This window comes from Oncorhynchus gorbuscha, linkage group LG01 (assembly GCF_021184085.1).
Source record: "Oncorhynchus gorbuscha isolate QuinsamMale2020 ecotype Even-year linkage group LG01, OgorEven_v1.0, whole genome shotgun sequence".
NCBI lineage: Eukaryota > Metazoa > Chordata > Actinopteri > Salmoniformes > Salmonidae > Oncorhynchus > Oncorhynchus gorbuscha.
This window is the reverse complement of record NC_060173.1, coordinates 110,958,313-111,064,217: the sequence shown is the minus strand read 5'-3', so window position 1 is coordinate 111,064,217 and position 105,905 is coordinate 110,958,313. Positions and strand designations below refer to the sequence as shown.

The 105,905-nt window shown below is 43.7% G+C and overlaps 3 protein-coding genes across 18 annotated transcripts; 1 reads left to right on the top strand and 2 right to left on the bottom strand.

Moving 5' to 3' along the window:
- Positions 1-6,642: 6,642 nt before the first annotated feature.
- On the top strand, positions 6,643-7,656 carry LOC123991063 (trace amine-associated receptor 13c-like). Its single transcript, XM_046292271.1, has one exon. It carries the CDS (start codon positions 6,643-6,645, stop codon positions 7,603-7,605), a length of 963 nt encoding a protein of 320 aa, XP_046148227.1. The 3' UTR covers positions 7,606-7,656.
- A 35,157-nt stretch (positions 7,657-42,813) lies between these two features.
- LOC123991399 (ras-related protein Rap-2a-like) lies at positions 42,814-61,835 on the bottom strand. The gene is made up of 2 exons (XM_046293332.1): positions 60,828-61,835; positions 42,814-45,544 (listed from the first exon to the last, which is right to left on the bottom strand). Exons 1-2 carry the CDS (start codon positions 61,139-61,141, stop codon positions 45,307-45,309), a joined length of 552 nt encoding a protein of 183 aa, XP_046149288.1. The 5' UTR covers positions 61,142-61,835; the 3' UTR covers positions 42,814-45,306.
- A 572-nt stretch (positions 61,836-62,407) lies between these two features.
- LOC124043417 (muscleblind-like protein 2a) lies at positions 62,408-104,118 on the bottom strand. Of its 16 annotated transcripts, none has more exons than XM_046364071.1 (10): positions 104,017-104,118; positions 95,330-96,122; positions 77,422-77,586; positions 76,865-77,089; positions 75,729-75,983; positions 72,121-72,174; positions 71,546-71,702; positions 70,028-70,063; positions 68,693-68,787; positions 62,408-66,148 (listed from the first exon to the last, which is right to left on the bottom strand). In XM_046364071.1, exons 2-10 carry the CDS (start codon positions 95,501-95,503, stop codon positions 66,134-66,136), a joined length of 1,176 nt encoding a protein of 391 aa, XP_046220027.1. In that variant the 5' UTR covers positions 95,504-96,122; positions 104,017-104,118; the 3' UTR covers positions 62,408-66,133. The 16 variants fall into 16 exon arrangements, 14 of the variants coding, with proteins under 14 accessions (XP_046220027.1, XP_046218368.1, XP_046220449.1 ...); XM_046362412.1 differs by having other exon boundaries at positions 103,949-104,117; XM_046364493.1 differs by having other exon boundaries at positions 71,546-71,699; positions 103,949-104,117.
- Between the last annotated feature and the right edge of the window lie 1,787 nt (positions 104,119-105,905).

Below are 105,905 nucleotides of genomic sequence, written 5' to 3'. Positions count from 1 at the left end.
TCTCTTACTGCACTAGGTCATTGGCATCCAGCTGCACAAGGTCATTGGTCTCCAGCTGCACTAGGTCATTGGTCTCCAGCTGCACAAGGTCATTGGTCTCTAGCTGCACTAGGTCATTGGCCTCCAGCTGCACTAGGTCATTGGTCTCTAGCTGCACTAGGTCATTGGCCTCCAGCTGCACTAGGTCATTGGCCTCCAGCTGTAATTGGTCATTGGTCTCCAGCTGCACTAGGCCATTGGCCTCCAGCTGCACTAGGCCATTGGCCTCCAGCTGCACTAGGTCATTGGCCTCCAGCTGCACTAGGCCATTGGTCTCCAGCTGCACTCGGTCATTGGCCTCCAGCTGCACTAGGTCATTGGCCTCCAGCTGCACTCGGTCATTGGTCTCCAGCTGCATTAGGTCATTGGCCTCCAGCTGCACTAGGTCATTGGCCTCCAGCTGCACTAGTTCATTGGCCTCCAGCTGCACTAGGCCGTTGGTCTCCAGCAGCACTAGGTCATTGGTCTCCAGCTGCACTAGGTCATTGGTCTCCAGCTGGACAAGGTCATTGGTCTCCAGCTGGACAAGGTCATTGGCCTCCAGCTGCACTAGGTCATTGGTCTCCAGCTGGACTAGGTCATTGGTCTCCAGCTGGACTGTGTTCTCTCTCTCTGACTCTGAGCCTGCATGCCTGACCACTCTGCCTGTCCTGACTCTGAGCCGGCATGCCTGACCACTCTGCCTGTCCTGACTCTGAGCCTGCATGCCTAACCACTCTGCATGGCTCTGACCCTGAGCCTGCCTGCCTGACCACTCTGCATGGCTCTGACACTGAGCCGGCATGCCTGACCACTCTGCATGGCTCTGACCCTGAGTCTGCATGCCTGACCACTCTGCATGGCTCTGACCCTGAGCCCGCATGCCTGACCCCTCTGCATGGCTCTGACCCTGAGCCCGCATGCCTGACCACTCTGCATGGCTCTGACCCTGAGCCCGCCTGCCTGACCAATCTGCATGCCCCTGACCCTGAGCCTGCCTGCCTGACCACTCTGCATGCCCCTGACCATGAGCCTGCCTGCCAACCTGTACCTTTGCCCCACCTCGGCGTACCCTGACCCTGACTGTCATCAGGTACCGTTGCCCCACCTCTTGTTTACTGACCCCAGCCTGCCTTGACCTGTATATTGCCTGCCCCTGTTGGATTATTAAATCATTGTTAAAACGATGTTGTCTGCATCTGGGTCTTAACTTCATACCTGATACCCCTTCCTACATACAAACTACCTTGAATAACATGTATAGCGACTCAGTGTAACGGCGTTCTTTGTTTGTAGAAAGAGAGTCGGACCGAAATGCAGCGTGGTGGTTACTCGTGACTTTATTGAAAAAAGTGACACATGAAATAACTATACAAATACAAAACAACAAACGAAACGTGAAACCTAATTACAGCCTATCTGGTGAAACTACACAGAGACAGGAACAATCACCCACGAAATACACAGTGAACCCAGGCTACCTAAATACAGTTCCCCATCAGAGACAACAAGAATCACCTGACTCTGATTGAGAACTGCCTCAGGCAGCCAAGCCTATACTAGACACACCCCTAATCAACCACAATCCCAATGCCTACAAAAAAACCAATACGACAATACAATAAACCCATGTCACACCCTGGCCTGAACAAATAATTAAAGAAAACACAAAATACTAAGACCAAGGCGTGACAGAACCCCCCCTAAGGTGCGGACTCCCGGACGCACCTCAAAACCATAGGGAGGGTGCGGGTGGGCGTCTCTCCATGGTGGCGGTTCCGGCTCGGGACGTGGACCCCACTCCATAAATGTCAGAGTTCCTCCCCTTCGCGTCCTGGGATAATCCACCCTCACTGCCGACCATGCCTAATAGTCCTCACCCAGAACCCCACTGAACTGAGGAGCAGCTCGTGACTGAGGGGCAACTCGGGACTGAGGGGCAGCTCGGGACTGAGGGGCAGCTCGGGACTGAGGGGCAGCTCGGGACTGAGGGGCAGCTCATGACTGAGGGGCAGCTCGGGACTGAGGGGCAGCTCGGGACTGAGGGGCAGCTCGGGACTGAGGGGCAGCCCGGGAATGAGGGACAGCCCAGTACTGAGAGGAAGCCCAGTACTGAGAGAAAGCCCAGTACTGAGATGAAGGTCAGGTAGGTAGCCGGCTCCGGTAGATCCTGGCTGGCTGGCGGATCTGGAAGATTCTGGTTGACTGGCAGATCTGGAAGAGACTGGTTGACTGGCAGATCTGGAAGAGACTGGTTGACTGGCGGATCTAGCTGCTCTATGCAGACTGACAGCTCCTTGCAGACTGACAGCTCTGGCTCAAATCAAATCAAATGTTATTTGTCACATACACATGGTTAGCAGATGTTAATGCGAGTGTAGCGAAATGCTTGTGCTTCTAGTTCCGACAATGCAGTGATAACCAACAAGTAATCTAACTAACAATTCCAAAACTACTGTCTTATACACAGTGTAAGGGGATAAAGAATATGTACATAAGGATATATGAATGAGTGATGGTACAGAGCAGCATACAGTAGATGGTATCGAGTACAGTATATACATATGAGATGAGTATGTAGACAAAGTAAACAAAGTGGCATAGTTAAAGTGGATAGTGATACATGTATTACATAAGGATGCAGTCGATGATGTAGAGTACAGTATATACGTATGCATATGAGATGAATAATGTAGGGTAAGTAACATTATATAAGGTAGCATTGTTTAAAGTGGCTAGTGATATATTTACATAATTTCCCATCAATTCCCATTATTAGAGTGGCTGGAGTTGGGTCAGTGTCAATGACAGTGTGTTGGCAGCAGCCACTCAATGTTAGTGGTGGCTGTTTAACAGTCTGATGACCTTGAGATAGAAGCTGTTCTTCAGTCTCTCGGTCCCAGCTTTGATGCACCTGTACTGACCTCGCCTTCTGGATGATAGCGGGGTGAACAGGCAGTGGCTCGGGTGGTTGATGTCCTTGATGATCTTTATGGCCTTCCTGTAACATCGGGTGGTGTAGGTGTCCTGGAGGGCAGGTAGTTTGCCCCCGGTGATGCGTTGTGCAGACCTCACTACCCTCTGGAGAGCCTTACGGTTGAGGGCGGAGCAGTTGCCATACCAGGCGGTGATACAGCCCGCCAGGATGCTCTCGATTGTGCTTCTGTAGAAGTTTGTGAGTGCTTTTGGTGACAAGCCAAATTTCTTCAGCCTCCTGAGGTTGAAGAGGCGCTGCTGCGCCTTCTTCACGACGCTGTCAGTGTGAGTGGACCAATTCAGTTTGTATGTAATGTGTATGCAGAGGAACTTAAAACTTGCTACTCTCTCCACTACTGTTCCATCGATGTGGATAGGGGGGTGTTCCCTCTGCTGTTTCCTGAAGTCCACAATCATCTCCTTAGTTTTGTTGACGTTGAGTGTGAGGTTATTTTCCTGACACCACACTCCGAGGGCCCTCACCTCCTCCCTGTAGGCCGTCTCGTCGTTGTTGGTAATCAAGCCTACCACTGTTGTGTCGTCCGCAAACTTGATGATTGAGTTGGAGGCGTGCGCGGCCACGCAGTCGTGGGTGAACAGGGAGTACAGGAGAGGGCTCAGAATGCACCCTTGTGGGGCCCCCGTGTTGAGGATCAGCGGGGAGATGTTGTTGCCTACCCTCACCACCTGGGGGCGGCCCGTCAGGAAGTCCAGTACCCAGTTGCACAGGGCGGGGTCGAGACCCAGGGTCTCGAGCTTGATGACGAGCTTGGAGGGTACTATGGTGTTGAATGCCAAGCTGTAGTCGATGAACAGCATTCTCACATAGGTATTCCTTTTCTCCAGGTGGGTTAGGGCAGTGTGCAGTGTGGTTGAGATTGCATCGTCTGTGGACCTATTTGGAGTGGGAGTGGGAGTGGGTCTAGGGTGTCAGGTAGGGTGGAGGTGATATGGTCCTTGACTAGTCTCTCAAAGCACTTCATGATGACGGAAGTGAGTGCTACGGGGCGGTAGTCATGTAGCTCAGTTACCTTAGCTTTCTTGGGAACAGGAACAATGGTGTCCCTCTTGAAGCATGTGGGAACAGCAGACTGGTATAGGGATTGATTGAATATGTCCGTAAACACACCGGCCAGCTGGTCTGCGCATGCTCTGAGGGCGCGGCTGGGGATGCCGTCTGGGCCTGCAGCCTTGCGAGGGTTAACATGTTTAAATGTCTTACTCACCTCGGCTGCAGTGAAGGAGAGACCGCATGTTTTCGTTGCAGGCCGTGTCAGTGGCACTGTATTGTCCTCAAAGCGGGCAAAAAAGTTATTTAGTCTGCCTGGGAGCAAGACCTCCTGGTCCGTGACTGGGCTGGATTTCTTCTTGTAGTCCGTGATTGACTGCTCCATGCAGACTGACAGCTCCTTGCAGACTGACAGCTCTGGCTGCTTCTTACAGACTGACATCTCTGGCTGCTTCATGCAGACTGACATCTCTGGCTGCTTCATGCAGACTGACAGCTCTGGCTGCTTCATGCAGACTGACAGCTCTGGCTGCTTCATACAGACTGACAGCTCTGACTGCTCCATGCAGGCTGACAGCACCCTGCAGACTGGCAGCTCCTTGCAGACTGACAGCTCCTTGCAGACTGACAGCTCCTTGCAGACTGGCAGCTCTTTGCAGACTGACAGCTCTGGCTGCTTCATGCAGACTGACAGCTCTGACTGCTCCATGCAGGCTGACAGCACCGTGCAGACTGGCAGCTCCTTGCAGACTGACAGCTCCTTGCAGACTGACAGCTCCTTGCAGACTGGCAGCTCTTTGCAGACTGACAGCTCTGGCTGCTCCGAACAGGCAGGAGGCTCCGGCAGCGCTGTAGAGGAGGAAGGCTCTGATAGCGCTGAACAGGCGGGAGACTCCGGTAGCGCAGGAGAGGAGAAAGGCTCCGACAGCGCTGGAGAGGCGGGAGACTCCGGTAGCGCAGGAGAGGAGAAAGGCTCCGACAGCGCTGGAGAGGCGGGAGACTCCGACAGCACAGGAGAGGCGAGGCACACTGTAGGCCTGATGCGTGGTGCTGGCACTGGTGATACTGGAGCGAGGACACGCACAGGAAGCCTAGTGCGGGGAGCTGCTACTGGAGGACCGGTGTGTGGAGGTGGATCTGGATAGACCGGACCGTGCAGGCGCACTGGAGCTCTGGAGCACCGAGCCTGCCCAACCTTACCTGGCTCGATGCCCACTCTAGCCCGGCCAATACGAAGGACTGGTATGAACCGCACCGGGCTATGCACCTGCACTGGAAACACCGTGCGCTCCATAGTATAACACGGTGTCTGCCTGGTCTCTCTAGCCCATCGGTAAGCACAGGGAGTTTGTGCAGGTCTCCTACCTGGCATAGCCATACTCCCTTTAAGCCCCCCCAATAATTATTTTGGGCTGCTTTTCGGGCTTCCATCCGCCTCGCCGTGCTGCCACCTCATACCAGCGCCTCTCCGCTTTACCCGCCTCTAGTTCTTCCTTGGGACGGCGATATTGTCCAGGCTGAGCCCAGGGTCCTTTTCCGTCTAATATCTGTCTATTTCTTCCCACGTCGTATACTCAAAGCCTCTGCTGTCCATAACGTCCTCCCTTCGCTGCTGCCTGTTAACACGCTGCTCGGTCCGAGTGTGGTGGGTGATTCTGTAACGGCGTTCTTCGTTTGTAGAAAGAGAGTCGGACCGAAATGCAGCGTGGTGGTTACTCATGACTTTAATGAAAAAAGCGACACATGAAATAACTATACAAATACAAAACAACAAACGGAACGTGAAACCTAATTACACCCTATCTGGTGAAACTACACAGAGACAGGAACAATCACCCACGAAATACACAGTGAACCCAGGCTACCTAAATACGGTTCCCCATCAGAGACAACAAGAATCACCTGACTCTGATTGAGAACCGCCTCAACCACAATCCCAATGCCTACAAAAACCCCAATACGACAATACAATAAACCCATGTCACACCCTGGCCTGAACAAATAATTAAAGAAAACACAAAATACTAAGACCAAGGCGTGACACTCAGTACCGGTACCCCTGCACACAGCCTCGTTATTGTTATTTTATAGTGTTACTTTTTATTGTATTTTTTACTTTATTTTATTTAGTAAATATTTTTCTTAACTATTTATTGAACTGCATTGTTGGTTAAGGGCTTGAAAGTATGGTGCATGTGACAAATACAATTTGATTTGAGTTATCCTCTTTCCCTGTAAACTGTAATTTCAGTGACCAAAACATCACCCATACTATATTTTCTCCATTAAAATGCTCAGTTGAGAAAATGTAAATTTTCTCTCATCTCTAACTATCAGTAAGGTTGAAGGTCAGGCTAGGTGGGCAGAGCAACATCCAATCCTGTCAGACATTACATCATGCTTTCACAGCTGATTTGTTTTTCCAACCGTTTTTTTTTTTTTCTGTGCATAGTGTTTGTGTGCGTGCGTGCGTGTGTGTATGTGTGTGTGTGCAGAGAGACTCCGGGAGGGTGGTGTCTGTCAGTGAATCAGGGATAAATAGAGAGGCAGAGCTCAGAGTTGGTCAGAAGGCGGATCTGACAGGGTCACACACTGGACCAAGAAGGAGCAGGGCCTCAGCATTTGACCCTTTATTACAAATGGAGAAACATGAAGATATTCAATACTGTTTTCAAGACAGAAACTCTTCTTGCAGAAAGGCTTTGCTGTCGACATCTATCTATATAACACTGTACATCTTCTTGTCATTGATTTCAGCAGTTACAGTATTTTTGAACCTCATGGTGATCATCTCCATCTCTCACTTCAAGCAGCTCCACACTACAACCAACCTGCTCATCCTCTCTCTGGCTGTGTCAGATCTCCTGGTGGGACTGATTGTGATACCAGTAATGACTGCAGCAATAATGGAATCATGCTGGAGTTTTGGGAAATATTTCTGTGTGTTTCAATTCTACATTGCTTTTTTATGTACTTCTTTATCTCTGGGCAATTTGGTCTTGATATCCATTGACCGCTATGTTGCTGTGTGTGATCCCTTATTGTACCACTCTAAAATAACAATAACAAGAATGATGTGTTGTATATCCACTACCTGGTGTTGTTGTATCATATACCGTGCTGCTATTATAAAAAACATAGTAAATGTACAGGTACCTAGTAGGTGTTTGAATGAATGTTTTATTGTTGAAGGGTTTATGGGGGGTAACATAATTGACCTTGTAATTACAATGGTTGTCCCGTGCTCTATTATTATAACACTTTATTTGAAAATCTTTGCGGTGGCCAGATCACAGGCCAGAAAGGTGTTTTCAAAAGAGGCTGCCAGGGTGTCTGGTGTTCAAACTGTACAGGCAAATAAGTCTGAGAGAAAAGCAGCAAAAACTCTTTCTATTGTTGTTTTCAACTATTTCATTTGTTGGATTCCATCTCTATTTCTTTTCTTCTGTTTTTCTTTTTTAATTGACCATTTGTTTTCATTCATCATGGGTTTTCTGCCACTTTTAAATTCCTTAATTAATCCAATAATTTATGCTTTCTTTTATCCATGGTTCAAAGTGACAGCTAAACATATTTTAACTCTGAAGTTAAGGCGTTCATAAATTAGTTCCTATGTTTTTATTCCATAGTTTGAGAAACAGCTTTGATAAAGTTATGTCATACAATGTCTTGTAATTGCTTCTTTCATGTAACAATACACTTAATTTTGTTCTACAATTGTTATAATGATTTATTTAATGTAACTATAAACTGACATTACTTGTCATGTTTGTCATTTATTATCATGTCTTGTCCCTGTGCTCCCCATGCTATTCGTTTCCCTCTGCTGGTCTTATTTGGTTCTTTCCCTCCTTCTATCCCTCTCTCTCCCCCTCCCTCTCTCACTCTCTCGCTCTCTCTTCTCTCTATCGTTCCGTTCCTGCTCCCAGCTGTTCCTATTCCCCTAATCATCATTTAGTCTTCCCACACCTGTTCCCGATCCTTTCCCCTGATTAGAGTCCCTATTTTATCCTTTGTGATCCGTTCCTGTCCCGTCGGTTCCTTGTATTGTATTCACCATGCTGTGATTGCGTTTCGCCCTGTCCTGTCGTGTTTTTGCTGTGATTGTGTATCGCCCTGTCCTGTCGTGTTTTTTGCCTTCATCAGATGCTGCGTGTGAGCAGGTGTCTCTGTCGACTACGGCCTGCGCCTACCCGAAGCGACCTGCAGTCTGTGGCCGCTTCTCCAGTTGTTTCCCCTCTACAAGTCTAGAGGATTTCTGTTATTCCGTTTTGGACTTAAATAAACTCTGTTTCTGTTAAGTCGCTTTTGGGTCCTCTTTCACCTGCATGACAGAAGGAACCGACCAAGGAATGGACCCAGCGACTTCAGACGCTCGTTACACTGCCGTCGAGATCCAAGGAGCCATGCTCGGCAGACACGAGCAGGAATTGTCCGCTGCTCGCCATGCCGTGGAGAACCTGGCCGCTCAGGTTTCCGACCTCTCTGGACAGTTCCAGAGTCTACGTCTCGTGCCACCTGTTACTTCCTGGCCTGCCGAGCCTCCAGAACCTAGGGTTAATAACCCACCTTGCTACTCCGGGCAGCCCACTGAGTGCCGCTCCTTTCTCACGCAGTGTGAGATTGTGTTCTCTCTCCAACCCAACACATACTCTAGAGAGAGAGCTCGGGTTGCTTACGTCATTTCACTCCTTACTGGCCGGGCTCGAGAATGGGGCACAGCTATCTGGGAGGCAAGGGCTGATTGCTCTAACAAATTCCAGAACTTTAAAGAGGAGATGATTCGGGTTTTTGACCGTTCAGTTTTTGGTGGGGAGGCTTCTAGGGCCCTGGCTTCCTTATGCCAAGGTGAACGGTCCATAACGGATTATTCCATTGAGTTTCGCACTCTTGCTGCCTCTAGTGAGTGGAACGAGCCGGCGCTGCTCGCTCGTTTTCTGGAGGGACTCCACGCAGTGGTTAAGGATGAGATTCTCTCCCGGGAGGTTCCTTCAGATGTGGACTCTTTGATTGCTCTCGCCATCCGCATAGAACGACGGGTAGATCTTCGTCACCGGGCTCGTGGAAGAGAGCTCGCATCAACGGTGTTTCCCTGCTCCGCATCGCAACCATCTCCCTCCTCTGGCTTTGAGACTGAGCCCATGCAGCTGGGAGGGATTCGCATCTCGAATAAGGAGAGGGAACGGAGGATCACCAACCGCCTGTGCCTCTATTGCGGAGTTGCTGGACATTTTGTTAATTCATGTCCAGTAAAAGCCAGAGCTCATCTGTAAGCGGAGGGCTACAGGTGAGCGCAACTACTCAAGTCTCTCCATCAAGGTCCTGTACGACTTTGTCGGTCCACCTACGCTGGACCGGTTCGGGTGCTACATGTAGTGCCTTGATAGACTCTGGGGCTGAGGGTTGTTTCATGGACGAAGCATGGGTTCGGAAACATGACATTCCTTTCAGAGAGTTAGATAAGCCTACGCCCATGTTCGCCTTAGATGGTAGTCATCTTCCCAGTATCAGATTTGAGACACTACCTTTAACCCTCACAGTATCTGGTAACCACAGTGAGACTATTTCTTTTTTGATTTTCCGTTCACCGTTTACACCTGTTGTTTTGGGTCATCCCTGGCTAGTATGTCATAATCCTTCTATTAATTGGTCTAGTAATTCTATCCTATCCTGGAACGTTTCTTGTCATGTGAAGTGTTTAATGTCTGCCATCCCTCCCGTTTCTTCTGTCCCTACTTCTCAGGAGGAACCTGGCGATTTGACAGGAGTGCCGGAGGAATATCATGATCTGCGCACGGTCTTCAGTCGGTCCCGAGCCAACTCCCTTCCTCCTCACCGGTCGTATGATTGTAGTATTGATCTCCTTCCGGGGACCACTCCTCCTCGAGGTAGACTATACTCTCTGTCGGCTCCCGAACGTAAGGCTCTCGAGGATTATTTGTCTGTGTCTCTTGACGCCGGTACCATAGTGCCTTCTTCTTCTCCGGCCGGGCGGGGTTCTTTTTGTTAAGAAGAAGGACGGTACTCTGCGCCCCTGCGTGGATTATCGAGGCTGAATGACATAACGGTTAAGAATCGTTATCCGCTTCCCCTTATGTCATCAGCCTTCGAGATTCTGCAGGGAGCCAGGTGCTTTACTAAGTTGGACCTTCGTAACGCTTACCATCTCGTGCGCATCAGAGAGGGGGACGAGTGGAAAACGGCGTTTAACACTCCGTTAGGGCATTTTGAGTACCGGGTTCTGCCGTTCGGTCTCGCCAATGCGCCAGCTGTTTTTCAGGCATTAGTTAATGATGTTCTGAGAGACATGCTGAACATTTTTGTTTTTGTCTATCTTGACGATATCCTGATTTTTTCTCCGTCACTCGAGATTCATGTTCAGCACGTTCGACGTGTTCTACAGCGCCTTTTAGAGAATTGTCTCTACGTAAAGGCTGAGAAGTGCTCTTTTCATGTCTCCTCCGTTACTTTTCTCGGTTCCGTTATTTCCGCTGAAGGCATTCAGATGGATTCCGCTAAGGTCCAAGCTGTCAGTGATTGGCCCGTTCCAAGGTCACGTGTCGAGTTGCAGCGCTTTTTAGGTTTCGCTAATTTCTATCGGCGTTTCATTCGTAATTTCGGTCAAGTTGCTGCCCCTCTCACAGCTCTTACTTCTGTCAAGACGTGTTTTAAGTGGTCCGGTTCCGCCCAGGGAGCTTTTGATCTTCTAAAAGAACGTTTTACGTCCGCTCCTATCCTCGTTACTCCTGACGTCACTAGACAATTCATTGTCGAGGTTGACGCTTCAGAGGTAGGCGTGGGAGCCATTCTATCCCAGCGCTTCCAGTCTGACGATAAGGTTCATCCTTGCGCTTATTTTTCTCATCGCCTGTCGCCATCTGAGCGCAACTATGATGTGGGTAACCGTGAACTGCTCGCCATCCGCTTAGCCCTAGGCGAATGGCGACAGTGGTTGGAGGGGGCGACCGTTCCTTTTGTCGTTTGGACAGACCATAAGAACCTTGAGTACATCCGTTCTGCCAAACGACTTAATGCCCGTCAAGCTCGTTGGGCGTTGTTTTTCGCTCGTTTCGAGTTTGTGATTTCTTACCGTCCGGGTAGCAAGAACACCAAGCCTGATGCCTTATCCCGTCTGTTTAGTTCTTCTGTGGCTTCTACTGATCCCGAGGGATTCTTCCTTATGGGCGTGTTGTCGGGTTAACAGTCTGGGGAATTGAAAGACAGGTTAAGCAAGCACTCACGCACACTGCGTCGCCGCGCGCTTGTCCTAGTAACCTCCTTTTCGTTCCTGTTTCCAGTCGTCTGGCTGTTCTTCAGTGGGCTCACTCTGCCAAGTTAGCTGGTCATCCCGGTGTTCGAGGCACTCTTGCGTCTATTCGCCAGCGCTTTTGGTGGCCGACTCAGGAGCGTGACACGCGCCGTTTCGTGGCTGCTTGTTCGGACTGCGCGCAGACTAAGTCGGGTAACTCTCCTCCTGCCGGTCGTCTCAGACCGCTCCCCATTCCTTCTCGACCATGGTCTCACATTGCCTTAGACTTCATTACCGGTCTGCCTTTGTCTGCGGGGAAGACTGTGATTCTGACGGTTGTCGATAGGTTCTCTAAGGCGGCACATTTCATTCCCCTCGCTAAACTTCCTTCCGCTAAGGAGACGGCACAAATCATTATTGAGAATGTATTCAGAATTCATGGCCTCCCGTTAGACGCCGTTTCAGACAGAGGCCCGCAATTCACGTCACAGTTTTGGAGGGAGTTCTGTCGTTTGATTGGTGCGTCCGTCAGTCTCTCTTCCGGGTTTCATCCCCAGTCTAACGGTCAAGCAGAGAGGGCCAATCAGACGATTGGTCGCATACTACGCAGCCTTTCTTTCAGAAACCCTGCGTCTTGGGCAGAACAGCTCCCCTGGGCAGAATACGCTCACAATTCGCTTCCTTCGTCTGCTACCGGGTTATCTCCGTTTCAGAGTAGTCTGGGTTACCAGCCTCCTCTGTTCTCATCCCAGCTTGCCGAGTCCAGCGTTCCCTCCGCTCAAGCGTTTGTCCAACGTTGTGAGCGCACCTGGAGGAGGGTGAGGTCTGCACTTTGCCGTTACAGGGCACAGACGGTGAGAGCCGCCAATAAACGCAGGATTAAGAGTCCAAGGTATTGTTGCGGCCAGAGAGTGTGGCTTTCCACTCGCAACCTTCCTCTTACGACAGCTTCTCGTAAGTTGACTCCGCGGTTCATTGGTCCGTTCCGTGTCTCCCAGGTCGTCAATCCTGTCGCTGTGCGACTGCTTCTTCCGCGACATCTTCGTCGCGTCCATCCTGTCTTCCATGTCTCCTGTGTTAAGCCCTTTCTTCGCACCCCGTTCGTCTTCCCTCCCCCCCTCCCGTCCTTGTCGAGAGCGCACCTATTTACAAGGTACATAAGATCATGGACATGCGTTCTCGGGGACGGGGTCACCAATACCTAGTGGATTGGGAGGGTTACGGTCCTGAGGAGAGGAGTTGGGTTCCGTCTCGGGACGTGCTGGACCGTTCACTCATCGATGATTTCCTCCGTTGCCGCCAGGATTCCTCCTCGAGTGCGCCAGGAGGCGCTCGGTGAGTGGGGGGGTACTGTCATGTTTGTCATTTATTATCATGTCTTGTCCCTGTGCTCCCCATGCTATTCGTTTCCCTCTGCTGGTCTTATTTGGTTCTTTCCCTCCTTCTATCCCTCTCTCTCCCCCTCCCTCTCTCACTCTCTCGCTCTCTCTTCTCTCTATCGTTCCGTTCCTGCTCCCAGCTGTTCCTATTCCCCTAATCATCATTTAGTCTTCCCACACCTGTTCCCGATCCTTTCCCCTGATTAGAGTCCCTATTTTATCCTTTGTGATCCGTTCCTGTCCCGTCGGTTCCTTGTATTGTATTCACCATGCTGTGATTGCGTTTCGCCCTGTCCTGTCGTGTTTTTGCTGTGATTGTGTATCGCCCTGTCCTGTCGTGTTTTTTGCCTTCATCAGATGCTGCGTGTGAGCAGGTGTCTCTGTCGACTACGGCCTGCGCCTACCCGAAGCGACCTGCAGTCTGTGGCCGCTTCTCCAGTTGTTTCCCCTCTACAAGTCTAGAGGATTTCTGTTATTCCGTTTTGGACTTAAATAAACTCTGTTTCTGTTAAGTCGCTTTTGGGTCCTCTTTCACCTGCATGACATTACTTGTCTCAGTGTCACAGATAGATGTGGTGTTGATACAGAAGAATTTGTCTGGATTGGAGTGAAATGACTTGGAGAATGCATAAAAAGGCTTAAGCTTGTTTTATAAAATACGTTGTAGTCATTTTGGGTAGTATATTCCAAATACCAAAGCCTGTGGTTGTATTCTAATAGTACATTTTGAGGACGTCATGATTCTATATCTTGTTTAACATCGCCCTCTAGCGGCTCAATAGGGACACAACGCCTTCAACAAGTGTCGTGAAGTTGAAATGAACAATACTGTATGTTATCAGATAACGTCCAAGACTCTCAATGGTGTATTGTGTAAGTAGTTGATGGTAAAATGCAAGAATATGAAATTATGTGTAATACTTTATAATAATTCAGTTATAAAACATTTGTAAGACATTTACAGTTTGTTCACTATTTATTATTAGTTCCACATTTGCTAAATGTTACTCACCTGGGTATTCTGACATGTATAAATAACTATATGCAGTAATGATTAAACACAACAGTGCAGGAGACCACAGTAGACACTTCAACTTCAACATACTGGTTATGAACACTACCACTACAATCACTACCACTACTCTCACTACATCACTGCTGCCAGGTCACATAAGAGAAGCTCTCTCAGATGCTGTTTACTCTGAATTAATATAGAGATTGGTTTTCACGCTAAATAATTTATAAATCATTTATAATGGATTAGTAAATAGTTTATATATTTATCATTACTTCCACATTTGTTTTAGCAAGCCAGTTATTCACACATTTATAAACAACTTTTATAGTATGTAATAGTGATTTATAAGATTACTCTTAATATGTTTAATATATGTCCTTATAAACCATGTACTAATCATTAGTAAAATAGTATTGCAGTCCCTAATCTAAAGGGAGGACAATTCATACTTTCTTAATACTTTATAAATGTTTTGAACAGTGACCAGTGTAATTTATCACATAAAGTTGGACATGCTATTGGTAGACATTCCAGCAGTACCTGATGCTCCTTAAGGTCTCAAAATGACCTAGAACATATCAATGGACACAACACAGACGATGTTAAAGGAAATATATTGAACATTTTATTGCAAAACAGTCACTCTGTTGTAATAGTGTGCTGGAGGAAGTAATGTGTTTGTCTGAAAATGATGATATTCGTGTTTGTTGGCAGTGACTAACAAAACCAAAGTGTGGATAACAGTCACTCATTAGAGAAGTTCATAGACTGATTACAGGGTAATAGAACCAATATCTACATACATCATTTAACTGAACATTATGTTTAAAGGGTTACCACCTCTAATACACTACAAGTGAAGTTGTCCAAAGACTTATGACGTCTTCAAATGGGAGACTAGATACATCAGTTGTTTTCATATCTAAACGGTCAAACAGATATGCATGAAAAAAAATGAAAGGTGACATTGTATAATGTCGCCTTATATGAAACATTTGATCTCAAATCCCTTTTTTTGTTTTACTGCAGAGTGAAACAAAGACATTGATTGCTTTCAGTTTGTGCAATGGCCAGAAGATGGCAGTATAAATCTGTGACAGGAATAACTTGATTTCCACTAAGTGAACAACACATTTCTATGACAGACGGACAAGGCGAATCCAGGTAAAAGCTATGATTCCTTATTGATATCACTTGTTGTGTGGCTGTGGCTGTGTGTTTACGTGTGATCAAGGGTATATTCATTCCGCCGATTCTGTTGAAAAACGTTTCTTAAATGGAAGCAAACGGAACAAAACAGGGATAAACATAGTTGAATTTGTCCGATAGAAACTCTTGTTTGCAACTGTTAGACTAATGAATACATCCTACATCAGCTTGATGCAGGGAGGAGTGTGCATGGCGGTATTGAATTTCACTGTCTGTCCATGTGTCAAATTGGTCTCAATGTCATGTGTGCACCTGCGTTGTAAACTTTCATTCATAGGCTATGTTGTAGCGACCTCATGATGGTTATAGGGAACATTTGAGTATCATGTAGTAGCCTAAACCTGTCCATGTTACATTGAACTGGGTGAATGGAGTATGAATGACAGTCATTCAATATGCTGTAATAGAAATAAGGCCATGGTCATGACATTTTTTTTGTCATCCCTCATCTTTAACTGCACTGACCTCCACTGGTCCAGTTTGTATTTTAGTGGTTGTACGTTCGCCAATAAAATGGAGGGTTTACTTACTCGTCGACGTAGTCACGTCAGGGGTCCAGCTCATTTTCCTCTTTTGCGCGGTTTCTTCCTCTTTCAAGTCACAGGGTTTAAGGCCTGGTCCAGAGTCAGCATTATGTCCACTCTGCCGACTCGTTGAAGTAGAAATCGTCCAAATCGAGGTTAGTTATCCTGTTCTGATGCCCAGAAGCTCTTTTTCGTGTCATAAGAAAAGGAAAATATTATGTGAAAAAAAAGTTAACATCAGTGTACAAAAACACAATATAGCTGAATTGGTGGATGTGTAGATTGCATCTCACATTCCAGTGTTGTAATTTGTAAACAAGGCTACATGCGATTTCTCTTAATGTGACTCCATGCAGTCAATGGCAATGTCCGCTTTCGGTATAGTACTCGGAACCACTTGTGGATTTGACAGCTCTAATGCAGTTCCACCTCCGTCACCGTCAAAACAGCAGCAATGTGTTGTGGATATGGGCACAATTTTCTAACATAGGTCTACAGTATTGCAACATGATTGTCTCACCTGGGCTTTAAAACCAAAAGGTTACGTGTCTTGATTGTCGACCAATGACCAGTCATCAGCATCAACGCACAAAGGCAGCATGTCAAATCCAGATTAGTATCCACAAAGCATCTCAGAAAAGAAAGGTCCTAGGAATCCTGTTAGGCATATTTGTTAACAACTTGACGCATGAAGTCAAATTCCCAATCTGGCCCTCAAATCATCATGGTCACCTAATCATCCCCAATTTACAATTGGCTCATTCATCCCCCTCCTTTCCCCTGTGACTATTCCCCAGGTCGTTGCTGTAAATGAGAACGTGTTCTCAGTCAATTTACCTGGCAAAATAACGGATAAATATATATCATATTTTTTAAATCACATTGGGCATGCCTATAAATTGGGCAATTGAAGGCATCTAGGGTTTATGTTCACTTTGATTGTGTTCTAAGAAAATTATAGATATTTCATACGTTGATTGCAACGTTGTATGCAACATTATCCCCAGGCGACTTGATACCTACTGTGCTCTAAGCGATTTCGAGTTCAACAGGGGTAACGAGTGTATTGACATAACGGTAATATTGTGAAAATTCCGCTTTTAAAAACCATCAAAATCTGTTTAAAAAATGTTATGCATGCATATTAGGCAATAATTACGAGTAGGCAAAGCGATTGTGTTAAGCGAAAATTATATCAAACGTTTAACCATTGTAACATTTAATGTACAGTCGTATGCACCTGTCTGAAGCCTGCTATGGAGTTCAAAGCTTGCGATGCCTCATCGCGACAATGTCAATGAGTTTCATCACTTATCTTTCCTTTGCGGTACCTCAAAGTGTCATGATTACCATCTGAGATAAACGTTTCTGAGTTGATTTTAATCATTGTCTGAGCAGTGTCTTAATTAACATCCTAAAACCTACTCTGAGCTGGGAGTTTTGGTTGTTGTCTTGAAACAGTTTTTTCATCCTAGGAGATTTTCTGAGATGATTTGTGGATAAAGCCGTTGTACTCCAGAGAAGTGACATGATACCCATAGTTGATTTTGACTGCTAACATGATTGATTTTCATCAAAAAATTAATGTTGTAAAACTGAGCTCATTTTTGTATCCTCCATTTTGAAAATGCATAGCCGTTTATGGCTGTAGGCTTAATTACATTCTCTCAGCAATTGTCTGCGCGTGTGCTCGCATGCATGTGTGCGTGCACGGGGGTCTCGAGGTTTGATCCACTCAATTTTGGGACCCACTGCTCTAACTATCCACCATATTCTAACTACACATCCTGGGGCGACAGGGTAGCCTAGTGGTTAGAGCATTGGACTAGTAACCGGAAGGTTGCAAATTCAAATCCGGAGCTCAATTCAACGGCTCAGACACAAGAGGCATGTGGCAGGGTCTACAGTCAATCACGGACTACAAGAAGAAACCCAGCCCAGTCACGGACCAGGATGTCTTGCTCCCAGGCAGACTAAATAACTTTTTTGCCCGCTTTGAGGACAATACAGTGCCACTGACACGGCCTGCAACGAAAACATGCGGTCTCTCCTTCACTGCAGCCGAGGTGAGTAAGACATTTAAACGTGTTAACCCTCGCAAGGCTGCAGGCCCAGACGGCATCCCCAGCCGCGCCCTAAGAGCATGCGCAGACCAGCTGGCCGGTGTGTTTACGGACATATTCAATCAATCCCTATACCAATCTGCTGTTCCCACATGCTTCAAGAGGGCCACCATTGTTCCTGTTCCCAAGAAAGCTAAGGTAACTGAGCTAAACGACTACCGCCCCGTAGCACTCACTTCCGTCATCATGAAGTGCTTTGAGAGACTAGTCAAGGACCATATCACCTCCACCCTACCTGACACCCTAGACCCACTCCAATTTGCTTACCGCCCAAATAGGTCCACAGACGATGCAATCTCAACCACACTGCACACTGCCCTAACCCACCTGGACAAGAGGAATACCTATGTGAGAATGCTGTTCATCGACTACAGCTCGGCATTCAACACCATAGTACCCTCCAAGCTCGTCATCAAGCTCGAGACCCTGGGTCTCGACCCCGCCCTGTGCAACTGGGTACTGGACTTCCTGACGGGCTGCCCCCAGGTGGTGAGGGTAGGCAACAACATCTCCTTCCCGCTGATCCTCAACACGGGGGCCCCACAAGAGTGCGTTCTGAGCCCTCTCCTGTACTCCCTGTTCACCCACGACTGCGTGGCCACGCACGCCTCCAACTCAATCATCAAGTTTGCGGACGACACAACAGTGGTAGGCTTGATTACCAACAACGACGAGGCGGCCTACAGGGAGGAGGTGAGGGCCCTCGGAGTGTGGTGTCAGGAAAATAACCTCACACTCAACGTCAACAAAACTAAGGAGATGATTGTGGACTTCAGGAAACAGCAGAGGGAACACCCCCCTATCCACATCGATGGAACAGTAGTGGAGAGAGTAGCAAGTTTTAAGTTCCTCTGCATACACATTACATACAAACTGAATTGGTCCACTCACACTGACAGCGTCGTGAAGAAGGCACAGCAGCGCCTCTTCAACCTCAGGAGGCTGAAGAAATTCGGCTTGTCACCAAAAGCACTCACAAACTTCTACAGATGCACAATCGAGAGCATCCTGGCGGGCTGTATCACCGCCTGGTACGGCAACTGCTCCGCCCTCAACCGTAAGGCTCTCCAGAGGGTAGTGAGGTCTGCACAACGCATCACCGGGGGGCAAACTACCTGCCCTCCAGGACACCTACACCACCCGATGTTACAGGAAGGCCATAAAGATCATCAAGGACATCAACATTTACATTTACATTTAAGTCATTTAGCAGACGCTCTTATCCAGAGCGACTTACAAATTGGTGCATTCACCTTATGACATCCAGTGGAACAGCCACTTTACAATAGTGCATCTACATATTTTAAGGGGGGGGGGGGGGGTGAGAAGGATTACTTTATCCTATCCTAGGTATTCCTTAAAGAGGTGGGGTTTCAGGTGTCTCCGGAAGGTGGTGATTGACTCCGCTGTCCTGGCGTCGTGAGGGAGTTTGTTCCACCATTGGGGAGCCAGAGCAGCGAACAGTTTTGACTGGGCTGAGCGGGAACTGTACTTCCTCAGCCACTCACCCGAGCCACTGCCTGTTCACCCCGCTATCATCCAGAAGGCGAGGTCAGTACAGGTGCATCAAAGCTGGGACCGAGAGACTGAAAAACAGCTTCTATCTCAAGGCCATCAGACTGTTAAACAGCCACCACTAACATTGAGTGGCTGCTGCCAACACACTGTCATTGACACTGACCCAACTCCAGCCACTCTAATTGTCATGCAGGTGAAAGAGGACCCAAACGCGACTTAACAGAAACAGAGTTTATTAATGTTCAAAACGGAATAACTGAAATCCTCTAGAATTGTAGAGGGGAAAACAACTGGAGAAGCGGCCACAGACTGCAGGTCGCTTCGGGTAGGCGCAGGCCGTAGTCGACTGAGACACCTGCTCACACGCAGCGTCTGATGAAGGCACAAAACACGACAGGACAGGGTGATACACAATCACGGCAAAAAACACGACAGGACAGGGCGAAACGCAATCACAGCATGGTGAATACAATACAAGGAACCGACGGAACAGGAACGGATCACAAAGGAATAAATAGGGACTCTAATCAGGGGAAAGGATCGGGAACAGGTGTGGGAAGACTAAATGATGATTAGGGGAATAGGAACAGCTGGGAGCAGGAACGGAACGACAGAGAGAAGAGAGAGCGAGAGAGTGAGAGAGGGAGGGGAGAGAGAGGGATAGAACCAAACAAGACCAGCAGAGGGAAACGAATAGCATGGGGAGCACAGGGACAAGACATGACAATAAATGACAAACATGACAGTACCCCCCACTCACCGAGCGCCTCCTGGCGCACTCGAGGAGGAATCCTGGCGGCAACGGAGGAAATCATCGATGAGCGAACGGTCCAGCACGTCCCGAGACGGAACCCAACTCCTCTCCTCAGGACCGTAACCCTCCCAATCCACTAGGTATTGGTGACCCCGTCCCCGAGAACGCATGTCCATAATTTTATGTACCTTGTAAATAGGTGCGCTCTCGACAAGGACGGGAGGGGGAGGGAAGACGAACGGGGGTGCGAAGAAAGGGCTTAACACAGGAGACATGGAAGACAGGATGGACGCGACGAAGATGTCGCGGAAGAAGCAGTCGCACAGCGACAGGATTGACGACCTGGGAGACACGGAACGGACCAATGAACCGCGGAGTCAACTTACGAGAAGCTGTCGTAAGAGGAAGGTTGCGAGTGGAAAGCCACACTCTCTGGCCGCAACAATACCTTGGACTCTTAATCCTGCGTTTATTGGCGGCTCTCACCGTCTGTGCCCTGTAACGGCAAAGTGCAGACCTCACCCTCCTCCAGGTGCGCTCACAACGTTGGACAAACGCTTGAGCGGAGGGAACGCTGGACTCGGCAAGCTGGGATGAGAACAGAGGAGGCTGGTAACCCAGACTACTCTGAAACGGAGATAACCCGGTAGCAGACGAAGGAAGCGAATTGTGAGCGTATTCTGCCCAGGGGAGCTGTTCTGCCCAAGACGCAGGGTTTCTGAAAGAAAGGCTGCGTAGTATGCGACCAATCGTCTGATTGGCCCTCTCTGCTTGACCGTTAGACTGGGGATGAAACCCGGAAGAGAGACTGACGGACGCACCAATCAAACGACAGAACTCCCTCCAAAACTGTGACGTGAATTGCGGACCTCTGTCTGAAACGGCGTCTAACGGGAGGCCATGAATTCTGAATACATTCTCAATAATGATTTGTGCCGTCTCCTTAGCGGAAGGAAGTTTAGCGAGGGGAATGAAATGTGCCGCCTTAGAGAACCTATCGACAACCGTCAGAATCACAGTCTTCCCCGCAGACAAAGGCAGACCGGTAATGAAGTCTAAGGCAATGTGAGACCATGGTCGAGAAGGAATGGGGAGCGGTCTGAGACGACCGGCAGGAGGAGAGTTACCCGACTTAGTCTGCGCGCAGTCCGAACAGGCAGCCACGAAACGGCGCGTGTCACGCTCCTGAGTCGGCCACCAAAAGCGCTGGCGAATAGACGCAAGAGTGCCTCGAACACCGGGATGACCCGCTAACTTGGCAGAGTGAGCCCACTGAAGAACAGCCAGACGAGTGGAAACAGGAACGAAAAGGAGGTTACTAGGACAAGCGCGGCGACGCAGTGTGCGTGAGTGCTTGCTTAACCTGTCTTTCAATTCCCCAGACTGTTAACCCGACAACACGCCCATAAGGAAGAATCCCCTCGGGATCAGTAGAAGCCACAGAAGAACTAAACAGACGGGATAAGGCATCAGGCTTGGTGTTCTTGCTACCCGGACGGTAAGAAATCACAAACTCGAAACGAGCGAAAAACAACGCCCAACGAGCTTGACGGGCATTAAGTCGTTTGGCAGAACGGATGTACTCAAGGTTCTTATGGTCTGTCCAAACGACAAAAGGAACGGTCGCCCCCTCCAACCACTGTCGCCATTCGCCTAGGGCTAAGCGGATGGCGAGCAGTTCACGGTTACCCACATCATAGTTGCGCTCAGATGGCGACAGGCGATGAGAAAAATAAGCGCAAGGATGAACCTTATCGTCAGACTGGAAGCGCTGGGATAGAATGGCTCCCACGCCTACCTCTGAAGCGTCAACCTCGACAATGAATTGTCTAGTGACGTCAGGAGTAACGAGGATAGGAGCGGACGTAAAACGTTCTTTTAGAAGATCAAAAGCTCCCTGGGCGGAACCGGACCACTTAAAACACGTCTTGACAGAAGTAAGAGCTGTGAGAGGGGCAGCAACTTGACCGAAATTACGAATGAAACGCCGATAGAAATTAGCGAAACCTAAAAGCGCTGCAACTCGACACGTGACCTTGGAACGGGCCAATCACTGACAGCTTGGACCTTAGCGGAATCCATCTGAATGCCTTCAGCGGAAATAACGGAACCGAGAAAAGTAACGGAGGAGACATGAAAAGAGCACTTCTCAGCCTTTACGTAGAGACAATTCTCTAAAAGGCGCTGTAGAACACGTCGAACGTGCTGAACATGAATCTCGAGTGACGGAGAAAAAATCAGGATATCGTCAAGATAGACAAAAACAAAAATGTTCAGCATGTCTCTCAGAACATCATTAACTAATGCCTGAAAAACAGCTGGCGCATTGGCGAGACCGAACGGCAGAACCCGGTACTCAAAATGCCCTAACGGAGTATTAAACGCCGTTTTCCACTCGTCCCCCTCTCTGATGCGCACGAGATGGTAAGCGTTACGAAGGTCCAACTTAGTAAAGCACCTGGCTCCCTGCAGAATCTCGAAGGCTGATGACATAAGGGGAAGCGGATAACGATTCTTAACCGTTATGTCATTCAGCCCTCGATAATCCACGCAGGGGCGCAGAGTACCGTCCTTCTTCTTAACAAAAAGAACCCCGCCCCGGCCGGAGAGGAAGAAGGCACTATGGTACCGGCGTCAAGAGACACAGACAAATAATCCTCGAGAGCCTTACGTTCGGGAGCCGACAGAGAGTATAGTCTACCTCGAGGAGGAGTGGTCCCCGGAAGGAGATCAATACTACAATCATACGACCGGTGAGGAGGAAGGGAGTTGGCTCGGGACCGACTGAAGACCGTGCGCAGATCATGATATTCCTCCGGCACTCCTGTCAAATCGCCAGGTTCCTCCTGAGAAGTAGGGACAGAAGAAACGGGAGGGATGGCAGACATTAAACACTTCACATGACAAGAAACGTTCCAGGATAGGATAGAATTACTAGACCAATTAATAGAAGGATTATGACATACTAGCCAGGGATGACCCAAAACAACAGGTGTAAACGGTGAACGGAAAATCAAAAAAGAAATAGTCTCACTGTGGTTACCAGATACTGTGAGGGTTAAAGGTAGTGTCTCAAATCTGATACTGGGAAGATGACTACCATCTAAGGCGAACATGGGCGTAGGCTTATCTAACTCTCTGAAAGGAATGTCATGTTTCCGAACCCATGCTTCGTCCATGAAACAACCCTCAGCCCCAGAGTCTATCAAGGCACTACATGTAGCGCCCGAACCGGTCCAGCGTAGGTGGACCGACAAAGTAGTACAGGACTTAGATGGAGAGACTTGAGTAGTTGCGCTCACCTGTAGCCCTCCGCTTACAGATGAGCTCTGGCTTTTACTGGACATGAATTAACGAAATGTCCAGCAACTCCACAATAGAGACACAGGCGGTTGGTGATCCTCCGTTCCCTCTCCTTATTCGAGATGCGAATCCCTCCCAGCTGCATGGGCTCAGTCTCAAAGCCAGAGGGGGGAGATGGTTGCGATGCGGAGCAGGGAAACACCGTTGATGCGAGCTCTCTTCCACGAGCCCGGTGACGAAGATCTACCCGTCGTTCTATGCGGATGGCGAGAGCAATCAAAGAGTCCACATCTGAAGGAACCTCCCGGGAGAGAATCTCATCCTTAACCACTGCGTGGAGTCCCTCCAGAAAACGAGCGAGCAGCGCCGGCTCGTTCCACTCACTAGAGGCAGCAAGAGTGCGAAACTCAATGGAATAATCCGTTATGGACCGTTCACCTTGGCATAAGGAAGCCAGGGCCCTAGAAGCCTCCCCACCAAAAACTGAACGGTCAAAAACCCGAATCATCTCCTCTTTAAAGTTCTGGAAATCGTTAGAGCAAACAGCCCTTGCCTCCCAGATAGCTGTGCCCCATTCTCGAGCCCGGCCAGTAAGGAGTGAAATGACGTAAGCAACCCGAGCTCTCTCTCTAGAGTATGTGTTGGGTTGGAGAGAGAACACAATCTCACACTGCGTGAGAAAGGAGCGGCACTCAGTGGGCTGCCCGGAGTAGCAAGGTGGGTTATTAACCCTAGGTTCTGGAGGCTCGGCAGGCCAGGAAGTAACAGGTGGCACGAGACGTAGACTCTGGAACTGTCCAGAGAGGTCGGAAACCTGAGCAGCCAGGTTTTCCACGGCATGGCGAGCAGCAGACAATTCCTGCTCGTGTCTGCCGAGCATGGCTCCTTGGATCTCGACGGCTGTGTAACGAGCGTCTGAAGTCGCTGGGTCCATTCCTCGGTCGGTTCCTTCTGTCATGCAGGTGAAAGAGGACCCAAACGCGACTTAACAGAAACAGAGTTTATTAATGTTCAAAACGGAATAACTGAAATCCTCTAGAATTGTAGAGGGGAAAACAACTGGAGAAGCGGCCACAGACTGCAGGTCGCTTCGGGTAGGCGCAGGCCGTAGTCGACTGAGACACCTGCTCACACGCAGCGTCTGATGAAGGCACAAAACACGACAGGACAGGGTGATACACAATCACGGCAAAAACACGACAGGACAGGGCGAAACGCAATCACAGCATGGTGAATACAATACAAGGAACCGACGGAACAGGAACGGATCACAAAGGAATAAATAGGGACTCTAATCAGGGGAAAGGATCGGGAACAGGTGTGGGAAGACTAAATGATGATTAGGGGAATAGGAACAGCTGGGAGCAGGAACGGAACGACAGAGAGAAGAGAGAGCGAGAGAGTGAGAGAGGGAGGGGGAGAGAGAGGGATAGAACCAAACAAGACCAGCAGAGGGAAACGAATAGCATGGGGAGCACAGGGACAAGACATGACAATAAATGACAAACATGACACTAATAATGGGAATTGATGGGAAATTATGTAAATATATCACTAGCCACTTTAAACAATGCTACCTTATATAATGTTACTTACCCTACATTATTCATCTCATATGCATACGTATATACTGTACTCTACATCATAGACTGCATCCTTATGTAATACATGTATCACTAGCCACTTTATCTATGCCACTTTGTTTACTTTGTCTACATACTCATCTCATATGTATATACTGTACTCGATACCATCTACTGTATGCTGCTCTGTACCATCACTCATTCATATATCCTTATGTACATATTCTTTATCCCCTTACACTGTGTATAAGACAGTAGTTTTGGAATTGTTAGTTAGATTACTTGTTGGTTATCACTGCATTGTCGGAACTAGAAGCACAAGCATTTCGCTACACTCGCATTAACATCTGCTAACCATGTGTATGTGACAAATAAAATTTGATTTGGTTTGATTTGATTTGACAAGGTACAAATCTGTCGTTCTGCCCCTGAACAGGCAGTTAACCCACAGTTCCTAGGCCGTCATTGAAAATAAGAATTTGTTCTTACCTAGTTAGATAAAATTCTAAAATATCCATGCCAGCCAGCCAAATATTTTGAGTAAAAAAAAATGAATATTAGGCTATTATGAAGTGATTATTTAAGAGCATAGAAGATAAATCACAATCAGTAAAAAAACATTTTTTTTAGCTAGCTAACTAGCATATTTACATTAGTCGTCTCCTTAATGATCAACTGATAGCCGATCCTCATTTCCCATGTCAAGCATGTCTTTAGGAGGCACTGTAACTAGCTTGCTTACAATAAAAGTTTGGTACAGATGCAGGTACTATGTTCTAGTATTCCTTTTATTTTGATCACCTGCCTCCTGAAAGGTTTGTGGAACGCCCGTTAGCAGCATAGAAAGAACTGCCTCCTTCCTCTATACAAGACATACAGTGCAGTGCTCTAGTTTCCCTGCCTGCCTGCATTCCTAGTTTCTTATTCAGGATATCTCTGCTCTACTCTGGGCTTTGACTGGGGCCGGTGCCTCCGCGCTGCCTACTCCTGCGTGTAGATGGGGCTGGGGACAGGGATAAAAGATACAAACGTCTGGTGCTATCTAGGGGTGGAGGGATGGTGCTGGGCTTGTTTCATGCCTTTGCTGTTTGGCATCCGCCCACCTTCTCCCTGGATCCACTGGCAAGAAGAGAAGTCTCCTACGCCTTGTGTTCTGTGGGACTGAGATGTGGAAATCACACTCCGCCTTGGCAGCATCAGAACAGAACCACTCTGGAGGCTTAGAGACAGCATGAAAAATAGTGGTGTGAGAGAGCGAGAAAGAGAGAGAGAGAGACCGAGAGAGAGACAGTGCAGGAGAGAGAGTTGGTGCTGCTGTGGACCAGGCATGTAATAATTGATGCCTTTAGCAGTTTGATGAAGTATCTTACCTTGTCTCCTGCTATCCCTGGCATCAGACAGGCAGTCCAGTGAGAGGCTCTGTAGTCCAGTCTATTGAAAGATTGTAATGAGTTTTTCCCCTCTGTTAATCCAACCCTTCACTAAACCTACGGGGCAGAGGTCCCTTAGTGTTGACATATTCACAAGAGTGTTGGAACAGTCGAAGAGTGACTCAGATGTAGCGATCTGACATGCATTTGAATATCAAATCAATATCAAATCAAATTTTATAAGTCACATGCGCCGAATACAACCTTACAGTGAAATGCTTACTTACAAGCCCTTACTTACCAACAATGCAGTTCAATTGACTATGCATAGATAATAACAGAGGGTAGCAGAGGTGTAAATGTGTGTGAGTGTGTGTGGGGGGGACAACGCAAATAGTCTGGGTAGCCATTTGATTAGATGTTCAGGAGTCTTATGGCTTGGGGGTAGAAGCTGTTTAGAAGCCTCTTGGACCTAGACGTGGTGCTCCGGTAGACACACCTACTCATTCAAGGTTTTTTCTTTATTTGTACTATTTTTTTATATTGTAGAATAATAGTGAAGACGTCAAAACCATGAAATAACACATATGGAATCATGTGGTAACCAAAATAGTGTTAAACAAATCAAAATATATGTTTCATATTTGAGATTCTTCAAAGTAGCCACCCTTTGCCTTGATGACAGTTTTGCACACTCGCACACAGTTTTGCACACATTCTCTCAAGCAGCTTCACATGGAATGCTTTTCTGACTGTCTTGAAGGAGTCTTCACATATGCTGAGCACTTGTTGCCTGCTCATCTCAAACCAACTCAATTGGTTTGAGGTTGGGTGATTGTGGAGGCCAGGTCATCTAATGCAGCACTCCATTACTCTCCTCCTTGGTCAAATAGCCCTTACACAGCCTGGAGGTGTGTTGGGTCATTGTCCTGTTGAAAAACAAATGAAAGTCCCACTAATAGGATGTAACGTAACAAAATGTGAAAAAAATCAAAGGGTCTGAATACTTTCTGAATGCACAGTATTTATGATTTCATGAATCAATCTTAAGTTGGAATAGTATGTGTTACAGAAGCAATAGGCAAGTGTTCCCAGGGCAACAATAAAGTACAGATATTGTAGAAACGTAATAATATCCTCACCGGTCTGTTTCCTAGATCCCCATCCACAAGGAGGCGATTAGCAGAAGTTTTTTTGTTGTCTTCCCATTTGTGGTGGAAGCAAGTAAGAGTCACAATCATCTTCAGTGTGTTTGTCACTATATATTTAGCCAGTTTTCAGACCTCTCCAGCGTCCTTTATTGGTAAAAGAGTCGAGTGACAAATTTAGCTACTTTTCACTCTGCCTTTGGGGAGTTTTGTCCCTGTGAGTTTCTGCAACTTTTCCCACAAAATTCTGCCGCAAACAAGAGTTCGGGAGAAGCTGTCTGTGCAACAGAAGTCGCAGCAATGACACACAACAGTCAGACAAGCAGAAGGGGTGGTAGGTGTGTGGCTGGAGAGGGAAACTCTAAGACCACAGCCGTGCCTCAGCTGTGTGCTGTGACGTTATCCTCACTGAAAATGTGTTGCAACACTGTTTCCTTGCTAGTAGTAGCAGTGTGGAAGAGGCAAAAAGAGAGGGTCCACTCCCGTCAAAATCTGTCCATATGAGAATACAGTGGTAAGCAGACCACCTGCCTTCTTGCTTTTGGGACACCCACTTGTTAAGGCGGAGACAAGACCATCTCATCATTATATACAATATCTCTGGTAGTAGATAGCTGCCTTTAGCATGGCTAGAAACATAGAAAGTTAGCTAGCCTTTTTAGCATCCCACATCTCCATGTGAAATAATCAGATTTATAGTTAAATACAATATTCTCTGGCAACTATTCTTATAATTGCCAGTGTAACCTACAACATTATCCCATGTTGATATGCTGCTAAATATCAAGGAGAAAAAACACATGGCTACCAAGTTTCAAAATAACCTCGTAGTTATTACCTCTCAACAAAATGCTGTTTGGTTTATTGTTTAAACAGTTGCTGAGATTATATTTGATCATCAATGCAAAATTGTTGGCAGGTAGCCTAGTAGTTAAGAGTGTTGGGCTATTAATCGAAGGGTCACTGGTTCAAATCATTGAGCTGAGTAGATGGGGGGGGTATGTTGATGTGCCTTTGAGCAAGGCACTTAACCCTAATTGTTCCTGTAAATTGCTCTGCTAAATTACAAAAAATGTAACAAAATCTAGATCAGATAAAAGAACCAAGCAACAGCTCCATTGCCTAATGAACTCTCCATGGAGTCACAGATTTAGCGCTGTGCAAAAAATCTATAGACAGGACCATGTTCTACAAGGACCTCCCCCATTTTGTAAATGTAAGATGACATTGACGTACAGCGTTGCGCTCCAAATCTCCACCCCTTTCTTTATGTTGTGATCTCTCCATCCACATTAGCATCTCCGAGCATGTCACGATGTTCCTCTACCTTTTAACACCATGTTATTAGAGCTGGAAATACAACTTTTAAATCCCCCTAGCCTCCTGCTATTACAGTCTGAATCTTTGACTCTCTCATTTTTTATTTTGCTTGACAATCAAGTTCACTGCAAAATATTTGTCCAATTCCATTTGAAATATACTCGTTGTTTGTATTCTATTACCAGAGCTGTCCTTAATAAAATCAGGGAACAATTATGCTAGACAATGGAAGGTTTCTGATGGTATTTAATTCTCAAACAATAGGAGATAAATATATTTGTTGTATAAATGTCTCATAATGTTGATGGGGCAACTAATGTATTACAGCTAGTCTCAAAATATTGCATCACTTTTTGGAGAATACAATCAGCCAATGATATAGCGCTGAGGCAGTTTGACTCAACTGTCAGTCAAACAAGTAGCCAATTACTACAGTTCTACTTGACTTTGGTATTCTGCTAAAATATGCATTTCTTTTCCTATGTGATTTCTTAAACACAATTACTTACATGGATCAGAAGAGTTCTGTGCATTAATTTAAAACTCCCTTTCTACTGTATTCATCCGGCAGCATCTGGCCACATCTGGCAACATCTGGCAATGCACTTAAGGAGAGGAGAAGGAAAGTTGGGAGGAGATGTGTTACATCTGATCAAGCAGAGAGGGAGGGGAAGTACAGTATTTGTAGATAGAGGCCATTAAAAGGAGGCAGGAATGGGGAGTGTGTAGACTCGCTCCCCAGAGTGATTCATCACAGGCCACCTGCAAAGCCCTCTACCCCAGCACAGGACCAGGATGGCAGTGTGAGCAGCACCTAACATGCTCCGGTAAGAAAGCTCAAACACGAGAGGCGCTGACAAAAAAAACTAACACTAACCCTGCAAAAAAACGACACTAATCCAAACAAACAAAGAATAACACTAACGCTGCCAAAAACGAACCCTAACAGTCACGCCTGCTCCTGCCCCCCCCCCAGGTGCCCGAGGGCGCCAGGCTGCCCTGCATTACGCATTCCTGCCACCATCATTACGCACACCTGTTTCCCTCGTCACGCGCATCAGCTATTCATTGCACTCACCTGGACTCAATCACCTTCGTTATTTCCTTCCCTATTTCTGTCTGTTCCCCAGCTCTGTTCCCCGCTTCAGCATTAATTGTCGTATGTCTTTGTATTACCCGGTTCTGGCGCTGTTCCTGTCCTGTTCCATGTCTGTGTAAATTAAATGTTCACTCTCCATACCTGCTTTTCATCTCCAGCGTTGGTTCTTACACTAACCCTGCCAGAAATGAACCTTAACTCTGCCAAAAAACGAACCCTAACCTTAACTCTGCCAAAAACTAACCCAACCTTAACTCTGCCAAAAAACGAACCCTAACCTTAACTCTGCCAAAAACTAACCCTAACCTTAACTCTGCCAAAAAACGAACCCTAACCTTAACTCTGCCAAAAACTAACCTTAACCCTGACAAAAACAAACCCTAACCTTAACCCTGACAAAAACCAACCCTAACCTTAACCCTGCCAAAAACTAACCTTAACCCTGACAAAAACAAACCCTAACCTTAACCCTGACAAAAACTAACCTTAACCCTGACAAAAACAAAAACTAACCTTAACCCTGACAAAAACAAAAACGAACCTTAACCCTGACAAAAACAAAAACTAACCTTAACCCTGACAAAAACAAAAACGAACCTTAACCCTGACAAAAACTAACCTTAACCCTGACAAAAACAAAAACGAACCTTAACCCTGACAAAAACAAAAACTAACCTTAACCCTGACAAAAACTAACCTTAACCCTGACAAAAACAAACCCTAACCTTAACCCTGACAAAAACTAACCCTAACCTTAACTCTGCCAAAAACTAACCTTAACGCTGACAAAAACAAACCCTAACCTTAACCCTGACAAAAACAAACCCTAACCTTAACCCTGACAAAAACTAACCCTAACCTTAACCCTGGTAGAAACTAACCCTAACCTTAACCCTGACAAAAACAAACCCTAACCTTAACCCTGACAAAAACTAACCCTAACCTTAACTCTGCCAAAAACTAACCTTAACGCTGACAAAAACAAACCCTAACCTTAACCCTGCCAAAAACTAACCCTAACCTTAACCCTGGTAGAAACCATGCTCCTCCCAGTGCTGCTGAGTCATAAACACCAGAGAGATGGATAACATTCACATATTATTATTTTACTCTGTCTGGGTGACAGAGTTTTGGAGAGTTATTTATGGGGTGCGGGAGAAAAGGAATGTTTGACAGTAGGCTACCAACTTGCCATTTACATGACTGGTCACATCGCTAGTTTACTAAAACCTGTTATTTAAACCTGTTAGTCAAACCTGTTACTTACTCTGGGGCTCCCGAGTGGCGCAGCAGTCTAAGGCACTGCATCTCAGTGCTTGAGGCGTCACTACAGACAACCCGGTTGGATTCCAGGCTGTATCTCAACTGGCCATAATTAGGAGGCCCATAGGGTGGTGCACAATTGGCCCAGCATCGTCTGGGTTTGGCTTGGTGTAGGCCGTCATTGTAAATAAGAATTTGTTCTTAACTGATTTGACTAGTTAAAAAAAAAAAAAACATATAATTAAAAACATGTTATTCAAACATGTTACTAAAACCTGTTACTCAAATACAGTATGTCCTCCTAAACCTGTTAATACACCAGAGGAAAAAATATTCCTCCTAGTTAGGGGCATAATTTACCCTGCCCCTTTCTCGGATCAACATAATACCTTCCTCATTCTTTCTCTCGCAGGCTGTCTCTTTATCAGACAGAAATGGCCCATACAATGTTACACTGGTGTGAAAGTTGTGTTGTGCTCTAGAATGACATGTCTATTCAATTGTATTCTATTCTGATGTTTGGTTGAATGGGCTGTTTCTCAGGGGACTGTAGGCTTGGCTCTTTACTAGCTCTTTGTTTTCATACATTAATTATGCATCATATTTAATGTTCTCTCAAGCATGATACATTTACAGTAACTCAGAGGAAACATACGTAGATGATGAGTAACCAGTCTGAGATCATTGGGCACTAGCAATCTCCCCAAATCAATCTTTATGAACGCTCTCAATTAATCTACAAATAGGCTTACCACACTCTTAGCAAATGCTCCCGAAGAGATGCTGTTATGGATGTTTTTAAGCTTGAAAGCTAGATGTCAGCCTGGAAAAAGGGAAAACATGGATTTAAATCTGTAAATAAGAAATGGCCAACCACATGCCAAGATCATCCCCCTACACACTGCAAATTACACTGTGAGATTCACAACTCATGTGTTGCCATCTGGTTGCCATGACACACAATCATTAGGGCCTCATGCGAGTCCTACCCAGGCCAGTGCTTTCTATCTCTCCCTCGTCTTCTTTCTATCTCTCCCTCATCTTCTGTCTCTCCCTCGTCTTCTTTCTATCTCTCCCTCTTCTTCTTTCTATCTCTCCCTCGTCTTCTGTCTCTCCCTCGTCTTCTTTCTATCTCTCCCTCGTCTTCTGTCTCTCCCTCGTCTTCTTTCTATCTCTCCCTCGTCTTCTTTTTATCTCTCCCCCATCTTCTTTCTATCTCTCCCTCGTCTTCTTTCTATCTCTCCTTCGTCTTCTTTCTCTCTCCCTCGTCTTCTTTCTATCTCTCCCTCGTCTTCTTTTTATCTCTCCCTCGTCTTCTTTCTATCTCTCCCTGGTCTTCTTTCTATCTCTCCTTCGTCTTCTTTCTATCTCTCCCTCGTCTTCTTTTTATCTCTCCCTCGTCTTCTTTCTATCTTTCCCTCGTCTTCTTTCTATCTCTCCCTCTTCTTCTTTCTATCTCCCTCGTCTTCTTTCTATCTCTCCTTCGTCTTCTTTCTGTCTCTCCCTCGTCTTCTTTCTATCTCTCCCTCGTCTTCTTTCTATCTCTCCCTCGTCTTCTTTATATCTCTCCCTCGTCTTCTTTCTATCTCTCCCTCGTCTTCTTTATATGTCTCCCTCGTCTTCTTTCTATCTCTCCCTTGTCTTCTATCTCTCCCTCGTCTTCTGTCTCTCCCTCGTCTTCTTTCTATCTCTCCCTCGTCTAACTTCTATCTCTCCCTCATCTTCTTTCTATCTCTCCCTCGTCTAACTTCTATCTCTCCCTCATCTTCTTTCTATCTCTCCCTCGTCTAACTTCTATCTCTCCCTCGTCTTCCTTCTATCTCTCCCTCGTCTTCTTTCTATCTCTCCCTCGTCTTCTGTCTCTCCATCGTCTTCTTTCTATATCTCCCTCGTCTTCTTTCTATCTCTCCTTCGTCTTCTTTCTATCTCTCCCTCATCTTCTTTTTATCTCTCCATCGTCTTCTTTCTATCTCTCCCTCGTCTTATTTTTATCTCTCCCTCGTCTTCTTTCTCTCCCTCGTCTTCTTTCTATCTCTCCCTCGTCTTCTGTCTCTCCCTCGTCTTCTTTATATCTCTCCCTCATCTTCTTTCTATCTCTCCCTCGTCTTCTTTCTATCTCTCCCTCGTTTCTGTCTCTCCCTCGTCTAACTTCTATCTCTCCCTCATCTTCTTTCTATCTCTCCCTCATCTTCTTTCTATCTCTCCCTCGTCTTCTTTCTATCTCTCCCTCATCTTCTTTCTATCTCTCCCTCATCTTCTTTCTATCTCTCCCTCATCTTCTTTCTATCTCTCCCTCGTCTTCTTTCTATCTCTCCCTCGTCTTCTGTCTCTCCCTCGAACTTCTATCTCTCCCTCATCTTCTTTCTATCTCTCCCTCATCTTCTTTCTATCTCTCCCTCGTCTTCTTTCTATCTCTCCCTCATCTTCTTTCTATCTCTCCATTCATCTTCTGTCTCTCCCCGTGAAAACATGGATTTAAATCATCTAACTTCTATCTCTCCCTCATCTTCTTTCTATCTCTCCCTCATCTTCTTTCTATCTCTCCCTCGTCTTATTTTTATCTCTCCCTCGTCTTCTTTCTCTCCCTCGTCTTCTTTCTATCTCTCCCTCGTCTTCTGTCTCTCCCTCGTCTTCTTTATATCTCTCCCTCATCTTCTTTCTATCTCTCCCTCGTCTTCTTTCTATCTCTCCCTCGTCTTCTGTCTCTCCCTCGTCTAACTTCTATCTCTCCCTCATCTTCTTTCTATCTCTCCCTCATCTTCTTTCTATCTCTCCCTCGTCTAACTTCTATCTCTCCCTCATCTTCTTTCTATCTCTCCCTCATCTTCTTTCTATCTCTCCCTCGTCTTCTTTCTATCTCTCCCTCATCTTCTTTCTATCTCTCCCTCGTCTTCTGTCTCTCCCTCGTCTAACTTCTATCTCTCCCTCATCTTCTTTCTATCTCTCCCTCATCTTCTTTCTATCTCTCCCTCGTCTTCTTTCTATCTCTCCCTCGTCTTCTTTATATCTCTCCCTCTTCTTCTATCTCTCCTTCGTCTTCTGGCTCTCCCTCGTCTTCTTTCTATCTCTCCCTCATCTTCTTTCTATCTCTCCTTCGTCTTCTGTCTCTCCCTCGTCTTCTTTCTATCTCTCCTTCGTCTTCTGTCTCTCCCTCGACTTCTTTCTATCTCTCCCTCATCTTCTTTCTATCTCTCCTTCGTCTTCTTTCTCTCTCCCTCGTCTTCTTTCTATCTCTCCTTCGTCTTCTTTTTATATCTCCCTCGTCTTCTTTCTATCTCTCCCTCGTCTTCTTTCTATCTCTCCCTCGTCTTCTTTCTATCTCTCCCTCGTCTTCTTTATATCTCTCCCTCGTCTTCTGTCTCTCCCTCGTCTAACTTCTATCTCTCCCTCATCTTCTTTCTATCTCTCCCTCATCTTCTTTCTATCTCTCCCTCGTCTTCTTTCTATCTCTCCCTCATCTTCTTTCTATCTCTCCTTCGTCTTCTGTCTCTCCCTCGTCTTCTTTATATCTCTCCCTCGTCTTCTATCTCTCCTTCTCTTCTGTCTCTCCTCGTCTTCTTTCTATCTCTCCCTCGTCTTCTTTCTTTCTATCTCTCCCTCGTCTTCCTTCTCTATCTTCTTTCTATCTCTCCCTCGTCTTCTGTCCCTCCCTCTCTTCTTTCTTTCTATCTCTCCCTCATCTTCTTTCTATCTCTCCCTCGTCTAACTTCTATCTCTCCCTCATCTTCTTTCTATCTCTCCCTCGTCTAACTTCTATCTCTCCCTCGTCTTCCTTCTATCTCTCCCTCGTCTTCTTTCTATCTCTCCCTCGTCTTCTGTCTCTCCATCGTCTTCTTTCTATATCTCCCTCGTCTTCTTTCTATCTCTCCTTCGTCTTCTTTCTATCTCTCCCTCGTCTTCTTTTTATCTCTCCATCGTCTTCTTTCTATCTCTCCCTCGTCTTATTTTTATCTCTCCCTCGTCTTCTTTCTCTCCCTCTCGTCTTCTTTCTATCTCTCCCTCGTCTTCTGTCTCTCCCTCGTCTTCTTTCTATCTCTCTCCCCCTCGACTTCTTCTGTCTCTCCCTTTCGTCTTCTTTCTATCTCTCCTCTATCTTCTTTCTCTCTCTCCCTCGTCTTCTTTCTATCTCTCCCTTTCTGTCTTCTGTCTCTATCTCTCCCTCGTCTTCTTTTCTATCTCTCCCTCGTCTTCTTCTATCTATCTCTCCCTCGTCCTCATGTCTCCCTCGTCTTCTTTCTATCTCTCCCTCTTCTATCTTCTTTCTATCTCTCCCTCGTCTTCTTTCTATCTCCCTCGTCTAACTTCTCTCTCCCTCATCTTCTTTCTATCTCTCCCTTAACTTCTATCTCTCCCTCATCTCTCTATCTCTCCCTCGTCTTCTTTCTATCTCTCCCTCGTCTTCTTCTATCTCTCCCTCGTCTTCTTTCTATCTCTCCCTCGTCTTCTGTCTCTCCATCGTCTTCTTTCTATATCTCCCTCGTCTTCTTTCTATCTCTCCTTCGTCTTCTTTCTATCTCTCCCTCATCTTCTTTTTATCTCTCCATCGTCTTCTTTCTATCTCTCCCTCGTCTTATTTTTATCTCTCCCTCGTCTTCTTTCTCTCCATCTCTCCCTCTTTCTGTCTCTCCCTCGTCTTCTTTATATCTCTCCCTCATCTTCTTTCTATCTCTCCCTCGTCTTCTTTCTATCTTCTCCCTCGTTTCTGTCTCTCCCTCGTCTAACTTCTATCTCTCCCTCATCTTCTTTCTATCTCTCCCTCATCTTCTTTCTATCTCTCCCTCGTCTTCTTTCTATCTCTCCCTCATCTTCTTTCTATCTCTCCCTCATCTTCTTTCTATCTCTCCCTCATCTTCTTTCTATCTCTCCTCGTCTTCTTTCTATCTTCCCTGTCTCTCCCTCGTCTAACTTCTATCTCTCCTCATCTTCTTTCTATCTCTCCCTCATCTTCTTTCTATCTCTCCCTCGTCTTCTTTCTATCTCTCCCTCATCTTCTTTCTATCTCTCCATTCATCTTCTGTCTCTCCCTCGTCTAACTTCTATCTCTCCCTCATCTTCTTTCTATCTCTCCCTCATCTTCTTTCTATCTCTCCCTCGTCTTCTTTCTATCGCTCCATCGTCTTCTTTCTATCTCTCCCTCGTCTTATTTTTATCTCTCCCTCGTCTTCTTTCTCTCTTCTTCTTTCTATCTCTCCCTCGTCTTCTGTCTCTCCCTCGTCTTCTTTATATCTCTCCCTCATCTTCTTTCTATCTCTCCCTCGTCTTTCTATCTCTCCCTCGTCTTCTGTCTCTCCCTCGTCTAACTTCTATCTCTCCCTCATCTTCTTTCTATCTCTCCCTCATCTTCTTTCTATCTCTCCCTCGTCTTTCTATCTCTCCCTCATCTTCTTTCTATCTCTCCCTCATCTTCTTTCTATCTCTCCCTTCTTTCTATCTCTCCCTCATCTTCTTTCTATCTCTCCCTCGTCTTCTGTCTCTCCCTCCTTCTATCTCTCCCTCATCTTCTTTCTATCTCTCCCTCATCTTCTTTCTATCTCTCCCTCGTCTTCTTTCTATCTCTCCCTCCTTCTTTATATCTCTCCTCTTCTTCTATCTCTCCTTCGTCTTGGCTCTCCCTCGTCTCTCCCTCATCTTCTTTCTATCTCTCCTTCGTCTTGTCTGTCTCTCTTCTTTCTATCTCTCCTTCGTCTCTCCCTCTTTTTCTATCTCTCCCTCATCTTCTTTCTATCTCTCCTTCGTCTTCTTTCTCTCTCCCTCGTCTTCTTTCTATCTCTCCTTCGTCTTCTTTTTATATCTCCCTCGTCTTCTTTCTATCTCTCCCTCGTCTTCTTTCTATCTCTCCCTCGTCTTCTTTCTATCTCTCCCTCGTCTTCTTTATATCTCTCCCTCGTCTTCTGTCTCTCCCTCGTCTAACTTCTATCTCTCCCTCATCTTCTTTCTATCTCTCCCTCATCTTCTTTCTATCTCTCCCTCGTCTTCTTTCTATCTCTCCCTCATCTTCTTTCTATCTCTCCTTCGTCTTCTGTCTCTCCCTCGTCTTCTTTATATCTCTCCCTCGTCTTCTATCTCTCCTTCGTCTTCTGTCTCTCCCTCGTCTTCTTTCTATCTCTCCCTCGTCTTCTTTCTTTCTATCTCTCCCTCGTCTTCCTTCTCTCTCATCTTCTTTCTATCTCTCCCTCGTCTTCTGTCCCTCCCTCGTCTTCTTTCTTTCTATCTCTCCCTCATCTTCTTTCTATCTCTCCCTCGTCTAACTTCTATCTCTCCCTCATCTTCTTTCTATCTCTCCCTCGTCTAACTTCTATCTCTCCCTCGTCTTCCTTCTATCTCTCCCTCGTCTTCTTTCTATCTCTCCCTCGTCTTCTGTCTCTCCATCGTCTTCTTTCTATATCTCCCTCGTCTTCTTTCTATCTCTCCTTCGTCTTCTTTCTATCTCTCCCTCGTCTTCTTTTTATCTCTCCATCGTCTTCTTTCTATCTCTCCCTCGTCTTATTTTTATCTCTCCCTCGTCTTCTTTCTCTCCCTCGTCTTCTTTCTATCTCTCCCTCGTCTTCTGTCTCTCCCTCGTCTTCTTTCTATCTCTCCTTCGTCTTCTGTCTCTCCCTCGACTTCTTTTTATCTCTCCATCGTCTTCTTTCTATCTCTCCCTCGTCTTATTTTTATCTCTCCCTCGTCTTCTTTCTCTCCCTCGTCTTCTTTCTATCTCTCCCTCGTCTTCTGTCTCTCCCTCGTCTTCTTTATATCTCTCCCTCATCTTCTTTCTATCTCTCCCTCGTCTTCTTTCTATCTCTCCCTCGTCTTCTGTCTCTCCCTCGTCTAACTTCTATCTCTCCCTCATCTTCTTTCTATCTCTCCCTCATCTTCTTTCTATCTCTCCCTCGTCTTCTTTCTATCTCTCCCTCATCTTCTTTCTATCTCTCCCTCATCTTCTTTCTATCTCTCCCTCATCTTCTTTCTATCTCTCCCTCGTCTTCTTTCTATCTCTCCCTCGTCTTCTGTCTCTCCCTCGTCTAACTTCTATCTCTCCCTCATCTTCTTTCTATCTCTCCCTCATCTTCTTTCTATCTCTCCCTCGTCTTCTTTCTATCTCTCCCTCATCTTCTTTCTATCTCTCCCTCATCTTCTGTCTCTCCCTCGTCTAACTTCTATCTCTCCCTCATCTTCTTTCTATCTCTCCCTCATCTTCTTTCTATCTCTCCCTCGTCTTCTTTCTATCGCTCCATCGTCTTCTTTCTATCTCTCCCTCGTCTTATTTTTATCTCTCCCTCGTCTTCTTTCTCTCCCTCGTCTTCTTTCTATCTCTCCCTCGTCTTCTGTCTCTCCCTCGTCTTCTTTATATCTCTCCCTCATCTTCTTTCTATCTCTCCCTCGTCTTCTTTCTATCTCTCCCTCGTCTTCTGTCTCTCCCTCGTCTAACTTCTATCTCTCCCTCATCTTCTTTCTATCTCTCCCTCATCTTCTTTCTATCTCTCCCTCGTCTAACTTCTATCTCTCTCTCATCTTCTTTCTATCTCTCCCTCATCTTCTTTCTATCTCTCCCTCGTCTTCTTTCTATCTCTCCCTCATCTTCTTTCTATCTCTCCCTCGTCTTCTGTCTCTCCCTCGTCTAACTTCTATCTCTCCCTCATCTTCTTTCTATCTCTCCCTCATCTTCTTTCTATCTCTCCCTCGTCTTCTTTCTATCTCTCCCTCGTCTTCTTTATATCTCTCCCTCTTCTTCTATCTCTCCTTCGTCTTCTGGCTCTCCCTCGTCTTCTTTCTATCTCTCCCTCATCTTCTTTCTATCTCTCCTTCGTCTTCTGTCTCTCCCTCGTCTTCTTTCTATCTCTCCTTCGTCTTCTGTCTCTCCCTCGACTTCTTTCTATCTCTCCCTCATCTTCTTTCTATCTCTCCTTCGTCTTCTTTCTCTCTCCCTCGTCTTCTTTCTATCTCTCCTTCGTCTTCTTTTTATATCTCCCTCGTCTTCTTTCTATCTCTCCCTCGTCTTCTTTCTATCTCTCCCTCGTCTTCTTTCTATCTCTCCCTCGTCTTCTTTATATCTCTCCCTCGTCTTCTGTCTCTCCCTCGTCTAACTTCTATCTCTCCCTCATCTTCTTTCTATCTCTCCCTCATCTTCTTTCTATCTCTCCCTCATCTTCTTTCTATCTCTCCTTCGTCTTCTGTCTCTCCCTCGTCTTCTTTATATCTCTCCCTCGTCTTCTATCTCTCCTTCGTCTTCTGTCTCTCCCTCGTCTTCTTTCTATCTCTCCCTCGTCTTCTTTCTTTCTATCTCTCCCTCGTCTTCCTTCTCTCTCATCTTCTTTCTATCTCTCCCTCGTCTTCTGTCCCTCCCTCGTCTTCTTTCTTTCTATCTCTCCCTCATCTTCTTTCTATCTCTCCCTTGTCTTCTTCCACATTGTTCCCATTCTGAAAGGTGTGAAACGTTGTGGGAGGGGGGGGGGTAGGCACTGGACAGGAGGTGGCGGTACTCTGACTGCACTGCAGTTGAGCTGAATGAATTCCACCTGATGTACTGTCTTACAAAAAAAGGTGCTATCTAAAACCAAAACGGTTATTTAGCTGCCCCCATAGGAAAACCCAAATGTGTTGATGTGTTTACTCCTCCTCATACACATTTAGAAAAAAGGCTTATAAAAAGGGTTCTTCGGTTGTCCCCATAGAAAAACCCTTTTTGGTTACAGTTTATTTTTTAAAACTAGGCAAGTCAGTTAAGAGCACATTTTTATTTACAATGACAGCCTAGGAACAGTGGGTTAATTGCCTTGTTCAACAACATATTTTTACCTTGTCAGCTCGCGGATTCAATCTAGCAACCTTTCGGTTACTGGCCCAATGCTCTAACCACTAGGCTACCTACCCCCCCCCCCCCATGGAAAAACCCTTTCCACAGAGGGTTCTACATGGAACCTAAAAGTTATGCTTGGAACCGAAAAGGGTTATCCTATGGGGACAACCAAAGAACCCGTTTGAAAGCCTTTTTTTCTGTATGAGGAGTCATTGGAGCTGTGAACGCTGTCACATTGACCAAGCATGTGTTTGGCCCTGCACTCTACAGACTCACCTAGTCCAGTGAAAGCCCCTACAACTATTAGCTGTTCATTCCATGTTCGATTTCTGGATTAATTTATGATGCCATTTCCTGATCTGTGGTTTATCTCTCTACATCTAACCCCATTACCGCCCATGATCCTGAATGTGAACCAGTTCAGCCACTGAGACTTTTATTCTCCACAAAATAAATGTTAGCCTTTATTTATGGGTTATGTGAAAGACAGGACCACATTGAGACTTTGTAATGCTCCACTGATCAATGTAATGAAACCCTTTTTGTGTGGTCCATCCATTGGAATCTCTTTGATCTCCAGAGAGTTTTCCCTGATCTCCTGATCCGGGCTCCGTGAACTCCTTTACTTTCCAGTTCACAGTGTGAGGAACGTGTGTGTTTTTAAAAGGGGAGGAGAAAGAGAGACTTCTCCATGGTGTCACTAAAGTACCCCCCAGTGACCGAGTTCAAGGCAGGGAGGCAGAGGATGGTGTGACTCATGCAGCGCTCCTATTCATCTTGACATTTGACACACTGACGGGGATCTCAGCTGGAACAAACATGCCACAGAGTGTCACAGCTGCTGGGAGCAGTGAGAGCAGAGTACGACTCCGGTCTGGAGCTGAATAGGTAACCATGAGTCAGCTCCTATTTAATTCATACACCTACACTCCACAGATCATGGCCGCTCTTTTCAAGCATTTTTGCTGCCGCCTGTTCTTCACAGATGATACCGAACACTGATTGTGCTCGGATTTCTTTGAAAGTCTGTCTCCCAGTGACTCTGTGCTGAACACTGTGGGTGGGTTGGAGTAGTCAGCCTGCAGTGTAGTGACCTGCTGGGGTTAGCTTTGAGAGGACTGCAGTGTAGTGACCTGCTGGGGTTAGCTTTGAGAGGACTGCAGTGTAGTGTCCTGCTGGGGTTAGCTTTGAGAGGACTGCAGTGTAGTGTCCTGCTGGGGTTAGCTTTGAGAGGACTGCAGTGTAGTGTCCTGCTGGGGTTAGCTTTGAGAGGACTGCAGTGTAGTGTCCTGCTGGGGTTAGCTTTGAGAGGACTGCAGTGTAGTGTCCTGCTGGGGTTAGCTTTGAGAGGACTGCAGTGTAGTGTCCTGCTGGGGTTAGCTTTGAGAGGACTGCAGTGTAGTGTCCTGCTGGGGTTAGCTTTGAGAGGTCTGCAGTGTAGTGTCCGGCTGGGGTTAGCTTTGAGAGGACTGCAGTGTAGTGACCTGCTGGGGTTAGCTTTGAGAGGACTGCAGTGTAGTGTCCTGCTGGGGTTAGCTTTGAGAGGACTGCAGTGTAGTGACCTGCTGGGGTTAGCTTTGAGAGAACTGCAGTGTAGTGACCTGCTGGGGTTAGCTTTGAGAGGACTGCAGTGTAGTGACCTGCTGGGGTTAGCTTTGAGAGGACTGCAGTGTAGTGACCTGCTGGGGTTAACTTTGAGAAGACTGCAGTGTAGTGACCTGCTGGGGTTGAGAAGACTGCAGTGTAGTGACCTGCTGGGGTTAGCTTTGAGAAGACTGCAGTGTAGGGACCTGCTGGGGTTAGCTTTGTGAAGACTGCAGTGTAGGGACCTGCTGGGGTTAGCTTTGAGAGGACTGCAGTGATACACCTGACCCACAGCCATATTCCTCATAGAAAAAAACCCCACTGGAACATACAGTACTGTACAACTACAAGCAGGCTACTGCTAAAGTTGAACACAAATGCCTACACATTCTTTCGCAACTTGATCAGATAGATCAATACCCCCCCCCCCAAATAAATATTCTCCATCGCTGTATGAGACATACTTTAGATATAAGATACATTATATGTATATATTATAACTGTCTGACTGGGACATTTAAGGACAGAGGAGTGAGTGTCTCAGGACCCCTAACTGACCTCAACTGGAGGTATCCCTGCATCCTGCCTCATTTGTATCAGTCTGGAGTCTCCCAACCAAACCACAGCATGGCCACGGGCAGTGAAGTCTTAGGGAAGTCTTCATATACAGCGGAGCAGCGACTGGAGGTGGGCACTGACTGTTGACAGGTGTCTCAGAGGGATGAAGATAGCAGGAACATCTCTGGATCTATTACCAGGTGATTCCCTGCATGTCTAACTGCACCAGTGATGCAAGGCAATCTCAATCTCTAAAATTAGACACAAGGCAAACCCAAAGGAGGGAAACTGATACATAGGGGAGTACACCTTTTATCATTTCTTTCATGTGTTTCATTTTCCAAGACACCATTATTCCATGACATTATTGGCTTACTGGAGACAAGCAACATTGGGCCCAGCTAATCAATACAATCATTGGGAACTTGTGTTGAGTAAAGTCTTAGGGTGAAATCTATGTTATTAGACAGATCAAGAGAGATTTAGTGAGGCTCAACATGCAATTGTTTAGTGTTCAGCCTGAAAATGAAACCAAGTCGAGCAGTGTTCAGCATCATTGGTGCAGTCGTTCTTTTCAGAGTACTATTTAGTTTAATCTAATCAGGGCTATATTAAGTAGAATAGAGAAGAGAGGTCACATGGGGCTTGCTAGGGAGCGCTTAACGCAGGTTGATGTTTATTGGGATGAATCTTGTCTTGGAGGCAGAGCGTTTTCCACTAGATGGGACAGCTGCAAAGTCAACATTGATATTATAAACTGGGTGTTTCGAGCCCTGAACACTCCTCCTCTGACAACCGTGGTATTCTACAGGTATGACACAACATTTCTTTTTACTGCTCTAATTACATTGGTAACCAGTTTATAATAGCAATTTGGCACCTCAGGGGGTGTGGTATATAATAATAATAATATATATGCCATTTAGCAGACGCTTTTATCCAAAGCAATTTACAGTCATGTGTGCATACATTCTACGTATGGGTGGTCCCGGGAATCGAACCCACTACGTTACAAGCGCCATGCTCTACCAACTGAGCTACAGAGGACCATGGCTAAGGGCTGTGTCCAGGCACTCCGCAATGCGTCGTGCATAAGAACAGCCCTTAGCAATGGTATATTGGCCATATACCACACCCCCTCGTGCCTTATTGTTAAATATATCATAAATATTAATTAAAACAACAATTTGCTTTTTGGTCTTCATTTAAGGTTAGGCATAAATTCAGATTGTATGACTTTGTGGCTGTGCCAGCTAGTGACTACCATGCAGAGCTGCCTCCAGTACGTGAGTCATCCCAGTAAATACCAACCTGCAAGCTAAACAGTAGTGTGAATTGGGCCCATAGATAAAGTACTCTTCATATTATTATTATTATCATCATCATCATCATCATCATCATCAAGGAACACAAAAACACAAACCCCATATAAACAAAGAAGAAAGTCAAGTTGAATTCATCAAGCATTGTGCACTTGCTGGAGCGTTGGGTTCTTGTCATTCACAAAGTGACTGTGCTATTTAGAACTGGCGGAGGCATTGGAACGGAAACCATTTCCTTCCAGATACATGTCTCTCTCCCAGAACACTTTAGAGAATCCGGCGATGGCGTAGAGGGCCTGTCACTCCAATAAGTAAACATAGAAATAGTGTCATTCACACTGCAATGCGTTGTGTTATTAAACACACTTTTATTGTGCAGGTGCTAAATGGAAGTGTCATTCATCCATTCATTTAGGGAGGGCGAAAGAGTAAATGGTGACATAAAAATGAGATCAAATGAACAATGAAAATGGTAACCCAAGGGAGGTCTGGCTCCCCGTGGCCTACAACCATGTGTCGTTGAGACAGTGTCCGGACCCAGATGTGCATGTGTCTGGTTTCTAAGTTTACACAGCCTATAATAATCTCAAACGATAAAGTCATCTTTTTTTTTGTTTACTAGCCATGCATACAGTTCACAGGAGGTTGGTGGCACGTTAATTGGGGAGGATGTGCTCGTGGTAATGGCTGGAACGGAATCTGTGGAATGATATCAAACACACAGTTTCCAGGTGTTTGATGGCATTCCATTTGCTCCGTTACAGCCATTATTAAAACGCTGTTCTCCCCTCAGCAGCCTCCACTGATACGGTTGACAACAGTTCAGTCAGTGTCTTCATAGGAGCTGGAACTTTCCAGACAAAATATTTACACTACTGTTAAATAACAATTATAATCATCATCATCATTACTGTTACTACTATACATTTGAATACTTAAAGAGGAGTGGGATGTTGAGAAAACGTTGCACCCCATTTCATTGTGATACCCAATCAAAATCAAATTCAATGGAGAGGATGTGGGATGGCACCCATTACTGAAAAGTAAACCGTTTCTAGAGTCTGTAGAGATATTCAAATACTGAACGATGGAGTCCTCCTAGTACCATCTGAATGAAACGGTTAAAATATTCAGCAATATGTCGTCAGAACTTTCTGACACCAAAACAAAAGACAGGATTATGTGACAGACACCTCTGCTACAACCCCTCCAAAAGGGGAAAACAGGAAGCAAGTCTTTTCCACCAGTTTTTACCCCTTCCGCAAAAGAAATGAACGAGAAAATTAAAAAGAGGCTCATTCAAGTCACCTCTTTGATTCTGGCCTAGTGATGAGAACAACACATCTCATTGGATAAAGGTAGGTAGGCTTTCTCTTTTCCTGCACAGAGAAACCTAGTACACAAATCAATTACTCATCCATGTTTCAAACAAGTAGATCTGAGGGATTACCTCCTCTTGAGTCGGTTGCTATCTTCTGCTCTGTCAGTTAAAATGGAGAAAGAAGCTCGATGTGCTGGGAGAAAAACAGGGTCATATCAACAAAACTAAAACGATGTTAAAGAAACATATTAATGATCGCAGAACAGCATAAAGAGTACACATCCTGTTCAGTAATTCCAACAGACGACTCAAGACGGAGAAAACAGAATAACATAAAACGAGTGCACTTTTCTTTAGTCCTGTTTGTTTGTCAATTTCTGTTGAGACAAATCCTTTGAATTCCTAATTTAATTATATTAATTATGAACATATCATTAATTACATCATGACTGATTTTATGCACCGAAGAGTTCAATTCCACCACATTTCTACCATGAGTTTGTTAATCGTCGCTGTTGTTGGTGTAAGTATTGTCCTCCTCTCTGTGAATCATCCTGTATGCAGACTCCCTCTCTCCCCTGGCGTCCCGCTAGGCCCTGGGGCTATGTTCTCTCTCCCCTGGCGTCCCGCTAGGCCCTGGGGCTATGTTCTCTCTCCACTGGCCACTAGCGTCGCCCTAGGCCCTGGGGGTACGTCCTCTCTCCCCTGGTGTCGCCCTAGGGCTATGTCCTCTCTCCCCTGGCGTCGCCCTAGGCCCTGGGGGTACGTCCTCTCTCCCCTGGCGTCGCCCTATGCCCTGGGGGTACGTCCTGTCTCCCCTGGTGTCGCCCTAGGCCCTGGGCTACGTCCTCTCCCCTGGCGTCGCCCTAATCCCTGGGGCTATTGTATATTGCAGGAGGAGCAGCATGGGTCATTCTTGTCTGGCTGGGCGGCGTAGTCCATCTGCCGAACAATCTCGGCAAACAGTTCGTCCACCATGGTTTTGCTCTTGGCCGAGGTCTCCATGAAGGGACAGCCCCACTCCTCGGCCAGAGCCTGGCCCTCGCTGGCCGACACCTCCCTCTCACTCTCCAGGTCCACTTTGTTCCCCACCAGGATCACTGGGACCTTCTCGTACCTGCAGACGACACACACACAAACAGATGCAGAAAATGACCAGAAACCATCATGTGACATGAATACATGGTCAATCACTGTCAAGGCAGATCAGAATGAGATGTGATTTGCTGAGATGTTGAACTAAGATATAGGGGGGCTGACTAGTTTCTCAGCCTTTGTGTTTTCCTGTACCTGACGTCGTCCTCTCTGCACTCTCCTAAATAATCATTTAATAGGAAAAATGAAAGTTTCTCTGCTGCCACATCATGTTGACAATAAATCAATGAAACCATAAATAATTACATTAAATCCGTATGGCACATTATCCTGAAATATATCATCTAAAAGGCCTGACAAATTCAGTTATGAGACGTGTCTTGCTGAGAAAGAAATCTATACCGCCAACATACTATATTCCAATTACTATCAATGACATCTCAAGTACTTAACCAGCCCAGCAGTCAACAGGAAGTGGGTGAAATCACCCACAATCCCCTGGAGGCAGGAAGAGGCCATGTTGGGAAAGTGCTGCCACTGAGGAAATGGGCTACTGGCACGAGTGCCATAAAGACAAGTGTTACATCATATTCCTAATGAAGGACCTTAGGTCTTAATACTAACACTCTCAATAAAGAAACATTTACTGAACATGATTCAAAATGTCCGCATCTTATTGATCAATACAAATACATTGGTTATTATTGACAACATTTCAGTTCATTGGAGACATGTCGGGAGGAGCTGCTGATGTGAATTAAGCAGCTCTATTTTGGACACATCACAAAGAATAAAGGCTATGCTTTTATTCTTCATCTGCAAGTAGCTCTCTCACCGGTTATAATATGAACCAGAACACACCACTATGAACACCACTCTTCTCATGTTATTGAGCACAAACATCCCAGGAGGATCCTGCTCCCAGACACCTTCATTAAACTTTTCAAAGGTTAGCCTCTATGTATGAAATATTAATTCCTCTAAGTGATTTAACACTATTTGACAGAAAAACAATTGTCATTGATTGCTATGGTAACGGGTACACAAGGAAATGCATAGTATTGGAGAGATGGAGAGAATCAGAGACTTTCTTAAGTAGAGGAACGTGAGCTTCTTCTCACGAGGTCCATGGTCTGCAGGTTCCAGTGCTAAATAAGCTTCAACTGGCAAAGAATGAGAAGCTCACTTTGATCTACTCCTGAATATATTATCCAGAATGAACGCTAATTTCTACTTTTCTCATTCTGTGGGCAAGCCAAGAACTACAGGGGTTAAAACAGCAGAGTTCATGGGTCTGTGAGCTACTGTGTGTGGCTGTGACACAGAATACAGTCCGCCACCACACAGCGTTGGAGAACGGCTGGAATACATTAGCCTTTTGAACCCAAAATGTTAAAATAGCTGGAGACAGCATTCCTAACTCCAACAAGTTATTGGAGGCCCCTGATTGGGCAACACTGTTATTCAGGAACATATTTTTGTGGCGACTGTAAAAACATGCAGTCCAACTATACACTCCCTCCCCATGATCACTGAGAGGGCCTAACCATAGTGCTGCTGAGAAGGCCTAACCATAGTGCTGCTGAGAAGGCCTAACCATAGTGCTGCTGAGAAGGTCTAACCATAGTGCTGCTGAGAAGGTCTAACCATAGTGCTGCTGAGAGGGCCTAACCATAGTGCTGCTGAGAAGGCCTAACCATAGTGCTGCTGAGAAGGTCTAACCATAGTGCTGCTGAGAAGGTCTAACCATAGTGCTGCTGAGAAGGTCCAACCATAGTGCTGCTGAGAAGGCCTAACCATAGTGCTGCTGAGAAGGTCTAACCATAGTGCTGCTGAGAAGGCCTAACCATAGTGCTGCTGAGAAGGTCTAACCATAGTGCTGCTGAGAAGGCCTAACCATAGTGCTGCTGAGAAGGTCTAACCATAGTGCTGCTGAGAAGGCCTAACCATAGTGCTGCTGAGAAGGCCTAACCATAGTGCTGCTGAGAAGGTCTAACCATAGTGCTGCTGAGGTCTAACCATAGTGCTACTGAGAAGGTCTAACCATAGTGCTGCTGAGAAGGTCTAACCATAGTGCTGCTGAGGTCTAACCATAGTGCTGCTGAGAAGGCCTAACCATAGTGCTGCTGAGAAAGCCTAACCATAGTGCTGAGGGTGTATAGATTGGAGGTTGTGCCCTTTTAGAGAACCCACAGGGGGCACAGCGTTTAGGGGGGTAATGGCAGTCCCCTCCATGGGTGGGCGTCTCTAATATGAACTGGGCTGTGGTGGCAGCGCCATCTCTACCAGACCCAACTCATATGGAGGCCTGTGGCCGTCGTCACTCATTCATATATCTTTATGTTCATATTCTTTATCCCTTTACACTTGTGTGTATAAGGTAGTAGTTGTGGAATTGTTAGTTAGATTACTCGTTGGTTATTACTGCATTGTCGGAACTAGAAGCACAATCATTTCGCTACACTCGCATTAACATCTGCTAACCATGTGTATGTGACAAATAACATTTGATTTGATTTGACATGACTTCACATACTGCCTCACCACCTCGGATTACAGCCTGCTGTCCAAACCCACTCATTCTTGTGAAGACATGCACTGGACAGACCAGGGAACATGGAGAACAGTGGTATGGAAGCGTGTGTTTATTCTAGAGCGTGTGTGTGTGTGTGTTTCTGTGTTTACGCAGAGGTAAGAGCAAAAGTAACACCATTTGGTAAAGGACTTGAGCCTGGCTCTGAGACTCACTGAGCTCTGATGGAAAATGATTTCAGATGAGATTACAAACACAGCATCTCTCCCTGCTGCTATTGTCACAGCTGTCTGCTTCCCAGCACTCTATACTTCACGGGGAACAACCCCAGATCATTATGGATGATGAGCTAGAGAAGAGCAGCCGGGATGGGAGAAAAGTCAAATGAAAACATATGCATCCATTAAAATACTGACAGATTTCATAGGCTACCTAACGGCAGAACAGCCACTCCACCATGCAGGAGAGCAGAACAGGCAGCACCCAAAAAATATTTATCATCTGGAGAAGGGCTATAAAATATCTGTAATGACAGAGGGGAATCCTGCAATCACAGGAGGAGTGTGAGAACGGCTGCCACGGATACCAAAGCCTCACAGAGACTTCGCACAATGGGCTCTCTGGGCCAGGCGCTGGGTGAAGGAAGGGAGGATGCGGTTGGACACAGAAGGTCCAGGGTCGCTTATACTTATGCCCATATTTGAGGTTGAGCCTGTTGGCTATACATTCTCCACTCTGAAGTCTTGAGCGGTAGTCTTCAACATAGATACACAGGCGAGCATGCAAACACTCCACTCCAACTGTCTGACAGTCTGACTACATGTGGCTAAAGCAAAACACCCAGCTCAGCTCTCCCAAACACCCCTTATTTATAATGCAAGATGCATCAACAGATATAGTCCTGGGCCTAGCTAAGGGAGGCATGGTGGGAGCTGTGTGGTGGTCTCTGGGCCCAGCCGCTGGGTTTATCAGGCCCTAGCTGAGACAAAGCCATCCAGCCTGGCCTACACGGTGAAAGAGGGCCAGCCAGGTCCCTCCACAGTGAGTTTGTCCTGAGTCTTCTGTACCTCAGGCTGGCTGTGTGTCTGTCTCAGTGAGTTCACATTATGGTGCCCAGCTGAGGAGAAGTGGGTCTGACTGGAGTTGACTCAGGTGGTTTTATTGAGATGAATCAGGGCAGGGGCACAAATGAGATCCACCACAGTCCAGGTGAGCAAATTATTTCACTTATGTATCACAATTCCAGTTGGTCAGAAGTTCACATACACTAAGTTGCCTGTGCATTTGAACAGCTTGGAAGATTCCAGAAAATGTCACGGCTTTAGAAGCTTCTGATAGGCTAATTGACATAATTTTAGTCAATTGGAGCTGTACCTGTGGATGTATTTCAAGGCCTACCTTCAAACTCAGTTCCTCTTTCCTTGACATCATGGGAAAATCAAAAGAAATCAGCCAAGACCTCCACAAGTCTGGTTCGTCCTTGGGATCAATTTCCAAACGCCTGAAGGTACCACGTTCATCTGTTCAAACAATAGTACGCAAGTATTAACACCATGGGACCGCACAGCCGTCATACCGCTCAGGAAGAAAACGTGTTCTGTCTCCTAGAGATGAACGTACTTTGGTGCGAAAAGTGCAAATCAATCCCAGAACAGCAGCAAAGAACCTTGTGAAGATGCTGGAGGAAACAGGTACAAAAATATCTATATCCACAGTAAAACGAGTCCTATATTGACACAACCTGAAAGGCCGCTCAGCAAGGAAGAAGCCACTGGTCCAAAACCACCATAAAAAAAGCCAGACTATGGTTTGCAACTGCACATGGGGTCAAAGATTGTACTTTTTGGAGAAATGTCCTCTGGTCTGATGAAGCAAAAATAGAATTGTTTGGCCATCGTTATGTTTGGAGGAAAAAGGGGGAGGCTTGCAAGCCGAAGAACACCATCCCAACTGTGAAGCACGGGGGTGGCAGCATCATGTTGTGGGGGTGCTTTGCTGCAGGAGGGACTGGTGCACTTCACAAAATAGATGGCATCATGAGGTAGGAAAATGATGTGGATATATTGAAGCAACATCAGTCAGAAAGTTAAAGCTTGGGCGCAAATGGGTCTTCCAAATGGACAATGACTCCAAGCATACTTCCAAAGTTGTGGCAAAATGGCTTAAGGACAACAAAGTCAAGGTATTGGAGTAGAGGTCGACCGATTGTGATTTTTCAACGGCGATACCGATTATTGGAGGACCCCCCAAAAAAAGCCGATACCGATTAATCGGCCCATTTTTCTATTTTATTTGTAATAATGACAATTACAACAATACTGAATGAACACTTATTTTAACTTAATATAATACATCATTAAAAATCAATTTAGCCTCAAGTAAATAATGAAACATGTTCAATTTGGTTTAAATAATGCAAAAACAAAGTGTTGGAGAAGAAAGTAAAAGTGCAATATGTGCTATGTAAGAAAGCTAACGTTTCAGTTCCTTGCTCAGAACATGAGAACATATGAAAGCTGGTGGTTCCTTTTACCATGAGTCTTCAATATTCCCAGGTAAGAAGTTTTAGGTTGTAGTTATTATAGGAATTTTAGGACTATTTCCCTCTATACCATGTGTATTTCATTAACCTTTAACTATTGGATGTTCTTATAGGCACTTTAGTATTGCCAGTGTCACAGTATAGCTTCCATCCTTCTCCTCGCTCCTCCCTGGGCTCGAACCAGCAACACAACGACAACAGCCACCATTGAAGCAGCGCTACCCATGCAGAGCAATGGGAACAACTACTAGAAGAGTGACGTTTGAAACGCTATTAGCGCGTGCTAACTAGCAAGCCATTTCACTTCGGTTACACCAGCCTCATCTCGGCTTGAAGTCATAAACAGCGCAATGCTTGACGCACAACGAAGAGCTGCTGGCAAAACACACGAAAATGCTGTTTGAATGAATGTTTTACGCGCCTGTTTATGCCTACCACCGCTCAGTCAGATACTTGTATGCTTGTATGCTCAGTCAGATTATATGCAACACAGGACACGCTAGATAATATCTAGTAATATCATCAACCATGTGTAGTTAACTAGTGATTATGATTGATAGTTTTTCATAAGGTAAGTTTAATGCAAGCTAGCAACTTACCTTGGCTTACTGAATTTGCGTAACAGGCAGTCTCCTTGTGGAGTGCAACGAGAGGCAGGTGGTTAGAGCGTTGGACGAGTTAACTGTAAGGTTGCAAGATTGGATCCCGAGTTGACAAGGTGAAAATCTGTCGTTCTGCCCCTGAACGAGGCAGTTAACCCACCGTTCCTAGGCCATCATTGAAAATAAGAATGTGTTCTTAACTGACTTGCCTAGTTAAATAAAGGTATACATAATTTTTTTTAATTGGCAAATCTGCGCCCAAAAATACAGATTTCCGATTGTTATGAAAACTTGAAATCGGCCCAAATTAATCGGCCATTCAGACTAATCGGTCGACCTCTATATTGGAATGGTCATCACAAAGTCCTGACCCTAATCCTATAGAAAATTTGAAGGCAGAACTGAAAAAGTGTGTGCCAGCAAGGAGACCAACAAACCTGACCCAGTTACAGCTCTGTCAAGAGGAATGGGCCAAAATTCACCCAACTTATTGTGGGAAGCTTGTGGAAGGCAACCTGAAACGTTTGACTCAAGTTAAACAATTTAAAGGCAATGCTACCAAATACTAATTAAGTGTATGTAAACTTCTGACCAACTGGGAATGTGATGAAAGAAATAAAAGCTGAAATAAATAATTCTCTACTATTATTCTGACAATTCACATTCTTAAAATAAAGTGGTGATCCTAACTGAACTAAAACAGGGAATTTTTACTAGGATTAAATATCAGGAATTGTGAAAAACGTAGTTTAAATGTATTTGGTTAAGGTGTATGTAAATTTCTGACTTCAACTGTATATACTGACTGCAGCTCGAAGGCTGATGTGTTGCTTTTCTCAGAAGACAAAAACACACCCACATCGGGGCACCTCACAGTCATGGTCTCTTATTGGAGGTTCAGTGACATTTTTGAATAATTTGCTAAATCAAAGGGGCAGGAAAGAAACCGAACACTTACAAATGACATAACATATCTGAATGAATCAACTTCACCAAATCTGAAATGAATACCGGCTGTGTTTCATTTGAAATGTGTTCTACTTTCCCCACATGCTTGATGAAAATATGGGAGAAGAGGAGTACAGTAGCTAAGATTAGATTGGTCTAATTTCTGGGTTTTATAAATAGAGACTGTGGCTTGGAGTGACACAGTCAGTAGGTTTCACCCTCTCTCCCCTGATCTCTGGTTCCACATAAACATTACAGTGGCACATAAACATTACAGTGGCACACACAACGCCTGAACCTATACACATTATCATAATAATAATGAAGTAAATACAAGTATACATAACCTTCAGTAACTGTAAATTGTCACCAATAAAACGTAGAAATGCAGCAAACACATGACATTTTATCTGGTAACACGTCGTAGGCATACCACTTAATATAAGGATACATAGAAATGTGATTCATTTGTGACATAAAACAACAAAATACAACAACAACAAAAACTTGAGGCTGCATGTTTCTGTTTGTCATTGTTATTTTCTCTCCCGCTTCATCTTCAACAACACCAGTTAAAAGCGTCAAACATTACTGTCTCTCTCAACAACAGTACAATCACTTGTATCGCCACTCCTACTAAACTGCTTGGCTGACAATGCAAACTATGTCATTATTTTCTATTGCCTTGCCCTTTTCGCTTGTGACTGATCTTCAATCATCTCTGAGTAGCTCTGTTTGTGTGACGCTGAAGCCAGGCTTAGAAAAATAGACAAGTAGTTCCCTGCATCAGTTCTTATAAAATGGTCCAACGTGATCTGGGTGAAACAAATGTGTGTGTGGTCTTGACAGGGTTAACATTGACAGGGTTATTGAAATTCACATCAAACCGATGAATCTGTGTGTTTTTTTTTTTAAAACAAGTTGACATGCTATCAAATAGGATATTCCTCCATCTAATCACATGGGTGTTATGGCCACCCCTCAGAGCCTGGTTTCTTCCTAGGTTCCTGCCTTTCTAGAAAGTGTTTCCTGACCACTGTGCTTCTACATCTGCATTGCTTGCTGTTTGGGGCTGGGTTTCTGTATAAGCACTTTGAGACAACTGCTGATGTAAAACAAAGGGCTTTATAAATACTTTTGATTGATTGCTATAGAAATATCCAGCTGGCAGGAGATAATTCATGACATGTTAGTAATGTGAATAAATAATGGTTAATAAAAGTGATCAGCAGTAACAGGCAGCCACTACCATCCTGGGACTTTTACTAATATAATAATATAATATATAATATAATAATAATAATATAATAATAATAATAATAATATAATAATAATATATGCCATTTAGCAGACGCTTTTATCCAAAGCGACTTACAGTCATGTGTGCATACATTCTACGCCCGGGAATTCCCTGGCGTTAACGCCATGCTCTACCAACTGAGCTACAGAAGGACACCCATTTACTAATAGTGTTATTCTCTGTTACAGCATTCAACACAACAAAAACCATATAGCCGTGATCATTTTAACCAATCGACACATGGCAAACTCTCTTGACTTGATTGATATATTCTTCAGTTGTAGATCACTGCGACATAGGGTGAGTCCTGCCTTCAACTAGAAGTGCACTCTGAGAACAACAAAACCTGCTGTGGTCTCATTCTGACCCTGTCACCATAACAACCTAAGTCCTCTGGCTGACAATGGCAAGAAGTACAACATTACCCAGAAGGTAAATCATCCCTGTCCCTCCTCCATTTCCATCTGTGTCACCCGTCAGCTGGTATAACCTGTGCATGGCTTACTGTTGCTGGGGAGTGATGATCCCCCAGCAGGCATGTGGAAGGAACTAATCATCTGGCCCCATGACCTCTGTTAATGGTGCTCTGTGCCACTGACGAGCGCCAAACACTGATACGCGCTGACAGGGCTCGGGACTGGCGCAGCACAAACCAGCGCCTCCGACCTGGCAGGCGGCGGTGACGGCTCCTGTGTGAGACAGTGACAAGGACAGGAGAGGCTAAGTGAACAGCAGGGACAGCTGCATAACCCCCAGTGCAGCGTGGATCCTTGGAGGAGAGACACGGGGCCTCCTTAGCCCCGTGGTCATGAGGAGATGTCAGGACTGCCGGCTGGGCTGTGCAATAATGCCCCACTCTACTTTCACCCCTCTGTACGGTGGGAGGGTGTGGTGACATCCAGCAGTGCCCAGAACGTCTTTTAATATATTTTAATATATATACAGACTGATTACTCCAGCGCTTCCCAAAGTTGGTCCTCAGGAACCCCAAAAGGGTGCACTGTTGATTTTTGTCCTAATACTACACAGCCGATTCAAATGATAAAAGCTTGATGATTAGTTGATTACTTAAATCAGCTGTGTAGTGGTAGGGCAAAAACCAACAGTGCACCCCTTGGAGTCCTGGAGGACAGAGTTTAAGAAAAAGCTAGATGACTAGGAATCATTCGACTACACTATTTGACAGCCTACTCTTCCAATACAATATGATGGTAAATTAATTGGCTAATGATTCAGACAAGAGGTTGAGTCATTTCCTGATCTTCTACGAGGATCAGAATGTAATCAGTGTTTCCATGTGCAGTCATTTAGCTGTTCGCTCGGCGCCAAGGCAAAATCCTTGCCGCAAAATATGGAACATGAAAATATTTCTGCTGAGTTTCACTCTCCCCACATGAGAATTCGAGAAGTTGCCAAGTTTACTATCCCTGGAAAGCTCGCACGAAAATGGCTAAGTAGGCCTAACCGGATAAATAAAAAGGTTACGAATAGAGAATAGGCTACAACGACACCGTGAAATCCCCAGTTTGGAAGGACAACACGGTAGATGGTTACACAGCCTGCACGAAGTGCTAGTACAGTCCACGTGTACTTTTCCTCTGCAAATTAATAGAATAATATGACAACCCCATAGTAGAGTAGTTTATCTATTTACCTAGTCGGCTTGTTGTGTGTTCTATGCAAGATAAATTGCAAGTGCTATCGGGAGAAAATTCACAGAATATAATACTGGCTGCATTTATTCAGGAGGCTGCTCAAGCTGTTACCATCTGCAGTGGTTTACACTTTATACAGCCTAAGGTCTAATTAACTAAATTAATGCAATCATTTACTGATAATTAACTGAAGTATCGAAAACAAATAGGTCTAACTGGATGTCATAAGGTGAACGCACCAATTTGTAAGTCGCTCTGGATAAGAGCGTCTGCTAAATGACTTAAATGTAAATGTAACTGCTTGCACTTCGTGCAGGCTGTGTAACCATCTACCGTGTTGTCCTTCCAAACTGGGGATTTCAGTGTCGTTCCTCGGTGCCTATTCTCTATTCCTAACCTTTTTATTTATCCGGTTAGGCCTAAAATAGCCATTTTCATGTGAGCTTTCTCACGTGGGGAGAGTGAACCTCAAATCTGCGCGTTGACAAGTTAAGCACATTTTCACCACACAAATAAGGGAAAATTCCCTGCTCCAGACTCAATGCGTGGGTGGCAGGTAGCCTTGTCTGCCCAGCGGATAGAGCCTTGGGCCAGGAACTGAAAGGTTGATTAGAATCCCCGAGCTGACTAGGTGAAACATCGGTCGATGTTCCCTTGAGCAAGGCACCTAAATCCTAATTGCTCCTGGTAAATCGCTCTGGATAAGAGCAGAGCGTCTGCTTAAAAAAACAAAAAAATGCTAATGTAACACAACAAGCACCTAGGTTTTATAAAATGTGTATTATCTTGATTTACAATGTTCCCAACCGGTGTATGTAATTGTTCTGAACAGCGAGCAGACCCACGGCTTGAAAGAATGTTTTCATTCTACCCGCCAGATTATGTTTTGGGACTCACCTGCAGGGAATTGTGGGTATGTGACACAATGCAGGACTTACATGTAGATTCAGCCTATTTATTTATAGCCACTATGCTGCATCCATTAGGCTACAGGTGATAACGAATACTGCTAATAGCATAGCCTACCTGATAATGTGGAACAAAATGTACAAATCATTTAAACAAATCATTTCTGCAATATGTAATTTTGCTCATTTCTGGAGGTGGAAATTATATTTTAGATGGTGTCAGTATGATTGTACTTTCATCCATTCTGTCGTAGAATGTAATTGTATGTCACTAAACAAAGTGGACAGTCAACACCAGCTGTGGATATGATGCTCATCTTTGAGGTGGTGCCGTCATCCGAGGCAACCATGGAAACAGCTTAGGGGTCATGGTCTGGACGCCCCAGCACGGAGAATCCCCAATGTAACCTCTACTGTGTAAACATTCACTGTAAACACACTGTTCAACTCCAGAGAACATGGTTCCCATGCTCTTCTCTTCAAACAAACACTGTTTCACTGCTTAAGACGGGAGAGAGCTGCATGTTAGACAAGGGTCACCACAATCTCAGCGATACACTATCCCACCAAACCTAAAGATTCAGATCAACTTTATTATCCCACCAGGGGGAAATTAATTCGGTCATGTGCTTAAAAAGACAGTACATAAAACATGAAAACACAGAAACTACACAAAATAATGAATTCAAAGTGCTATAGCTACACATGTACAGTGAAAGTGCAATATGCTGTATACTCGAGGGACCAACAGACTATCTATCTGTTTTAATTATATTTTGTCTGGCTGCTGCTGTGACTGAATTTTGAGTGAAGGGGATGATTACTGTCCTGTAAAATTCTTTCAAGTTTTAAGAAGATGAGTTGTGTGTACAGGTAGCTGGCTGATTCTTGATCTGTACCAATGATCCTTCCTGCAGGCTTAATCAAGCTTAATGAAGCTTGACTTGGTCTTGCACTCACATGTTCCCGAACACGCATATCAGATCAATGGACAGCACTCAGCAGGACAGATTTATAGAACATTTGTCAAATATGGCGATCAACATGTAAATGGTTCAGTTTGCATGACAAAAATAACATTCTATGTTGCAATTTCTTTATCTTTGCAAAGTCACAGTCATTGATTTTCAGTTTGTCTATTTCGATTCCCATGTACTTATATGTGGTCACTCTATCGACTGATTCCCCATTGATCTTCGCGGGGATAGTGGAGTTTTGTTCCTTCTCAAATCCATATCCATCTCTTTTCTTTCCTTAATGTTTATTTCAAGAAAGTTATCTGCACATCACTGGAGGAATTTTGCCGTTTCTCTGTCAAAACCTTGAAGAGAGGCTTGGTCTGGGTGGAGGAAACGTTTCTCTGTCAAAACCTTGAAGAGAGGCTCTGTCTGTGTGGAGGAAACGTTTCTCTGTGTGGAGGTAACCCACAACAGCGGTGTCATCTGCATATTTACAAAATGTGTGAAAGTACGGCAACCTTGAGGGGCTCCTGTATTCACCGTTCTAGATGTAGAGATGGCGGAGTTAAACTTCACTTGTTGAGTACAGTTGGCAAGGAAACTATTCATCCACTTGATCGGTAGAGAGTTGACACCCAAATTCACAAGCTTATCCACCAGTAGGTGGGGTTGGATGGTGTTGAACGCGCTACTGAAGTCAATGAATATCATTTTCACTAGGCTATTTACCTTTTCTAAATGTTGGAAAATATTGACCAGCATGACCACTAACGCATCATCAACACCCCTGGAGGCACAGTAGGCCAATTTTTATGAGTCTAATTGGAATGAAAAAGTCCAATTGGAATTGAATGTCCAGACAGCATTAATTTTAGAATTATTTTTTTCACTACATTTCATAAGTACAGATGTCACGGCTGCAGGGCGCAAACACATAGGACATAGGATGATCTGCAAAACAGAAATACTGTATGTCCTCGCTACACTTTACTGTTGTTATCCCTGTGTAATAACACTACAATTACCCCAGTAACAACATTGTGTTACCATTTTGTAGTTGCTTAACAGAGTAGAACAGAGGTGTTACATAATTTAAGGTAATTACAAAGTCGTAACATGTTGTCGATACATGTATGATTATGGGCAACTGTCATGCAAAGGGTTGGTTTATTGTCCATAAATGGGCATTGCCTTTGTTCCTGTGGGGCTGTGATGGGGTATTGGTGTGTCTTACAGTGGGATAATAAGTAGCCTGGATGCCTTAGGAAAGTGCAACCAGACTTGAGGAGAGACTCTGAGACAGTCCTTGGGTGTGTGTCTGACTCCACAAACTGCTGGCCCACACCTGATGCACGCACACACGCACACTAGGGGATGATTCCCAGCCCGCCAGCCAGGCAGCCTCCCTCCCCTCACATATCTCTCCATGTACTCACCTCTTTATGGGGGAAACATGCTGACCACATTCTTTCATCTAGTCAGGACAGGAATTGATGTGAATGGGTTTTAAACGTAATTCAAACTCAGCGCGATCGTGAGCTTACTGAAAACAAACAAACGCCAAGATATCCAGGATATCTAACTCATAATAAATTGGTCATGGCAATTCTGACAGTAAATATTGGAGAAGGCAATTTCAGCTCCAGATAATGATGTTTTGGAGAAATCAGATTACTTGAGACCACGTTGTTCATATGCAAAGACTGGGGGGACTGTAAACATGCCATTGGAAGAGTGCAAATGAAAAGTTGAGGAGTAATTTAGTAGTTGTGTGTTGTTAATCTAGTTCTCCATTGAGAGGCTTCTCGTGGGCAGAGAGTCTCGTCTCTTTGTAGCTCATCAGACTCCTCCATTGAGAGGCTTCTCGTGGGCAGAGAGTCTCATGTCTTTGTAGCTCATAAGATCTTCCATTGAGAGGCTTCTCGGTGGTCAGAGAGCCTCATGTCTTTGTAGCTCATCAGTATCTTCCATTGAGATGCTTCTCGGTGGGCAGAGAGTCTCATGTCTTTGTAGCTCATCAGACTCCTCCATTGAGAGGCTTCTCGGTGGGCAGAGAGCCTCATCTCTTTGTAGCTCATCAGTATCTTCCATTGAGAGGCTTCTCGGTGGGCAGAGAGTCTCGTCTCTTTGTAGCTCATCAGACTCCTCCATTGAGAGGCTTCTCAGTGGGTAGAGAGCCTCATCTCTTTGTAGCTCATCAGTATCTTCCATTGAGAGGCTTCTCGGTGGGCAGAGAGTCTCGTCTCTTTGTAGCTCATCAGACTCCTCCATTGAGAGGCTTCTCGGTGGGCAGAGAGACTCGTCTCTTTGTAGCTCATCAGTATCTTCCATTGAGATGCTTCTCGGTGGGCAGAGAGTCTCGTCTCTTTGTAGCTCATCAGAGTCCCTCCGTTCACCCTGTCAGATACACTGACACCTACAATGAGTGATGCACCCAGCGCCACAGTTCAGTGCAGGCTGAATCCCCACTTCACACCAACTCTAGAAGAGGGAAACACCAACATGTGAATGTAGCCCAGGTTTGACGATACTATGGCATTCATATGGTGAGTGCATTTGTATAAGGTTTTAACCAGGTCTTGAGAGTGGATGACTCATTTCTTGTGTGACTGTAAGTCTGCCCCAAATTAGGCCACTGCACACTCTGCCTTTGTGAATTACTTTGCTAAGCTAAGGGATAACCAAGTCGTCTTTATAGCATGTGTCATTATTATAGCATGATTATAAACATGTAAGGACAATGTAAGGACAATGCATGCGGACACTAAAGATGGCCTGGCGCACCCATATAATGACAGTGCTGATCAGTGCTTTTCACACGCATGTGTTCTGCCTGTTCTGTTTCGTTCCTTCCAAACAGATTGCGACACTAATTAAAAACATAACTTCCTCTCTTCAGAAACAGGCCCAGTGTGATCCTCCAAACGTTGTGACTCTTGCCATTTTGAGGGTCTGCTAGAATCAGGCCTCTGTCTCTCTCTCTCTGCAGAGCCACTGGAGCTGTGACTCCTGGGTATTCCAACTGTCTATTTCACTGGGGTTGCAGCATCCAGGCTCATCCAGCATACAGAGCAGAGCTGCATTTGAGGTAGCCAGTCAGACAGACAGACACTATCTCCACTGTAATAAGTGCAGGGGAAACTGGTCTCAGATCTACTGATGGCCAGGGCCTGGTGTGGTTCAGTAGTACAGTAAAGTCTAACAGAGGAGAAATAACAGCATGGCCTTACTAAAATGGCTATAGAGCTATAGGGGAGAAATATAGAAGATGCACAAACATATGCCTCCTACCATACAAAATAAGACACAGACATGTCGTAAAAACTATGCTAAATAGGCTATATCGTGTATATGGTTGAAGAACCCAGTTGAACTGCCTTCAGAGAGATAGATAGGCTAGTGGTGATGATACAGCACCACTTGAAGAGATTACCCAGCGGGCACATACTGGTTGAAATAACGCTGTTTCCGCATCATTTCAATGAAATTACATTGAACCAACGTAGAATAGACGTTCAATTGACGTCTGTGATCAATGGGTTTGCAGTAGTAGGCTATAACATGCTTCAATAGGACAGAGTAGGCAGTGGTTCTGCGTGTTGTATCATAACAGGCCACATCCTCAAAAGTAGTGTCATTTTTGTGTCTACTCTGCACAAAGGTGCGCCTTCATAGATTGTGTAGTACCATTTGAGATATTAATTATGTTTTCTGTCAATGTGACAGATGAGTTGTCGGCTATCAGTGGGAAAATGCAACCAGGCATTATCATTCATTTACATCTATGCATGTTTACAATGAGAAATAGGCCTCCTGTAGGCCTTCCATAATACATGAATATGATCCAAAACCACCCACCTTTTCACTCTGATGATCTGGTCCCTCATGGGTTTGATGTCTTGGAAGCTCTGCTGGTTGACAAGACTGTATACAAGTATGAAGCCTTGGCCATTTTTGATGTAAAGGTCCCGCATGGATGCGAACTGTTCAGTACCAGCAGTGTCAAGAATCTCCAGAACAGAGGGTGAGGAATCCACCTCGATTTCTTTGCGGTAAAAATCCTCTATGGTCGGGTCGTATTTCTCAATAAAAGTCCCGGTGACAAACTGAACAGTGAGGGCGGATTTCCCGACCCCACCGCTGCCAAGGACCACCACTTTGTACTCGCGCATTGCTCCCTTGTTAGTTGATGATTTCAAGAGATTGTCGAAAGCTATCCCCGCGCAAATAACATTTATTCGTGTTGCATTTTGAACGGATATAAAAAAAAAATATTGCCTTCCTTACTACCGTTCAGCAATGGCAAATACAAAAGCAGAACACAAAGCCTTGCTGACCGAAGATGGATTTCATTGTAGAAATTCCCCCAGGCAACTTCAAAATGTGCATTACAAGCTATCAAAACGCGGGACAATGTGAAACGTGTGGTTTTTCATATTCATATACATCATAAAAACAAAACTTGCTTCAGCGAAGACATTGGTGAAAAAACAGGACGGTTCCTGATGATGAATTCTGAAAGAAGACTGGCGCGTATTAACTCAACTGTTGATAAATAAATCCTATTTTAAAAGTTAATAATACAAGCGTTCTTCTTTGATTATTTTCACCACCTCTTCCCGTTCCTTATGCGCTCACCAATACAATCCTGGCCGCCATACTCTCGGGTGGAGACCCACCGCCGCCGCGTAACCAACCCGTCCTCTCTCGGCTTCCGTACCATCGAAAAGGAGACGGGTCTTCGCCACTAGAAAGATGTACCAAGAACCCAATGGCTACCTTTATTTGCTGTAAACCTCACTCATGACTATCTGAATGCCATACGGAAACGGCCAGTAAAATTCAAGGGCTGGATTTCCGTTAATGTGTTCAATTTCTCATCATTCGGTAGCCAAGTGACATCCTCGGGGCGCTCATCCAATCACAGAAGTAGCTTGAGGATGTGTATCCAAGACAAGGAATGTGCGCCTGGATGCTGTTGCGATGGTAACGCTACCAGCCGTGTACATGCGTCAAAAAAGTAACTGTCTTTCAGACAAACATCAGTTCAATGTGAAGGTGGAAGCTAGCAAAATACCATCTTGGACTAGACTGTATAGAGGACTATAAATAACTAGACAGCAGGATGTGGATGCATTTGGATAAGTCAAATGTCTTTGCAATATCTGCAAAGTTGTGTTATCAGATGCAGATGTGCATAGACAGACTATTCGATACAAATAGCAACAATTTAGCATATTCATCCAAAAATACCTAATAATTCATGTTTTTTTTGTCATAGGAAATGGGATAAGACTAAACCTAACCTAACAATTCCTGAGATGGAGCATTTCATTATTTGGGACTTGTGAAATAATGTCCTCTGCCGATTTAAAATACCCCATATAAATATGCTTATTATTTCCTATGTGAATCACCAAAACAAAGGAATCAGAAACTTGGCTTTTACTTAAACTTTTATTTTTTAACATTAGATTTTACACAATTTTGCATTTACCAAAACTACTGTATAACATAAATGAGCACAAATAAAACATTTAAAATTGCCACGTGAACAGATTCAAAATTAGTAAGGGTTTGTCCCCTCTGTTCTAGAGTACGGCACTACAGATGGAACCATATGTGAACCAGCACAGCAGTTTAAACATAACCCTGCAGTAACTGTAGCAGCACCATTTAGAATGGCACCTGTCAGTTCTCATCATCAAGCTGTTCTCAGTGAAATATTTAACTGCACTCTTTACAATCTACCATTTTGACCTCAAAATGAAAATGTACTGTAGTGAGAATTAAAACAGCACATTTCACAAATTGCAATAGACTAATTACAATCCTTATATTTCATGAGTCCTAACGCATAACAACTTAAGAACAATACATCAAAAGGCAAGGCAAAGATCACTAATAAGCTAGTCTGCTCAGATCGGTTTACCAACTGTTCACAAAGTGCTAAGGAATCCTGTTACTATTGGGTCAGTAAAAGTGAACACAATTTGACTGTCCAACTCTTTTGATTGGGTGATCTAAAAATCTCAACTGACTTTCAGGTGCAGATTTAACTAGCTATAACAACATTCAAAACATTTAGCAAAAATCAAGTTGAAATTAAAACACTGAAAGAAACATTTTCAATAAAAACATTGTTTCTTGTAAAAGACGCCTTAAGTCAACATTTGACATAATTTAGGAGAATCACTGCCACATTAGCCATACCCAAGACTATATGTTTAACTCAAAGCACTTTTGTTTTCCCTTGTCTGTATGAGTCCAGGGACACTTTTTATCTGGTGGAATAGAAAGATTAGAGCATGTATTAATTGGTATGTATGTAAATATTGGGTTGGCTGTCAAATGCAAAATGAATATTTTGTGATACCAAGGCAACATGATACTGAAAATATTTTTTTTGCCATAACATAGGAAATGTTCAGATTCCGGCAATACAATCTAGTGTGTTGCAGTGCTCTAGAAAAGCATAACAATTACATAATTTCCAAAAATACAGAGTTCCGTAATTGCAACTTTAGGAGGAAAATTAATATAGTTATGAAATTATACTGTACTACAATGAAAAGTACATGAACTTAAATGTTTGTTTTTTTTGGTAGACTGTGACCTATACAATAAACAGTTTTTATACATAATAAAAGCAATTCTACAACCTTGCTCGTACTGCAGTGTGTTGTCCTGTATAAGTGACAAGGCAGTGACAAGGACGAGATGTGGAAGCTTGCCATTGGTAGCTCCAACATTCCATTCCTGATCACAGATGGTTTTTCATAGGCTAACGTGACAGGACAGGTCCTTTGAGGAACCACCAGCAGAGCAAAGCTCAGCTTAATAAATTACATTCACTTTAAAATAGAATACAACATTAGTTATTGAACAATGTTAAACAAAAAAAAACTAAGTATATTCCATTTATTTCCATCAAACGTTACATAAAAATGAACTTTTCTGAAAATGTTAAATGAAAAAAAGTGATGGAAAAAGACAAAGATGGTGAGGACATGAGTGAAGGAGTCTCACTGTTGATTGTCTGAATTGATCAAACATCATGGAAAAAAAATCTCCTTGATACTGATGAGATTTTTTATTTTTTTCTTCAAATTTCTACTGACAGATTTCAATCACACACAAAATGAAAAGGGGAGAATGAAAGACTGGGTAACATTTCGAGTTTGCACCTGTGTGAATTTTTTAACTGTTATTTCAAGAGCAAATAAAACATACAAGTTTGAGCAAAAAGGTAAAATAATGGTACGTGTAGATAAATTGTAAATAGTTCAATATTTTTTTACTTTATTTTCATCTTTTATATCCTTCTGTAAATAACTGGCTTCATTAGTCTTTTATACCCTACTGTAAATAACATGTATAGACTTTGCACTGGTGGATAAATCTGTCTTCTGTTTGTAAGTGCTAGTTTTATAGACCAGTTTGTAAATACAATGAAGCTTTGACAATAACATATGTAGAGTTATAGGAGTTTCATTACATTTGTAATGTGACCACGTCCTACCACTAAAACATGTATTGTGATGCACTCTACTTGAAAGATGTTAGACTATGATATCAATGCAGTAAACGTGAGGATATGATAAAGACAGCTGTATAAAGAGAAGAATGAGTTACCAACATAGAATTAAGAATTACGATACATATCTGGGTTTTCTAACCTCCAATCACTTTTTTTTTAGTCGCAAAAAAAAAAAAAACGTTCAACTCATTAAGAATGAAGCTAAACCATGTTACATAATGAACCGTCACTGAACATCATGCCAAAGCAGTCATGTTCAGATCTGTCAGATATTGACATTTAAAAAAAATATTTAAAAAATACAAATTAAAAGTCAATGATCAATGAAAAGTTAAAGCAGTAAAAACTAACCCGATGTACAAAGAGTACCAATGCACTAAATTCACATCACACAAAACAGGTGTTCATTTTCTTCCAGAAGTGATTATTGTGAGAGTGTGGAGTGTTTTGAGAAATTGTGAGGGTTTTCTATTTAATTTGGAATATTTTCATTTTCTTCCACACAGCCTTTTTGAAGATGCATGTTATATACACATTACTTTAGGCACTTCTACAGTTAAAATAAGACCGGATTAACAAGTGACCTCCCGTCATGTGTAAGTCAGCCTTTTTAACAAAAATCACCACATGTACTGTACCTTTCTTTTGAAGTCTTATCATTCTGTTCCCTCTTTAATGTCTGTGGCCTCAGAGTATAACCACCTAACCCTTTAAAATGTCTAATAGCTCACCAAACTCTTACTCAGACTTTCAAATCCTCTAAGGTGGCTTATTTTCAGCCCACCAATCACTCTGCTAGGTCATTGGCACATCTGGTATTTCTTGGATGAATGCTAAAATACTCAAGGCCCAATAGACATAACGCAAACAGTGCAACGCAAACAGACACTTGGAACCAGTGATCGCTAGATTCATTATCAATTCTGGAATTAGTGGCTGATTATATCACTGCCATTTGGCCACCATAAGGTAGAAGAATGAAATGTTCTGCTATTATCATGTCTTATTCCTTCATCATAAAGGGACCAAGGCACACCGGGAGGGGGAGCAGTGATCCTATACTCAGAGAACAACCATTGGATAAACAACAACAGACTATCCATCCTTTACAAGAACAAGAAGAGCACTCCTTCCAGCCTGATGCACAGGCCAAGTGTACATTTGTATATGGGGTAAAAACAAGAGAGCTTTTCAATGGTCTGTTTTAAATAAAAGGAATCAAACACTTAATATGCACAATCAATTCTGCAAAAAATAAAAAAAAAGTTAGATTTGGGTGAGTTGTGTAGTTTTAGCAAAACATTAAAAAGGTCATAAAAGTAATTGTTGAATACCTTTACAATTACATTTTCAGAATCCCCAATCATGTGTGTATACATATAATAAAATCATACATTTACATATCAGTAATGGTAGTAGTCCTAGCAACACTGGTATATCATCTGTGTATATATATATATATATATATATTTTTTACCATAGCTCAATGTTATACATTGCCTCTAATCTTCTTCTCAGCATGCAGGTTGCTGTAGTTCTCTTGTGGAGCAAATGTAGTATTTACAGAAGGGCTGTTTGGGACCTCTAAGGGCAGCGTCTTGACACTCTGTTCCTTTCCTGTTAGTTACTTGAGGATGATCTGTTTTAGGAGCAGAGATTGAGACATCACGTTACTCAATTGGTGGCATTCACAATCAACATGACTGATTGCCCTTAGGTCCAAGTAACAGTGCCAGTAAGTTTTTTGGAAGACAAAAACAGTACTGATGCAGCTCTGTACAAGATTCATGGTAGGAAATTATGAAAGAAAAGGGTTCTTATCTGCAGAAGTAGAACAGTAGCGAAAAACTGTGACCAGTATAATCAAACAATGCTGACAAAAAACAAAGAAAACCATGGGTAAGATATACATTTAAATCCTGTATGTAAAACAAACATAATTCAGTTGAGTTAAGACATCTTTCAGATCAGATTCAGAGCTGAGGCAGTAGTCTACATACCCAGGTTATTGTAATAACATTGAAAATAAAAAAATAACAAAATCGACAACAACAGCGCAAACTAAAATGTTGCAAATCTCAACAAAAAATAATTGAAATCAGAGAAAGTTGATTTTTTTTATTTTAAATAGCCTAGCTAGAGATTTTTTGGAATATTTATTTTATTTAACCAGGCAAGTCAGTTAAAGAACAAAACTCTTATTTACAATGACGGCCTATCCCGGATGACTCTGGCCCAATTGTGCGCCACCCTATGGGACTCCCAATCACAGCCGGATGTGATGCAGCCTGGATTCGAACCAGATTTTTACCCATTTTTTTCAGATTTTGGTTCTCCAAGTCAGACCTTTTTATTTTTTCTATTTATTTTTTAAACAACAAAATGGTATATTCTAAGTCCATACAATGCTTAAACCACATCAGGAGACCACTTTTGAGGTCTGGGAGAAGGAAAAAAAAATAAAAGAAATGTTGATTGCTGAGAGTAGTTCCCCTTTAATTGAAGTGTGCAGGCACCTAGCACTACTGTTTGATTAGCAGTGTTTCTCTAGCACATGATGGAGTTTGCGAAATGTATTTATACATCATATACCTCCACTACACTACTTTGATACGTATCAGTGGGGATTAAGAAGTGAGTATTTTTTATTTAACTAGGCAAGTCAGTTAAGAACAAATTCTTATTTTCAATGACAGCCTAGGAACAGTGGGTTAACTGCCTGTTCAGGAGCAGAATGACAGATTTGTACCTTGTCAGCTCGGGATATGAACTTACAACCTTTCGGTTACTAATCCAATGCTCTAACCACTAGGCTACCCAGCCGTATATGCAATGCCCACTGCAAAATAAGTGGGTATAGCATCCACTAAACCACATCAAGGCTGTTTTCATTTTGCTTCTTAATATAAATATAAAATCCCCTAACATTCTATAACTACACTATTAGTTTGTGTTTCTTACATCTTCAAACAACTAGTTGGGCCTAAATCTTGTTAGCCTGATAATACCGGTGATGGTGTACACCTAAATCAGCATGTTGTTTGTGCAACAGTATCTTCTAAATCAAAGAGGAAGCATGAATATGTTCGCAACATGAAGTAGCTAAGATAATGCATTCAATATGTAACCAAATATTATAGGGTCCCTTAGGAAACACTGACCAACACGTTGGTTCCTACCCTGTCACAATAACTCCTCCCTGGCGTTTTAATTAATTGTCATGTCAAAGAACATTGTATTCAAAGTGCCCACTATTATATTCTAACTACAGAATTAGAATAATCATTCTATTTCCATGATTTCAACAGTTCACCCAAATGTTTTGCTCTAAATCACAAGTAAAATCGCAATTGCAACATTTGGTTAAAAATAAGGCCTAAATTGTTTGCCCATATCGTCTAGCCCATTGTGTGGAAATGTGTTCTCAAATGAACACAAGAAATGCAGAAATTCGTGAAAATGTCAACAAATGTTTTTGATTGAAGTTGAATTGAACTATATCAAACAATCAGAATGGCGGAATATCCATTCAAATCACTTAAGAATGTATGTGTTGCCACCATAGGGTCAGGCACTATTCATGAAGCAATTTAACAACTTTTATTATTCAAAAACATCAAATTAACATCAAATACAGTCCAACTTTAAATTATTATTATTATTTTTTAAATACAGTGATCTGATATTTTGTCCATAACGCCCAGCCCTCAAAACACACACACAAACACACCACACACACACACACACACACACACACACACACACACTTAAAGTCCTTCTTGTGATAATAACAGCAAATTCTAAGCTTTAATTGATTCAAATTGGTCTCTTTAGTCTGAGGGGCTAATTTAGGCTGGTTCAACCCATAGGCTTGTCTATAGCTTATTTTTTCTCTCTCTCTCTTGACAGAATTATAGTAACACCTGAATTAAATTAAAATAAATTGTCACTAAATTAAAAAAACTATTAAGGAAGTTCTGCAAAGCACAACTAACTACTATTTGCAGATGAGAGCTCTAAGTGCTTTCTGTCATTACTATATTTAATACAGCACGTATAATAATTCTAGTCAAGCTTGCTAATTAAGCAAGGAAACAGGCAGGAGAGCCTTGATGATGTCATGACCAGCACTTATTCAGAGCTCAGGGATTCATGAAAGAAAGCTTTAAAAAAAGGAGCAAACCTGATTGGCTGGTGCTGTTGCTGCGTAGGGAACACTTGTGGCAGGAGTAGTTGCTGCAGAGACAGTAGCAGGCGTAGCACTGTACATCATGGGTACTTTTTCAGGAAGGGAACCATGGAAGCAATGAACAGGTAGCTGGAGCATTATGGTAACCATAGCAACATTTAGTCTATTTCTTCTTCGCACGGTGAATACAGTACAACAACATCAGCAGCAAGCCATCATTAGGTTTTTATTTTAATGGAACATTTATTTAACATTTTTTAAATATTTATTCTATTTAACTAGGCAAGTCAGTTAAGAACAAATTCTTATTTACAATGACAGCCTACCCTGGCCAAACCCTCCCCTAACCCGGACGACGCTGGGCCAATTGTGCGCCGCCCTTTGGGACTCCCGATCACGGCCGGTTGTGATACAGCCCGGGATCAAACCCGGGTCTGTAGTGACGCCTCTAGCACTGCGATGCAGGGCCTTAGACCGCTGCGCCACTCAGAATCCCTAGGTTAGACCAGCAGATGGCATGCAGTCACAGTGCAAAGCCTTATGCAGTCAGTGCAAAGGGTTATGCAGTCACAGTGCAAAGGGTTATGTAGTCACAGTGCAAAGCATGAAAGCATGGGAGAAATAATGGAGGAAAGCTGCTTCAAGTAACATTTCAGGAAATTTGTCAGATAGTTGTCCGATTCCCAGAGAAGACAATATGAAACTAAACGCTTCCAATTAGGACATGGGAAAATTATGTTTTGCTTATCATATATCATCATTAGGATGGTATCTTCACTGCTATGTTAGCAATAAGTTCCCTTTTAAAACAAATAGAGGAAAGCAATTTGATATGGAAAGACCAAGACATGTCCAATAAAATCTCTGGGAAACTGATCAAACTGATCCTAATCCACAGAGCAGTAAAGAACTAGAAATATCAACAAGCAGCGCTCGTAACTGATGTCACATATTTTCAATACTTGTATTATCTACAATGGAATGATTATCACTGCAGAGAACAACAGACAAAAACAAAATAAACTAAATAATCATAAGAAAAAAAAGTAGGCCAATCAGTGATGGCGAAGAGTATAAAATAAAAGCCAGAGATTTGACAAAGACGTGACTAACAGAGAAATAAATGTATGCTGAAATGTGTTGTAAAAATACACTTTCCCACTGGTTCCTAACGTATATAAAAACACCCTTACCCCCTGACCCAGAGAATATTTATCCAAGAGAATATTGAAATAACAGGAAAGTATTTTAAACCAACAGAGAGAACCATTCCACCCATATACTCCATTCATTAGTGGTGATATCAGAAAAAAGAAACAAGGGACCTACCAACGCCGGTAGCAGGAGACATGCAAAACACTGACCCTGTGTGATTGTGCAGTGGGAAGGAAGTGAGTAGAGGAAAATGAGGGAGAAAAACAGGTTAGCTAGTTTTCAGCATGCTTTAACACATTCAAAAAACAAATACAAGCCCTCAATGAGAAACCAATGGTTCTTTAGCTTGGTGAGCAGACACAGATACAAGCCCATGACAACCAATGTGTGTTAGAAGTATAGTGTGTGGGTTTAAGTGTAGGGTGTAGATGAGACTTGCAGAATAAAATAGCCCCTGTCGACTGACATGGGAATCAGTGCTAGGGCAGCCAGGCAGCAGTGGTTAATTTAGTAGCGCAATGAAGAATCTAACAAGAGTGCATAGTGGTTGTTACTGTTGATTATGGCTGTCGGAGGAAGGCCATGTTGAGAGAAAGAGCTAAGCTCATGATATAATTAAGCAATAAGGCCCAAGGGGGTGTGGTATATATGGCCAATATACCACAACTAAGGGCTGTTATTATGCACGACGCAAAGTGGAGTGGCCATATATCACAAACCCCCGAGGTGCCTTATTGCTATTATAAACCGGTTACCAATGCAATTACAGAAGTAAAAATAAATGTTGTGTCATACCCGTGATATACCACGGCTGTCAGCCAAATCAGCATTCAGGGCTCGAACCATCCAGTTTATAAAGGCATATTAATACAGGGTTCTACTTAGCCATGTACTTACTGTATCACAACAATGTAGGCCAATGGCCTGAGTTTGATAACATTTGATTAAAGCCGGTCTCCTTCAACCAACCTGGATGATGTCATCTGGACGCACTGATATATCTAACTGTCAGGACATTGAACTATTACGTATGTGACAGTGATCTTGAATGTGCATCATTTGCAAAAAATAAATAAATGAACAGCTGAAATTACAAGGTGTCGCATTACTTCATCACAGCTAGGAATGCAGAAAAGCAAGGACACCTGACTCACAGTAAGCCACCTTAAACAGATATAACCACCAAACATTAGCAGGGGGGAATGAGGAGGGAATTATAAAGTCCTCATTAGTCATAAAGGGACAGGGAGGGAGCTGTGGAGCCATGGATTATATTTAGAGAGTTGGGTTGTGGAACCATGGATTACACTCAGACAGCAGGGCTGTGGAACCATGGATTATACTCAGACAGCGGGGCTGTGGAACCATGGATTACACTCAGACAGCGGGGCTGTGGAACCATGGATTATACTCAGACAGCAGGGCTGTGGAACCATGGATTATACTCAGACAGGGCTGTGGAACCATGGATTACACTCAGACAGCAGGGCTGTGGAACCATGGATTACACTCAGACAGCAGGGCTGCGGAACCACAGATTATACCCAGACAGCTGGGCTGTGGAGCCATTAATTATATTTAGAGAGCTGGGCTGTGGAACCATGAATTATATTTAGATAGCTGGATTAAATAAAATAGCTATGGATTATGGATTATACTCAGACAATTGTGCTGTAGAGCCATGGATCATACCTGTGGGATAGAACGCAGCTGTCTGCTGGAGCTGTGCATTGGCCAGAGCCTGCTGGTAGTGCAACATACTGGGGTTGAAGAAGGAGCTGGCCCCGTGGTTCTTCTCCAGTGCTGGTCTCTTTGGTAGGGGCTGCAGGCAGCCATAAGGGAATGCCTGCTGAGGACAAAAAGTAACACAACACAGATAAAACACTTAACAGTAGCTCTCATGTATGTAAATAATATCACTGGCTATGAGCTTTATACTGTATGTAAATAATATCACTGGCTATGAGCTTTATACTGTATGTAAATAATATTACAATCATTGCCAAATGGTTGAGCAAAACTGTATACAACAATTACATCACAAAATAAAACGGTATTTATGATCAAATTACTGAATGGCTAAAACTTCATACTGTTAATTTAACACCTATTAAATTACTGAAAGATAACTGACGGTGAATGATTCTGTACACATACTAGAGGAGTCTTAAGAAGTTATAAAAACATAAATGACAAATTAAATTACGTGAGTTGCTACAGTACAATTAATAGCTACATGCAAAGCAAAAGGTGAAAGGTCAAAGTACCAGGTCTACAGTTGCCTCGAAGGTTCGCTTCATTGCTTTGGCAGTCGACTGAGTCTTTTAATAGCAGACAGCGAGCACATGACGGCAGTGTGCCAATGGGATTCAAGCGTATTAACATACAGGTAACAGCAAGCAGAGGTGCGTCATGGGGACAGCATTGCATTGTGGATAGGTGAGAAGGAGAAAAAAAAAATCTGAATGCAGTTTACCACCACATACAAAACAATAGGCATGCACAATAAACACATGTAACTGATTCAAGGAAACATACAACTGACTCCTGAATTAGTATGTAAGCATTTAACATACTCATTAAATATCTTCATCTAATAGAATTTAGAATTACAACAATACTTTGCAACGACATTAGGACTGAGGTTATTTGCTAATGTAGAAAACAGAAACAGTAGTAGATCACAATATGTTCATAATTATCAAATCATTATCAAATTGAATATACAGTTTAGGCTATTAAATAAATGTTCTAGTAATGCATTAAATTAACAGACAATTGCTATACCAGGATTGTACATGATAAACATAAATTTGAAATAGAGACAAGAGGTAAAAGGCTAACTGGCATAAGCTAGGCTACTGTGAATTTTTTCTGGACTGAGAGCTAGGTCTGATTCATGTAATCTTGAGTGTTTTACATGTCATACTAAATAGGGAACAGAGAGAATGATATACCCACTGAATTGATGATAACTTATGTACAGAATGTGGAGCTCTGTTTATTGTGAAATTAGGTATCAAATTTGCACTTTTTGTTAAATTTATTAAACACATTGGTCATTCATCGTTTCAGCCAAAAACTGTACCTTCACTACACTACAAAATTCCTCAGCATTACAGACGTATCACTACATGACCAAAAGTATGTGGACACCTGCTCGTCGAACATCTCATTTCAAAATCATGGATATTAATATGGAGTTGGTCCCCTCTTTGCTGCTATAACAACCTCCACTCTCTGGGAAGGCTGTCCACTACATGTTGGTACACTGCTGTGGATACTTGCTTCCATTCAGCACAAGAGCATTAGTGAGATCTGGCACTGATGTTGCGCAATTAGGCCTAGCTCGCAGTCGGCGTTCCAATTCATCCCAAAGGTGTTTGATATGGTTAAGGTCAGGGCTCTGTGCTGGCCAGTCAAGTTCTTAAACACCGATTTCGACAAACCATTTCTGTATGGACCTCGCTTTGTGCACGGGGCCATTGTCATGCTGAACAAGGAAAGGGCCTTCCCCAAACTGTTGACACAGAGTTGGAAGGACAGAATTGTCGAGAATGCCATGGCATGCTGTAGCGTTAAGATTTCCCTTCACTGGAACTAAGGGGCCTAGCCCAAACCATGAAAAACAGCCCCAGACCATTATTCCTCATCCACCAAATTTTACAGTTGGAACTATGCATTGGGGCAGGAAGCGTTCTCCTAGCATCCGCCAAACCCTGATTTGTCCCTCGGACTACCAGATGGTGAAGAGTGAATCATCACTCCAGAAAACACATTTCCACTGTTTCAGAGTCCAATGGCGGCAAGCTTTCCACCACTCCAGCCGACGCTTGGCATTGTGCATGGTAATCTTAAGCTTGTGTGTTGCTGCTCAGCCATGGAAACCCAGTCATGGAAGCTTCCGGTGAACAGTTATTGTGCTGACGTTGCTTCCAGAGGCAGCTTGGACCTCGGTAGTGAGTGTGTGGCCTACCACTTTACAGCTGAGCCATTGTTGCTCCTCGAAGCTTCCACTTCACAATAACAGCACTTAGGTGACCTGAGCAACGGTCTGACTTGTTGGAAAGGTGGCATCCTATGAAGGTGCCCTGTTGAAATTCACTGAACTCTTTAGTAAGGCCAATCTACTGCCTATGTTTGTCTATTGAGATTGCATGGCTCTGTGCTCGATTTTATACACCTGTCAGCAAAAGGGTGTAGTTGAAATAGCCAAATCCACTAATTTGAAGGTGTCCACATACTTTTGTATATCTGGTGTATCAAGGTACTAAAGCATTTACCAACTCTAGTAATCCTAGTGCTGTAATACAACAGTATTTAAGTAATTCTGAGACCATGCAAAAAATGAAAACAGATGATAACTGATGATAAAATATATGGAGGAACAGAAAATAGCAGAGCTAGGATGGAGGATACAGAACAGTCTATGTAAGGCCATGCATGTTGTTGTTTTTAACAGCCAAAATAGAAGTCTGAATGTGCCATTATGTGAAATGTGTACATTGTGTACATGAGAGTGATGTTGAATCAGCTATTCAAATGCTGCTGCTGGATAATTTGACTATGGATGTTTAGCAGATAGGGCTTTATTCTAAGGAACTTCTTGGAAGTTTAAGATGAAGGCAAAACCAACAGCAGACAATAGATCACAATGAAACAAGACAGTAACTGTAGAAACAGGGTTCACTTTGCAGCAGCTGGCAAATCGAACACAGATTTTCAAAAGCATGAAAGCAAAGTGAGACGGCCAAAGCTAATCTTTAGATAAACAGCTAAGTAAAGGTTAGTTAATCAGCTAAAGGTTAGTTAATCAGCTAGTTTAGTAAAACAACCTGGTAAAGGTTAGCTAACCTGCTAGGTAAATGTTATATTTGGTTAAACAGCTACATAAAGTTTAGTTAAACAGCTAGGTAAATGTTATATTTAGTTAAACAGCTACATAAAGTTTAGTTAAACAGTTAGGTAAATGTTATCTTTAGTTAAACAGCTACATAAAGTTTAGTTAAACAGCTAGGTAAAGGTTAGGTAACCAGCTAGGTAAAGGCTAGCTTCAGTTAAACGGATAGGTAAAGGTTAGTGAACCAGCAAGGTAAAGGTTATATTAAGATAAACAGCAAGGTAAAGCCTAGATTTAGTTAAACAGTTAGGTAAGGGTTAGTTAAACAACTAGGTAAAAGGTTAACGTCACATAAGGAGATACACACATGTATGTTTATGCTATGTGACAGTTTAAAAGCAATTGAGGACTACTACTTACTTGGCAAATTACATTGAGTCTTAAGAGCATATATTAGATGTAACAATCTTTAATCTATAATGTAGCTACATTGTATATTAAAATAGGGTGGCTGGTAGCCTAGCGGTTAGGCCATTGGTCTAGAAACAGAAAGGTCAGGTCGCTAGTTCAAATGTCCGAGCTGACAAGGTGAAAAATCTGCAGATGTGCCCTTGAGCAAGGCACTTATCCCTAAACTGCTCCAGGGTTGCCGTTGATAATGGCGGACCTTGGCTGTGACCCACTCTCAGGGGGAGTTGGGCTAAGCAAAAAAACACATTTCCAATTCAAACATGCACACTTGTACATGTGTGAAATAGGACAAATATAAGCACCCACTAAATTAGTATTATTATTATTATTATAAATAAAGCAGTGCTCCACATTCAATAAGTTTAGCTAATCAACCAACAAAGGGTAATTGAATAAGATTAAGATAGTAATCCTACTGACGTGAATGTAGAATGTGTTGCATCTTAAAATTAATTGGACAAGTTGCCCTTAATCAGAAGGGACGCTACAGTATTATAGTAGCTATATAGGCCAATGGTGTGTGTTCTATGCTGCTGCACATGGGTCTGGAGGGAAGCATCTTACCATGGCTGCAGCTGCTGCCTGGGCTGCCACAGCTGTATGGTTGACCTGGTGTTGAGAGGATTTGATTTTGGCCTGTAAGTGTGCAGGGGGGTGGAAGTACTTGCACTTCTCCCTGGAGCAGCGCGACTTGATGTAGTCCATGCAGACGGTGACCGTGTTGTCACTGGTGTCGATCATGGGGCTGTCGCTGGGGTGGGCGAAGCGGCAGTCCGTCTCGCCTCGCGCACAGGTCCCCCGCTGGAACTCACGACACACCTACAATAGGACAACCACACAGGAAGAGATGGATGAAGTCATAGCACCCTGGAAATGTGCCCTGTTTGACAGTCAACAGGCATTCCGTAATGAACGTGCACTGAGTGTACAAAACATTAGGAACACCTGCTCTTTCCATGACATAGACTGACAAGGTGAATCCATGTGAAAGCTATGATCCATTATTGATGTCACTCGTTAAATCCACTTCGTATCAGTGTAGATGGAGTGGAGGAAACAGGTTAAAGAAGGATTTTTGACACATGGATTGTGTTTGTGTGCCATTTAGAGAGTGAATGGGCAAGACAAAATATTTAAATGCCATTGAACAGGGTATGGAAGTAGGTGCCAGGCGCACCGGTTTGTGTCAAGAACTGCACCCCTGCTGGGTTTTCCACACTCAACAGTTTCCTGTGTATCAAGAATAGTTCACCACCCAAAGGACATAAAGCCATGGGATGTGAAGACATGTGAAGTGAAGCGCATTAATGCAGTTGTGGTAAGAACTCAGACTCCATGTTCACCCCTCACAACACAGACATGCATCTAGTCTCTGAAGAATAATGCTGCAAGGTTTTTCATGCTCAACAGTTGCCCGTGTGTATAAAGAATGGACCACCACCCAACGAACATCCAGCCAACTTGACACAACTGTGGGAAGCATTGGAGGCAACATAGATCCAGCATCCCTGTGGAACACTTTTGACACCTCGTAGAGTCCATGCCCTGACAAATTGAGGGTGTTCTGAGGGGAAAAGGGGGGGGCTGCAACTCAATATTAGGAAGGTGTTCTCAATGTGTTGTATATTCAGTGTATTAATACAGCATATCTCAGACAATGATAAGGCCTTGTTCTTGTTTGTGTGAAGGTGATTTGATACCTCCAGTTTGTCGATGCGCAATAGCTTCTGTGAGGGGGAAGAGGAGGACGAGTTTGAGCTCTGGAGTGTGACCGGGGGGCTTCCAGGGACCATGACTGGGGTGTTGGGGAGCAGCTCCGTGGGTATCAGGCTCATCCCATGGCTCATGGAGGTCATGGGTGTAAGGTAAGGAGAGTAGCTGAGACCTGGGCTCGTACCAAGCCCCTGGGTGACATTGAACGCAGGCTGTAAAAGAGAAGGGACAGCAGTCAGTACAGACACTACTATACATCTGAAATGAAGGATCTGAGTTTTGGCATGGTGTATAATTAAGCAATAAGGCATGAGGAGGTGTGGTATATGGCCAATATACCACGACTAAAGGCTGTTTTTACGCACAACGCAACGCGGAGTGCCTGGATACAGCCTTTAGCCGTGGTATATTGGCCATATATCACCAACCCCCGAGGTGCCTTATTGCTATTATAAACCCGTGGGTTACGGCCTGATATACCACAGCTGTCAGCCAATCAGCTTTCAGGGCTCAAACCACCCAGTTTATAATATACTGTACTTACTACAGGCTGCATGCTCGTGCCTGGGATCATGAAGTGCATCTGCTGGGCCAGCATGGCTGCTGCAGTCTTCTGCTGGATGAGGTTGTTGCGTCCGTTAATCTCTAGCTGGGTTTTTAAATGAGAAGGTGGATGAAGGTACTTACAGTTTTCTCTTGAACAACGACCCTGGAATAAGAGTAAGAACACAAAAGAAAGATAACTATTAGAAAAGATAAAAACCCTTAAACGTAGGCCTAAGCCTATGAGCCTAGAGCTTTATAAATATAATATACATATTTATTTTACATAAAGTGAAGCATCATTACTGGACAGGGTCACTATAATTCATTGACAACCATGGAAATCGACAAAGACATCCATTAAAACAAGACACAAAAGACCATTCATGAAAGATTCATGTTGAGCCTCAAATCATGTCCTGACGATGCAGTAGCCCACGCCCCTAACAAACCAAGACCATTCAGCTCAGAGGACAGGACACTAATGCAATATCAGGAAACTCAATCACAGTGACACAGAATCACACCTTCACACTTGAAATGCTTTTCTGTGGGGACAGATAGTATGGTAGTTTGGCTGATACTATTGCTGTTGCAGAGGCAGTATGATTCACAGAGGAGCACACTGTGCCCCAAGACAAATGCACACAAGAGATGGATGCCTGTAGAGCAGGTATTCCCAAACTGGGGTACGCGCAAATGCCGTCAGTGGTACGGCAAATAACAATGTGATTCAAATGTTTTATTATTATTTATTTTTTTTAAATCACATTTTCAAACAGTCCATTTATATTTTCCAACGGGGCTATACATTTGGGTGAGTTTTTTCCCCCTCGCCTGAGAAGCCTTGTTTCACTGCCCAAAATAAAAATGTAACCATCTAGTGTTCAGTAAAAATAAAAAACACAATGTCAAATACAGGTAGCCTAGTCAAATAATTAACATCCAATCACATTAACCGTTACTCTCTCTCGGGAATTCCAATAAAGGTCCGTTTGTTGCCAAACGTAGCTGCTGCACATTCCGTTTGCTCGAAAATTGATAAATGGTAAAAAGAAAGTAAGGCCCGCGTCCATAGACACATACCAGCTCTACTGGTAGTACAGCTACTACCAGCAGTACTACACCTGCACCTGTCACCACACAAGTTGTTCTGCTTCCACGAGCACATCCAATGCTAGCATCAGTAATTCTACATTTGTTGTTAGCCCAGCTAGCTTGGACACTGACAGTCTACAGGACATCTACTTTGTGCATGACAATAACTTTTTCCAACAATTGTTTACAGACAGATTATTTCACTTATAATTCACTGGATCACAATTCCAGTGGGTCAGAAGTTTACATACACATCATGGGAAAATCAAAAGAAATCAGTCAAGACCTGAGATTTAAAAAATGGTACATCGCCACAAGTCTGGTTCAAACTTGGGAGCAATTTCCAAACGCCTGAAGGTACCACTCACATCTGTACAAACAAAAGTATGTAAGTATAAACACCATGGGACCACACAGCCGTCATACAGCTCAGGAAGGAGACGCTTTCTGTCTCCTAGAGATGAACTTACTTTGGTGCGAAAAATGCAAATCAATCCCAAAACAACAGCAAAAGGACCTTGTAAAGATGCTGGAGGAAACAGGTACAAAAGTATCTATATCCACAGTAAAACAAGTCCTATATCGACATAACCTGAAAGGCCGCTCAGCAAGGAAGAAGCCACTGCTCCAGAGTTGCAAAGAAAAAGCCATATCTCAGACTGGTCAATAAAAATAAAAGATCAAGCATCCCGGAGTCGCCACTTCACTGTTGATGTTGAGACTGGTGTTTTGCAGGTACTATTTAATGAAGCTGCCAATTGAGAACTTGTTTCTCAAACTAGACATTCTAATGTACTTGTTCTTGCTCAGTTGTGCACCGGGGCCTCCCACTCCTCTTTCTATTCTGGTTAGAGACGGTTTGCACTGTTCTGTGAACGGAGTAGTACACAGTGTTGTTCGAGATCTTTCATTTCTTGGCAATTTCTCACATGGAATAGCCTTAGTTTCAGAAGAAAGTGCTTTGTGTCTGGCCATTTTGAGTCTGTAATCAAACCAACAAATGCTGATGCTCCAGATACTCAACTAGTCTAAAGGCCTGTTTGATTGCTTCTTTAATCAGAACAACATCTTTTTAGCTGTGCTAACAAAATTGCAAATGGGTATTCTAATGATCAAATAGCCGTTTTATGATAAACTTGGATTAACCTACACAACGTACCATTGGAACACAGGAGTGATGGTTGCTGATAAATGGGTCTCTGTATGCCTATTTAGATATTCCATTTTTTTTTTTAAATCTGTCGTTTCCAGCTATAATAGTAATTTACATTAACAATGTCTAAACTGTTTAGAGATCAATTTGATGTTATTTTAAATGGACAAAAAAAATAATGATCTTTCAATAACAAGGACATTTCTAAATGTCCCCAAACTTTTGAACAGTAGTGTACATCTAGTTTGACCGGCGTTGTGTCAGGTCACTCCGGTGCACATTGACCGTGGCGTGTGCAGAAAGTAGCCCATCACAACTTTTTCCAACTGATCTGTCTATAGCGCCTGCTAAATTCAGGGCATCAATGTTGTTGAGAAAAGAAGCACAACTTTTGTGGTTCTCGATGGCTAAAGTTATATCTTTCAAAACAGCTGCAGTAAGAAGGACTATCAACATATATTGAGCAGCTGACATTATAGACAGAAACATGCTACATGTCAGACCAATCTAAACTCATCCCCTGGTATGTCCAGCCCATCCATTATATCAGCCAATCATGGCTAGTGGGAAGGATCCTGCCTTTTCCGTGGCTAAACCAACTAGGCTCTTAATTTAACCATTTTATTTGTATTTACAGATGGAATACAAGTTTGTTACTAAGGCACATGAAAGTTCACATGAAACGCATTTTTGCAAAAAAAAATAAAGCTGTTCAAATGCCTCTCCTGTGAAGTAGTGACATGCAACATATGCCTAGCTTCCTGAAACAGGTCACATATTGACGTGAATACACACTGGGTGTACAAAACATTAAGAACACATTCCTAATAGTGAGTTGCACCCCCCATTTTACCCTCATAACAGCCTCAATTTGTTGGGGAATGGACTCTACAAGGTGACGAAAGTGTCCAACAGGGATGCATGTTGACTCCAATGCTTCCCACAGATGTGGTAAGATGGCTGGATGTCCTTTGGGTGGAGGACCATTCTTGACACACACGCACACGCACACACACACACACAAACTGTTGAGCATGAAAAACCTAGCGTGAAAAAGTCACACCAATAAGGGATCCTAGCATTCACTTGGTCAGATTGTGTCATGGAAAGAGCAGGTGTTCTTTATGTTTTATACACTCAGTGTACATTATTCAAGTGAAGATGAAATGTCAAATCAATATGCAGTGCTTAGGCCAGGAGTGGATAAATAACCAATGATAACGACATTAGCAGCACGAAAGGTCTCTGGGAGACCCAAGCAAAACGTGCGGATACAGTACAAGCCTATAGATTTATGTAAATTGAGTGAGCATAAAACAGGTATAGATGAGGTACTGTAAATGTCTGGGGTCATTCTGGGTTTAATGCCATTATTTTAATACAATAATATTTTCATCTGTACAATCCATTACCTTTCAGCTCTTCTGCTTACATATTTACTGGTCCTCAACACATTAAAAGGAAGCGTACAGTCTTATGGGGACACAGCATGGTCTTATGGGGACACAGCATGGTCTTATGTGGGCACGGGGCAGTCTTATGGGGGCACGGGGCAGTCTTATGGGGGCGCGGGGCAGTCTTATGGAGGCGCGGGGCAGTCTTATGGAGGCGCGGGGCAGTCTTATGGAGGCGCGGGGCAGTCTTATGGAGGCGCGGGGCAGTCTTATGGAGGCGCGGGGCAGTCTTATGGAGGCGCGGGGCAGTCTTATGGAGGCACGGGGCAGTCTTATGGAGGCACGGGGCAGTCTTATGGAGGCACGGGGCAGTCTTATGGAGGCACGGGGCAGTCTTATGGAGGCACGGGGCAGTCTTATGGAGGCACGGGGCAGTCTTATGGGGGACCGGCGTGGGATTATGGGGGACCGGTGTGGTTTTATGAGAACTCGGCACGGTCTTATGGGGACTTGGCAGTCTCAGCTGCTGTCAAAACACTGGGTGTTTTGGGTGATGCACAAGCGCCTCAGTTTGCTTTAGCCTACTTCTGAAAAGAAGGTGAAGCAGGTGCTGACTGCTGAGAGGAAAGGGGTGAAAAAATGAATGTACTGTATCTCTGTAAAGTAGTCCTTCACTCAGTCCGTCTCTGTAAAGCAGTCCTTCACTCAGTCCGTCTCTGTAAAGCAGTCCTTCACTCAGTCCGTCTCTGTAAAGCAGTTCTTCACTCAGTCCGTCTCTGTAAAGCAGTCCTTCACTCAGTCCGTCTCTGTAAAGCAGTCCTTCACTCAGTCAGTCTCTGTAAAGCAGTCCTTCACTCAGTCAGTCTCTGTAAAGCAGTCCTTCACTCAGTCTGTCTCTGTAAAGCAGTCCTTCACTCAGTCCGTCTCTGTAAAGTAGTGCTTCACTCAGTCAGTCTCTGTAAAGCAGTCCTTCACTCAGTCCGTCTCTGTAAAGCAGTCCTTCACTCAGTCCGTCTCTGTAAACAGTCCTTCACTCAGTCCGTCTCTGTAAAGCAGTCCTTCACTCAGTCCGTCTCTGTAAAGCAGTCCTTCACTCAGTCCGTCTCTGTAAAGTAGTCCTTCTCTCAGTCAGTCTCTGTAAAGTAGTCCTTCACTCAGTCAGTCTCTGTAAAGTAGTCCTTCTCTCAGTCTGTCCTCGGCTCCATTACATCTTTCGCCTGCTTGTTTTCTGTGACAGCTTTGTTCCTAGTGTGAAATGTTAAGGATTGGTGGAGTTCCCTTCCCTTTCACAAGTGGACTCTGTCAACCCCTGGTCCACCCCTCTGGTGTCCTTGGCTAGCCCTCAGTGCACTGCTGTTCTAGAACAAACGTTAAAAATCTTGTATTGACAGAACAGGATTTAGGCTATACTGGCTTTTAATAATGTAGAATTCTGAGATTAGAATTAAATTATGTTTCATCCATCCTAATGTCAAAGAAAGTCACTTTCAATATGGGGCAGATGTTCAGTGATCAATTTACAGATTGATTATCAATTTGTCATATCACACATTGTCTCAGATTACAGAGTATGAGGCGAATAGCTGACTTCCACAATTGCTAGGCTATTTGGAGGAGATATAACTCAGAGTAACAGAGAAGGTTTTATTTTTCCCTTGGCGTAAACCCACCACATCTTAAAACAGGCTTCACAATATATGATCTACCAGGCGCTAAAAGTACAAGCCCATGAAACACAAGTGCCATTTTTGTGATGTACTGTATCTGGTGGCAGCTCTGTACATACATTTTCACTAGCAAGGCAGCAGACGTGGAGCAGACAAATCAGACTAATCTCAGTATAACAGTGTGCTGTACTGCGCTGGCCACCCCACCCACACACTGAATGTTAAACACCATGCAATAAAACAAGACCCGAAAAGCTGAAGGAGCAGCCTGCACAAAATACACAATTAATATTTGCTCCTCAGTGCTGGTTGGGATGCAGGTTAATGGGGATTAAAAGTGATTCTGAGCAGAGACATGTAATAAGGCTTTCAGCTTTAGTCCCATGCCCAGCACAGAATAAAAATTGGCGTTTCTCATCACATTCCAGCAAAAGAATAGTCAGTCATTCTGGTGTCAGCCTAGTTTAAACCACCTAAAGTCTTCTAATCTCATCCCCCCCAAATGTGTCAGGAGAAAATTAGGCCTAGATTCAGTTCACACTTCACAGCTGTCAGCACAATGATACAGAAACAGTAAAGGACTCCATTCTGTTGGTCAGATGGCAGGGTTTAGCTTAGGCTACATCCTGTTGTGTTGAAGGTAACTGTAGTGACCTACACAGTAGTTGAGGAAAGCATGTCCTACATTTTACATTTTCAGAGTGCTATAGTTAAGCAATAAGGCCCGAGGGGGGTGTGGTATATGGCTAATATACCACAGCTAAGGGCTGTCATTATGCCCAACGCAACGCGGAGTGCCTGGACACAGCCCTTGGCCATGGTATATTGGCCATATACAGTGCCTTGCGAAAGTATTCGGCCCCCTTGAACTTACATTTACATTTACATTTAAGTCATTTAGCAGACGCTCTTATCCAGAGCGACTTACAAATTGGTGCATTCACCTTATAACATCCAGTGGAACAGTCACTTTACAATAGTGACAGTCACTTTACAATAGTGCACAGTGCTCCTTGGGACCTTTTGCCACATTTCAGGCTTCAAACAAAGATATAAAACTGTATTTTTTTGTGAAGAATTAACAACAAGTGGGACACAATCAGGAAGTGGAATGACATTTATTGGATATTTCAAACTTTTTTAACAAATCAAAAACTGAAAAATTGGGCTTGAAAAATTATTTAGCCCCTTTACTTTCAGTGCAGCAAACTCTCTCCAGAAGTTCAGTGAGGATCTCTGAATGATCCAATGTTGACCTAAATGACTAATGATGATAAATACAATCCACCTGTGTGTAATCAAGTCTCCGTATAAATGCACCTACACTGTGATAGTCTCAGAGGTCCGTTAAAAGCACAGAGAGCATCATGAAGAACAAGGAACACACCAGGCAGGTCCGAGATACTGTTGTGAAGAAGTTTAAAGCCGGATTTGGATACAAAAAGATTTCCCAAGCTTTAAACCATCCCAAGGAGCACTGTGCAAGCGATAATATTGAAATGGAAGGAGTATCAGACCACTGCAAATCTACCAAGACCTGGCCGTCCCTCGAAACTTTCAGCTCATACAAGGAGAAGACTGATCAGAGATGCAGCCAAGAGGCCCATGATCACTCTGGATGAACTGCAGAGATCTACAGCTGAGGTGGGAGACTCTGTCCATAGGACAACAATCAGTCATATATTGCACAAATCTGGCCTTTATGGAAGAGTGGCAAGAAGAAAGCCATTTCTTAAAGATATCCATAAAACGTGTTGTTTAAAGTTTGCCACAAGCCACCTGGGAGACACACCAAACATTTACATTTACATTTAAGTCATTTAGCAGACGCTCTTATCCAGAGCGACTTACAAATTGGTGCATTCACCTTATGACATCCAGTGGAACAGTCACTTTACAATAGTGCATCTAAATCTTAAAGGGGGGGGGGGTGAGAAGGATTACTTTATCCTATCCTAGGTATTCCTTAAAGAGGTGGGGTTTCAGGTGTCTCCGGAAGGTGGTGATTGACTCCGCTGTCCTGGAAGAAGGTGCTCTGGTCAGATGAAACCAAAATTGAACTTTTTGGCAACAATGCAAAACGTTATGTTTGGCGTAAAAGCAACACAGCTCATCACCCTGAACACACCATCCCCACTGTCAAACATGGTGGTGGCAGCATCATGGTTTGGGCCTGCTTTTCTTCAGCAGGGACAGGGAAGATGGTTAAAATTGATGGGAAGATGGATGGAGCCAAATACAGGACCATTCTGGAAGAAAACCTGATGGAGTCTGCAAATGACCTGAGACTGGGACGGAGATTTGTCTTCCAACAAGACAATGATCCAAAACATAAAGCAAAATCTACAATGGAATGGTTCAAAAATAAACATATCCAGGTGTTAGAATGGCCAAGTCAAAGTCCAGACCTGAATCCAATTGAGAATCTGTGGAAAGAACTGAAAACTGCTGTTCACAAATGCTCTCCATCCAACCTCACTGAGCTCGAGCTGTTTTGCAAGGAGGAATGGGAAAAAATGTCAGCCTCTCTATGTGCAAAACTGATAAAGACATACCCCAAGCGACTTACAGCTGTAATCGCAACAAAAGGTGGCGCTACAAAGTATTAACTTAAGGGGGCTGAATAATTTTGCACGCCCAATTTTTCAGTTTTTGATTTGTTAAAAAAGTTTGATATATCCAATAAATGTCGTTCCACTTCATGATTGTGTCCCACTTGTTGTTAATTTTTCACAAAAAATACAGTTTTATATCTTTATGTTTGAAGCCTGAAATGTGGCAAAAGGTCGCAAAGTTCAAGGGGGCCGAATACTTTCGCAAGGCACTGTACCACAAACCCCTGAGGTGCCTTATTGCTATTATAAACTTGTTACCAACGTAATTACAACAGTAAAAATAAATGTTTATACCCCGGCAGTCAGCCAATCACATTCAGGGCTGAAACCACCCAGTTTATAGCTGGTAATAACACATGTACAACCTAATAGGCTTGCGTAGGCTGAAAAATCTGAAGGCTAAGCTAACTTGTAGGTTAAGCTAACCTGTATGCTAAGCTAACCTGTAGGCTAAGCTAACCCGTAGGCTAAGCTGACCCGTAGGCTAAGCTAACCTAGGCAAGGCACAACGACTTAAGCAGCCATCTAACTGAATTAAATGTTTACTACTCACTGCTTTTGCATCAACTGGAGCAACTAGTTTCACAATAAGCACATCATCATACACTATATATACACAAAAGTACGTGGACAAGTTGTAGAAACATCTCAAAGATGATCAATGGAAACAGGAGGTACCTGAGCTCAATTTCGAGTCTCATAGCAAAGGGTCTGAATACTTACAGTACCGGTCAAAAGTTTGAAAACACCTACTCATTCAAGGGTTCTTCTTTAGTTGTACCATTTTCTAAATTGTAGAATAATAGTGAAGACATCAAAACTATGAAATAACACATATGGAATCATGTAGTAACCAAAAAAGTGTTAAACAAATCAAAATATATTTCAGATTTTAGACTCTTCAAAACAGCCACCTTTTGCCTTGATGACAGCTTTGCACACTCTTGGCATTCTCTCAAGCAGCTTCACCTGGAATGATTTTCCAACCGTCTTGAAGGAGTTCCCATATAAGCGGAGCACTTGATGACTGTTTTTCTTTCACTCTCCGGTCCAACTCATCCCAAACCATCTCAATTGGGTTAAGGTCGGGGATTGTGGAGGCCAGGTCATCTGATGTAGCACTCAGTCACTCTCCTTCTTGGTCAAATAGCCTTTGCACAGCCTGGAGGTGTGTTGGGTCATTGTCCTGTTGAAAAACAAATGATAGTGGAACTAAGCGCAAACCAGATGGGATGGTGTATCGCTGCAGAATACTGTGGTAGCCATGCTAGTTAAGTCTGCCCTGAATTCTAAATAAATCAGACAGTGTCACCAGCAAAGCACCCCCACACCATCACACCTCCTCCTCCATGCTTCAAGGTGGGAACTACACATGCGATCATCTGTTCACCTACTCTGCATCTCAAAGACACGGCGGTTGGAACAAACATTACAAATGTGGACTCATCAGACCAAAGACAGATTTCCAGCGGTCTAATGTCCATAGCTCGTGTTTCTTGGCCCAAGCAAAATTCCTCTTCTTATTGGTGTCCTTTAGTAGAAGTTTATTTGCAGCAATTTGACCATGAAGGCCTGATTCACACAGTCTCCTCTGAACAGGTGATGTTGACATGTGTCTGTTACTTGAACTCTATGAAGCATTTATTTGGGCTGCTATTTCTGAGGCTGGTAACTCTTATGAACATATCCTCTGCAGCAGAGGTAACTCTGGGTCTTCCTTTCCTGTGGCTGTCCTCATGACAGCCAGTTTCATCATAGCGCTTGATGGTGTTTACGACTGCACTTGAACAAAATGTCAAAGTCCTTGAAATGTTCCTGGTTGACTGACCTTCATGTCTTACGGACTACAAGAAGGAATCTAGCCCAGTCACGGACCAGGATGTCTTGCTCCCAGGCAGACTAAATCACTTTTTTGCCCGCTTTGAGGACAATACAGTGCCCCTGACACGGCCTGCAACGAAAACATGAGGTCTCTCCTTCACTGCAGCCGAGGTAAGACATTTAAACGTGTTAACCCTCGCAAGGCTGCAGGCCCAGACGGCATCCCCAGCCGCGCCCTCAGAGCATGCGCAGACCAGCTGGCCGGTGTGTTTACGGACATATTCAATCAATCCCTATACCAGTCTGCTGTTCCCACATGCTTCAAGAGGGCCACCATTGTTCCTGTTCCCAAGAAAGCTAAGGTAACTGAGCTAAACGACTACCGCCCCGTAGCACTCACTTCCGTCATCATGAAGTGCTTTGAGAGACTAGTCAAGGACCATATCACCTCCACCCTACCTGACACCCTAGACCCACTCCAATTTGCTTACCGCCCAAATAGGTCCACAGACGATGCAATCTCAACCACACTGCACACTGCCCTAACCCACCTGGACAAAAGGAATACCTACGTGAGAATGCTGTTCATCGACTACAGCTCGGCATTCAACACCATAGTACCCTCCAAGCTCGTCATCAAGCTCGAGACCCTGGGCCTCGACCCCGCCCTGTGCAACTGGGTACTGGACTTCCTGATGGGCCGCCCCCAGGTGGTGAGGGTAGGCAACAACATCTCCTCCCCGCTGATCCTCAACACGGGGGCCCCACAAGGGTGCGTTCTGAGCCCTCTCCTGTACTCCCTGTTCACCCACGACTGCGTGGCCACGCACGCCTCCAACTCAATCATCAAGTTTGCGGACGACACAACAGTGGTAGGCTTGATTACCAACAACGACGAGACGGCCTACAAGGAGGTGAGGGCCCTCGAAGTGTGGTGTCAGGATAATAACCTCACACTCAACGTCAACAAAACTAAGGAGATGATTGTGGACTTCAGGAAACAGCAGAGGGAACACCCCCCTATCCACATCGATGGAACAGTAGTGGAGAGGGTAGCTAGTTTTAAGTTCCTCGGCATACACATCACAGACAAACTGAATTGGTCCACTCACACTGACAGCGTCGTGAAGAAGGCGCAGCAGCGCCTATTCAACCTCAGGAGGCTGAAGAAATTTGGCTTGTCACCAAAAGCACTCACAAACTTCTACAGATGCACAATCGAGAGCATCCCGGCGGGCTGTATCACCGCCTGGTACGGCAACTGCTCCGCCCTCAACCCTAAGGCTCTCCAGAGGGTAGTGAGGACTGCACAACGCATCACCGGGGGCAAACTACCTGCCCTCCAGGACACCTACACCACCCGTTGTTACAGGAAGGCCATAAAGATCATCAAGGACATCAACCACCCGAACCACTGCCTGTTCACCCCGCTATCATCCAGAAGGCGAGGTCAGTACAGGTGCATCAAAGCTGGGACCGAGAGACTGAAAAACACCACCACTAACATTGAGTGGCTGCTGCCAACACACTGTCATTGACACTGACCCAACTCCAGCCATTTTAATAATGAGAATTGATGGGAAATTATGTAAATATATCACTAGCCACTTTAAACAATGCTACCTTGTATAATGTTACTTACCCTACATTATTCATCTCATATGCATATGTATATACTGTACTCTACATCATCGACTGCATCCTTATGTAATACATGTATCACTAGCCACTTTAACTATGCCACTTTGTTTACTTTGTCTACACACTCATCTCATATGTATATACTGTACTCGATACCATCTACTGTATGCTGCTCTGTACCATCACTCATTCATATATCCTTATGTACATATTCCTTATCCCCTTACACTGTGTATAAGACAGTAGTTTTGGAATTGTTAGTTAGATTACTTGTTGGTTATCACTGCATTGTCGGAACTAGAAGCACAAGCATTTCGCTACACTCGCATTAACATCTGCTAACCATGTGTATGTGACAAATAAAATTTGATTTGATTATGACTGTCGTTTCACTGCTTATTTAAGCTGTTCTTGCCATAATACGGACTTGGCCAAATCTTATGAATACCCCTGCCTTGTCACAACACAATTGACTAACTCAAACGCATTAAGAAGGAAATTACACAAATGAACATTTTACAAGGCACACCGGTACGAATACTTTCCGAAAATATTCAGACCCCTTCTCTTTTTCCACATTTAGTTACAGCCTTATTTTAAAATTGAATGACTTATAATTTTTCCTCAATCTACACACAGTTCCCCATAATGACAAAAGCAAAAACATGAAAAAAAAAAAACATGAAATCACAATTACATAAGTATTCAGACCCTTTACTCAGTACTTTGTTGAAGCACTTTTGCAGTGATTACAGCCTAGAGTGTTCTTGGGTATGACACTACAAGCTTGCCACACCTGTATCTCCCAATCTTTTTGGCAGATCCTCTCAAGCTCTGTCTGGTTGGATGAGGAGTGTTGCAGCACAGCTATTTTCAGGTCTCTCCAGAGAAGTTCGATGGGGTTCAAGTCCGGGCTCTGGCTGGGCCACTCAAGGACTCAAGGACATTCAGAGACTTGTCCCGAAGCCAGTCCAAAGAGTACAATCTTAATTTCATCAGATCAGAGAATCTTGTTTCTCATGATCAGAGCCTTTAGGTGCCTTTTGGCAAACTCCAAGTGGGCTGTCATGTGCCTTTTACTGAGGAGTGGCTTCCATCTGGCCACTCTACCATAAATACCTAATTGGTGGAGTGCTGCAGAGATGGTGTTCTGCATGGAAGATTATCCCATCTCTACAGAGGAACTCTGGAGCTCTGTCAGAGTGACCATCTGGTTCTTGGTCACCTCCCAGACCAAGGCCCTTCTCCCCCGATTGCTCAGTTTGGCAGGGCAGACAGCTCTAGGAAAAGTCTTGGTGGTTCCAAACTTCTTCCATTTAAGAATGATGGAGGCCACTGTGTTGTTGGGGACCTTCAATGCTGCATAATTTTTTTGGTACCCTTCCCAAGATCTGTGCCTCGACACAATCCTGTTTCGAAGCTCTACGGACAAGTCCTTCGACCTCATGTCTTGGTATTTGCTCTGACATGCCAACTGTGGGACCTTATGTATTCCTTTCCAAATCACGTCCAATCAATTGAATTTACAAAAGGTGGACTCCAATCAAGTTGCAGAAACATCTCAAGGATGATCAATGGAAACAGAAAGCACCAGAGCTATATTTTGTGTCTGATAGCAAAGGGTCTGAGGTATCTCTTTTTATATAAATGAGCAAACATCTAAATAAAAAACTGGTTTTCCCCCTACTACAATTCCAGGGGGTTGCCTGCCTCTTATCTGAGGCATGAGAAGCCATGCCTTTCTCACTTGCTGATTTCCCCCCCAGAAACAGGGTTGGGCATCAGGCCTTGTTCCTCCCACTGCTCACAGCCTAACCCAACACTGCTGTGCGTTGGCTGGCTGGGGGTTGGCTGGCTGGGGGCTGGCTGCTAGCTCCAGGCATGAGCAGCACTTTTCCCTTCTCTGCTCAGTCTTCAGAGGCTTCCTCCGACCCAGCTTCAGCAGTCTCCTGGGACCAGCCCACAGGAAACAGCTCCTCTCAGTCAGATCATGACTGATAGCCAGCCAGCCACCAAGCCAGCCCCCAGCAACCAGCCAGCCCCCAGCCAGCACAGCAGTGTTGGGTTAGGCTATGAGCAGTGGGAGAAACAAGGCCTGATTCCCAACCCGGTTTCTGGGGATGAAATCATCAGGTCAGAAAGGCATCCTGCTTCTCATCCTGTTGATTCAGATAAGAGGCAGGCAACCCCTTGGAATTGCTATGAGACTCGAAATTGAGCTCAGGTGCATCCTGTTTCCATTGATCATCCTTCAAATGTTTCTACAACTGGACTGGAGTCCACCTGTGGTAAATTCTATTGATTGGACATGATTTGGAAAGGCACACATCTGTTTATATAAGGTTCCACAGTTGGCAATGCATGTCAGAGCAAAAACCAAGCCATGAGGTCGAAGGAATGTGTTATACCCCCAATACATGCTAACTAACCTCTGACCATTACAATAACATGGGAGTTTCGCATTTTTGGGGTGTATGATATTTGTGCATATGTAACTTTCTCACTCTTAATTATTCACTATTTATTCAGGACTATCCATAATCATGGTGGCATCCTCATCAATGTAGAAGAGTTTAGAAACATATTATATCTTTTTTTACAATAAGTTACTCCAAAACAATACAATACATTATTTACCATTAATTTCTATTGGGCACAAAATATTCTGAAACATAACCAAAACAAACAGCAAATCCAATACGTATTTTTAATGGAAAAAAAGCTTTCAATGTAAACTTAAACCAGATATAAACTATGTAGAAAAGGACCTATATATATATTTTTTTATCTTTGAGAACTAACTATCACCTAAATAAAAGCCAGACATTCGGGGACAATTGGAAATGCCAAAAACAATGAAATTAGTAGGGCTGTGACGATACCATTGTCGAAATATATTTTTACATGTCAAAAATAAAAACATGAGGCTGACCATACTCTTTTTGACCTTTAAAAACCTGCTGTATGTCAAATATTGTTTGCTATAAGCTTGGGAAATAAATTAATTTTGACTCAGGATGACAATATAATGATGTTTGTTTCCAACATCAGGGCTGTTTTCCTAAACTTAAAATCCACTTTGTGTTTTGTTTTCATTCCACGATACGAGCAAGCATCGCGATACTGGTATCCTCCAGGCCTAGAATTTAGAAGTATTGATTTTGATATTATGTTTGAGCAAAATAACACAGCATTGCCATGGCAAAATGCATAGAATTGCAGGAAATTTGCTTTAAAACTGCAACAAAAATTCTCAGCTCCATTAAATCATATGTAGAATTACAGGAAATGTCTTTTAAAACAGCAACATTTTCTCCCAATGCCACGCCCCCTTGCCACTCCCACTGCCACCACCTTCGCCCCTTTTTAAACTAGAAAAAACCCTGGTAGTTACTGTCATGCATGGATTTCTGCTGGGATAGTGGAATCCCATGCAGTTAAGCATGTTAGGGGAAGAGTCAGGACGGGAACAGCCTTGTAACAACCATAAGAGGAGATGCTTACTCACCAGTGGTTCAGAGTTAGTCCTAAGCTCCAGTCAGTGTTTATTAAAATGGTTCACCTCCAAAATAATTTATCACTTTATCACGATTACTTTTGTTATGGGAGGATAAAGGAGTAAGCCCATCATCAAATTTACAAACTGAACACACACTGGTTTATGATATTACATCCAAACTGTCAACGTGGGCCATTATGGCTTGCCTATCATTCAGTTTACTGAAGCACACATAACTCAAGAGACAGGTAGCGAGCGGATAGACCATTGGGAAAGTAACAGAAAGGTCACTGGATCAAATCCCGAGCTGACAAGGTGTAAAATCTGTTAATGTGCCCTTGAGCAAAGCACTTAACCCTAATTGCTCCAGAGTTGCCATTAGTAATGTAAGAGCCTCTGGCCATGACACCGCTCTACGAGGACCTCTCAGGGGACGCTGGGCCATGCAAAAAACACATTTCCAATTTACACGTGAAATAGGTCAAATATAAAACACAAATATAAAAACACAGACAAAATTATTTATTATTATCATCAATATGAATTGTGGGTTAGGCTAAATCAGTGGAAACCACAGTCAAAGCTGAGCCAATGGAAGTGTCGGGAACAGACAACACTTAAGTTACTCTCTTTAACAACAGGCTATTCAACAGAATAGTGACATCATCACATGACTGAGGCATTTGTATATTTTCTAGCCAATCTCTTCCCATCCCCCTTCCATCGGCTAACAACAGATCCTCTCTCTCTCTCTCTCTCTTAACACTGCAGATAGTCGTACACGTTTTAGGCTAAGATTTAACCCCTATTATCGTCAGGGATTGTCGTTCAAGCAAATCAAAATCATGATTATGATTAGGAATCATTAGCCTATTTCAATTGAACCTCAGCAGGAAATCAATAAATTATAGGACCCAGAAGTGATAACATTTAGCATAGTGTCATTCACATCAGTTCAAGTGTCGTCAATAAAACAACAACTGAATACTCTCTCATTAGCAGAGCAACGGTGACATAACAATTCAGACAATACTGGCTGGATTGAAGAGTGTGGGTGGGTTGAGAAAGAGAGGATGTTGGCTAAAGGCATTAATGTAGCCTTGCTAGCACACCTCAATATTTCAGAATAAACAACAACAACAAAAAGTTAAAGATGCAATACGCAAAAATAGCTGTGTCATTTCCTGGTTGCTAAAATTCAAAATAATTTTCCTAAATTCTGTTTGTGCCAAAACAAGTTGTGTATAGTGTAGAGAATCATTGTACCATCTAAACCACTGTGAAATAGATTTTAATTCAACCAAAACTCTTGCATTTTCAGCTGGTGTACAAAACCAAAAGTAAAAGACAGCACAAAGAACATATCTACCACTTCTTAGACTTGCCTTCAATGAGAATGACATATCTATAACACACATTTCTATGTGAATTTGCTCAGATCATCCAAAAAGTTACATATTGCAGCTTTAAGAAAAAATAAATACATTGGAGAACGAGAGTAGTACACTCAATATACTGTCCCCAGTCGTAAAACCTTGTCCACCTACACTTCAAACTTAATTCAGATGTACACAAGTCTCTCTTATGAAAAATCTGTAAGTTCTGAGTAGACTTCCCCCAAGGTTCTATCACCAGCCTTGTGATGTGATGACTCCAGTCTCAGAGGGCCCAGTAAGTAGCTGTCACATGAGTTAGATGGTAGGTATACAAGAATTGGAGGACAAGCAGCTCAATGCCTACACTGTTCTGGAATGAGCTTGGGCAACAGTGTGACTCTTTATAAGATTAATGGCTGGGCAACTAGTCAGCCCCTAAATTCCCTGCCACCAGTGGAGGCTGCTGAGGGGAGGACAGCTCATAATAAATATCTGGAATGGAGTCAATGGAATGGTATCAAACACATCAAAGACATGGTTGATGCCACTCCATTGACTCCGCTCAGGACATAATTATGAGCCGTCCTCCCTCAGCAGCCACCACTGCCCTGCCACCCATAGCAATAAGAAAAAGTGACTTGCAACACTATCTCAGTCTTTTAAACCCTTCAAAAAAGGACCAAAACCTAAAGAGGCATTTTGGAAAATAGGTCCTTTGTAGCAATTCCTACTGATGGTTGGCTGAGCACCAGTCTTGACCAATAGGGACCAGGCCCTTTGCCCTGGCACAGCATGTTTAAAATGGCCAGTGGAGGTAAGGAGATGATTGAACATCAGAATAATCCAGTGGCCAGCATTGTGTTGAGGTGGCAGTGTTAGCTTCTCTGTGGATTAACCCCAGCCGCAGACAGCTAGGCCCAGCAGACAGTCAGGCCCAGCCAGGCCCGCAGACAGCCAGGCCCAGCATCCGCAGACGGCCTGTGGCTGGGCTTGACTCGCAGACAGCCAGGCCAAGCCGCAGACAGCCAGGCCCAGCCGCAGGCACAGTCGCAGACAATCAGCCCCATCCGCAGACAGTCAAGCCCAGCTGCAGGCCCAGCCGTAGACAGCCAGGCCCGGCAGCAGACAGCGAAGCCCAGTCACAGGCTCAGATGCAGAAAGCCAGGCCCAGCCACAGACAGTCAAGCCCGGCGACAGACAGCCAGCCCCACCCGCAGACAGCCAGCCCCACCCGCAGACAGCCAGCCCCACCCGCAGACAGCCAGGCCCAGGAGCAGACAGCCAGGCCCAGGAGCAGACAGCCAGGCCCAGGAGCAGACAGCCAGGCCCAGCAGCAGACAGCCAGGCCCAGCAGAAGACAGCCAGGCCCAGCAGAAGACAGCCAGGCCCAGCAGCAGGTGAGAGGGAGAATGCAGTAATCCCACTGGAAGTCAGCACAAGGCTATAGCCTGCACCCCATGGGGCGTAGTAGTGTGGGATGTCCACATTTGCTTAGAATAAACAGTACAGTACAGGTTCGGTCCCCATTTCCTTACAGTAAACACTTTAGAATGTAATTATCTGTTTAGGCTCCTACATATCAGTCTCCTGGCACATAAAGCAGAGTCATGAATCTAACAGAAGAATGGTGCATGACATTCCTTACCTTTAACGAGTCGAAGCAGGCAATAACTCTTCCATTTTCAACCTGGCAGCTCGTTGGTGGGTGTGCAAATTTGCATTCCTCATCACTCCGTGAGCAAGTTCCTCTCTGAAACTGCCGACACACTTCCAACGTCAGCCATTTTGTGTCCCTTACTGAAGATATATTGAGAGCCATGTCAAGAGGTTCCAATCGAACGCTGCCAGTCCAATGTATCAGTTGAGTTGACTCTTACCTCAAAAAACGGCAACACATTAAAAAAAAGTTCACAACTTTTATCTCTGTCTGATTAGTGCTTGAAAAGTTTCCAAATCATATGAAGCAACCAGACTGGCCTCACTGCATCAGCTGGGAGGAAGGATAATCGATCAACGAGCAATCACTCATCAATCAGTTTGCACCAATGGGAGACCTCTGGAAGGGTTGAGGGCTTGCTCTGTGACACAACGGTGTGTCTATCCTCCTCCACTGACAAGGACTCTCTCATTAATAGTATGTCGAGGCAATGGCGCTCCTTGAAATAATATTCATGAAGACTTGCCTGGTATTGACTTTGCCAACTTCTCACAATTTGTGCCTTGGTAGTTCTCCCCTCCAGTAAATCTTTCCCCTTGGGATACCTTAGCCACTGGAGTTGTTCAGAAATAAATTGGAGGCAGCTGAAGATTTGCAGCTGAAGTATCCCAGCACTGCTCAGGCCTGGCCTAGAAGGGAGGGTTGGCTTCCCATGCACATTTAGACCAGAGAGCAGGTTGAAGTTGGAGATGTTTTTTGAAAAGCACTTTCCGTTGGTGATCTGGAAGATAGAAAATAGTTATTTGTTTAAAATACTATTAGTGCTCTTATTATACTACAGTTATTGCCATACTCTAGGCTTACTTCATGTTATGCTGCACAAGTTGCTATGGCCTCTTTTCAATTGATGAAACTGAGAAAATCTCAACACTACAGTTGTGAAAGCAGGGTGGGGTACAGCATAACAGTGTTTACTCTGTAGCAGTTGGGGGGGGGGGGTATGGGAAAGGACTCAAAAGCTCTGTCCGCTGACTTTTTAAAGGGACATTATACTACAAAATGATTGAAAATAAAAGGAAGCTGATACCATCTAAAATAGAATGTCCACCTCCAGAAATTAGCCCAATAACATATTGTTAAAATTATTAGTTAAAATTATTATAACATACTGGACCACTGTATTTAGCCTATGCATGGTCCATATTATCAGGTTTGCTATTAGCAATAAACTTTATCAGCTTTAGCCCAACTGATGCAGCAAAGTACAAATAAATAGGCTGAAGCATGGGGTTTCCTATCTGCATTTACCCTATTGGGCTAATCATTAGCCAGTAGAGGTCCACCGATTAATCGTAATGGCCGATTAATTAGGGCCGATTTCGAGTTATAACAAACGGAAATCTGTATTTTTGGATGCCGATTTTGCCGTTATTACCATCTTTTATATGTTCTCATGTTCTAAGCAAGGAACTTAAACGTTAGCTTTCTTACATGGCACATATTGCACTTTTACTTTCTTCTCCAACACTTTGTTTTTGCATTATTTAAACCAAATTGAACATGTTTCATTATTTATTTGAGGCTAAATTGATTTTATTGATGTATTATATTAAGTTAAAATAAGTGTTCATTCAGTATTGTTGTAATTGTCATTATTACAAATAAAATAAAAATGGACCGATTAATCGGTATCGGCTTTTTTTTGGGTCCTCCAATAATCGGTATCGGCGTTGAAAAATCATAATCGGTCGACCTCTATTAACCAGATCCCAAATGTGATATTTTAATTAATTAATTTTATGTGCCAAAAAACTTGCATAAACAGGGTGAATATAATGTAGGCCTATCTGTTAGGGTAACTCGCCACCCAGGGTAACACACCCCCCTGGCCTGCCACAATTACTCTTGCTCAACTAAAATTTTCAATTTTTTTAAGTCACTCCCCCAAAATTATTTCGAGAGAATACAGTGGGATTGTATCCCCTGCATTAAATCCCCAAGTTACCCTACAATTGACCGGTGTCACATTTAGCCCCTCTCCCCTATGCTCTCACTGCTAACCATGCTGCTACTAAAAACTCTGGGTTTAAAATGGTGCAGTTCACGCTTATCTAGGAGTTGAGAAATAAATAAAGTAGGAATGGTGAGCTGGAAACCCCCTCTTTTTTAACAACGGCCATTAAAAACGGCTGTTTTTGCAAGTGCAAGAAGTTATGCTATTCATAACTACGAGAAGAATATCTCTCTCCCATAGAACCCAACAACAACAAGCTGATTAGGTGAATAGATAAACTATTCTACTATGGGGTTGTCAGATTTTTCTATTAAATTACGCAAATGTGGACTGTTCTACCATCTTCAACGTGCGCCTCGGCAGAAATATTTTTTAAAGTTCAGTATTTTCTTTGCGTGGCGGCAATGATTTTGCCAATTTCCTGCAATTATCCGATTTTCGTCATAGCCGAGATACATTTTTGCAGTTTTAAAGCTCATTTCCAAGGATTCTACATATTCTGCCATTGAACTGAGAGAAAATGTTGCAATTTTAAAGATAATTTCCTGCAATTCAATGCATTTTGTGTTATTTTGCTCAAACTTAATACCAAAATCAATACTGTATAACTTCCCCTGACTGTCTAGCTTTTATTTTGGGGATTGTTAGTTCTCAAAGATTAATTAATTTCAAATTATAATTATATAGGTCCATTATCTTTTCTACATACAGTGCATTCGGAAAGTATTCAGACCCCTTGACTTTTTCCACGTTTTGCTACATTACAGCCTTATTCTAAAATGTATTAAATGAAAAGAAAATCCTCATCAATCTACACACAATACCCCATAATGACAAAGCAAAAACTGTTTTTTAGACATGTTTGCAAAGGTATAAAAAATAAAAACAGAAATACCTTACTTACTCAGACCCTTTTCTACGAGACTCGAAACTGAGCTCAGCTGCATCCTGTTTCCATTGATCATCCTTGAGATGTTTCTACAACTTGGAGTCCACCTGTGGTAAATTCAATTGATTGGACATGACTTGGAAGGGCACACATCTGTCTATATAAGGTCCCACAATTGACAGCGCATGTCAGAGCAAAAACCAAGCCATGAAGTCGAAATTGTCTGTAGAGCCCCGAGACAGGATTGTGTCGAGGTACAGATCTGGGGAAGGGTACCAAAACATTTATGCATCATTGAAGTTCCCCAAGAACACATTGGCCTCCATCATTCTTAAATTGAAGAAGTTTGGAACCACCAAAACTTTTCTTAGAGTTGGCCTCTCTGACCAAAGTGAGCAATCGGGGGTTAGGGAGGTGACCAAGGATTCCGACATAGCTCCAGAGTTCCTACGTGGAGATGGGATAACGTTCAAGAAGGAAAACCATCTCTGCAGCACTCCACCAATCAGGCCTTTATGGTAGAGTGGCCCGACAGAAGCCACTCCTCATTAAAAGGAAAAGCCCGCTTGGAGTTTGTTTCTTGAGAAACAAGATTTTCTGGTATGATGAAACCAAGATTGAACTATTTTGCATGAATGCCAGGAGTCACGTCTGGAGGAAAACTGGCACCATCAATATGGTGAAGCATGGTGGTGGCAGCATCATGCTGTGGGGATGTTTTTCAGCGGCAGAGACTGGGAGACTAGTCAGGATCGAGGGAAAGATTAACAGAGCAAAGTACAGAGAGATCCTTGATGAAAACCTGCTCCAGAGTGCTCAGGGCCTCATACTGGGGCGGAGGTTCACCTTCCAACAGGACAACAACCCTAAGCACACAGCCAAGACAACGCAGGAGTGGCTTCGGGACAAGTCTCTGAATATCCTTGAGTGGCCCAGCAAGTGCACGGACTTGAACCCGATTGGACATCTACGGAGAGACCCGAAAATAGCTGGGCTGCGACACTCCCAATCCAACCTGACAGAACTTGAGAGGACCTGCAGAGAAGAATGGGAGAAACTCCACAAATACAGGTGTGCCAAGCTTGTTACGTCATACCGAAGAAGACTCGAGGCTGTAATTGCTGCCAAGGGTGCTTCAAAGTACTGAGTTAAGTGTCTGAATACTTATCTAAATGTGATATTGCAGTTTTGTTTTTGTTTTTTATAAATTTGCAAACAAATATAAAAAAAAAACAGTTTTTGCCTTGTCATTATGGGGTGTTGTGTGTAGATTTATGAGGGGGAAAAATGATTTAATCAATTTTAGAATAAGGCTGTAACAACAAAATGTGGGGGTCTGAAACCTTTCCGAAAGCACTGTACATCTGGTTTTAGTCGTTTAGGTTTACACTGAAAGTTTTTTCCTTCCCGAAAATGTATTTTTTTTAAACAACAGTTCTACAATTTGGATCCGCCTAAGGGTTTCTATGGCAGAAAAATCCCTGTCTCTGTTATGTTGTTTTGACATTACAAGAGATGTACATGCGTTTTCTGTGATAAATCCACAGCCCAGCCACCAGCCTCACACACAGCAGCCATCATCTAATCAGAGTGACATATTTGACTGATTAATGCTTCTGACCTTGAATCTGTGTTCAGCCTTTGAATTATGACATTTTAATTCTCAATATGCTTGGGGGGAGCCAGAGCAGCTGGGGGTACCCCAGGAGGAGGAGCCCAAAAAGAGTAAAGGTCCCTGGGCCTGAGTCTAATAGTCACAGGCAACGATATACATTTTGTTTACATCCTGGAAATGTTAGCCTCAATGTCAGCATGATATTTCTGATAAAACAATTTTTTGGGGGGCATGGCCAGAGCGTAGGCTACTGAATGCATTTTATTATGATACATCATGAACGAAAGTTTGAAGGTAAATAAATTGACGCCTAAGCTACTTACAATTGAAGTAAATGATTAAACTGCCAACAACAATACCCTTCACATTCTAACTGCTGTCGCTGGTGGGGGAAAAAAGTAGGACACCAAGTCAGAGAGAGAAAAAAAAAAGACAATTTAATTCATAGACAGAAATGTATGTAATTGGGGTAATTGTGATATGTTTCTTTCTCAAGAAACTTTGAATAGCTTGTGAGGAATAACTGAAGGTAGGCATGCGCATCTCTCGTGAGAGGTATTATTCTATTGTAAACGGTAAGTCTTCTGTATTTTCTGTACTGTCGAGAAAGTGAGTGTGGTTTTGCGGTTATTAACAAAACATATCAGTGCAAACGGAAATACAGAAATGCAACAGTATCACTGAATAGTTTGACCTTTATGTTCAGTGTGGGAGGCTCTGCACTGCAACACTTGTGAATTCAGTTGGAAGGTTGTCAGTGAGAGAGAGAGAGAGACTCTTATTTTGCTCCTGGCTCATCCTGCTTTGCAGTAGTTCTGGTTCTGTTCAGCTCCTGGTTCTGTTCAGCTCCTGGTTTTGAGTGTTTATACTTATCCCCTAAAGGCAGCGGGCGGGATGCCCTAAAAGGCAGCTGGATGCCCTAAAGGCAACTGGATGCCCAAAAGATAGCTGGAATCCCTAAAGGCAGCTGGATTCCCTAAAGGTAGCTGGATTCCCTAAAGGCAGCTGGATTCCCTAAAGGCAGCTGGATTCCCTAAAGGCAGCTGGATTCCCTAAAGGCAGCTGGATTCCCTAAAGGCAGCTGTAAAATGCAAATTAAGGGACAGCCTTAAATAATCCTATGGACCAGAGAATGACACTTCATCACTTAAAATAAAGCTACTGTCCTACAGACTGATCTCATGAAAATATTGACTCTAGATTGATAACATGTGACAGGTCTTTGCAAATTTCTCATTAAATTTGTTAATGGAGTCCAATTATCCTCTGTGTATACAAATGAAACTAGGTCTAGGCCTATCTATGGATTGATGGGCTAGTTTGGTCAGTGTGAACTCTGGCATCCTGTTATGTCTGTTTGGGATGAGTAACTGGCTCTAGGGCATAACAATTACAGAGGTTACTATTGTAAACCATCCAGCTTTCAGCTAGGCACAATGCAGTCTGCAGGAGCATGAACTTCATATTATAATAGTCTTAACTACCAACTGAACTGGCGTGACTAGAATTTTCTTACTGTTACTAAGGTTCCAATCACACTGCTGTATGAGAGAATCAGCAGTACTTACTTTATCTACAGTAACCATGGAGACCAAACTAATGCAACATTAAATAAACCCTTCCTATAGTGTATGCTGTAATTTTCTTAGCTTGAAAAAAAAACAGTTTAGCTTCCAAAACAGTTTGAAATAGCACAACCTAGAAGCACTGGTTTTGAGTGAAAATAAAAAAAGTTGTCATTCCAGCACTGCTGTCAAATAATGGAATTGAAAGTTGCAACAATAATAACTTCCAATAAAAAAAGATCATAGCCTAGCTTCAATAATTACCCTATAGTACAGGAGAAAACTAGTGATGGGGAAAGAATCGATTCAGCTACATATTGCAAAATAATTTTGGACGATATTATATCGATACTTGGTTTTGATAGGCAGTGTTAGTTAGCGCTAGTCATCTGTACCTGCGCCAAAATTCAGGTATTTTTAAACCTATAGTTTGTTCTCCATTTAATTTTTAAAGTGAGCCAACATGTTTTCAGCACTTTAATTCCCATGACTCATAAAAACTAATTTTCTCATACTCTCACGTGTCTCTCTGCAGCAGACATATACAGAGCACTGCGTTTGGAACAGCAAATTGCACTAAAATTGCAGTATCGAATCGCAATGCATACTGTATAGAATCGCAAGAATTGTGATAATATCGTATCGTGAGGTCCCAGCCCTAGAAAAAAACTGTACACCAGCCCAACCTACAACCAACTTTGTATTGGGAATGTAGAGTAGGTAAACCTTACATGTCCCTATTTGTGACAGTCCTTCTCCAGTTACTTTCCTTGGTGTATTCTGTCTGTGTTTGCTTTGATGGCAGGTTAACACCTGTTGCCTGAGAGAATAAATCATGCTTATGAGATGTGTTGGCCCTCAGTCCTCCACAACCCTGTATTTAACACTCCTACAAACCTTGTACAAACACACACGCACACACACTTGAAGTCAGTCAGACACAGGACAGACAGCCTGGGTAAGTAGTGAAATGCCACAGGAAGTTGCAGAGCAGGCAGGCATCAAGGGAGCACCTTGTTCTTTCCTGGCAGGATGGGAGAGGTAAATTCCCCACACTGACCAGCTAAATTTGAACATTTGAGATAAACAGCCATTATAAGCAGCAGACATTTCAAGAGAAGCAGATTCTAACCATCTCTACGAGTGAAGTCCTCTATCTCTCCCTCTCACCGCATGGTATGCAGCATAATGCAGCAAATTCCTTTATGAACTAGTCAGGAAAACAGGAGCAGCCAGGGAAACAATCCTCTCACCTCATGCAGTGTTGGAGCTCTCCAGTCTTTCTAGCATCCACCACAGTCTGGGTTAGAAGTCCGACTTCTAATTACTTTCTGCCTAAATATAAATCACCATGTGAATAGTAGTCATTCCCCTCTCAGTGCTGTGTGCTCAGGCCCATGCCTAGACAGGGATTTTCTTTCCACGACAGTGCAGTAAAAGACTGCTTAACTCTCTGGCTGAAACAATTCCAACCACCCCTTTTCCTGCCTGCCCACCAACCTCCAGGAAGACCCTCCCAGCAGACTCTGGCCAATAGCATATCAGGAACAGATTTGCTGTGCAAAAAAAAATGTCTGCAAGGCTCAGACTGACAGCCAGGCTAGCTGCAGACCCTGATCTGATGCCAAACCTGTATGCTCTGTTGATAAGCATTAGTACCAATGGACGCTGCTGACGGGAGGACGGCTCATTATAATGCCTGGAACGGCGCAAATGGAATGGCATCAAGCTCATGGACACCATGTGTTTGATGTATTTGATACCATTCCACTGACACTGATCCAGCCATTACCACAAGCCAGTCCTCCCCAATTAAGGTGCCACCAACCTCCTGTGATTATCTCAGATGATCTCTAGACCTAAGTCTTATAATTCCTCCTTTGATTTGAAGCATTATTGTTCACTGTTACACATAAATACACATAATAATTTACTAAACTAAATATTGGATGTTTAATCAAGAACAACTCTAACATAACAGCACTTTCTCCACTTTCTCCACAACCAAAATTGTTTACACTGGAAAAAGGATTGTAACGTAAGCTTCTCTCTATTTAAAGTCCCCCCCCCCCCCACACACACACACTTTGAAGACCAAAACCAAGAGACGTCATCAAAGTAACTTGTAATGCGAGTTTATAGCTGGCAATAAACAACAATAAACAATACGTATCGGTATCTGAAGTATCGGTAGCTAACGTTATTCATGAGCTAGCAAGGAAAATAGGCTACAAGCTATCTACCAAAGTCAGTGAACGAGCTCACCACCACACGTCACAGCTAGCTAGCTACTGTACAGTAGCTGGAACTTTGATAGCTAGCCAGCGCTAACATGACAAGCAGAATATGCTAGCTTCTGTACTAGAATTTAGCTAGTCTCTTAGGGATAACACTTTATTATTAGGAACTCACTTTTACTAACCTGCAATACATGACACAACACGTCTGGGGGGGGCAAAGCGAGCTAGCGAGCTAGCAAGACAACATGTCTGACAAGGTGAAGCTAGCATTTCTACCTGCTTACCTCGTCATCACGTGAAGTAAAGAGGACAAGGTGCTGTTCAATGGTCCACTTAATTATTGTCGTATTACCTAGCTATAGACACTTTAACAGGAAAACAACCAGGTGCTTGATTTCTCTTCGTTACTTTGTAGCACAGATTTGACACAAGCAACAAGCATTTGACAGCTCGCTCTACGACTGCCAGTTTGATTTATTTGAAGGGTAACATTCTGGCACAGTATGCCAATATGCATACTAAAATCGGAAGATTCGTTAGAAATATGAATCTTGTTGATGTTTTAACAGATAATTCACGTTATTGTTTGTCTTTCAAATAACATATTTTTGGTAAAACAAAAGTATTAGTGAAATGGGAATCTACTATCTCCCCACAGCAGCCATAATGGTACATTCCAAGCGAATGTCAGGAGGCTCCAGAAGGGCAAGGGCTTGCTTGTTACCAAGGGAACAGCAATGGAATCGAGAGGAAAATTACAGGGATTTTTTGTTTTTAGTTTATTACAGGTTTTTAATTCAAGGATTTCTGTTTAAAAAAAATCAAGCCAGTATCCATCTCCTTTTTTTCTGGGAAGAAAACACTTCATTTTTTTATTATTATTCTGTTAGTGATATAATTCAACGCTAGATATTGAACATAAAACAATTGGCCTATGAGATGTTTTTAAAGCTGTCCCAGGCATTATGAAATTAATGGAGAAAAAAAAACAATTCACTCTGATTAAATCTGAATCTGTGTTGAAATCGTATCCTATGCTTACTGATGCTCTTTTTCACCAACAGCCTGAGGGAATGAACAGCAAGCATCCTCCTGACCCTGCATTGCACTCAAGGTCACCACAAGGCCACCGTGCAGAATGACCAGGGCAGAATGCTGTGGACAAGATAAAGGCTGCACCTTGTTGATTGATGGGATGTTGTCTATAGTATAGTAAGAAGATTGGCAATGATACAACTTCCATCTATACCTTGTTGAAAATCAGGACAGTTTAGAAGTAAACAAATAACTAGGCCTAAACCTAAACGTGTTCAGAGAGGATGTGTTAAAGAGTTTCGATCAGGCAAAATTGACTAATGAAATCATCTGCTACAATGGCTATTGGAAGTGTTCAGTATGTATTGTGAACTTGTTAACCTAGGAGAAGTGGTCAATGAAATCTATCAGCCCGGAACTTTACCATTGACATCAAGTTTAGGCCCTGTGTGGCCACTCTGATACACATGCATGCCTGCAGGACATACACCAGCAGTTGTACCTAATGTATCAACCATAACATCGGTCTTGGGGACATCCCACACTAATGATGCACACGGTTAGCAAACTTTTTGCATTTATAGAAATCTCTACAAGGTAGAACACTGCATAATCCTGTAACATTTTTCTCCAAGAACAGTATAACTTGTGACGATTTAGTGTGACTCTTGATTTAGTGTGACTCTTTGCTTGTTACATTTACACATTTACACACAGATGGTCCATTTCTAAGTCAGGAAGTCACAGGACGTTCTTGTTATTGATTTAATCTCCTTTGACAGACCGCCTGCCACGTATTCTGTCACATAACATGTCTTTTCCCTGTCGTTTGTTGAGTGCCAAATATGGGATTATGGAGGTATTTATGGAGACAAACACATTCCTTCCACTAAATTGAAAGTGGTATGTGTGGAATGATGAGTCGGTATTGTTCTAGGCATAGGAAAAAAACGATAACCAGACTGGAATGTTAGACTGGTGGTGGGGGAAGCCTGCTGACTGAGCTTCGCTATCCTGGCCACACCACAACCCACCAATCGTGTCACTGTCAAGCAGAGGTGGGACGAAACGGCAGCAGAACACACTGTCAAATGATACAAATTGTCATCTAAAGTCATCTACTACGATGAAATTCCATTCATGCCATTCTTCTACCGGTCAATAATGCCTAAATCAAACTGAGTCAGTCTCTGAGAAGGATAGCTA

Excerpts from the sequence above, each read along its gene's own strand:
- LOC123991063 (XM_046292271.1), top strand. The coding sequence starts at position 6,643 with ATGGAGAAACATGAAGATATTCAATACTGTTTTCAAGACAGAAACTCT.
- LOC124043417 (XM_046364071.1), bottom strand. The coding sequence starts at position 95,503 with ATGGCTCTCAATATATCTTCAGTAAGGGACACAAAATGGCTGACGTTG. Across the intron at positions 77,090-77,421 it reads GCACGAGCATGCAGCCTGTA|CCTGCGTTCAATGTCACCCA; the intron begins GTAAGTACAGTA and ends TCTCTTTTACAG. Across the intron at positions 71,703-72,120 it reads TCGAGGCAACTGTAGACCTG|CAGGCATTCCCTTATGGCTG; the intron begins GTACTTTGACCT and ends TTTTGTCCTCAG.
- LOC123991399 (XM_046293332.1), bottom strand. The coding sequence starts at position 61,141 with ATGCGCGAGTACAAAGTGGTGGTCCTTGGCAGCGGTGGGGTCGGGAAA. Across the intron at positions 45,545-60,827 it reads CAGATCATCAGAGTGAAAAG|GTACGAGAAGGTCCCAGTGA; the intron begins GTGGGTGGTTTT and ends TGTCGTCTGCAG.